Below are 144,179 nucleotides of genomic sequence, written 5' to 3'. Positions count from 1 at the left end.
TTTCAGATATTGTTTCTCTGAAAAAGGTCTTATTTTTGTCCTTAATTTTGAAGGACACTTTAACCATATGTGGAAATTTCGGTTGACTTTTTTTTTTCTTTCAGCATTTTAAGGATTTCTATTGTCTATTGACTTCTACAGTCTTCCCCTCTTTGTTGTTCCTTTCATAGTAGAGATTTTTTTTTTTTACGTGTGTGTTTTTTTTTTAAGATTTTTGTATTCATCTTAGGTTTTCGGAAGTTCGATTATAACGTTCGATTATATAATTTTCTGAATCAGAAAATCTTTTGTGTTCATTTTCCATATTTAACTCAGCAAAACTACTGAGTAAATTATTAAATTTGTAAGTTAAAGTTATTATTAGTAGCAGTACTATGAAATTTGGAGAAATTTTGGGCATAATTTAATTGTCATTTATTTTATGCTTCATTCATTTCATCTCTAGGAGTCTGGTATCACATTATGGTTGACTTTTTGAAATTATCCTACATCTTACCAAGGCCTTGATCATTAAAAAAAATCATTTTCCATTGTGTTCATCAGATCCAACATTATATTGATTTGTCTTTGAGTTCATTGGCTTTTTCTTCTGTTCTCTTCAGCTTGCTTTCATCTTCCACCTGCACGCTGTCCTGAAGCGCTCACATAGACAGCTTGTAATTCCCAGCATCAGCTGTTAGGGAAGAACCCAATTTCCTGTCATGGTACTCAGCTCATTTGCATGGTACTTTAGCTTGAGTTTTTTTTCCCCCCTTTCTTATTTGGGATGGGGAAATAATTTTAAATATCCCTTATATTTTGTGAGAAGGATAATGCTTTAAGAGGCATGTCCTCTTTGGGATGGTTTATGGGGTCTGTTAAAGCACTTAGCCAGTGAACATGGCAGAAATAGACATTGCTTTATTATCTTCATTCATCTGCATTTTTGGTCAGATGAGGGTTCACAAGTCATAGTATTCTAATGAGTATCAGATTTTGCAATCTTATAAAGAATGGCATCTAAGATTATGTTTTTGATATTTATACATATTGGAAATGCGTATAAGAAAAGATATCAAAGGGAATGCATTTTGATGAGTCTTAGAAGGAATAAGAGCCACAGCTGGAAAAATGAGAATGGAAGAAGGTCAACCTTATTGAGAGCAAGAAAGATACTTGGAGACTGATTCACTACTTCACTGGTTCGGACTTTGCATTTAGTGCGTCACTAACAGCATGTTGACTTGCTCCAAGTTTGTGCCGTTGTATAAATGGACCCAGAAGTCAATACACATGTACTAAATGTACCTTTAGTGGTTCATTTGGGGACAGATTAATCTAGTTAAAATGGAAAAAAAATCACACAGAGTTAAAATAATCTTAAAAAAGAAGAATGAAGTAGCTCTCATGCTTTATGATTTCAAAACTCAGGTAATCAAGATAGCCACAGTAATAAATGAACTTTTAATTACATGAACTTTTATTACATGGGGCTTAAAAGGAAATGGCAGATATGAGCCTGCGTATGGAAAGGCATGCAATAAACAAAAGCAAAAAAATTTTTTTAAATGAATGACTAAATCACTACAGCCAAACTGTAATAACCAATAGCTACCATAATCTAGAATTTAAGTCCTTCATAGGTCACCTGAAGCTCTATGTGGTTTGTTCACAAATAGTGTTTCCCCTGGTTCTGCAGAAGGAAGGAGCCACTGACTTTATACACCTGACGCCCTTCCCAGTATCTCTCTCCACATTGTTCTCACGCTCTAAGGAGGCCGTGAGTACCAAGAGGAAGTGAGGTTTCCAGTGCTCCAGCTGGAGAGGAAGTTCTCAGGATGAAGCAGAAATTGCACAGAGCTTGGGATAGACAGACACAAGTGGTCTCCATGAACCTGGGAAGTTTCCATGATCATCCGGGGCTTCAGGTTTATTCCTGGAGAACGTGACTAGAAGGAGCTTCCTGGCATTCAAATGATGGTGACCAATGAACAAACACATATGAACATCTCTGAAAGCATTTTCACACCATATAAAGGAAATGGGAATTCATGAAGCTGCTGAATGTGTCCCCAGTGCAGGTAGAGGGGCATCAGGTTGTACCAGGTCAGCCTTTCCAGGATCCCTAGTTGCCAGGAAAATAGGAAAGAACAATTTGGGGTTTAACATAAGTAGCCTAGCAGTGAGTCTGAATCAGAAAATATTTAAAATGTTTAAGGGAATTAATTTTCTGTAAATTAGGTTAAACACTCCCCAAAAAAGTAATTTTCCATTCTGCCACTTTCTGGAGGATATTTAACTATTGGGAGTTGTGATTCTGAGAACCCTCAGGCACATGAAAAATGTGACCATTTGCATATTGGACCTCAGAGACTTCTCATTCCATAGCTGTTGCTTTGTTCATACCCTCAGGGTTAGAAAAGCCAAGTTGTTCTGGGCCAAGCAAGTTGTGTTTGGTAAAAAGAAGAAAATAAATAAAATCAAGGCAGAGCGATAAAGTAACACAAGGTTGAAAATCAGAGGTTTAGATCCTTGTTTTGGCCTTGTCTACCAGAGCAGCATGGCCTTGTGCCTGGACACGGGAAAAGCCACCCAGGCCGGATGGATCTTTCCTGTCTCTCCCCTCTCTCATGAAAGAGTCTGTAACACTTGACAAAACAGACTTGAGCCACTTCCTGCTTGCCAGGGAGCTTTCCCCAGCACCACTCCCTCATTCCACTTTGCATATTGCCCCCACCGGGTGTCAGTGGATGCCTCCCCACTGACTTGCAATGGGGCTCCTCTACCTGGACCACAACTTAGTTCCATGATGTGCCTCCCATCTCTCCCTGAATACCCTTCCTGGCTTCATGTCTTGTAGCCTCCTCATACATCCTCTGTCCCGATGCCCACAGTGAACTCTGGGTGGTGTGGCCTAGTCCAAAACCACCTGGGCTCATCATTGATCTGGGAGCCGGACTGTCATCCTTATGTTCAAATTCTACCTGCTTCAGTGAGCTTTCCTGATAGCCTACAGCCATCAACTCTCTCTGTCTTTTCCAAAATGGAATCATATATTTTCTAGCATGTGGAACTTAGCACACTGTCAGCCAATCCTTTTTTCCCTACTATACTATGAGTATACTATACTATGGGTTTTTTTTTGAACCCATCGATAACTCATTCTGCATCTCTTCACTGTTCATGGATGGCAACCCTCATCGGATCCCTTTGCTGGCATAACTTCCTCTCACTCGACCAGGGCTAGGACTGGCTCTCATCTTCATGCACTGGGCTCTGGCACATGTCATTTTGTCTCTCTGGAATGACCTCCCCTTCATGTGTTTGGTGAATTCCTACTCATTCTTCAGATTCTTGCCTAATCATCGCTTGCTCAGAGACACCATCTCTCTCACTTGCACCACCCCATCACTCTTAGGTCCCTGACTCTCTTGGCACTCATCTCAGTTGCGCTTTACACTCTACTGCAAGACTCCGAGCTCTGTGATGGCAAGAAAAGCTACAGTCTTCCACCCTATTATCCCCAGCATTTACAACAGTGCTCAGTCCCCGCTTTATCTTAAAAAGAATAAAATAAATGGTTCACAAGTGAACAACGAACTTTCATTACATGAATGAATGAATAAATAGTTGCATGGCTTCATTGTTTTCATCAGTGACTGTGGCAGAGTGTTTCCATCTTGGTCACCCAGAGAGATTTGGTTCACACTGGAAAATACAACCAAGACTCGCAGAGTTTTCCAGGTCCCGCAGGCCTCCTGATGTCAGGCAATTGCTCTCTCTGCAATGAAAACAGCAGGCATCAAGTCTACAAGCCTGTACATAAAAAGATCCATTATCCTGGGAGCCAAATGTCACTGCTGGAATGGCTTCCAAACGCTGCCAAAAAGAACATTATTAATAACAGTAATGATAATAATAGTGATCATAATAACACATATTAAATTTTAATTTATATGGCACCCAAGCTCCTCAGCTCTGGGAGGGAATCACTCTCATAGCAGAGGGGAAGAATAAAGCGAAACTCCAAATGAAAGGAAATATGATACAATGTGGGCAGAGTGCCAGGCTGTAAGCCGCTGTGTGGGGACAGAGAGAGAAAAGGACCTCACCAGGCTTTGGATGAAGTCAGGCTTGATGCGACAGTTCTGAATTTCAGGGATACAGTGGAGAGAGGCAGAAACATATGCTTTAGTCTCATTTTAAGATAAGCATCCCTCATCATTTCAATTCAAAGCATAGAAAATATTACCCTGGGAGCCCCTGCAGGATGCAAGGAGGAAACCAGTGGAAAGGCCATCTGAGTGTATGTCTACACTGGGAAGCCACATCACAACCTGACTGGATGGGTTGAAAGGTCAGTGCTCCACACAGTGTTTACAAGTAATGGTCAAACATTGGAGGAGTGAAAAGAAAAGAAAGTGGATGTTTTAGTGGTTGTTAGGACATTTAAAACATTTTCACATGTGAGGGAATCCAGTGAGTTTAAAAATATTAGTAGCTAGAAACAAGAGTAGCTTTTATTGGTTACGGTAGCGTTGTTGTCATATTGAAATATGAGCCTTGGAAGTCAGTGGGATGGCGTTTGGGTCTTGCCTCCTCTCCTGACTGTGTGACCTTGCATGTGTCACTAACTCCCTAAACTTCTTTTTCATATTACATAAATTGAGAGTGGTAATAGGTTAGAAAATGCTCAGCAAGCATTAGTATCTCTTTGTTCCATAAAAGTTTATTGACATATCCAACACCTTCCTTGTCTCCATTTTTTTTTTATGGTGATAATACTAAACATGAAATCTACACTCAACACATTTTAAAACACACAATAGTGTGTTTTTAACTATATAGGTGCTATGTCTTTACTTCAATGGTGGCAATGGTATCCCAGGTATGTGCCTATGTTCAAACATCAAATTATACACATTCAGTATGTGCAGTTCATTGTATATCAATTAGGCTTCCATAAAGCTCTTACAAATGAAAAGCAAAAATATGGAACACAAAAAAGAAATAAAAATTTATTGACCTTGATGAAGTAATTCACCCTTGAAGCGAAACAAGGAAGTTAATCAATAAAATTTCATATATACAGCACTAAGATTTAACAAACACCTGCAAAGCAGAAGTTCAGTGTGACTATCTTCAAGTTGAATGGTCTGTGAGCATTTTTTTTTTGAACCCAAGAACTTGGAAGATAGGACTCTTGTCTGCCTGCCTGATATCTGGATATGGTGAGGGATTTGGGGAAAGTCAATGAAGCGGATGATTAATTACTGTAAGATTAATCATTGTATAATCTTTCCCAGGCCACCATCTCCCGCCAGCCTGAATCACAATCTGAGGTGACATCATCCTTCTCCATTGAGAGCATTAAACCTAAAACTGGAATATATATTGTTATCTTAATCTATAGTGGATAAAGAACATGATGGCTTTTTAAAAATAAAAACATATACACATAACTGAAAAAATTCAAACTATCCCAAGGATGCACAATTAAATTAAATCTTCCTACCAAAACTCTAGTGCCCTTCCCCACTAACAGTTTCTTGCTTATCCTTCCATAGTTTTTCTTCTTTGATGTTACTTTGAAACTTGACTAACTTAACTAAACATGACTACGTACATCATACACACCTTACAAACTGTCAAATTTTGCCCAATATATTATAATATTAACATCCAATATTATTGAAGGTGTGCTATGTGCTAGTCATTTTTCTCAGTACTTTATATGAATTACTACGTACAGTTTTCACAACATCTGGTTTACAAGCTGTGTGAATTGAGTCACATTTCTTGACTTCTCTAAGATCAGTGTCCTTTGTGAAATGGAGCTAGCACAGCCACCCTGGCAGGGTGGATCTGTTTACGGTGTGTTGTGTGGTGTCTGGTACCCAGAGCTCAGCCATTGTAAATATAATCTCTTACTCATATTTTTTCTGTACCCCATAATACAGAAGACAAGGCCTGATTTTAATTTACTTAGTTTGTGTTGTATGGATAGGAAGATCCATATGATTTGAATTTTTTGGGTTAGCTTACTCTGGATAAACAAGTCTGGTGTGTATTAAATAAGCACAATTATTTTGTATTTCCTGAACACACAGATGTTCAAGTTTATCCCAAGCACTAGGCATAGAATTTAATTTTTGCTTTTATTATTTTATTCTTTCTTTTTAAGATCCCCTTTAATGGTTTCCAGTCTCTGAGTACTATTAGGGAAGAATAAATCAGGTTTTTGATTGGTTCATTGACTGACTCCAAATTTGGTTTGAGAAAAAAGCTGGTTGAATAATTCTTTCCTCTAGGTTAGGAGGTTAAATTATGTGCTTTAGACAAACACAACTAGCAAAATCAGAGTCCTCGAGGTTTGGATTTGAAACAAATAACCCAGAACTCCCTGCCTAGTACTCCAGAGCTTGAGTAATTGCTATACCCTGCTCCAAAAGATCCTAAACTTACCGTTCACCAAGTTCCAAAAACCCCACATGGAGACCTGGGATCTGTCAACAAATTCTTTTCTGATTCATGGGCCCTCTTATACAAAAAGTCACAAAAATGTAAATTTACAAGACGTTTAATTATACCTCTTATAAATCATGTTAATTGACTATTATGCAGAAAGACACAAATCAGTAGAAAAGATATACGGAGAGCTACAGTGTTTATGTTGTCATTTTATCTACAAGGTAGGCATTCTCCAGACAGAGGGAAGAGGGAAAAGCACTGTAAGCAGAATAACTATCTAAGATGGCATGAAAACATGAACCAGAAGTTGCTCTTTAAGAAAATTAGAGTAATTCTATTTGGCTTCTGAGATCCTGTGATCCTGAGGAGGGACCTTGCACACCCTTCTGAGGGGCTCCATTGGTTTGGTAGCGAGGGGAATGGCTGAGACAGTGGAAAGCAAAGAAATGCCATGATTAAATTTATATTTCTACTAAGTTAAGTCTTTCTGGACATACTGAAGAGATCAGCTAGATAAATATTATTAAGAGAAAATATTAAATAGACTAATATTGCGAGAAATTTGATAGTTATCTGGAGAATTAAATTTTATTTGTGGTAGATTGGAAAGACATTGGCTGAAGGCATAGGGGTCTGTTAAAAGGATGTTGGGATAGTTGATATGAAAAATAATGAGTGATTCAAAGAGACCAGGAGGAGTGAGGGCCAAATAGAAGGAAATGAATCACTGAACATCTTTGATATGATGCCTTTGACCTCAAATAATTAAAATGATCCTAAATGGAAAGATTGTTTAAGAAGATGGAATGAGGGATCCCTGGGTGGCTCAGCAGTTTAGCGCCTGCCTTTGGCCCAGGGCGTGATCCTGGACTTCCCAGGATGGAGTCCCATATCAGGCTCTCTGCATGGAGCCTGCTTCTTCCTCTGCTTGTATCTCTCTCTCTCTCTCTGTCTGTCTCTCACAAATAAATAAATGAAATCTTTAAAAAAAAAGAGGAATAAGATGGAATGACCAGAACTGGGGGTGGGGGGGACGGAGGTGTTCAAGTAGGAGTAGATGGTGAGGATGGGGTAGAGCTTTGTTGTCCCTAGTGTGGCCACCCAGAGGAAGGCCAGTGTCATCAGTATACAGATGGGAGGTGAAATGAGAGGGAATTTCAAACTTGCCCACGGTAGACTGTACTGACAATAAGTAGATCATGGAACCTTGGGGGCATGGGCATTTATCATGACAAAGGCTAGTCCCTGATAGGTAATTACCATGGGCCCTACATGGCTTAAAATGTATTACACGTATTAATTCATTTAACTCTCTCAATACGCCTTTTCAAGTAGGTGCTATTATTAAACCCATTTTTATAGGTTTCCCATATAGAGGGAATGAAGTCAAAGGAAATTAACTACTCATTTGCTGTCCGTGAGATAATAGAAAAAAAAAATATATATATATTGATCTCTGCTCCCTGTTCCTGGCACAAGGCTCTTAAAACGCTTGTAAATTCCCAAGTGCTAAAAACCTTAGAAACATCTTTTGTTCTAATGAAGGGAATTCTGAGTGAGCTCCTGGATGGCTGCTGGATGGAGGCTGGTCACCAGAAAGGCAAAGTCATGATTAGAAGCTTGAAATGTTTAGCTCTGACCCCCCTTCCCACATCCTCTGGAGAGGGGTGAGGGGCTGGAAATGCAGTTAATATTTCATGCTGCCTGTGTGAGAAGCCTCCATAAAATCTCAGCAGTAAGGGTTAAGAAAGCTTCCAGGTTGGTGACCACATCCACACTAGGAAGGTGACACATCCTGACTCCAAGAGGACAGAAGCTCCTGAGCTCAGGATCTTTTCAGACCCCATCGCTGCTCATCTTATCCTTTATCACGTCCTTTACTGAGCTGGTAAATGTGTTTCCCTGAGTTCTGTGAGCTGCTCTAGCAAATTAATCAAACCTACACAGGGGGTCATGGGAAGCTCTGATTTAGACAGAAGTTGTGGGTAACCTGGGGACTTAACCCTTGCGATGGGCAGATTGTGACAGTGAAGGAGGCACACCAGAGGGAAACTGAGTTTTTCCACTGTAATATCTGAATTCAAAATCAGACTCAAGGGGGTCCCTGGGTGGCGCAGCGGTTTAGTGCCTGCCTTTGGCCCAGGGTGTGATCCTGGAGACCCAGGATCGAATCCCACGTCGGGCTCGCTCCCGGTGCATGGAGCCTGCTTCTCCCTCTGCCTATGTCTCTGCCTCTCACTCTCTCTCTCTCTCTCTCTGTGACTATCATAAATAAATAAAAATTTAAAAAAATTAAAAAACAAAAACAAAAACAAAAACAGACTCAAAAGATCTCACTCCAGAGGTTTTGTTTATATCCATGTACCTGTAGCCTCTCGGTATAAAGATAAACATCTGTCCAGCCTATGGCTGGGATTTAATATACAACTGGCTAAGTTGATGAAAAAGCAGCAGAGAATGAGCCAACAAGATCTCTACCCAACAGTGCTGTCTGCCCACGGGAAGTTGTTCAAACTCCCTATTTCTCTCTCCTTACCTTGAAATGAGTGCTCTATTGGAGTTGTTATGAATGGATTTCTAAAACACAGAAAATATCTGGCACTTATTAAATACTCAATGTATACCGACTAAGAGAAAGTCTAATCAAAGTTTACCCCACGTTTACTTTTCTTCTACTTTTGTTACATGATGTTCAGGGGATATGAATAATTATATGATGTTGGTTTTTTTCACTGTGTGACCGACTTCTAAAATACTCCATATGTACTTGCAAATAAAGTATAAAACTTCTGTTTGTTCAGCACAGGGTTGTATCAATGAACTAAGCTTGATACATGAAATCATACGAGCTAACTGACTTGTCCAAATCTCTGTATATATATATATATATATTTTTTTTTATCCCTGAGAGATGTTTCAAACTCTCCTATTCTGTGTACTTGTTATTTTTGTTGTGATTCTCTTGTAGTTCACTTCCTCCTTCTTCGAATTTATTTTGAGGTTAAACCGCTTTACACGGAAGTTAACACTTGTTTTATGACCTGTATGGTACTATTCCTTTATCATAATTTAGTTACTTCTTTTTTTTTAACTTATTTTGTTTATTTTGGTAGATATTAATTAACAGCGTCAGCTGTCCTTTGATTTATATTTGCCCAGGCTTTGTTCTTCTGTGTTTTCCTTAAAAACCTTTATATGCTGATTCATTTTTAACATTCATTTTACTTCTTATTAAATATTCTAAGTATGTCTGCCTTCGGCTCAGGGCATGATCCTGGAGTCCCAGGATCGAGTCCTATATCGGGCTCCCTGCAGGGAGCCTGCTTCTCCCTCTGCCTGTGTCTCTGCCTGTCTCTCTCTCTGTGTCTTTCATGTATAAATAAATAAAATCTTTAAAAAATATATTATAAGTATGGTCCCTACCTTAAAGTCTTCTGGATCTTCCAAGCACACATACAATAAAACAAACTCTTCACCACGGATTATAAAATCCAATAAAATAGGCCCCTGACTATGTTTCCTACCAATCCCCTCCTCATTTTGTCCACTTGCAACACCAGCCTCCTTGTTGCTCATAGAAGGTCCCGAGAATGTTTTCTCTCCAGGGCCTTTGCTCTTGCTTTGTCCTCTACTGTGTGCACCCCTCCCCTGCTGTCCTCAGGGCTGACTCTCTGCTCACATTTTAATCCTCCGAGAGGCCGTTCTTGGCCCTCCTCTCTAACATTCCCTGCCCTGCAATCACTCATTATGCCTTAACCAGCTTTGTTTTTCAGAAAGGATGAGATCCCGCCATTTGCCAAACTCAGACTGACCTAGAGGATATATTATGCTAAATGAAGTAAGTCAAACTGAGAAAGACAAACATGCGATTTCATTTATATGTGGAATCTAAAATTCAAAGCAGAAGAACAAAAAGCAAACAAAACAAAACACAAAACAGAAACAGACTCATAAACACAGAGAACAAACTGATGGAGGCCAGAGGGGAGGGGGTGGGAAGATGAGTGAAATCGGTGAAGGGGATTAAGAGATATAAACCTCCAGTTATTAAATAAGTCACAGGGGTGAAAAGTACAGCACAAGGAATATAGTCAATAATATTGTAATAATGCTATATGGTGACAGATGGCGACCACACTTACCCTGGTGAGCTTTGCATCATGCATAGAATTGTTGAATGGCATATGTTGTACACCTGAAAGCAATATAACATTGTATGTCGACTATACTTCAGTAATAAAGCAAACAAAACCCCAAAAGACTTTGTGTTTGTTCCCTTGGGCTGCTACACCAAAGTATCACAACTGGTTGGCTGAAAACAACAACTTACTCCCTCACAGTTGTGGAGGCTGGAATCCTGAAACCAAGCTGTCGACAGGGCAATGCTCCCTCTGAAGGCAAGGAGGATTCCTCCCTTGTCTCTTCCTAGTGTCAGGTGGTTCCCGGCACCAAGGTGGACTCCTTGGTGCTCCTTGGCTTGTTGACACATCACTCAGCTTCCGCCTCCATCTTCACAAAGCCCACCTCCCCGGGGGGTGTGTGACCTCCTCATAGAATGACAGGTCACTGGACGCAGGACCCGTTCTAATTCAGGATGACTTCACCTTAATTATATCTGCAAAGATCCCATTTCCAAGAAGATCACATTCAGAAGCTCTGAGTGGACATAAATTTGAGGGAACACTTATTTATATCCATATTATGTATTTGTGTACGCTTCACCCTGCTAGAGTATAAATTCTATAAAGATAAGATTATATATTAAATATTATATATTTAATGGTGTATCCACAGTAACTTGTGGATAGATAATAAACACCTGCTGAAATAAGAGATCTTGTTTTAGGCATGAATAAGTGTAAACAACCTACTTTTTAAACCAAATCTGAGGACTCAATATTTTGGGGGCTGATATTTGGATTTATTTCTACATCTTATTTTGCGTTTTGTATTTAACTTTTTATTGTTTTGTTTTCTTCTTTTTTTACACCTTCTGCTTGAAAGCTTGGGTTTTATCTAAATCTGTTTTCCTTTTGGTGTTTGGAAGTTAAGCATAATTATTGTAATTATTTCGTGGCTCTCTTCAGTTGTATTAGGCATTCTTACAGTGTGTAAAGTTAATTAATACTTTTATCCTTCCTCATTACACAATCTACAATTCAAGCTCCACCTTGTTTTTAAGCCAATACAAATTATCATCATCATAATTTTTACTCATAATTCATGCTTATTTAACCTGATAATGGGACACAGGCTTTTAGAAAAGTGTAACTACAAAAAAATAATAATAATAATAAAATAAAAACAACAACAACAAAACAAACCAAAACAGCAACAACAACAACAACAAGAACAAAAAAATTGTTAGGCCAACAGATTCAAACCAAGATTCAAACACTTTCTTAAAATAAATGATAGGGACACCTGGGTGGCTCAGTGGTTGAGCATCTGCCTTCAGCTCAGGTTGTGATCCCAGGGTCCTGGGATTGAGTCCCACATCGGGCTCCCTGCAAGGAGCCCGCTTCTTCCTCTGCCTATTTCTGCCTCTCTCTCTGTGTCTCTCATGAATAAGTAAATAAAATCTTTAAAAAAATAAAAAATAAAAAAAATGATAAATATGGAGTACATCCCAAAAATGTGAAGATGAATGTGTGGTGGTGGCTCTAATACAAAGCATTTTTTTCAAACTTACATTTATGGATTTTATTTCTTCACCTGTACTTACTGCATTGAGCTCTTTCTTTCTGCCTTCACATGTTCTTTTATTCCAAAACGCATTTTTGAGGAAGAGCCTATAAGCATTGATATTTTAAAAAATGTCTTGGCGTTGCCCGCCCTTTTGAGTGGTAATGTCTTTGGCTCTAGAATTCTGAGCTGATAGTGATCTTCTTTGCTACTTTTTTTTTTTATTTTTATTATTTTTTTTTCTTTGCTACTTTGAAGACAATGCTTCATTATTTTCTGGCATCTATTGTTGCTGATGAAAAGTCTACTGACTATTTGTTTGTTCTTCCAGGAATTAATCTTATTTTTTTCTGGATGTTTTACTTTGATGTTGTGCTGTTCTGTTTGTTTTTTCTTTTTTTTATAATAAATTTATTTTTTATTGGTGTCCATTTGCCAACATACAGAATAACACCCAGTGCTCATCCTGTCAAGTGCCCCCTTCAGTGCCCATCACCTATTCAGCCCAACCCCCGGTCCCCCCTTCACAACCCCTAGTTCGTTTCCCAGAGTTAGGAGTCTTCATGTTCTGTCTCCCTTTCTGATATTTCCTACCCATTTCTTCTCCCTTCCCCTCTATTTCCTTTCACTATTATCTATATTCCCCAAATGAATGAGACCATATAATGTTTGTCCTTCTCTGATTGACTCATTTCACTCAGCATAATACCCTCCAGTTCCATCCACGTAGAAGCAAATGGTGGGTATTTGTCATTTCTAATGGCTGAGGAATATTCCAGTGTGTACATAGACCACATCTTCTTTATCCATTCATCTTTCGATGGACGCCTGCACTGCAGGTCTATTTTTAAGTCTTTGAGGAACCTGTTGCACTGCCCTACGACCCAGCAATTGCACTGCTGGGGATTTACCCCAGAGATACAGATGCAATGAAACGCCGGGACACCTGCACCCTGATGTTTCTAGCAGCAATGTCCACAATAGCCAAACTGTGGAAGGAGCTTCAGTGTCCATCGAAAGATGAATGGATAAAGAAGATGTGGTCTATGTATAAATGCCCACCATTTGCTTCGATGTGGATGGAACTGGAGGGTATTATGCTGAGTGAAATGAGTCAATCAGAGAAGGACAAACATTATATGGTTTCATTCATTTGGGGAATATAGATAATAGTGAAAGGGAATAGAGGGGAAGGGAGAAGAAATGAGTAGGAAATATCAGAAAGGGAGACAGAACTTGAAGACTCCTAACTCTGGGAAACGAACTAGGGGTGGTGGAAGAGGAGGAGGGCGGGGGGTGGGGGTGAATGGATGATGGGCACTGAGGGGGGCACTTGACGGGATGAGCACTGGGTGTTATTCTGTATGTTGACAAACTGAACACCAATAAAAAATAAATTTATTATTAAAAAAAAGAAATAAAAAAAAGAGGGTTCCCTTTTCTCCGCATCCTCTCCAACATTTGTGGTTTCCTGCCTTGTTAATTTTCCCCATTCTCACTGGTGTGAGGTGGGATCTCATTGTGGTTTGTTTTTTTTCATGGGAAAACTATGGTGTATTTGTATTTATCTTGCTGAGAACTTGTCATTCATCAATCTGGAGATGAGTATCTTTCTTCAATGCTGAAAAACTTCTCATCTGTGTTTCTTCAAATACAAGATGTTCTCGTTCTCTCGAGTCTTTGAATTCCTCTGAGATGTGTATTGGACTTCCTTTATCTCTGTCTCTCTCTTTGTTACTGATTCTCCATCTCCTGGTCTCCTACCTTTTTGATGACTTGTTCAGATCATTCAGCTTACTAAAAGTTATCTCAATAATACTGAGTTTTAGTTAAATTTATTCTATTTAAACAGCAACCTTTTTGTTTATGAGTGGAAGTCTTATTTTGGACATTTTCAAATTTGCTTGCTTGCTTATTTCACACTGTATTTGCTGCTTAAGTTAGTCTTGATGCTTCTATTTTAATTTCCTTTAACTCTTTAGTATTTACTTATTTAAAAGAATGTATATTTAATATTTGGTTTTAATTCTTGTTTTTTTTTTTGGTTGTTGTTGTTGTTATTACCAATTCTTAAAGCATAATTATTATACACATTGCACCTGATAATTCATTGTGGTAGCTTGTTTCATTATGTTGTTGTTAAGTTTTTTTGGAAAATTTTTTTACCCTTTTATTTGTCTCCCTCTGCGAGAGCTATGAGAAATTTCCTAATCATCCTGGGGGAGTCTTGGATTTTTTTTTTTGTTGTTTAATAATAAATTTATTTTTTATTGGTGTTCAATTTGCCAACATACAGAATAACACCCAGTGCTCATCCCATCAAGTGCCCCCCTCAGTGCCCACCAGCCAGTCACCCCCACCCCCCGCCCTCCTCCCCTTCCACCACCCCTAGTTCGTTTCCCAGAGTTAGGAGTCTTCCATGTTCTGTCTCCCTTTCTGATATTTCCTACCCATTTCTTCTCCCTTCCCCTCTATTCTCTTTCACTATTATCTATATTCCCCAAATGAATGAGACCACATAATGTTTGTCCTTGGATTTTTAATGGACTGGAATTAGCTTTTTTTAGACTATATTTTTCTTTTTATTTTATTTTTTTATGGTTTTATCTATTTATGAGAGAGCAAGAGAGTGAGCATGAGCAAGGTAAGGGGCCAAGGGAGAAGCAGACTCCTGGCTGAGCAGGGAGCCTGATGTTGGGCCTGGTTCCAGGACTCTGGGATCATGACCTGAGCCGAAGGCAGACATCCAACTGACTGAGCCACCAGGCACCCCCAAAATATTTTTTTAGAACAGCTTTATGTTCCCAGCAAAATTGAGAGGAAGGTCTAGAGATTTCTCATATATCCCATGTCCCACATATGCACAGCCTCTCCCATTATCACCAGAATGGGATATCTTTGTTTTTGTTTTTCTATTTTCCAGAACGGTGCATTTGCTACCATTGATGAACCTACATTGACAGATCATTATTACTTCAAATCTATACTTTAGATTAGGGTTCACTCTTGGTGTTGCATATTCTCTGTATTTGGACAAATGTATAATGACAAGTACTCATCATTATCAGACTAGTTTTTACTATAATTTATTAACTTAATTACACAAGCCTGGGTGTCAGTTTCTCATTAGTGCCTTTTAACCACATTTAATACTCTTGACAGAGCTAAGCTTCCTTGCTATTTCCCAGGGCAGTAAGCAGTGTTCTCATTGAGGCAACAACCGTTTAGGAATCTGGAATTTATGCAAAGACTCAGCTCCAGCTCTTTACATTCATGGACCTATCACCATATCTCCTGCATCTTCCTGGATAGCAGAACTCGAGTCCTCATCACCTATGATACATATCTTGGTGCTAAACCCTGAGAGCACCCCCAGCATCACTCTGAGCTGATCATACTGATTTTACTTCTTTTTTTTTTATTCCTGAAGCCTAGGAATCCCTATATTTCTTTTTAGTCAATTTCTGTATTAAACGGTTTGTTATATATTTTCAGTAATATGTGATTTTATAATTGGAGGAGACTTATCTATATTATCTTAAACTGGCTAGATTGTTGGTATCCTTTATACTTAGCATAGTTCCAGGAATTTCATACAATGCTCATGTAGACTTCAGAATATTTTTGTATAATAGCAGCAGGAAACCCCACATAAAAAGCAATAGAAAGCATTTCTTGGTGAACAGAGAGGTCTGACCACCAGGGTATTTAAAGGAAAACCTCCCATAACAAGAGGAAATTTTTACTTCCTCGTTTAGTTTTTGTATGATTTTATTTTTTCATATGATCTGAAATTAACAAGGATTGTTTTTGAAATGATAAAAGCTGATTTAACATAATAAACACAAAAATAGGACTAAAAGCATATCCAAGGGATTGGAAGATGTCACCTAGCATTTTTGTACATCATTTCTGATTCTAACACCACTCTGCAACACTTGGATTTTTATCTTTGAACAAAACCACACTTGACCCTGATTCTCCCCCCTTAGCTCCACTTCATGAATCTGGGAAGATTTTTGACATTTGATTGTTGCGTTTTCCCCCTCTTTCAAGAGTCTGCATTTGAAGAATTTGTAAGAACAAAAGGATGGAACTTGTGTAAAAAGAGGGGCTGTTTCCTCTGAACAGCAGGGATGAATGGGCAAACAATCCTTGGGTGGTTTCCCAGAAGCTGGATTTCTGGCATGCCAGGCTTTTCACTCTTGGCAAATGCCGTGATGTCTCACCATGGAGAGTAACTCTCTTTTTTTCCCTTGCCCACAGCCTACCAATGTCATCTGAAGGAGCATGAATAGTTGTATCAGGTAGGTCTCTTAATCAGATCAAAATGAATATATATATATGAAAATTCCATCTGAAATACAAAATGATTTGAACTTTCTCATTGAACAAGGGAAGCTTTCATTGGCTAGTGTGGAAGGAAAAGGAGCCAAAAATCTCCCTCACAGATGTGCAGAATTTTTGTGTCTCTTCTTTTTCAGCAAGGGAAATGAAAGGTGAAAGGATTCTATGGCATCTGAGAAAGCAGTTGATGGGCTCTAGAAGGCCTGAGGCTTTCTGCACTCTGCAGTGCTCAAGCTAATTTTCCTCTAGTGCCTAGGATGGGTGCTCCTCTTGGGTTAAGAAATTGTACCCTACTCCCTGACCCCAGCAGAGACTAATTTGTTTTACTCCAAATATTATTATTTTATTCTTCATTCAGAAACACAATTTTTATAGCTGAATGCATGCTTGTCATGAATAGAATTACATTTCCCATCCTCTTATACAGTTCAGTGTGTCTAAATGACCATGTTCTGGCTCATGGTACATCAGCAGGTCATGTGTGACTTGAAGGAAATGTTTCCAAAGGCAGCCTCTGTGTTTACCCTCTTCCTTTCTACTGAGAGATGTGATGGCTGGTACTTGAGCAGCCATGCTGGACTCTGAGGTAGAAGTCGTGTGCCAAGGATTCCAGAACAGCAAGATATAAGGAACTTTGGTCCTGACAAATTAAAAAAGCTACCCTGCCCAATATTGCCTATATCCATTATGGGTGAGAGAAATATATTTGTGCCTATCATTCTCAGATGGACCTTATATGAACTGATACAACTCCTTTTAACTACAGTTCTCATTGTGTTCCATGTTACCATTTAGCAGAATTTAAGATAAAGTTCACAATCCGACCACCTGTTTTCCTTCTAATAAATCCTAGAGACTCTTCTGTAGGTGGATCTTCCAGTAGAGAAAACCCGGCACTTTTAGACTTTGGAGTACCTGAAGGAAAGCTGGCTGTGAAGGCTCCATTGCAATTATTAAGCAGTTATTAGACATACACATTGTGCATTTTCCATCCCCTGCCTTCCTGATTACCTTTTCCCTGAGTAGCAAATAGCTAATTAAGTTAGAATAACACAAATTTAAAATATACAGTCCATTAATGGGGAGTAGGTTGCAATGTAAATTTTACAACTAATTTAGAAAGAATGCCATTTTGAGAACAATTTGCCGAAGTTCCCCACCACCACCACCACGTGACTTCAGACTGGGGAAAACCAGTGCTTTAATTACAAGCTAGACAAATAGAGTCTGTGAAATCTTGTTCCGTGAGTTCAGATATAATGAGCTTTCAGAAAGCGGTGAGAAGGAAAATGATCATTTATTTATGTGGGTTTTGCTTCTTGGCATTTTGTGATTACATTTGTTTGGAGTACTTGACTATTTAAAGATTTAAAGGCACTGTTTCCAATATAAGGCAGAAGGATGCCAACAGTCAATCACCGTGAAGAGTATTCCTACTTGTGGACTGGATAAAGTCTCCATGATGAGCATCAGGGAACCAGAGCAATGTGCAAACCTGGGCAACGTCCAGTTTTCTTTCTTGTTACCAACCACTGAAGGCCTCTTGCTGACAACATCCAATGTATTGCCTTTGAGCCATCAGCTAGACCCAAGACTTGTCTATATCCCATGCTCTGCTCAGTTCTCAATCTGACCTACCTGAGTAGTCAACATCTTATTTAGTTCTCTAGGAAATTCTTAATTCCTCAGGGATAGAGGACAGGATCTGGGGCAATGGGAGGATTTGTGGTGGTGTGAAGGGAGGACCTTCATACATCACCACGGTGGCCAACATAGGATCCCTCATCCAATGTGGACAATGCTAGACACTCACCCCAGCCCACTGATCGGTTGTCTCCTTTTCCCTCTCAACTAAGTTCTAAGAAGAACCACCTCTGATCATTGTCATATCTTCAGTTTCTATCACAGTGACCAACATATAGCAATTGTTCAACCCGTATTAAAGACAAACAAACAAACAAACCAAAAACAGATGGCCCTTTTATCTTCAAACTAAAGTTCAGGCTGTTTTGTGTAATATTCAAACACTTCAAAATCTGTCCTTAAGCTTTGTCACTAGCCTTATTTTCTACTTTCTCCTGGCACTTGCTGACCAACCTTATTGAAGCTATCAAAATTTCCCAAGTAGGTTTGGATTCTTATATACCCTATGCATTTTTTGAGATAACCCGTGGTGAACTTTTAAGATACAACTTAAATGTCATCTCTGCGCAATATCTCCCCAAACCAACAACTTCTTGGGGAATGAATTTACTAGCAAACATTTGTGGATTAGCTATTCTGTTTCAGGAATAGAGCCCCATGTTCTGACATGCATCTTATCAGTACTTGAGGGTGGGTGGACACCAGGCTAGAAACAAAAGAAGTGAGGGCTGAGAATAATGGCCAATGGTTGGTCAAGTCCACATTAGAATACCTATCATTTTCTTCAAGGAGGAAAGTGAGCCTGTGGAATGGAGGACCAATAGATCCCTATTTTTTGGTCATTACTCATGCTTTCCCCTCTGGCTGCTAGACTCCCCTTCTTCATATTTGCTTGGGCAACTCCTATTTAACCTTGAAGAATTAGGTCATGACTCCTTCTGCAGGAAGCCTTTGTTGATGTAACCTTCCGTTTGCATTAATGACTTTTGTGTATATGTGTCTACCTTTGCTCTTCCTACTTATCATCAACTATTTATATGTCCAGCCACCTGGAAATCTTGTTGAAAATGCCAATGATATAGAATCAGACTCCTCAAGAGTGAAGCCTAGAAGTTTGAATTTTAATATCTTTTCCAGATGATGTCATGTGTATTCAAAACCATTGTTCTGAATTGTGAGTTCCTTGGGCTTGGGCATCTTTCATAAACATTGTGTGTTTGGCAGAGTGACTCCTATACAGAAGGTGGGCGATGCACAATCATTAACTGAATGAGTGAATGAGAATGAATGTCAATGCTCTGAGTGGCATCAAAACAAACTAACTCTCCATCTGTCCCTGTGGGCTCTTCAGCTCCGTGCCCTGGTCCATTTGGTCTCACCTTCGAATTCTTACCTGCACCTGCCTTCACATTTTATCCTCTCTTGGCTTCTGAGCCCTTCCTTGGGATTTCATTATTTTTCTGTGGTAACTTTCTATAATTTATTTACTTCTTAGGTTAGTTGTCTTTTGTCTGTCCTCCCCCACCAGAATACAACCTCCTCTGGGACAGAGATATTTGTCAATTTTATTCAGTGATACACTTTCATGAGCCAGAACTGTGTCTCAATAAGCATTTGGTAAATGAATGAATAAATTAGTGAATGAATGAATTTCCTGAGGTAGATCTGTTTTTGTTCAGTCTTTGCTCTCAAATTTAGTTTGTGCAACTGTGTTTTCTCACCCATTGACTTATTTGTGTCCCACTATCCTCCCACAGTTTTATCTGCTTCCAAATGTCCCTGATGAAGACCTCAGTTCCCAGGCTCTGTCCATAGACACCTCTTCAGCCACACCCAGGACTGGTCCTTCAAAATGCCACTGCCATTCCTAATCTCTGAATGATCAAGGAAGTGTCCCTTGCTTTAAAATAGCACCATTTCCATGAAAACCAAGGTCCCAGCTGCTGTCTTTGATTTATTCCAAGGCTGGGCAAGGAAACTTGGAATGCACAGAACTCCTCTTGGGAAATAAACATGACACCAGTTAGATGCATCACCGCAGATGGCACCCTTCGCTATATCCTCCTAAATGATCCTACATTTGGGCAAGCCAGTTGGGGCAGAATGGCTGGCTTCAAAGGCTTTCTGTCTTGCTAATGAGCTACTTGGCTGAATCTTTTTACCTTGAGGTCACTGGTTTGAAAACAGCCAGATTTCTGGTGATAAAAAGTGCTTCTGTTTGACAGCTGGGCTGCAGTGTGTCTGAGAAATGATACGTTTTCAAGCCAAGCCCTAGTAAATAATTGTTTCTTATTTTTGTGGTGAGGACAGACTCAACAGCAAGCCTGTCCATTTCTTCTCTGTGAGCATGGTCCTTGAGGCAGATGGCAGGAGCTAGACCTTTGGACAGGTAGCCTGAGATACTTGATTGGTGGGTCTGAGCATGTCCATGTGCGACTGGATAACTCAGGAAATACAGAAATTGGAGGGAGCTTATCAGATGGGAGAAGTGAAGTGGGAGGCAGGTAGTGGGGTCAGCAGACTGATGTAGGGGAGAGAATCCCTGTTTGGGTTGCAGACAGGCATGGCTACAGATTCTGATGCCGCCAGTTACTACCTATGTGATCTTGAGTTAGTTAAGAAAATAAATGTCAGATACTAGTTTCCAAATCTGTTACATGGAAATAATAATGTATACCTTATTGTATGACTTATGCATGCAAGTTTGTATAAACTGTAAAGTGCTACAGAAATGGAAATCAGATGATCAACTGAGGTTTTCCAGATTACTTTCTTTCTACCCAAATCCTACCATCAAAGACAAATATCCTTTTATTGACTCAGACACAGAGAATTTTACCTAGACATCATGTGATCTAACCTGCTGTGGTGATGAGTGGCTGCTGTCTGGAAACGTCAGGCTGTTCCAGCTGGTGTATGCACACTGCTATACACCAAAGAATGGTACATGCTAGTGTATGGAGGAGAACTGGGTTGCATTCCAGTGCTTTGGAGTCTAAAGCTTATGGGCCTTCCTGTATATGCTTGTATTTTTTTCATAAGTTTGGTCATTCACACTCTAGGAATCTCAGAGAATACAAGGACCTTCCCTTAAGGGAGGCTCATGAAGTCACTTTCATTTCGCTCATTCATGTAGTCAATCATTCAAAAAATATTAGTACATGCCCAATGTCGTTCTAGGGCTTGGAGTACAAAGCCTGCCTAATTAATCAAGGATGCAGTTTTCATATAATTTCTGGGAAAAAAGTAAAGCATTTTCTGGGCACAGTTTTTTTTTTTTTTTTTTTTGGCACAGTGGTTTTTATCTTACATGTGGAAGTACCCCTTTTGGAGGATTATGGTCAGCTCCAGGTACTTTTATAAGAGAATTCTACTCCTAGGAATTTATTTTAAGAAAAAAATGGTCACAAATAGCACAAATGTGTTTATAAGACTGTGTTTCACAAAATTATTCATGTTAGCAAATGAGCAGAAAAATCTAAATATTTATCAACGGGGAAAAGTTTGAATAAATTGGCAGCATTGCTGCTGAATGGTACTTTATGTCTACCCATTGTCCAGCACGTATAGTATGTTTCCAATTTGAAGAAAAAATATGAATGTTTATAGGCAGACTAAACACAGGGAAGGTATATTAAAATACACTGGCATAATTCCTCCAACTTGCTAGTGGTTTTCATTTTCTTTGTTGGGCTATGGCAGAGACTTGGGTTTGAAATTTCTTTTAATGGATGTGAACTTGAGAAAATGACCTGCATCCTCCGAGTCTTCCTTCTAAAATGGAAGTAAAGATGACCCTGCAGGGCTGTTGTGAATTTTCAATGAGATAATGTATGTTAAAGTGTATATAACACAGTGCCTGGTTCAGAATCAGAAGTTAATAATGACCTATTTGTCGATATTATTTTCTAAGGTGTCTACAATTACTATGTATTACTTCATCAATCAGAAGAAAACCCAATCAGTATTATAAAGAGAAAGTGAGGGAGTGGGAGCCTGACAGGTGTTCTGACAAGCAAGACATCCAAGGGCCTTTCTGTACACAAATGCCCTATAGTGGGTAATGAATACCATGACCATGTCATGGGAGGAATTGCCATAGAAGTTTTATTTTTCTAAATAAGAGTCTTTAGAAGAGACATGAACCTATATTGTAAGGTCCCTCATGACCCACAGAGATTAAGATTAGAGGGCAGAGTTACCACCAATGAATACATCTTGTCAGTTCAGTCTAGGAACACAAGGATGCTCCTGTATAGGATCCTGCCATGTAAGGAGTGATCTCATACTGGCCGAGGTAATCAAGCCAAAGTTAAGAGCCCATTCATTGTGAGGTTGTATCAAGGATTTTTGCACTGAGTGGAAGTTAGACTGGTTCCCCTCTATCCTTAAAATGCTACAAATTCATGAGCTATCAGAAGGGATTTTTCTCCTCCTTTGTATCTTCCTAGAAACTGCCACAACCATATCTGCTTCCTACCAATATACAAATGCGGCAAGTTTTTTTGGGGCACTTCCCACTGTTGTTGAATCCAACCCAGAGGAGCTTAATAACCTCATGACGCCCTCGATGACTATGGATGCACCTCTGAGCCACCTCAGAGTGGACACTCCTGCTATGTGTCCTCTACTCCCATGTGGGGAACATTGCCTGGGCTCTGGAATGAGAAAAGCTACATTTACATCTTGACCACTCTTCCCATCAGAGAGTTACCTGGGACAAGTGTTGCAAACTCTTTGAGGCTGGTTTTCCCAATCTGTAAAATAAGAATGAGGAATCACTGATCACGGGCCTTTTTGGAAAATTAAAACACGACAAACTGGGAAAATTTAGAACAACAGTGCACCTCACAGAAACGATTCTCGTGGCTCCTCTCCATCCCATAGCTTTTCCTCTTCTTGCCTCCTCTCTCTCTACTTGTTTTTCCTTTTTGGACTTCTTCCCTTTCACTTTCCCTGATTATCAGTAGACATTTCTTAATTTTTCCTGGTCCTGTTGAACTTGTATGTTCGGATGCTTTCTCAGCTGGTTTGCACCAAAAAATTAACAAGTGTGCAAAGAGTGAAGGGGAGAATCAAGAAAGGAAAAAGGATAAAGAGAAACAAGCAAGCAAAACCTCTTACGTGCAGGTGGCATTAGCTTGGCTTTATAGATGAGAATGCCAAGATGAAAAGAAATTTAGCAAGTTGTCTGAAGATACAGGGACGATAAGATTGAACACATTCAGGGAGGTATGGCTGTAGACGTGGGCTATATACACCCTGGAATATTACTCTGCCATCAAAAAGAATTGCAATCTTCCTATTTGCAATGATGTGGATGGAACTAAAGGGCATTACGCTAAGTGAAATAAGTCAGTCAGAGAAAGACAAGTATCATATGATTTCACTCATATGTGGAATTTATGAGGACACAGGAAAGAGTCATGAAGCGTGGGCTGCCCACTATTTCAACCACCTTGGGACCCTGGCTTCTCGCATATGTTTGATGCTTTCACTAAATTCAAAGAGGAAGAAACCATAAAAACAGGGTAAAATATCAAGTTCTATTTATTAAAAGTAACTACTTTTAAAACTGTTGCCAAAATCCATGTAATGTTATATATATATATAATCATTTGGAAAACAAGTTTAAAATCTGAATTTGAAGATCTCCTTAAATGTCAGACAGAAGCCAAATAGCCTATCACATCCCGCTCCTCCCTCGCTGGCCTGTGTAGTCATTGCAACCTAGCAGGGTGTTTTCTGGTTGGAAATCAAATAGGACGTGGCCAGATGCTTTGGCAAAAGGTGGCCAGTAGACTTTTCAATTAAAATAAATCACAGTGATTGAGTCATCATATGAGCAGAGGTCTTGATGCAGCAAAAAAGGACATGCTGATGTGTTTTGAAAGGCTAGTGTCTTATTGTGCTGAGTGTAAGGGGTGAAGTGACACAGGGCCAGCCCCCAGGCAGACTCCAGAAATCCCAGGAACTGTGCCACTGCCACCATCAAGTGGGGCTGAGCCACGGACACAGTATTGTTCATTGGACCTAAGGCTGGGCAGCCAATTTGATTACGATTTGGCAGAGGCTAGGTCTCTGAAGTAATTTCGAACCTGCCCCAATCATGAGTGAATATCAAGTCATAAAATGAAAGAGCTGGAAAGACAACCATTCCAGCCCCTTCTTTTTACAGATGAACAAACTGAGTGAGGCTCATGGGAGCACAGGCGGAGCTAGGGTCCAAGCGAACTTGCTGCTGGTCCTATGGCCTTGGCCACATCCCTGTACCCCTTTCTCCTCATGTGTAACAGGATAACAGAACTACCTGCTTCATGGAGTTGAGTGAAGACACTAGATGTGAAATCCTGAGCATTGGATTCCACTAGGATGCTGGGAAAATATGATGTGCAGTAGCTAAAGGACAGTCAGGGACACACGCACAGCTGGAAATAGCATAGCCAGGGCTGATGTTGGAGGCTATGACTCCAAATAAGTGCTCTTTCTACCACCTCCCTTCACCTCAAAAAATAAAAACAAAACAAAAAACCCCCAAAGCACCCCCACCCCCACATAGAGTGACTCAGTTGGCACGACTTAGCCTGGGGACAAAATGTGGAGGAGGGATGTGTCTGTGAGAAGGAAGGTCACCACAAAGTTATTGCATGTGGGGCTTGGGCTGTTTACTCCATGTCTTCATCAAACAGGCCCAGAAAAATGACTCAGTGGTCCACTGCCCCTGCCCACCAGCCTGATCCCTTCTCTTCTCCATGGACTCTGATCCTCTTCAGACCTGTTCTGGGGGAAGTACTGGATTGGCTCGCCTCACTGAAATACCGTTGAATGGTTGTAGCTTTGGTGTGACCTCTCACATGGGGACTTACTTCTTAAGTTGGTTACAACTTTAAGCCAGAAGAGTCAAATGCTAATGGTGGAATCATGGGCTTTAACTACTCAGCAAGACAATACTTCTGAGGACATGGCCCTGTGTCTGTACTGAGAATTAGGTCAGCCTTGCCCCTATGGTTCTTGTAAATCCTCTGGAATCTCTAATTCCCTCTGTTTCAATAAACACTAAGAACCCATTCATTTAGTTACTTATTCAGTTTACTCAGTTAGTCTATATTAAGGTCTAGAAGCATCTATACCCAGCCATAGACCCAGAGAAGCAGAAGTACAAAATTGAGGACTGCAGTTAAGATGGGTTATTCTGGGGGATCCCTGGGTGGCGCAGCGGTTTGGCACCTGCCTTTGGCCCAGGGCGCGATTCTGGAGACCCGGGATCAAATCCCATGTCAGGCTCCCGGTGCTTGGAGCCTGCTTCTCCCTCTCCCTATGTCTCTGCCTCTCTCTCTCTCTCTCTCTCTCTGTGTGTGTGTGTGACTATCATAAATAAATAAAAATTAAAAAAAAAAAAGATGGGATATTCTGGCGTGGAAAGAGTTAAGCCCTCTAAGGGCATTTGGAGGTCCTGCCTGGCCCCGAGTTTCTCAGAGGAGGAGTTACAGAGGAGGTAAGATGAGTGGGGACTCAAAAGAGGAAGTTTCCCAAGTGGCCCATGGGAAAGGACATCTCAGACAGAGATAGCCACCTGTGTAAGGGAGCGATGTTGGAATCTGTATGGTATGTTTAGGGATTTTAAGTAATTTCTTGAAGGTGGAGCACAACATGTGCAAGATTTTAAAATATTGAGTCATGAGAATTCATACCTGGCAAGGTGCACTAGGCTGTGAGTGATGCTTTTGGAGTTGTCCAATGGAGCTGCTATAAGGGAATGCCACCAAGGACCACGTGCTAAGGACAAGAGTTTTTCCAGATGAAAAAGAGAAATAAGATGTCCAATACAGTAGAGGTTAAGACACAGGCACAGGCATTGCACTACCAGGGTTTGTATCCTCCTTCTACTACCATGTGGTGAAGACAAGATACTTATTCACTCTCTACCTTGATTTCATTATCTGCAAAGTGGGAATAGCAAAAGTATCCACTTCATAGTATTGTTGGGAGATTTTAACGAGTTGGATTATGTGAAGAATTATGGATTAGAATCAGGCCTTTAAGATTAGATTATGGATTAGATTCATGCCTATAAGCTAATGAGGCTATGTTACTATTATTTATGGGTTTTCAGAAGGAAAAGTTAAGCAAATGGACTTCTAGACGAATGAACTTTGTAACAAGGAGGGAGATGGATTAGAAGGGGATGGAAAAGAGAGCAGGGAAACCATTGATCAGTAATTGCAATAATCCAGGGGAGGGAAAACAAAGATCTAAAGCTGACACAGGTGGTAGAGTGAAGGGGAGGAGTTAACGATGGCCTCATTAAAGGGGTATCAAGCCACACCGTTGCCTCACTGAGGTATTATATTAGTCCAGGTTCTCCAGAGAAACAGAATCAATAGAATCAATGGAGGATGAGAGAAAGAGAGACAGAGACAGAGAGAGATACTTACTCTAAAATATTGCCTGATGTGATTATGGAAGTTTCTCTCTATTCTACTGGAAGATCTGGCCTAAGGGAAACATTCATTAACCAAGATGTTCAGTACACTGACTATTGAGGTGAATTTAAATATTTACTTATATCTTTATAATATGAGAATATTCCTGAGATGTGCAGCACTTTAATTAATCAGTGCTCTGCAGGACAATGCTTGAAAGAGACGTGACTCTCCTCATTGTATAACCATGCCCAAATCCCACAAACTCTTTCAGTCTTATTTTTTTCAATGTGGGAAGTTAGACGATTTGGCCAAATGTTATGTAAGATCTTCCCTGAGTTGTCTATTTTTTAAAAATCTAGGTCTAAAAAAATACAGCACGATTTCTGTAGCTGGGAATTTTTTCATCTGTGCACAGTGTCATTTGCCTTCCTCTATTCTTGGCAGGAGGATTGGAGCTAGCACTGCAAAAGAGCCAAGTGCAGTCCCTGGGAATAGGATTTGGCAGGAGCAGCTGTGACAGTGAGCTAGTGGATCCCTAGCCAGGAGAGAGCAAGATGAGAAGAGATTCAGGACTGTCAGAGATGCACAATGCCACAGTGAAAGGATTGGATGATGCCTCTTCACTGGCCCCAGGGCTCTGAGTACACATTCCTTAGGATTCAGAATGTGCTTCTAGATTCTAGGGAAATGGAGATTGGGGAAAAATGTGAATGGGAAAGAGGAGAGGGCAGGGGTTCGGGGCATACTTCAAGTTGCAAAGACATAATAAACAATAATTTATTGAAAACCTACTAATGCCGAGAGCTGATCTTGGCTGGAAGGGTAGAGGTTGTGTGAGGAACATGATCTGAAGTAGACCTGGTACCAGCCTTACAAAGACCTTATGGTAGAGATAACCAGGGAAAGAACAAAAATGGAATATTGAGAATCAATTCTAAGGACAGGACACGTAGAATCCTTCAACATCTGGGTTCCAAATGAGAATACTAAAATTATAGTGTTTATATGGCTCTTAGAAAACTCATATTGTTTCTGTGCTTAGTATCAGTGCCCTGTACTGAGCAGACTTGTGTGAAAATAGATTCATTTTGTTAACCACTGAATATGCTTCCATAATAAGATGGAGATTTTTACTTCTCTGTCCAGGAGGGGAAAATATGAAGTGAAGAGTCCCAGACTTCCACAGAAGTAACGTAACTAATCTGTGAATTTGGGAAAAGAAACTGAGCATGTCCATCTCTGTGTCTCTCTCTTTGCCTTCAAATCTGTCTTTCTAGAGAGAAAGTGAGTTTTCCATCCATCTCTGGGGCAAGCTCATCTGGGGAAGATGTTAGGGAGTAGGGTGGAATTTTGGTCAGGGTGGGCTAGGGCATGCTGCAATGACAAATTATTGGTCAATGTTTCTTAAGAACATTATTCTCAATGTTTATTAACATTTTTTAAATTTTTTATTTATTTATTCATGAGAGACACAGGCAGAGGGAGAAGCAGGCTCCATGCAGGGAGACGTGGGACTCGATCCTGGGTCTCCAGGATCAGGCCCTGGGCTGAAGGCAGTGCTGAACCACTGAGCCACCCGAGCTGCCCTGCTTCAATGTTTCTGAAGTGACACTTATCCACCAGAGTCAGCTATGTCTCTACTCCAGAAGGGAGTAGAGGGTCTTTGCAAAGGGTCTTTGCTTATGGTACCAGGCTTATGGAAATCCTTTTTCTGGACTGTTACTGGTTGCTATGGATCAAGTCCTATTACCCCCAAAATCCATATATTGAAGCCCTCACCCCAGTGTGATTGTATTTGGGAGATAATTAGGTTTAGATGAGGTCATGAAGGTGAAGCCCTCATGATGGGATTAGTGCCCTTATGAGAAGACATACCTTATGAGAGACTTTTCTCTCTTTTTCTGCCATGTGAGGACACAGAGAGGGAGAGGGATGTCACCAAACTACCATGCTGGCACCCTGATCTTGGACTTTCAATCACCAGAACTGTGAGAAATAAATTTCTGTTGGTTAAGCCACTCAGTTTATGGTATTTTCCTATGGCATCCCAAGCCAACCAACACTCTGGTCCTGTGGCAAACCCCCTCTGTCAGTAGAACTTGTATTCAGAAGTCTTACTTATCACTTGTGCTTACATTTTCATCATGAGCAAGCAAGTATGAGAGAAGGGAACAGAAAGTCTCTCTCTTGCATTTTCATTACTCCCAAAAGTCATATGGCCAAATCTGGGGTCAAAGGAGTGGGGAATTATAATCCACTCCCAGGGCCAGAAATAGTTCTGAAAATTCCCGCAGTGTGCTGGAGTTGGGGTGGAGGGTCTTTCCGTGGTTTGGCTGTGCGAGTTGCAGGAGAACAGATCTAATTAGCAAGTCTGATGTAGCCACACATCTAAGCCACCTCCTCTGATATGGATGCACCAATAATTAAACTGATATTTTGATCTTTATTTCTCTATTTTCTATTCCTTAATAAGTTCTGAACTTAGGAGAGGAAGAAAAGAGCACTATATGTTCATCTCCCCGCTTGTAGATACTGTGGTGCAAAAACTGAACAGAAAACTAGCATGAGGAGGGAGCAAGCATGAGAGAAGGGAACAGAAAGTCTCTCTCTTGCATTTCAACTGAGTACCCAGCAGTCCATTTGGTGCTCTGCTTATTTCTTCCTTAGAAATCCCTGTGAGAAAAAAAAAAAAAAAAGAAATCCCTGTGAGGTGGTGTTACAATTTTCAATTTACAAGGTGGGAAATTGAGGCTCAGTGATTTAATGTCACATGCTGAAGGTACAAAGGAATCCCAGCCCGTCTGTAGCTATCTGAGCCCACATTAGCTGGTAGGTTAGTCCCAGGATAAGGCCTAAGAATAGTGAAATACCACAGTAGCACCCTGTTCTGGAGACCAGATACTAGAAGTTAGGCATATCCCAAGGAGAAAGGAATTCTGCAAGTTTTACTGCTCTTTCACTCCAATATCTACCCATCCATTTATTCATGGTTCCACGCACTTATTTACCCCATCAGCATTTCTCAACTTGCAGCTATATTCCAGGCATGCTTCTAAGTTATTAGAATAGCAGTGTAAACAAGGCATGTGGATGCCTACTGTCATGACCTTCAAGACTCTCAGGGAAGACAGATGCTGACCAAACAATTGTAATTATAATGAACACCGTGATGAACACCACAAAATGTTAGAGTGTGGGGCTTAGTTCCATCTTGTGTATCCGGAGAACTTCTTGGAGGAAGTGATGTTTGAGTTGAGATCCAACTGGTAAGTCACAGCTGACTGGCCTAACTTCCCTTCAGAGCTTCCCATGGGGGAACTCTCATAATGATTCCCAGGTCCTAACTCTACAGATTCTGATTCAAATAGTATGGCATATCTCCTGTTACCATTGATTTTAAAAAAAACAGCAACAACTGTCCATCGAAATCCTAGAGGAGAATGCAGGCAACAACCTCTTCAACCTTGACTGCAGCAACTCCTGCCTAGACATGTCTCCAAGGGCAAGGGAGACAAAAGCAAAAATGAATTATTAGGATTTCATCAAGATAAAAAGCTTCTGCACAGCAAAGAAAACAGTCAACAAAACTTAAATGCAACCTATAGAATGGGAGAAAATATTTGCAAATGATATATCAGATAAAGGGTAGTATCTAAGATCTATAAAGGACTTATCAAACTCAATACCCAAAAAACAATCCAGTCAAGAAATGGGCATAAGACATGAACAGACATTTCTCCAAAGAAGACATACACATGGCCAACATGAAAAAATGCTCCATATCACTTGGCATCAGGGAAATACAAGTCAAAACCACAATGAGATGCCACTTCACACTGGTCAGAATGGCTAAAACTAACAAGTCAGGAGAAAAGAAAACAAATGCTGATGAAGATGCAGGAAAAGGGGAACCCTCTTACACTGTTGGGGTGAATGCCAGCTGGTGCAGCCACTCTGGAAAACAGTATGGAGGTTCCTCAAGAAATTAAAAATAGAGCTACCCTATGACCAGCAATTGTACTACTGGGTATTCATCCCAAAGGTACAAATATAGTGATTCAAAGGGGCACCTGCAACCCAGAGTTTATAGCAGCAATGTCCACAATAACCAGACTATGGAAAGAGCCCAGATGTCCATCGACAGATGAATGATAAAGAAGTTGTGGCATATATACGCAATGGAATATAGCTCAGCCATCAAAAAGAATGAAATCTTCCCATTTACAACACAGATGGAACTAGAGGATATTATGCTAAACCAAATAAGTCAGTGAGAAAGATAAATACCATTTCACTCATTCGTGGAATTAAGAAACAAAACATAAACATAGGGGAAAGGAAGGAAAGACAAAATAAGATGAAATCAGAGAGATAGAGAAACCATAAGAGACACTAAACTCTAGGAAACAAAATGAGGGATTCTGTGGGGGGAGGTTAAAAGGGGAAGGGAAAGCACATGACAGAATGAGCACTGGGTGTTATATGCAACAGATGAACCATTAAATTCTACCCCTGAGGGATCCCTGGGTGGTGCAGCGGGTTTGGCGCCTGCCTTTGGCCCAGGGCGCGATCCTGGAGACCTGGGATCGAGTCCCACGTCGGGCTCCCGGTGCATGGAGCCTGCTTCTCCCTCTGCCTGTGTCTCTGCCTCTCTCTCTCTCTCTCTCTCACTGTGTGCCTATCATAAATAAATAAAAATTAAAAAAAAAGATTAAAAAAAAAACATTTTAAAAAAAATAAATTCTACCCCTGAAATTAATAATACGCTATATATTACCTAAATTGAATTCAAATAAAAAAAAATTTAAAAAGCTACCCAGGATTATTAAGTGCTTCTAGTGTTTGGGCCCGCTGCCCCACTGTGACACTTCTTACCTGGTATTTCAGGACCCTGCTTACTTATCTGTATCCTCCATTGAACTGTAAGTTCCCCGAGGGAAGGAATCATGCATTGTACTCACGTTGGATGGACGGGAGCTAGCTTGTGGTAAAAGGAGTGCCCAATAAGTATCTGTCAAAAATGTGGTGAATGATGAAGAGTGACACCTTTCTCTAATTCCAGTAATGAGACTGCTGTCCAGACTTTCCATGCTGAAGTCTTCAGGGTTTTTCTTGGGGTGTTCCCTCCTTCATCTGATACTTGATCCCATCTTTATGTGCCTTCTAGGCTTTCAGTTTAGTTTGACCTACTCAAGGCCTCTGATGAAGGCTGCTCTATTTCCTTTCTAGAACTCTGTTCCCTCTGAAGTTCATCTTGTATGGAAGCTGTTGAACTCAATCGCATAAAGCTGAGACCCGTTGGCAATCAGATTTATCTATCTATTATCTACTTCTGGGTTAGGGTTACTAATACTCTGCTTATAATCATGGCACCTATGTTCATGAATGAGTTGGGCTCGAACTACTTTCTTTTCTCATACTGTCTTTAGGGTTTGGGTCATGTTAAGCTAGCCTTAGAATGAATGAGGTATATACCTTTCTTATTATTCTCTAAACACCACCCACATTGTGTATACATATTTCCAAGCATCAAGACTGTTGGCTCTATCACTTGCTAAAGGGACTTCAGACTTGAGAGAGAGAGAGAGAGAGAGAGAATAGAAACTATAAAGAAACCAAAGGTAGCTAAGGAACTAATTTCATTACTAGATGCTTCCATATTCATTATCTGATTTAATCCCCACAAGTGCCCAAAGACATAGGAATGGACATATATTCTTGGGATGGTGGACTGGGAGACACTCATGGCTCTACAGTACTTTAGATTTATCAACTAACCCCTGAGACAGTATTTTGTTATTTTGTTTATCATCAAGTCCCCTCTGCTCACTTCAGGCTCCCGATCTATAAAATACTATTCACAAAGCCCCACCCTATATTCCCTACAAAGTACAGTGTGAGTAAGAGAGTAAAGCACATGGGATCCTGTGCTGGATCTCAGCTTCCCAGTTTGCTGCCTGTCAAGGGATTTAGCTTTTTTCGTCCCAGTTTCTTCATGGGTAAAATGGGGATAATATTGATCCCTGCAGCAAAAAGTGATTGTAAGAGGTAAAGGAGTTCATGTTGGTAAAGTTCTTGGTGAGGGATAGGCACAGAGTAACTGCCAAAATATTTGCTCCTATTATTATCACTATTAAATTAAATGATATTAGTAATACTAATTAATATCACTATCAGCACCATTAGAGCATGTGCATTAGACTTTGTTAGCCGCCAGGCAGCAAAAGCAGAGGATTCTGATAGGGTTTGAGTAGCCACGCTCAGCACACTACAACTGGCCCAGGAGATGTGTGAAACCTGCACAGTAATCATTGGCCAAACACCTCCAGAAAACTGTTAGATTGGGATCAGGAAGGCTGGACTTATTTCTCCTTGCTCTGCCACTCATTTTCTGGGAGACACGGTATCTTACTGCCTTAGGGTCTCATCTAGACTGGACATGTCTCTTCTCCTCCTTACATGGCAGGGGACTTAGGGTCTAAGGACTCCTGCACGGATTAAGTAGAGCAACCAAGCAGGTGCTCACTAAATGCTAATTCCTTCCTCTATACTAGGTGTGCGCACAGAACATTTTTTGTGAACCAATAAAGCACCAGATGAGATGAATCCAAAAGTGTCTTTCTCATATAATATGCTTGGCTTCCCGAGAAGCCATTGTGCTCATGAAGCAGAGGCAGCTGGGGTTTCCTGAATAGCTGGAAATTTGGCCGTGGAGGCCACAGCAGGGCAGATGGGACACGGCAGCCATGAATTAACAAAGGCATGAATGAGCCATGCAGCTGGGAGGGCGGTAGACAGTGGAGGATCTGGGCTTACTTGTTAACTTTACCCAAAGGCTCCAGTTCCTGTTAACAGTTTTTTCAGGCTAACCGGAATCCCCAGGGCCTAAATAACAACAATGGGCATTTTCAAAGTTCATTGACAAAGATGAATGAAGTGCTCTTAGAGCCATGGCCACAAGGATGACCAGTGTTCTCATGGAACTTAGAGATGTTCCAGCCCAAGTGTTCATCCCACCTCCTCAGATAAAACAAAACCAACTATATCTGAAAGGTCATGTGACTCACTCAAGGTCACATGATAACCTCAGATTTTCATTCCTCTACAATCGACTGAGCACATGGTTTGGGGCTGGGTGCTGGTAAAAGGAAGATGAGCAAACCACTCTATTCCCCAGGAGCTGCCGAAAACAAACAAGTAAACCCAGTGATGACCAGTGCACTGAACTATCTCCCGAGGCCTCATGCCATGCACTGCATCTGCCAGGTTGGTTGTGAACCGCCTCATTTTCTTCCTCAGTCATTTGGGTGAGGTCAAGTATGCTGGGTAACATGTTTGTTCTCCAATTTACTTGCTGCCCTGGGAAGCCAACTTCTATAGATTAGGTTGAACAACACTTAATGGATTGAGCCAATGGGAGAACCAGTAGGACATGAGAGGAAGGAAAGTGGCTTAAGTATCTACTAACTCACTGAATGGTCACATCTCTGTTGGACTCTATGTTTAGAAGGAAGCTTTTCTGGATTCAGACAATCATTCCTTCCCCTCATCCCTGCAGACCTATGGGTGGTTACAGGCTGGAGCCATGCCGTCCTTGTGGTCTGCCCATGCCCTGCTTCACCCCTGAAATAGACCTTTTTCAATCTGTCCTAAACTTTTCCTAATTTGAATGTGGCTTCTGTCTCCTGCTGGGACCCTTAGAGTTGCAATGTGGGAAAACCATGCTGGGATATTGGCGGCCCCTGAAGGTGATGGGAAGAGAAAGGAGGGAAGAGAAGGAAAGCAGGAAAGGGGGAACCCCCAGTTTAGAACACAGTTGAAGAGAGTAAATTAAGAGGTAGCATAGTGAGGAATCTACTATTAATGCGTACGTATATGTGATTAGCAGGGTTAGCAAGACCAGATCCTTTTAGAGATGAGTATTTTTTTAATATTTTTATTTATTTATTCATGAGAGAGAGAGGGAGAGAAGCAGAGGCACAGGCAGAGGGAGAAGCAGGCTCCATGCAGGGAGCTGGACGTGGGACTTGATCCCAGGTCGCCAGGATCAAGCCCTGGGGTGAAGGCCGCGCTAAACCGCTGAGCCACCCGGGCTGCCCTATAGATGAGTATTTAAGGAAAAACTTGTTGCATAGAGCTAACCTCTTCCTTTGCTCCTAATGTGCCTTGAGAACGCTTGTTTTCTATTCCTAAACGATTTCTCCTTCAGCTTTTGCTGGTTGTATCTTCTAGGTTCCGGTTTTGTTTTCTAGGGGGTCACAGGGGTCTTGCATTTTGAGCTCATATTTCTTTGCAGGTGTCTGCTACTCAGAGACGTCAGTGCTGGGAAAGGGTCTGAGGCCAGACTCTAGTCTTGCTCTCCCATTCAAAGCTAAAGGGGAGGGCCAAAGGCTCAGGTCCCGCTTTCTCTCCTCCCTCCCTCAGGCACTTCTAAGGCCAGGATTTACCTCTAAACCTGCAGGAAGAGGCAGTCAGGGATGGTCTCCTGGGTGCTAACTCCTCAGCCCTGGGAGTCTGGGTGGGGAGGAACAGAGGGCTAAAAGGAAAGCTGGTCTATCCACGTGTCCCTTACACCTCCTCATCTCGGCAAGTCTAGGGGCGACTGCCTTGTACTTCATGGATCCAATCTCTTGTCCGAAGCCTTTGAACCAGGGGGATGGGGGAGGGATGTGTTTAAGAATTGTTTTCTGGATTTTAGGAAGGTGACTCTGTGCATACGCTGGGTATTATGTATCACTCAGGGGGTCTGAGGCTGCACCCTGGAATACAAAACCTATAATTCTTTTGCAGTAAAACACTAATATTCAGGTGAAGTCAGATTCTCAAGGCCATGAAAGGTCTCCCTATGGTTCATGTTAGATATTACCACCCAACAAGTTCAGAGCAGGTCAGATGTTTCCTGCAAATGTGTCACCAAATCTTTTTGCTTTTAGACCTTTTTCAATTTTGGCAGGACAGTGTGGAATTTTAACCTTCTGTCTGAAGGGCTAAAATCCAGAGGCAGCTGCTACAAGCATCTGATCTCCCTCACCCCAAGGGAGGAGTGGCTAATGAACATCCCGAAACTAAAAATAAATTCTTATTGATGAGAGCAGTGACTTGTTTATTCACTTGATAAGGACTTACAAAGAGCTCTTTTTGACAAAAGTCAAGGTGTTCGGAATACATGCCTGACTTTTAGAAATACTTCTGCCCTCAATGAATAGGTTGTAAAGCCCAGCCCTTCACTGTCAGGGATACCTGGCACTAATCCTCTAAGGATCTGTGTCCCTGTGTGAGTTCTAGATGCTGTTGGCTGTACATAGACAGAGCCCCAGACCTGGAATCTTGGGGTTTGCCCCTCTTGAACCTTCCATGCAGGGAATATCCATAGTCCCTGAAAGGGAATGCTTATTTATACAGATTTTATGAACTATGTTTGCCGTCTTTCTTCCCAAGTGGTTATTTACCAATACCTACTTTGTGATAGATTTTGGCTTAAGATGTGCTTTCAATATAACCTAGTAACAAGGCTGGGAGGAGTAGCTAACCTTCATCCATCTCAAACTTTTTTGAGGGGTTACCAATAACAACTGATAATAGAGAACTCAAAGTCATGCTCGGAAAAGAAACAAAAGCAAAAACAAAAACAAAGTCCTGCTCGGCCAGCTTCAGAGACTTCCCAACAGCAGACAGATGTTACTCACTCACCTGCTGGGCAGGCACCCTGGACAAACCCAGGTCTAAAGCCAATCTGCTTAGTCTCTGTCTGAAGAAGTAGTTGGGGAAACTGAGGACCTTGGTGTCCCACCACAGAGCATGAGAAGAGCCTGATGCCTCAAGGGAAAAGTCGGCCAGGTTTGTCCCATGAGATGACCGCTCAGTTCACACAGCCAACTCCCAGTGCAGGACAACCAGACTGGATTGGGGGGACACAAGCCAGCGTGGAGATGTGGGAGGGGAAGCAGGGCCAGAGCCCTCTTCCCAGCTGGGGAGCACAGAGATACTCACGTTATGGATTTCTTCAGATTGTAGGAAAGAACACACCCAGAGGATGTAGGAAAATCAATCACCTTGGCACAGAACATAAAATGTGCCCGTTATTATTATTTGTTTAAATGTGCCCATTATATTCTGAGGATTTGCAGACAGTTCATTCAAGGCAGAGCCCAGGCTAGTGTGGGGGAGGCAAAGGCGGAGCAGGAGGACAGGGTGCAGATTGGAATCTGGCTGACTATAGGCAGGTCTGAGACGGGTGTCCAGGTGTGCACAGGGGTTTCAAATTAGAAACAGGGAACATGAGTGCTCCATAGGAAAGACGGTGCCCAATCCCAGAGACTGAGTCAGGAGATAGGGTGGATCCTAATGGTCACCAAGTCCAGACCCATGATTTCCAGCCCCTCCTGCTGCCAGCTGGAGGCTACTGATGCATTTCTGGCTCAGATGGGGGTGGGGGGCTGTGGGTGTTTGTGGCTGGCCGGCTGGCTCCCACAACTGCAGAAATAATTTCAGGTCTCTCTGACTATCTGCATAATTTGCTATGAACTTAGTTTCTGATAAATCCCTATCTACCCACATGTTGGAGTAAAATAAGGAAAATATCTTCTGGGGGAGTTGTGACGCACCTAGTACTGGCCTGGCACATAGTAGGTGCTCAGTAAACATCCATTGTCTTTCATTCTTTCCTTTTCCTGGAGACGATGACCAAAAGACGTATTGGACTGAGTTAAATTTAGCATAAGTATCTCATCTGCCTGGAAGCCTCCCTTCCTTTCTTCCTGAGAATTGCCTGCTGCTTGCCACATATTTATTTTTGTCTGGGGTTTTAAATCCAACTGAATAAAAGGCATTGAAGGAAAGATGCTGCCTGGAGGAAATTATAGGAGAAACCACTTGTCCACCTCAGCTGCCCAAGAAGATGAGAAGGTGGAGAAATAAAACATCTCTATTTTCTGAAAGGTACACACAGGGGAAGAAAAATAAAGTTGTGTGAGGCCTATCTATAATAATTTTCAATTGGAGAGAGGTGCTGACCTGTAGCTGGCTAACATAATGGGAAAATTTGATTGTGCTGCGTCTGGAGAGGTCTAGAAAAGTTGTAGGTGGGTGGGGATGGAGAGGAGTGTTGCTTCGAGGGGCAGAGGTCGCTGTCACAGAGCAGTACATTGGGGTGAGTGACTGGACGTGGGTATGGCGGGCACAAATCGTTGTCACTGCAGGTTGGCTATGTCAGTGGGATGCTCCAGAGATGGCTCTGCAGGACTGAATTGCAGAGCATGAAGGGAAAGGCAGGAGGCCTAGGCCACATGCAGCATCAGGGTCGGGAGTCAGATGGACCTGGTTCTACTCCAAGTGGGACTTTCAGGCTCTGGGAGACCATGAGTCAACTTTCTTACGTCTCTGAACTGTGATACCCTTAGCCGAAAAAATGGAAATTCTAATGTCTACTTCAAATTAGTTTGATGTCAAATTTGATAAATCAAGTAAAATAGCTTATTTCCTGGAGCATGTAAAAACTCAAGGAATCATCCATTTTAGGGTTTGTTTATCAGAGGATCCTGGACTCTATATCCAGAAGCCAGGAGAGAACAGGAGTAAGTTGTCAATCTCATTGAGTAAGGTGTGTCTCCAGAGCATCTGGTTGCCTGGCGGACGAAGAACAGGTAAGGCTTCCTGGAGGGATTCTCTAGAGAATACGATGTTTATTATTGGACACTTGTCTGGGTGAAGCAAGCTTTTTTTCAAGCAAGGTGTAGCCTACCTACCAGGCAAAGGAGAGGAGTCTTGGTTTGCTAGCCCTGCAGGCCACATTTACAAACCCACCAGATGCTGGACATCAGGAAATTCAGCAAGGCAGTATTATGTATCGGAAAGAGCCTGAGTGTTGACGTCAGAAAGGCAGAAGTTTGGATCTGGCTCCCCATTTTTCAGTCTTAATTTAACACACTCATTGAGGCCAGCCCAGTCCATGGTAAGGGAGGGGGGCAGCAGATGCCGGATGGGGCATGTCGAGACTAACTGGAGCAGTCAATACTTCCATGATGATCACATTCTATTAGGGGAGGGCGATCTCTAAGCAAATGTATATAAAATGCCGCGCAAGTTCAGAGATAGAGGAATCACAGGAGATTATGGGGTGTGCCAAGCCCAGCTTAAGATGCCATATCCTAGAAAGTTTCCTAAAAGAGATAATGCCTGAAAATAGTCTTAAGGGATGAAGGGGATTTGAGATTGGGGGCGGGATGATTTAAGCAGTCAGAGGCCTTATCTTCTTGGAGACTCATTTTCCTGAATATGAAATAGAGATCACATCTATCAAATGGGGTCACAGGGGTGTTGACATTCTAGGGCTACGGAGATTCTGTTTCGCTGAACATCCGCAGTTGTGAGCATTAAATTAAAAGTGATGTGATAATTTGATAAATAAAAATAAAAAATAAAAATCAAGGCTTTTTTTATCCTTGGCGCAGGTAAATATTTTTTCCTATACTTATTACCCATTTGTGTTTTTGCTTTGTGAACTTCCTGCTCTTGCCCTTGGCACCTAAAAGCTCAAGCTTTGGATGTCATTGCAAGGCCTAGGACAGTGATACAGGACACGAACTAAAGATGAGGCAAAAAGGAGGAAGCACCAGTAGTCAAGAGTCAGATAATGAAGAGGCTTTCACATGCTGGACCAAGACATTTAGAGCTAAGTTTCTGTAGAACAGCTTATTGGTTCTGTTTTTCTGGGGAACTCTAACACAAGTGGGTAACATTTCACTTAACTGGGGTTCACGTTAGGGTTTTCTATCATCAAACTGATGAAAATGTTCATCTTTAAACACTGTTTCTTGTCTTGAAGACCTATGGAAATAGATAATGGGCTGGATTTAGTCCATGGGCCATAGTCTGGTGACCTGTATTCTAGACATCAGAATGTAGATAGGAATAAAATCAAGTCGTTCCCTTCTTCTTCCTCCCTCTGAACCCTTTCATCGGGCGGGTCTCCTGTGGACCCGTGCACAGCGCAGAGTTAATATTCTCTGTTAACTTGTTGCTTTCATCATCTTCTCTCAGAATGTTTGATTCTCAAGGGCAGGGACCAGGCTCCAAGCATCCCTTTATCCTCTTACTGGAAATAGCTCCTGGCCAAAGGTGGGTGCTCAAGGATTCTAAGGGAGACTACCACAGAAGAGTTGATCTTGCCTTCAGTAGGCAATGATGAACCACCAAGATTGTTTTGTCTGGTTTTGACAGATATCATGAATGGAGGATTCAGTACTATTTGTATCAGAGGAAATGGGGAAAGCGTGGAACAAGTTATCTAGAGAAGAGAGCAGTGATGGTTTAGGGGTAGTGGGAAGGATGGGTTAGGGGTATCAACCATTGTTGATAGGTGCCATATGTCACTCTAATGTTTCTGGTCTTAGGACTGGTGAGATGATCATGTCAATTATGACAAGTATTAAGCTCAAAGAAGTCATAAAATTGAGCTGTTTTGAGGGTAGAGTCAAGAGTTTAAAAAAAAAATGATTTTCAGGGCACCTGAGGGCTCACCTGAGTTGGGTTAATCATCTGACTCTTGTTTTTGACTCAGGTCATGATCTCAAGGTCATGGGATTGAGCCCCATGTTGGGCTCTGCGCTCAGTGGGGGGACTCTGCTTGAGATTCTCTCTTCCCCTTTCCCTCTTCACCCCACCCTGCTCTCTCTCTTTCAAAATAAATAGATGAATAAATCTTATTTTTTTTTAAATTTTAACTTCCAGTATAATTAACAATGTTATATTAGTTTTAGGTGCATGTAGTGATTCAACACCTCCATACATCACCTGGTACTCATCAGGACAAAAGTAATCCTTAATCCTCACTGCCCGTTTTACCCATCCTTCACCCATCTCCCCTCTGTAACCATTAGTTTGCTCTCTATAGCATTAAAAGGCTGTTTCTTCATTTGTTTCTTAAATTCCACATATGACTGAAATCACATGATATTTGCTTTCTCTTACTGACTTATTGCACTTAGTATTATACTTTTTAGCTCCATCTATATCATTACAAATGGCAAGATTTCATTCTTTTTTATGACTCAGTAATATCCCATTGTGCATACGTACCAAATCTTTATCAATTTATCTATCACTGGATACTTGGGGTGCTTCCAAAACGTGACTGTTGTGAATAATGCTGCTGTAAACATGAGGGTGCATGTATCCTTTTCAATTAGTTATTTTGTATATTTCTATTTTTTTTAATGTTTTTGTATTTGGGAGATAAATACCCAGTGGTGCAAATTACTGGATCATTGGATAGTTCTGTTTTTAACTTTTTGAGGAACTCTTGGTGGGAGTGCAAACTGGTGCAGCCATGTGGAAAAGAGCAGAATGAAAGGATGTGTTTGGATTTATTAATTAGAATAAGCTAAAAGAAGTTCACCTTAATAACTGGCGACCTTTCTTTTTAACACAATTAAGTATATCCCATGTAATGAATCTACACATGTATTTTCTTTTATTCCATTACTTATTGTCAGAAATGGTTGACTTTCACAGGCAGCTGGTTTATTTTCTGGATCGATTCCCACCTGAAAGGTATAGTGGAACACCCAAATCTTTCCCTCCAATCGGAAGCACCCCAACAGTGCCCCAGCCCGAGTCCCCATCTCTTCCAGAACTCCCTTTACACTTTGGGTCTGCATTACTTTCTTGATAACGGGCTAGAAAGGTCACCTTGCTAAATGTTCATTTCATTAGCAAACCGAGGCTTTGATTTTTTAATTAACTTGCCTAAAATCTCACAGGCTGTTGGTGGCAGAGCTAAGTAGAAAGATGCAAGTGTATATATCCAGTCTTTCAAAACCTGGCCATCCCAGTGTGTCTTCACCAAATGATGACTGTAGTAGCATTCATGTAAAGGAAATTATAATGAGTAGTCATTCCATTTGTCATGCACCATCACAAAGTAGGCTCATGCGATGATTTTTTTTCATGAGATTGTATATATATATATATATATATTTTTTTTAAGATGTAAAATATATATGTTTAATCACATCATATGCAAGGAGAAGGAAAAGGGGAACTGACATTTTTAACCACCTGTTTTATATCAGAAATTATGTTAAGAAAGTTAGAGGCATAATTTTATTCTTACAGCCACTCTGTGAATTAAACATTATTCCCGTTTCCAGAAGAAGTGAATGCTTAGCAGTGATAATTAACTTCCCCTAGGTCATACACTCACATATAATTGGACAAGCTAAGGTCTGTTATATCCCCAAAGCCCTCTGAGATCACAGCTTCTCCGAGGTATCCCTCAAGTGCTAACTAATCACCCTTCCTCTCAAGAGTCTGACGGAAGTCTTGAGAGAGGAGTTGCTGGCTTTGGCAGGTTCTCCTTTCATTTTTGAGGACTGTCCCATCTTCTGCAGATTTCTCACACGCCCCTTAGAGGGTGTGAATCTGCTGTTGCTTCTGTTGGTCTATAGCAAATGCAGATTTCCTTATAACTGGGATGATGCCCCAAGACTTTAAAATCCTTCTTATTCTTCAGTGACTTAATGTTCAGACTGGAAGATTTGTGGCTGCATCTGCTGTCTTTCAAAGGCTTTACGCCTGTCACTTTTTGTGACACCAAACTCTACACAAATTCTGGGGAGGTAATTCTCCTTCGTTTTTGCCACAATGCCTTCATCAGCGGCCTGTGTTGGAAGCCATGCCACGCCTCATCCTCCGAGCAGAGGAAGTTGGGAGATTATTTCAGCATTGCTGGCTTTTGAGGCAAGAAAGTTAGTCTCAGCCAGGGTAAACCATTACTGTCTCCTTATTCAAATGTTCTTCCCCATGATGTCCATTCGGGGCCACCTTCTTCCTGGTACATCCCAAGTACCTCATTTGGGTTCTGAAGTTTATATGTGGGTTTTTCAAAGAACCTCAGGCATAAATATTTCTGCCAGAGAGGAGGACATTATTTAATTTAATGAGTGTGAAATTAGTTTATGAATAGAAGAGTATTGAATTGCTGTTGCTCTTGAGGACCAAGATCCTGGTCATTTACATTCCTCCCCAAATGTTGCTCTGTAACACTTGACCGATGGGTTAAATCAGAGGCTTCCAATGTAATTTTGGAAGGGGGCTGATAGGTGAAATGAGAGATGGTGAATTCTTACAGAAAGACAGAATTGCCCCAGGAAATAGGCACTGCCCACTTTGGCATTCAGACTGTAAGTGGACATTTGATTGCTAAGGCTTGCGATTACAATTGACAGTGTGATGTATGAAACCCCAAACTGCAATAAATGGGGAGAATATTGCAGCTTGCTTGGTCACCTGCAGTTGGTACTGGGGCAAGAGGCCACCTGGGTCTTGGGGATGGTGAGGGGAGACACAGTAGTCACATGTTGAAACTGAGAAGGACAGGAGTTCTATTTCTTCTTCAACAATAGAAATTGACCCAAGAACTGCAAATAAACATCAGAGCCAAATCAGAAAGCATCAGAAAAAAAATACCCAAGTTGTTTATTTGTCAAATGTGATTCACAGAAACTTCAGGTTCCCAAGAAGTGCCTTGGGGATATTTGTAGGGTAGAGGGAATGCAGGCAGAAAGGGCCTCAAGTCACACTGCTGTCAACTGAGCAAGCAGCCACTATTGTGCTACTGGTGTCTAGTGGAGACTGAGAGGTTGATCATGAGACATCAGGGGACAGGGAAATGCAGTCAGAGCCACCCTTTATGAGCTGGATCTGGTCAGGCCCACCCAATCATAAGGTCACGTGGGCACACCAGCCAACAACCATCTTACGGAATGGTATAATTGGGATCAAGATTGAGCAGGCCCAGAGGGCAAAAGGAAGTTCCTAGAGAGGTGGCCCAGATCCCAATCACTTGCTCTATCATAGGAACACTTACACCTTGAGCTCTCACATCTATGGCTTCATTCATGTGTGCTTCCCTGCAACTAACAGAAGAGAGAACTATTCTGTCCTAGTTCATGGATGGGTCAACTCTGCATGTTTGTGTCTTAGGAAAATGGGTACTGTAGATGTTTGAAAGAGGCCCTGAAAGAAAATAGTGAGGAGGCCAGGCTGCATACAGCACATCAAATAGGCATAGGGGAAAACATGGCCCAAGTTATAGGCTTGGGCAAAATCCTAGCCAAGGAAAATGGTTTGGGCCGGTTGGGCAGAGGCCAAAAAGGAACATGATTTGAATATCAGAGACAAGGATATTCCAGAAAGAGGCAGGTGATGAGACTGTGGGTATGGGCACACTATTTGCTGTTTTCTTGTCCACTGGGCTGCATGCACTATAGAGGAGACACTCAAACATCAGGCAGACAGGACTCTTCCCTGGATGTCTACTCTGTCTTCTGTCCTCAGCTAGCCCAGCGTCCACTGCCTGCAAAATGAGCCTTAGGGCTGCTATTCATGGACCCAATAGCATAAGCTCCCTCTCACCAGGGCCAGCCTGGGTTTCACTGCTGACAGATCTGACCTGTCAGCTGCGGAGGCCGATTCTGAGCTCATGCTATGGCACTGTTCCTTGAGGAGCCTGCCAGCTACACTGGTGGGAGTTTGCTTCTGTGGGGGTCCTCATAGTCTGCAAAGGGGAGTGATTTGTCATTCCTGGAGCTGACAGGCGTTTACTTTCCCTGCCTCTGTGTCTCTGTCAATACCATAATCTGAGGTTTATAGAGGCCTGCATGATTTGCCTCCATCCGTGAGACCCATCTAACGTCATGGAGGTGCCCCAGTGGGGACATGATCATTGTAACCACTGGTCCTAATATCCTCTTCTTTGCTCATATTGGGCCAGCCTAATGAGATGAGGGGATGACTTACTAGCACTCACCTCATGCCTGCTTGAAGAAAGCACTGGCCTCTTGCTTTCCTCTCTTCCAGGATGCAGAATAAGGGCTAAAGCTATCTCAGGCTAATGACCATTCCTTCACAGTGATACCGATCTGCATGGCTGTGTGATTTGCTCTATCCATTCCACGCAATCTGTGGGAAAGGGCTGATAAAAAGGCATTTGGAAGGATCCAGGGTGCAGGTTTGATTCTCATTTGCAATACCAACTATACCTTGGCTGCAGGAACCTGAGATATTTTATCTTATCATTTTTTTTCTCTTTTCCACACACACACATATGAGTAGTCTATACAAATAGTACTTCTATTGTGAAAGATGATGTGCCAATGGTCATAACTTTGATAAATTGTGAAATGTCTCTCCCATCCCTCCTCAGTTCTATACACCCCCCCCCCCACCTCTCTGTACTTGCCAGCCTGCACGCTTGCTCCTAAGGAATTACTCAGTGAGGGGGGTTGACTTAATGTATTTGAACAGGCGTGTATCTGCAGTTAGAAAATCAGCTGCTGCTACTTTGTCCTGATGTGGAGCAGTAAAAGCTGGAGGCTGTGTGTATGACAGGAGAAGGGGAAGAGGAGGCTGTGTGCCATTATAGAGGGACTTCCTTCCTGCTAAAAATGAGGAGGCTCATCCCATGGCCTTGGGAAGTCTCCTCAGCCATTCCAGACATCTGTTTCCTAATCTGCACAGCAGGAGATTGGGCTGTCCTGATCTCTGAGGTCCTTTTGAGCCCTCACTTCCTTTGACCCTAGGATAGCAGAGTGTGCCGTTCACCTCCTCCCCAGACTCCAACTTTAAATTCATCACCTGCTATATAACAAGTGTCTGAGGTTTTGCAGTTCTGGGTACAGTGCAAAGAAGAGAGGCAGTGGGGAGCAATTAACTATTTACACTGAAATGCCATATCCATATCCATTAGTTTATTTGCTCCACACAACAGCTTGTAAGGTAGTCAGCTGCCCTCAGGCTCCAGATATGGCTGGTGTCACCACCTTGGGGCAAAAACACTGCTGTTTCTTAAATTCTTTGAGTTACTGCTCTAGGATCTATTTACCCTGATTTGCAGAAAAATTGGTGTCTTCCTCTTGAGGCCTCCCGTGCCCTCATTTGCGGAATGCTCTAAAATTCACAAAGCACGTTTCAATTTGTCTTCACCACATCCCTGTTGATGAGGTGCCCAAGGAAGAAGCCTTTACTTTTTTTTTCTTTCATTGGAATATAGACATTTTGGGGTCACAGATAACATTTGCTTCCTGAAATTGGGGAACATCAATTACTCTTGGAGAATTAGTGCTGATTCCTTCTACATACCAGCAAAACCTACCACCTACTGTTCTACTGAACCGAACATTTGGATTTTTTTTTTTTTTAACATTTGGATTTTTGATGCAATTTGAGTATACTTCACTCCTGTCTGGGTCCTTGAAGGATTACTCCTCCTAAATCTAGATTTATACTGAACTCTTGGTGCTCTCAAAGAGTGCTATTTAAGATTGAACAACTCAGACCTCAAGAAATGCCAGCAACTGTCCTGTCCCAGGCACTCAGCCTCCATCTTGTGGGTGGAAGGAAGAGCAGGGTGTTTCCCAAAGAAATAGGTCCTCCTGTTATTTCTAATTCTGGGTGAAAAAGCAGCCAGCATGTACCGGATGTGGGCAGAGAGTGAGAAGGGACCTTCTTTCTGTGAGCCAAGGAATGACTGTCTGGTTTCTGAAGGAGGGCATGGCTGGGGATGTCTCATCAGTGAAAGTTGGATGCCTCCTCCACTAGGAAGCCTGCCAGGTGTGAAATGAAATCCAGAGTTCCAGTTAACAGTCTGTGAGGTTCACAGACCACCTTGGGAGCCATCTTAGTCATCCTTTGCTTTATTCTTCTTTATTCCTGAAGCATGGAGTAAGGCCTGCTATCTCCCATACAATACTGAGATATTTGAGGCAGAAATTTAGGGAGAGATTTTGTTTAAGCTTAGAGCAAACTATGATACTTTCTGTTAAAGAAATTCTAGAGCAATGACAACTTGGAGCACGGAGAGCTAGAAAACGAAAAATCTGTAATCAGAGTCGGTTAGCCGAACCTACAAACAGTGTTTGGAAAGTAGGGATATTTGGGAAGAGGAAAACCCCAAGGGAAAGAGTGGATGTTCTGTCGATCTATAGTCATGGGGGTGGGAGTTCTTCTGATTTGAATATTAAAGGAAATATGTCTTTAATCTCTTCCCCAAGATAGTGAAGCAGAATGAACCAATAATATCTTTGAGTTAGGAATAATAACAATGTTTATTATTATGTGCCATATATATTGTTTTACATTTATTAGCTCACTTAATCATCATTACAGTCTTATGGGGAAACTGAGGCACCAAGAAATCAAATGACTTACTGGGAGTTGCAGGTGATCAAGGTGGGAGTCAATCCCATATGTCACTGTTTTGTCCTTTTAGAGATGAGGGGTCTGGGTTCCTAATCTGTTTGTTAAATTCCTGGGTGTGAGCTGAGATTCATTAGCTGGTGATGCCTTCAGATCTGTGCCTTTCTCTTCCCTTTGGTGGAGAAAGTGGGTGAAACCCAGACCTCCTGGTGCCATCCTACGTCTGCCTCACTTTTATTTTTTTTTTTAATGTAAAACCTAAATTTATTTATTTATTTATTTATTTATTTAAATTTTTTATTGGAGTTCAATTTTTCTGTCTGTCTTGTCTAAATGCTAGTCCCTGTTGCCTCCTCAGACCATGGGATTCAACTCGTACACATGCACACATACATGCATGCACGTGTGTTCCTCTGCACACATGCACACACTAACACACATACATACACATACACACATGCCTACACATAGGTGTACATATGCACACACATGTGCCCACACATACACATATATGCCTGCAGTAGACTTGTTCATGCACACACATACACGCACACACATAAACATAAGCATTCACACATGTGTCCATACGTACATACATGCCCACACATAGACATATACATGCACACACATGCCCAGGCATACACATATGCACACACAGAGACGTATGCATGCACAAACATACACAAACACAAGGCTCATGCATGTACACACACATGCACACACATATACACATGCACACACATATACACATATGCATCTATACATACACATGCATCTCCTTTGTTGCTAAAATATCACTACTCAGCAGTGACAGGGAAGTCAGGCTGATTCACACTGTGGCTGATTTTGTTGGTTTTAGAGGATTTTGAAAGGTTTGAAAGGATATTGTTGGTGACAAATAGACATTTTAAAAATGTCAAGTCACTCTCAAAATGGACGCTCCTCCCTTAATAGACTCATGCTGATCACTTAAATGCTACAACGCCTCCCACAGATAGGCGCCCAGCTCCTGCTCTAGACATTTCAAAAGGCTGAGATGGGCTGACATCTCCCACAGAGACAATACTCCAGTGACAGAGCTCTCACGTAAATTATATGGAATTAGGTGACGGGCAGAGGGGGAGACTTTATTACTCAGAACTAAAACAATCTACCGAACAAATTGCAGGACTGGTGTGGCATGGGGACCAGGCAGATGTGGATTTGGGCCTCAGTTCTGTGCTTGCTGTGTGGCCTTCATCTCTGACTTGGAGTTTTCTCACCTGAGGCACGTGGGGTCAAACCCCTGCTTTGTGTGGATGGTGTGGAGGTTGGCAGTGCTAACCGTGGAGTCTCACCCGGTGCAGAGGACATCACTGGAACTCAAAAAAGGGCAGCCAAAGTTACTACTATTTTCATTTTTAAAAATTAAATAAAATGAGAGAGTCCTAACTCTGGGAAACAAAGGATTGAGGAACGGGAGGTGGGCAGGGGGACGGGGTAACTGGGTGATGGGCACTGAGGAGGGCACTTGACTGGATGAGCACTGGGTGTTATACTCTATGTTGGCAAATTGAACTTAAATAAAAACAAATGAAAAGGAATTTTAAAAATTAAATAAAATGATAAGCATGCTTATCAGACAGCTATTTGCTGAGTATGTTAGGACTGAGGAAGACCCCTGGCATCTCATAAAAGCCCTCCTGATCCTTCCCAGATTTTAATCCAACAAGCAGTCACTGAGCACTCATGATTTCAGGAGATATTACCTGAGTTCCTTCTTCCAAGCAGCATGGAGGGAGTGGAGGATGCCCCCATTACAAGAGGAGACCCCTATCCCTTGCCTCCATGCTGGTGTGTGGCGGAACAATATATGATCCTCTGGTCTTCAGAATCTCTCTGGGCACTGAGTGGCCCAGCAGTCCTCGTGGGAACACCAGAGCTTGGTTGGACTGCCCCTTCTCCCGTTGGTTCTAGAGGAGGAATGTTGAGAGCATAGGACTCACACAGTTTGAGTCTGGGACAGGGATTCTCAACCCCGGCTGCATATAAGGATTATTTGGGGAATCTTTAAAACCACCAAAGCCCAGGCTACACCCCAGATCAAGTCAGTCTGACTGTCTGGAGATGGCTCTGGAGCGGCACGGTTTGCAAAGCTCCTGCTTCGTTCCTGTGCTCCCAAGCTTGACAGCTGTGGGTCTGGGACCTTCGCAAACTCCACGTGACACCATCCAGGCCCCATCTCTGTTTCCCAACTGGCATCATCATGAAAATTGCCTAAGGTGTTTGCTTAAAAAACACTGATTTCAGGATCCTTCCCTGGAGATTATGATCCTTCCCTTCTACGGTGGCAGCTGAGACTGAGGTTTTAATGCTTTGAAGTGAGAGGATTCTTGTGTTGTACTGGGAGGCAACTTTCAATTGATGACTCTGACTCCATTTTAACAGCAGATGCTCTTCGTGGTGACAGTGAGTTGCTCTTACTGACAGTTTACTCAGTGGCTTAAATAATAGGATCATGTATCATCTTTTCCAGAAAGGGTCTTGGTCATCACCTTGTCCTGTACTCTTATTTTATACGTGAGGATTCTGAGGCTCAGAAAGGAGTGACTCCTCCAAGGTCACATACAAATTAGCTCTAGAGGAGTCAGAGAAGCCAGGTTTCTGTCTCCCTCCTGCCCCTCCTCCTCTGCGACAGAGCCAGCTCTACAAACTTAAAATCATCAAGCAGCCAGAGTAGCCAGCAAGCAGGCTACTCCTGCACCTCCAAGCAGGCAGCCCAAACTACTTTTCCTTTAATATATCCCTATGACAAGGTGGTTGGTGCTGAACAACATCCCTGGAGCAGCATAAAGCAACACTCCCCCAGGGCCACACCCGCTGGATGAGGCTAATCCATTTTAGGCGGACAGCTACCCTCTGCTCAAGCACCCGGAAACCTTCATCTTCATTATTAACTCATTAATCACCTAACCAGCCGTGTCACCCTCAAGCCCCAAGGAAAGCCAACCCGGTAGGTAAGGCTGGTGTTGGCTCCCATGCACTGTAATCAATTCATTTGGGGGCAGTGTCGTGGCTCATTATTAGGACTGGAACTTAGAGGTTTTCTGCCCCGATACCAAGTGAAATCCTTGCAGGTGCTCCACGAGGGAGGAAAGTTCAGGATAGTTAGTGTTCTTCAGCGGAGGAGGAAGGAAGAGAAGACAGCATGGGGTGAGGGCCTCGGGTGAGGCCTATGGCAAGATTCCTCCATTGAATCAGTGATAAAGCATTCACGTGTCAGATCTGATGTCTCTAGCTTTGAGACCCTGGAAAAGTCACTTTCCATCTCTGAGCCTCAGCCTCCACATTTTGGAAAATTGACCTAAATTACACGAACCTTCTCACGAGGATGAGTCAGCCAGTGAGGTGAAAGCCCTGAGATCTGTCTTATGCAGAGCGGCCTGTCATCAGGCTAGACCAGGACAGGTCTACCTCTATGCAGACTTGTAACTCAGTACTCTCCAAGCTGATATTTCTTGAAAATATGCCTAAAATTCATGAAGCGACAGAACTGCATAATAATAGCAATTATTAAGCAGTATTAGGAAAAGGCTGAGTCTTGCAGAGAGGAAAGTTGGAGAAAGAGGCCGACCTACCAGTGTAGGACTCTGGTTCTTTGGTGCAGCCACAACAGACATGCTTCCCCCTTGCAGAGCAAGTTCTAGGAGGACCCGGTTTTATTCTCCCTGGAAGCCTATTTACTGCCCATCTGAGGTTTCAAGCTCTCTGGGGAGGGTTCACTCTCCATTGGCCCCTAAATGTCTTATCAAAACACTTTTCCCAGAGCAGTTTGATAAACAACCTTTAACTCACATTTCCAGTGATAGATTGCTACCAGGCACTGACTGGCTGGCTCAGCCCCAAATAAGATTCCAGAATACTCAGCCAGTATAATTCTATCCTTCCACTTGCATTCTAACACTGAGGAGGAGAGACACACGGGGCTCCTCATCACTCCCCAGACACGGCAGGATTCCATTTCACAAGTGTGTGTGCCTACGTTGTTCCCTGCCCACTTCTCTGGGTGAACTTTATGATTATCCAACTTGTGACAACCCGGCCCAGACATCTTTTCCTCTGAATCTCTCTCAAACTCTCTTCTCTTCCCAGGAGCTCTTGCCTTCCCCCAGACTCTCTGGTACCCCTTCACACTCCCACTGCAGTGCACACCACGTTGGTGTCAAGAAGTCCTGAATTACCTGCTGTCTTCCCTGATCTGTGTGCCGTTTGCCAGCAGCTTCCCAAACTTCTCGCCTCTGTGCAGTGCAGCATCTGCACACAGTGTGTCCAAAATTGTATGCTTTAGTAGTGGATAAATGTGTGCACGCATGTGTGGGCCAGTGTACTTTGTTTTTCAGGGATTTTTTTTTTAATTTAAGTCTTTGTATTATTGTCTAATTTTTCTGGTATGTAGCAATTAGTTAAAATGATTTTTTCCTTTGGAGTGGTCTTTTTTTTTCCGTTTTGAGGAACTCTTATTTTGTGTGTTGAGATCAAAGCTTCATAAGGACAAAAACCTAAACTCCTCAAAAGCATAACCAGACTTATGTGTGGGTAGCACAGGGTGATTAATATTCTTTTTTTTAAAGAATATTTTATTTATTTATTCATGAGAGACACACAGAGAGAGAGAGGCACAGACACAGGCAGAGGGAGAAAGCAGGCTCCCTGCCCTGCATGGAGCCTGACATGGGACTTGATCCTGGGTCTCCAGGACCACACCCTAGGCTGAAGGCGGTGCTAAGCCTCTGAGCCACCTGGGCTGCCCAATATTCTGTTTATATGGAGCAAAGCTTTTTGGCCATGTAGACTAGGACCCAGGCACACATCCTAGACCTCTCCACAATTCTTTCTCCCCCTTCCTCCAATATCTATTTATTGCCATTGATATAAGTAAAGTACTCTGTTTTTGAATAGGAGAAGAAGAAATTTGGGTTAGGGAGAAAAAAGGCAAAGGTAGGTCAAGAGGAGGATGGAGTGTCTCTACATTCGTTTATGGGTCCTCCCACAATAAATTATAATTGTTTTTCTGTTCTAATTGTCCCCGTTTTAAATTATACACAACTTGATGGTAGCAATTTTCTTACTTCTGTATTATCAATGTCGGTAACAGTAACATGGCATGTATTTAAGAAATAGTAATTAAATAAAAGAAAGATTTACTTTTTTCCTAGTGTTTATTTTTCACATGCTTAATGTCAACATTATGTGTGATCGGGTTGGGACAGCATAGTCCATAGATCTTTCTAGAGTCGAATGGTGATTTGTTTATGGCTAATTCATGATAATCATTTATACACAGAGGAAGCCTGTCAGGAGGAAGGGCAGCCAGCATTTGCAGACAAGTTTTCAGAATCATGTACCTCTTCATATGTTAATTCCATGCTCTGTCATAGTGACCTTGGCATTCATTTATTTTAGTCACCCAGCATCCTTGGTTCTAGTGACAGTTACTATTTGTATTCTATCCGTTTGGTTGGGGCTGAATTCCCAGCTCTTGGGACCAAGCACAGCGGGGCATTACTTTTCCTTGGACTTTGTGAGACTCAAGAATGGGCACATAATGCAATCAAAGGCAACAGAATTTCAGATAATAGTCCTGTTCCTGATCAAGCCATGCCTGAAAAAGTATTTTGGAATATTTAGTTACGTGAGGTAGTTCTTTCAATCATTTCAGGATTTCTGCCATTCACAACTGGAAAAGTCCTAAGTAAAATACACATCAACCTCCTAATTATCATAGTGACTTTTCCTATGTCTCAGCAATGCCTTGGGTAAGGAACATAAGGATCTGGGCTGTTGTAATGAAGTCTTCATTATGAATTAATACATTGCTATTCTGGTAATTTAGTCAATGTCAGGCTATTACTCATGTTTGAGTGTCTCTGAGTAGGAGAATATTTTTGAGAATATTTTGAGAATATTGTTCTTCTGGATCTGCAAGGCTATGGCCCAGAACCTGGACTACAGTAAACCTGTCAAAGGAGTCTTTCTCTTGTAACAGTATCTCTCATGTATATCCATAAAACCTGCAAATATATATGTGCATATATATACATATATGCATATGTATGCGTGTGTGGTAGTTGGTCTTCTGTGCAGTTGACTCATTATTTTAGACTTAACTTTGCAATAAGTGTCATCTATATTTGTATGAAAGTTTTAAGGACGTTATTTGTAAAGCCTGACTTCTGGTTCATAAAGTCTAGTGCTTCGATCTCTTTGACTAGGCCCTGGAAGCTGCCTCCATGGGCAGCCGGGTGAGTATGGCCTCTATGACTGAAACCTATCACTCCCTTGGACCACCCCAAGGGGCTGGCAGGTCATCAAGGTGCTCTGCTGAACCTGGGTGATTTTTACACCTTGTGTAAAAGCGACATGAGTTGCAAATCTTACAGATTAAAGATGTGTGTTTTCAGACTCCTTTATACCCAAGGAATCAGTTTCATGTTTAGTTCCTTCCGAATCGTCGATGAGCAGTCATATTGATAGAAAAATGTTCTATAAGTTGAGTTTTCTTGACATTACAACATCCGTATGAATGATAAAAAATCATCTGAGTTTCCCAGGGAGGGTCTTTATCATGCCAAGGATCCAGATGTATTATTTGCAAACCTGGAGCAGGATGACTAGATTTTTTTTCTCTTTCAACACGACTGTTTGGCACTATAAGAACTGTCCCAGAAGCACAGAAATGAGATGGTCAGGCTCCCCCCCACACATCTCTTCTTACTCCAAAAGGCCTTGTGGGTGGACCTTTTCCATTATTTAAATTTCTTCATTGACTCCAACTGAGCCCAGAAACTGTCAAGTTGAAATACTATGAGCAAAACTGGTCTCACGCTTTCCTCTAGTTTAATGGAACATTTCAGAACTTTAAGATTTGTACCTATTTGTAGAATAGTTGAAGATTTGTAACCAACCCAGAAAGTTCAAATATGTCCTTTGGGCTTGGATTTTCAATGTAGATGTTGCTACTGAGCTCAAACTGATAGTCTTTGAACCAATGAAAATTTTATTGTCAACACTTTCACCATTTTAAAAAAGCGCATATTTGACAACTCTTGTGGCCAGACACTGTGCTCGACTCCTCAAAGATGAATGAGCCAAGGTCCCTGGTCTCATGATACTGAGGCCGTACAGAAATTAGTTTCATATGAGGCAGAGTGAAATGAGTGTTAAAATTGACACATGCCAAGAGTGTGGGAGCTCAGGAGCAGAGGTGTAAAATCTGCTTGGTAAAATCAAGGGAGGCTTCTCCAAGGATGTGTGTGTGTGTGTGTGTGTGTGTGTGTGTGTGTGAAGTCTTAAAGGGTTTCAGACAATAGGGAGAGTAAGGAAAACTAAAACTGTATGGAATGCCAGGAACAAGGGTTGAGGATACGCTTCTCCAGGTTCATATCTTCTATTCTCAACACTGCTGACGCCAGCAGACATCCCTCCCCCATATACCTGATCTCAAATGCATGTGTACTTTGTACTCCAGTCGTTTGGAATTGCTTTTACTGCCTCAAAGGCATCAAGTTCTCTCCTGTTCTCAGGTCTTTGTTCCATCCCCTTGGGGTGCTCTTCCTCTCCTCTCCCTTTTCGCCTGGCTAATTTCCAATCATGCTTCACAGCCCAGTTGACATCCCTAATAAATGGGGATTTCTCAGACTTGCAACTGCTGCCCCTCATACATGCTTCTGCAGGACCACCTCCCCTCACAGAGACACCGACAGTTCTCTATTGTAACTGCTTATTTCATTGTCTGCATCGCTGTCGGCTAGACTGCATGTTCTGGAGACATGGATAGATCTGTTTTTTCACTGGTATGTCTCCACCACCTAGATAGGACCTTGCACAGATGGATTAATGAATGAATGAATTTATTGAGTCTCAACACTATAGTAGGCACTTGGCATGTACTGCAGTTAGGGGAGGCCCTGTCACAGCCCCTCCCCTGAACAGGCTCCTTGTCTTTATACAGAACGAATTACAGTTCACAGAGGTTTTAAATGGTAGAGCTTTGGGTGGAACCCACTCCTGACCTCAGATTCAAGTTCTTGACTCCACTTCAGCTGCCCCTGTGTTGATACCTATTTGGGATTCATTTAGAAAGAGAGCCTACAGTGGGGCTGGGCTGGCCTTGATTTGAGTAGTGAAGGGTCCTGAAGATCTCATTGCCAGAGTCAAAGCTCTGTGAAATGGTATTTAGGTTAAGAACCATGTTTCAAATAATTGTTTCCTGATTCATCTGGAGAGACGAATAGTCTTTGGCTTTAGAAAATGCATTGAAACATTTCATCCCTATTTGTGTATTAAAATATAGACCTCAAAAAATACCTTAGGGAATAATGCAAGTTTAGCTCTTGATTCGCTGGTGGTTTCTTCTCTGGCTTTGATGAGGAGGACTCTAGCATTGCAGTGAGCAGTTAGGGGATTCGAGTTCTAGTCTCAGTCTGACCCACAGCACTTGAGTGATGACTTTTGGGAAAGGACCCCCTTCCTCAGCCCCTCAAGAATCAATTTTCATTGATCTACAGCTGCTATGGAAACATCATAGTCTTTGCCAGTGTTTGGCATACTACATAACCCAACTCTGCCCAGTGAGACATAAAAGGGAGTGTGTGAGGGGCTTCTTTTTCAGAAATCAGATCCTAAAGAGAGAAAACATTTTGCCCCTTCTCTCTTTTTCCTGAGAGGGAGATCATTGAAAGGATGTGCCTGGAGCTGAAGTTTTTTCTGTGACCCTAAGGCAATAAACAAAGGAAAATGAAAGATCTTCGAGTCAGTGAGGTTAGCTGACCAGAAAGTTTAGAAGAGACTGAGTGTTTGCTGGGCCCCTTAAGCTTCAGAACAGAAGCTCTGGTCTTGGGATTCCATGAGGTAATTTGATGTCTTTATTGCTCAGAGCCCCTCTATATTGGGGTTTCCACTACCTGCAGACAAAGCATCTGTAATGGATACGTATGGAATCCATTAGGTTACAGCTTTTACATTATAACAAAGGCAAAAACAAATAGACCCAAATTATCTGATTGGAGTAGGTCAATGATCATTCTAGGCTTGTCTTGATTTGTCCATCTGTCAAATGGGGTAAACATAATTAACCTGGAGAAATGCCAGCAAGGAAATGCATAATGGTGTTATCTTTTCAGATATAAAGGTGGTTTGTAAATCAATGTACTTGATCTATGACCGGTTCTGTGTAGATCCTCCTTGAAATTCATCCTTCTAGACACAATGTCAAGCAGAGAAAAGAGCAAGGCCTTCAGAGCAAGGCCCTCCCAGGGTTTGTATACCAGCTCTTCTGCTGAATATGTGGCATGGCCTTAACATTGTTACATCAGTGTGTTCCCCATAAAGTGACTACTTAGTTTGGGAAACATCTCATTACAGGTAGAGGGTAACGTGTTATTCTTTCAGCGTAGCTTTCTTCTCCAGGAGGAGTCTGCACTGTTAGTGATAACACACTTCGTCCTGCCTCATCTTCAAGAGTTGATTTGGTTCCTCCTGTCCCCTTAGCCTCTCACATCCAGTCTATTGCAGAGCTGACCATTATTTTTGTATTTGTTCTCAGAAAAGACTTTGGTTGCAGCACTGAGTAAGTGGAGGGCAATAGTGCAAGGGGAGGCCGGCAAGGTTAAGCTGAAGCTGAGGGGTGAGGGGGCTTTAAGGAAAGCTAAATCCTTGTAGTTTTATGCTGCATGTGCAGCAGAGATGGGGAAGAGACTCCAGCAGCAGGAGGGGAAACAGAAAGCTTGGATGGAAGAAAAGCCATCCTGAGGACACCTGGTACATCTACTCTCTCCTCGTTTTAGTGATGCCACTAATCAGTGTGCTGCATCACATAAAGCTTTTGTGGTTAGGGAGTAGGTCACAGAACTAAAAATCTAAAGAAAATTCCAATGTTTCTTTTGGGTGTTCTGAAAACATAAGAATTTGTGTGTGGTGGGGCAGTGGTAAAGGTAACCAATTAGGGCAAGACAGGGATTTTTGGAAAGCCTTCCCTTTTCTAAGGTACTTACCATCTTCATTCCAGGATATATAAGACCTCTAGTGTAGATCCATTGGATTTTATTACTGGAGATAACAATTAGAGGTCAGAAATCTAGGATCCCATCTATCCATTAAACAATAGAGATCGTAAAGATATGAGGGTTAATATCAATTGTGCCCTTTTTTTATAGAGGAAAAATGGATCCCCAGCATGAGAAGTTATTGCCCAGGGTTAAATAGAGCCCTGTTATGCTTATTTCATTGGAAAATAGTGGAAAAGAAAATATAAGGCAAAATGCCAATGAATGTTGGTTTATTTATTATGAAGATTTCCCTCTACCCTCTTTCTTACAGCTTTATTGAGTCTCTATTATTTGTGGGCACCATAATAGATTCTGGAACTATAGAAACCTGGATGGTAAGAGGCCCCCAGAAATACATTCACAGAACTATCCCTTTATGATTAATGATTTTGTAGTGGTTCCTTGGAATATGACAGACATATTTTCAAATGATGTCAAACTCCCACCTCCCCCTGCAGCTGCCAAATGATGAAAAATGTCACATGAAAAACAGGTGGATAGGACTATATGAAAAAAATCACCACTTGTGACTATTTGGCTTTGGTCCCTTATAGGGAATTCCAGTGTTAAGGAGCTAGATTGGGTCCAAAGGAATACCTGGGAACTGCATGTGGCCCAAAGCACCTTGCCAATGAAAGGGATCCTTTGTTGCTTAGACCACAGAGGTCTCTATAAGAGCTGTACATTCCCCCAGGGCTGTTTCCTTCTAGATATCTCACAGGTGAGTGAATCTTCTTCTCCTGGTCCCTGATATTACAGCAGCTCCCAGTATGGGGAGGAGGAAAAGATACATTCTAAAGGAACCAAAGACTTTCCATAGGAAAGACCATACCACACTGATGTGAGAACCTTCACCTAACTCTTGCTCCTCACTCCAAAAGTACATTCTCTTGTTCTACCTCCAAGACCCAGCCAAACACTCCTATTCTCCAACTTGGCATCCTAATAACATCTTCATCTTTATCCATATCTAAAGCTCCTTCTCTTGTATATGTGGGGTAAAGGGTGTTGGATCTTTTCTGGGGACCGCTGTCACTAACCCTATCAAGGAGATCATCTCTGGTTGTAGAGTAACTTAAATGATCCTGCTAACTGCACTTGTAGTTGGAGTTTTGGGATATGCTCTCTGTGATGATTCATTTAGTTGTATTTTCATGCAGGATTTATTTATTTGGCCACTTCACTCATCCAAAAACAATTTGTTAAATCTTACTGTGTGCCAGGCATATCTAAGAAAGGCAGTTTGTCCTTCTTGCATCCATCTTGGAGCAGTGGGTGCTAAGATGGAGACTGGATTCCAGTGACAGAGACACCTAGTATGTAAGAAAATATCTATCTATCTTTCATTAAGTCAAATATATTATGGATTGTAATTTGTACCACTGTTTTATGGGCCACTGAGAAAGAAATATGATGCCAAGAAAACCCAGAAGTGCTGGAGTGGACACTGATGATCCCTCCTGCCACCTGATGTCCCACAGTTGTAGTGGTCATACCCACATTTGTCAGAGGTCTGCATCCCATGTGCACCAGGATGACTTTTTAAAAAAAAATCTGTTTGGCTTCTTAGATGCCACAAGAGCTCTGAGCCCAGACCACGGACATAACCCTGAAGTTGGGGGAGTTAATGACGTCGGGGGGGGTGGGCATCAGCATTTAGTGTCTCAAGCCAGGGAACTCCTCAAGGGAACACACCCAAGACTTACCACCAATTATAAGATACATCCTGACTTCAAAGATTTTAAAACACAAAATAAAATCATCTCAGAAATGATGAGTATGGTAATGGTGTTAGCGATTGGGGCTAAGGAGAAAAATTTAGCAAGTGAATCTTATGCAGGATATCTAGAAAGCCTCACTGAGAGAAGACTTTCAAGAAAAGACTGGAAGGCAGCAAGACTTTTGGATATTTGAAGGAGATGCATTAAGGAAGAGGGTGCAAGCCATGCAAAGGTGCTGAGGAAAAGGTGTGCTTTGCCTATTCTAGGGACAAGGAGAGGGCCAGGGCATCTGGAATGTGTAAAAGAAAAGACAGAAAAATATAAAATGAAGTCAGACAGCAAACTGGAGTCGGCTTGTAGAGAAGTTTTGACTATTTTAAGGATTTTGCTCTAACTCTGGATGAGATGGGAAACTGTTTGGGGATTGCCAGCAGAAGAGTGGTATGAACTGATGTAGGTCTTAACGAGGTCTCCTGGCTGGGTTGAGATAGGCTAAGGGGGTAAGAGTGGAAACAGAGAGAACAATTAAGAGATCAGGGAAGGGGTGATGGTCGCCTGGACCAGTGTGGCACCAGGGGAGGTGGTGAGGGGTGGTCAGAGTACGGATATATGTTCAAGATAGAGCAAGAAGTATTTCTCATAGAGTGTATGTGGGAAATGAAAGAAAGAGGAGTCAGGGATGACTCCAAAGTCACTATTTTTGTTATATTTCTATATTTTCTTCAAGTTGGGTCACATGACCCTCCCCCTCCATACACTCTTATATGGGCTTCCAGAACATTCTGTGCTTCTCTAGATTACAGATCACAGAGCTTCCATCTGTCTCAGTTTCCTTATCTGTTGAATAGAGAGGGTACTAGTAATGCAAACCTCATGGGATTTTTGTGAGAATAAAAATAGATCCTATCTATAAGGCAGATCTTATAGGCACTTTTTAATGTGGGCTTCAGTGTCACTTCAGTAAATGTTAGCTATTATTCCTATTATTATTTCTATGTACAAAACTATTTATGGTGCATGTCTCTGAGTGCCAAGTGTGGGACAGGTGGGCTCCAGCCATCTGCTCCTACCACGCTGGCCTCTTCCCACCCACTTCCTGGTAAGCACACTTGGCAAGGGAGGAGGAAGGATAGGACTGGTGAGAACCCAAGAGAAACACTGAGTGCCCTTGGACCTGGAGGAGAGGTCTCCTGCCATATAGGTAGGAGCCCTATAGTTCCTCTCTCTTGCTTTTTCTCTCTCTTGTGCCCTCAAGGAAAGTAAGCAGACCGAGGCAGGGCCTGTTTCCTCAGGCCAGGTCTGGCAAAGGTGTTCTCTCTTCCTGGTCCCTTGTATATGAAGGAAAGGGAGGGCGGGATTCAAAACCTATTGTTAACTCACCATCTCTCTTTGGCTGTCTGGCTCTAATACCAGTTTTGAAAAATTGTCTGAAGGATGCAGCCTAGGCACATTCTAGATGTTGATCTTCCCAAACAGTCCCCCTTCGGCATACTTCAGGGCCTCTGCCTACCTAGGCTCTCTTGTCTTCCCTAGGGTCTTGCTAAAAAGCTCACCTCACTCTTCTGTGTCCATTCAGAAAACTCAAAATAAACCAGAGTACTTTCTTTGCAACATACAGAAGGGGTAAACATGGGCTTCTTTGTCAAACATGGTCAAAGTTTATTCACTTTGGTTGTGTTCTTCCCATCCCTACTCTTGTTCCTCCTCCATCCTTTGTTTTACTCCTTTAAGCAACTGGATTTTTATCCTAGAGAGAAAAGGTAGGTTCCATCTGAGCTTCAGATGAGTTCAGCCATGCTTTACTTCTTAAATGGAAAGACCATGGAGACAGGAGGGTTTTGGAAAGTCTTAGAAGATCAGTAGGCAAAGGGACAAATGACACAGAAGGAGCTTGGAGGCAAAGTGGCTCTGCCCTTGGGTATGAGGCTACATTAATGACCCCAGTTCCATAGTGATAGGAAGTCAAGGAAGGCACACTGGCTGATTTGTAGCTGAAAGATGCTGGCTCTGCCTGGGTGGCTGTCATGGCAGCCTGGAGGAGGCTCTCATGTGGGAGACGGCAGGGAAGTCATGGCTGTCATGGCAGGGAAGTCTAGTAAAGTCTGAGTAAGTTAGTTATGGAATGTGTGGGGAATTTTATTCAATAATCCACCATTTAAAAGCCTCTGTATTGTGTGCTGAGGGGGCTTCTTGATGAGAAGGACACAGCCCATTCGGCTTTCTCCAGAAATCATTTCCCATGCAAGAGATGAGATAAGACGTATCTTTGTGCAGATCCATCCTGAGTATCCCTCCGATTTCCCCCAGATTGGGTTGTAGCAGCTCTAGGTGTGGCCCAGCAGAAGCATTGTCCTAGGGATATAAGCTTGGGGCCTTTGTTCATACTGGAGATATGTCCCAGATTTTCAAGAGTGAGCCCCAGACTGGAGTGAATGCTGGTGATCACTCTGATTAGGAGTAGGGTGAAATTGCCAAAGACCTCTCTGCCCCACGGAGGTCTCACTCCCCCTTGCTTCCCTTTGTTCCCACCTCATTCACATTTCTCTCTTTGCTTTCCCCAGGTCTTTTTCCAGAACACTCCATCAGCATAGGGGCAGTAGAAGTCCTGAGGGATGAAGGCCTACCTATGATCCTGGGCTTTAGTTTCCTTACATATAAAATACGGTAGTGGAAGGCTTGGAGTGAAGAAGTGTTCAGATCTCTCCCTGCCTTTACATGTTGTGAAACAAACCTATTTTTTCCTTCTTCCTGCCTCTAGGCATATTGATGTTCAAACATTTTCCATGTTTTGGCTAAAACCGACTGGACAGAGATGACATACTTTTCCTCAGCAGACCATTCTGGACTTGTGTTTATCTCCCTGCTCTGAGAAAATTAAGTAGTTCTTCCTTATGTTTAATTAAGATCTCTCTTGTTGTAGGCAATTTCCTCCTGAGTAGATTTCATGAATGTAGAGAGCAATAACTGAATGCCTTTTTCATATAGAGCATTCATATGCTCACATATACAAGTTAATCTTCGTTTACAACCCTAAATTTAGCCCCGTTTGGGCCTCATTTCCATGCATTTGCATGTTAATATTCATACTTATGTAGATATATTCCTGGATTCAATGGGAAAGAATATCCCACACAGAAGGTTGAAAATGACAATTTATTCATAGAACTTGATCCTAAGATTCAGGAGAACTTCACTGGGAAAGGTTGCCAGATTAAATATCAAGCTGCTTTTCCTGTACTGCGTGAAAATGGTTATGAATTATATCTTCTCATTTGTCTTCTGCCAAAAGGGGAGCATAGGTAGAAGCCACATGTGGAAGACATCCCCTGGCAAGATAGCTCTGAAGAATGACATAAGGTCTCTGAGATGTGACAGGCATCTGGGAGGAAATGGGCCACCTGGGTGCCAGAAATGTCAATCCCTTGCCATGTGGATACCATTTGGAAGATATATTGTCCCTGGCAGCCAACTCTGGTTCCTTCTGATATATGGCCTCTCTGTCTAGGACTTAAGTGAAGAGAAGAAGCTAGAGAGGTCTGGTATTAGGAGATTCACAGAACTCATGATCCTTAGGAATTAGGATCCTAAACTGGGGAGCTAATATTTATTGACTAAATAAGTGCTATTATGTGCTAAGTGATGTGCCAGTTCCTTATATGGTAACTTGCTGCCTTTTAAAAATGTCCCTATTAAACCAATATGATTACTTCCATTTTTCAGGTAAAGACACTAAGGTTCAAGAAAGGATGAGTGAGGGGATCCCTGGGTAGCTCAGCGGTTTAGAGCCTGCCTTCAGCCCAGGGTGTGATCCTGGTGACCTGGAATCGAGTCCCAAGTCAGGCTTCCTGCATGGAGCCTGCTTCTCCCTCTGCCCGTGTCTCTGCCTCTCTCTCTCTCTCTCTCTCTCTACGTCTCTTGTGAATAAATGAATAAAATCTTAAAAAAAAAAAAAAAAAAAGAAAGGATGAATGACTTGGCCAGGCCAAGTAGATGGCAGATCCAAGTACTGATATTAGATTTGTCTGATCTTAATACTCATATTCATTTCTGCTTAATAAGGTTTTACTAGTTTGAAATGAAGTATATCTTGGATGCCTTTGAGGTGAAAAGCTTTGAATAACTTCTCTGATTTATTTTCTTCAGCTAAGCCTCATTCAAGATTAATGTTCACATAGGTTCTCTGAGCTCTGTCCCACTAGGGAAAAAAAAAAAAAGAAAAAAAAAAGGAAATAAGAATTGCATTTTAAGGCTTTATTGGGAGGTGTGATACCAGGGCAGCAAGAAAAAGGGTAAAGGGAAAGTGGGACAAGAAGGCGAAAAAGCAAATATAAGGAGGTTCATTGGAGCTGGCCACAGGTTCATAGGAAAACATAGCTCATTTTTGGCACAGAGGACATCTTTAGGTAGGCGGAGCAGCAGTGTTTCCCTGCAGGGAGGTTAGTCTGGGAGGGAGCAAGACATTGGCTTGCTGGTCAACATTTGCCTTAGAGTGTTATATTAGCTTCCAGGTGGTGCTGTCTTATGGTAAAACCTTTCATCTGAGATCAGTAGGGGCCAGAAGAGTCGATCTTATGTGGGTCCAGTTGGGTGGGACCTGATATGGGAGGTACAGTGGTAGGTGTGACAGAGGACATGCCAGGGCCAGACCCACAGCCAGGTAAGGATGAGACATCCAATAGCATTAGGAGATGAGATACTGGGAGCTAGCATCCTACACCTGGGACGTGGGTGAGCCACAGGAATCTGAGGAAGTAAATAAATGAGGATACGTAAATCTATCTTCTGTGTGCTCAGATCCATTCGCTACCTTAGAACATCTGGATCTCACACTATGATACTAGAACAAGATGGATTCATTTCTTCCACTTCTTCAAGGTGGTGGCCAGTTGTAGTCTCCTTAAAAGATTTAACTAGAATTAATAAATCAGTTGCAATCCCTGGTACCAGAGCTGTTCCTGGAAACATAAGGGATGTTCATCATCTCTTTCCCTATCACTCATTTGAGATTTTCCTTATATTTGGACAGCACTTCAGCTATCCAAGGTTGCTTGACTAGTGACCCAGATCTTCATTCCAGAGGGATCTGAGCCTTTAATTCCTAGTCTTTAATAGGTCGTGACTACCAGTTGACCATTCACAATGCACAAGAGTATCAGAGGACACCACAGTGAATACTTGATGTCTAAATAAACTCTTCCTATCTCTCATTAGGTAGCAATCCTGGAACTCAGGCTCAATTACACTCAGCAGGTCAGCGTCTCCTTTCTTTTCCTCCTGGTTTATGGCCATGGGTGTGTGTTGGGCGGGGTGGGGGGGAGCAAACTGTCCATGTAGTAGTCACAGATTCCTGTTCAGTTTTCTGCTTGGAACTAGGACATTAAACCAGGTAGAGCCTAAAGTGGGGGGGATAGGGAGCAGGCGGCTCACTGGCAGTAACTGCATCAGGGGCAGCCTGTGGTTCCTGTACCCATTTGTTCTAGCTATTGAGGACACAGAACTGTATAGCAGGTTGATGCTGGAGCAGGTGAACTTTTTCTTTTCTTTTCTTTTCTTTTCTTTTCTTTTCTTTTCTTTTCTTTTCTTTTCTTTCTTTCTTTCTTTCTTTCTTTTTTTTGTTATAGGTTTTTTTTTTTTTTTTTTTTTTTTTTTTTTTTAGATTTCCTTATTTGAAAGAGAGAGAGCATGAGAGGAGGGGTGGAGGGGCAGAGGCAGAGGGAGAAGCAGACTCCTGCTGACCAGGGAGCCGGAAGCCGGGCTCAATCCCAGAACCCTGAGATCATGACCTGAGCTGAAGGTAGAGGCTTAACCAACTGTGCCACCCAGGCACGCCCTTAAATTTTTTCTATAAAGGGCCATCTAATAAACATGTTTGACTCTGTGGGCCGTACCATCTCTGCTGCAGCTTCTCATAGTGACCATGTGAGTATGAAAGTGGCCATAGACAAAGTGCAAACAAGTGAAATGGCTGTGTTTCAATAAAACTTTATTTACATAGCGACACCTGAACCATGCCTTGGGTCAGATTTGACGTGCAGAGAGTGGCTTGCCAACCCTTAATTAGACACAAATACCAAATCTCAGAAACAAGCATTCAAACTCCATGAGACATTGTCTCCAGGTTGATGTCTTAGCTGTGCCTTTGAACATGTAAGCACTGAATCTTTCAGATCACAGGTTTTTGGGTTATGGCACACAGCGTTGGACCATGGAAGCTTATGGCTCTGGGCCCATCGTTGCCTCTTCATATTGAATGGCTCCTTTGGTCTGCTGCAAGGTGGTGTGAAATAATATGGATTGTAAGTTCTGGGCTGCTGCTGCTGAGGGAGGCATGGCAGCCATGAAGGAAAACTAGTATCTGGAGTGTGTATCAATTCCAGGAAGGACAAATCACTACTCCTACAGGGTAGAAGGTATCTGATATAATCAACCACCAATTTAATAGTTCACTATCTCCCTGAAGAATAATGCCATAGAGAGGATTTGTGTTGGTTTCTGCCGGCGTGGCGGGCATCCAACAGTATCAGTGGCTATCCCCCTAGATAGAGGAGACCCGTAAGTTCCTGCATAAACCCCATCTGTGTCACCACAGACAATATGTTCATGGGCCCACAGTGCAAGAATTGGGAGCATACACAAGATAAGTTATTCCATTCACTGGATTATTGAGTGCTTCTTATGTGGTGAATGAGCTCTGAGCATTAATTTGAAACATAAAGATCCACCTGCTTTGTAGCCAGTCCTATTAATTCATTCACATGGTATTTCCCAGAATTTCATTTCCATATTCTTTGGGTCATGTGTTTACCGAGCTCCTGACCAATTATCCAAGACATTAACCACTACCCAGGAGGCAGTGTACATCCGTACCTTGGTTCCTCCTCCCTGTTAGTAAAGTGGACGTATGGCTACGTATCTGCACGTCTGCTTCTCCTCTGTGGCTTTTCAGAGCCACCCCTGAGTGAGGCTGTAATAAGGCAGTTAAGTTCTTTTCTTGTCTGTCACTGGATCATAGGGATATTTCTCCCCCTTCCTATTGGATCACTGTGAGATCAAGAAGAGATGTCAGTGTAACAGATATTGGTGGCCTAGATGTCTGGTCCATCTTCAGTGAAATTTTCTCAGACACTATGGATCTGCTCCAGTGTGGTTCTGAGCATACCCCACTCACCATGCAATAAATCCTGCTTGCCTGCCTGCACTTATAACTTTATATGGTCAGGTCAGATAGCAGAAGCACTTAGTGTTTCACGGTCGTATTATTGTCTCTACTGCCAGGAGGCAATTTTCAAATGCAGAGTATTTCTTTGAGGCAGTGATTATGGCACTGCTCCAGGGTTTTAGGAGTGTGCCTGTGACTTTCCTAATGGGGCTCCTCAGAGATCCTAGACACCAGTGTTGTCTGCTATTATGGAGACCCCAACACTGTGGGATTTTCCAGGTCATAAAGCTCAAGTGATAGAGAAGTTTATACTGATTTTTGAGCCTGTTACACAGTCTTACTCTGGCCTTCAATCAAAAGTGGAAATGTTCAAATTGTTCAATCCATGTTTCAGCACAAGATCCCCCAGGGTAATACATACTGCCCCCAAATTAAAAAAAAAAAAAAACATTGAATGCTGTGTGTTTTCTTTTCTTTTCTTTCTTTTTTTTTCTTTCTTTCGTTCATTCGTGATGAAATTTCTAAGTGGGAACAAACGTGCCCTTTTATTGGAGGGAATGCTCTGGTATATCCCTGAACACTGGACTCCTTAAAGACTTCATGGGGTCATCTTGGAGTTTTTCTCTAATCTTTTGGCTCACATGTAACCCACTAGGCTACCTGCAACACTTGCCACTTCCTATTCATTCAGTCTGATTAGCAGGATGTGCTTAATATGGTGAGCCGGTTTGATGCCTGAGTTGCCAAGATGATCAAAGGCCTAGCAGAATATTTTTGACAGAAAACCAGAGGGTTATAACTTTGAGGTGGGAGATGATGATCTGCTATCTTTGCATGTATATGAATTACATTGGATCCTCTTTACTTTTTTTTAAAGATTTTATTTATTTATTCGTGAGAGACACACATACACACAGAGGCAGAGACATAGGCAGAGGGAGAAACAGACTCCATGCTGGGAGCCCGATGTGGGACTCGATCCTGGGATTCCAGGATCATGCCCTGGGCCAAAGGCAGGCGCTAAACTGCTGAGCCACCCAGGCGTCCCTGGATCCTCTTTACTAATGCTGTAGAGAGTAAAGTTCACCCAATCAACGGCCATGTATCAGATTGCATAAGCCATGTTGCCCAGCTTCAGTATCCAGCCTCGTCACTGTGAATGAGACATAGAATAATCTCTAGACACTATTCCCCCACTCTTAGTCCCCTAGCCATTCCTCCCCCACACCCATCCTTGGCATCGTTCATGTCCCAGTGCTGCGATTACATTATCTTCCCTTTATTTTGCAAGCTGTTACCCACTCTTCAGGGCTCTATCTACCCCATGGAGGCTGAAGTTCTCTTCTCTCAGATCCATTGAAATCTTGTCCATTGCACCATTACACTGTATACATTTATCTAAGTCCTGTCTCTTCTAATTTCTGAACTTCAAAGGAGCATGAATATATCTTAATCATCCTGAAATCCTCAAGGAATAGCAGAAGGGTTGACATAAATTAGGTGCTCACTCAACATTTGTTGAATAAAATCAATGAATGACTTTATGATGTTATACAGGAGTTTACCTTTATGATATTCAGGGTATTATCTTTTTCTGTTCAAAACTAGGGATGAGAAAGGACTTTATAACAGTTTAGGATATCCCCACTCTATCTCAATAGAATATTGGCCAAATTAAAATGACAAGCTAAGCCATTCAGGTTCAGGGTGTAATTCAACTCCAGCAAATTGAAGGGGAGAAGAGTTGATACTATTTGTTTTGAAACCTACAGTAATGAAAACAGTATGGTGTTGACATACAGACAGACATATAGACCAATGGAACAGAAGGCTTAGAAATGAGTCCATGCCTATATGGTCAGTCATTGACAAGCTGCTGAGAACACACACAGGGAAAGGATAGTCTCTCCAACAAATGATGTTGGTAAAATTGGATATCTACTTGCAAAAGAATAAAATTGGACCCTTATCTTACACCACACAAAAATCAAATCAAAATGTATTAGACTTACATGTAAGACCCAGAAATGTAGAAAAAACAGGGGGAAAAGCTTAATGGCTTTGGTCTTGTTACTGTATTTCGTGGATTTGACATCAAATGTAGAAGTAAAAAATGCAAAATAAGACATGTGGGATTACATGAAACTAAAAGAGCTTTTGTACAGCAAAGGAGACTATTGACAGAATGAAAAACAACCTGTGAAATGGGAGAAATATTTGCAAATCATGCATATATATATATATATATATATATATATATATATATGATATAGCATATATCTGATACCTGGTTAATGTCCAAAACATGTAAGGAAAACCTACAACTCAATAGCAAAAACAAAGATGAAAACACAAACAAAAACAAACCCAAACCAAACCAAAGCCTAATAACCTGATTTTAAAAATGGACTAAATATTTTAACAGAAATTTCTCTAAAAAAGATGTACAAAATGACAAGATACTTAATATCACTAATTCAACGTCATCATCTGGGTAATGCAAATCAAAATCACAATAAGATGTAACCTTACACGTGTAGGATGGCTATTATCAAAAAACCCCAAACACCACAAGGATTGGCAAGGATGTGGAGAAATTGGAACTCTTATAACTGTTGGTGGGAATGCAAAAAGATATAGCCACCAAGGAAACAAGTATGAAGGGTCTTAAAAATTAAAAATAGAACTACTGCATGATCTAGCAATCCCACTTTTGGGTATTTGCCCAAAAGACTTGAAATCCAGCTCTCAAAGGCATTTCTGCACTTCAGTGTACATTGCAGCATTATTCATAATAACCAAGTTATGAAAATAAGCCAAATGTCTATCCACAAATGAGTGGATAGAATAAAGTGGCATATACATACAATGGAATATTTTATTCAGCCTTAAAAAAATAAGAATATCTTGTCTTTTGCAACAACATAGACAAATCTGGAGGACATTATGCTAAGTGAAGTAAGCATGCATGGAAGAACAAATACCGCATGGTTCCATTAATATGAGGTATCTAAAATAGACCAACTCATAGAAGCAAAGAATAGAATGGTGGTTGCCAGGCACTGAAGGAGGAGGAAATAAGAAGTTGCTAATCAATATGTATAAAGTTTCGGTTATGCAAGATGAATAAGTCCTAGGGATCTAATGTGCCAATACATAACACTACTGTATTGTGCACTTAAAAAAACCTGCTAGGAGGGTAATCTGTTGAATGTTCTTACCAAAATAAGAAAAGTAATTAAAATTTTTAATTAAAAAGAGAAAAACTGGAAGAGGAATCTAAATCACTCATAAGTGGTCTTTTTATTTACTTGAACCTAGCTGAAATCTTTGCTAATCTATTCACTTGGAATTTGGTCTTCCCATTGAGATTGTGACATTTTAGCATACGCTAGAAGGAATCTAGGAGTTTGGAAGCAGTGAGTTGCATGTATGTGGAACCGGAGGTGGGAAAGGACAGGTTATCAGTATAGAATTTACACGGAAGGCTATTTCTGGGTGCGGATGCAGAGATTCATGGATCCGTATTCAGAGGGAACTTAGAGTGGTTCTGTATGGCTGAGAGGTCATCAGAAAGTGGGGGGATGGTGAGAGAGTTTGGTAGACAGGTGGGGAGGGGTCACATAGGAAAAGTCTTTTTCCACTATTCATAACAATTTGAATTTGATCCCAAGTTTAGGTCTTGGGGACATATTGAAATATTTAAGCCATCCAGCAACATCATGGATTTCAGTACTGCGAATGAAAAGCAGAATTAGTGTTGGAAATCTGTGGATGCCAACCACTTGCCCCTCCTTCCCATGGGTATCTAACAACATAAGAAGTGGACTTGGAGGTCAGAGTGCGATCTCACTTGTGATTGGGTCAGATCAGTTTCCATTATTTCTTTGTGTTCAGGCCTCCCTGTTAGAACTAAATTCAAGAAGACAGCTTGAATCCATGTCAGAATGAGGCTTCCTCCTACCTCCCCCAACTCACAAAGACAGATCTAAAGCGGCGAGAGCGTGCCCTACCAACAAGACACTTGTCCAGTCCTTGAAATACAGGAGATACTCTTGTTCACACATCCAGAGTCTGATGGAGCAGAGGGGATGAGACAGCCAATGTCCAGGGCTCTGCTGGCTTTTTAGGGCAGTGACTCTTGTCTAGTGTGCATGATGCCTCTGAGACACATTAGTCGGGTCACTCCCTTTCCAATGGGATGAGTAGGCAAAGTAGGTGGGCCTAGATGACCTGGGACACATGTCAAAGCTGGGAGTGATATGAGGATCTCCTCATCTTTACAGAGACTGAGCTGCTATAAGGACAGAGGGGGAAGGGTGGGGGACACATAAAAGTCGTGTTCCCAGACTTAGAAAGGCCAGTGGAAAGAATATGGCATCCATAGCCTGCGCAGGAGATGACAAAGCCCTCAGTTAGGGTACATGTGACTGAACGGAGACGACTGTATCAGACAAAGCAGCAGGTGCACACACTCACAAAAGTAGCATCATTGGAATCTGCCTTCCTGGATGATAACCCCATCTTTCCCATCAACTCATCATGTGACCACCCCGTGTCTTCATCTACGCAACAAGCAGATTCCAGCTGATAATCTGTAAGGTCCCTTCTCACAAACACTTCAGCTTGTTGACACTTTTTCCCTGAGTCAAACTTTTTGAATGTTCTTCTGCTATCAAAAGCTGTACAGCATAAAACTTAAATGACCAAGAACCTATTAAAAAATTAGTAGTTGCGGCCCCAAGGAAATGAAAAGTTTAACAAGGGTACAGCCGGAGCTGGTGTTGAAATGGAGGAGAAGCGTTCACACAGAACCCTTAATTGGTAACTGGGGCAGCCAGAGTTACGCAGCTAACAAGCTAAACAATTTTGATGACATAAAATTAACACCAGGACATAGGAAAAGCCTGTTTTATTTGCTATTTTATGTGTTATGTGACAATTTAATTAAACTTTGAAGGAATCCAAGCAGTTAATTCCCCAGAGAAATAAACCAAGAATGACATTCAGGCCTGTCTCCTAAGGAGTTAGGCAAGGGAGTATTTCTGCATTTTATAATGCTATAAACCCAACTTTTACTTTGAAATTAATGAGTGTGATTAAATACTCTTGGCTTTGCCTACACCCCTTCGCCTTTCCCCTTCAGGGATTGACTTGAGGCTGGGGTCTTAAATAGAATATGATAAAGGCAATTTGAATCACATATCCTGGTCTGTAAAATAAATCTCCAATTTGGGTAGCATGGAGGCCTGCCCTGAGCACATCCACTTTCTCCTCACAAATACTTGTGAGGTGGTACAACATAATGATAGTCATGATAGCAACAATAGCAGCAACAAAAACACTGGCCAGGAGAGGCTAGGCTGTGGTGCAGAAACAAGCAACCCCAACATCTCGATGCTTCAAACAGCAAAAGTCTATTTCTCACTCATACTTCTCATCTACCCAGGGATTCCGACATCTCTCTAGGACCCAGGCAGATGGAACAGCCATTACCTGGGTCGTTTTGGTCTCAATGGTGTAAGGAAAGCAAGAACACTGAAGGAGGTACCGGCTATAAAATCTTTCTTCTGGAATTGACATATGCCAATTCTATTCACATCTCATTGGCTGAAGCCAGTTCTGTGATCAGCCCTAGCCAAGGATTTACAGAGGATTCACTCTTCTGTGTGCCTGAAGGAAGGAAAAATGAAAATATTTGGTGGGCAGCACTTCCTGCGTGCCAGGCTTTATCCTAAACAACATATGTATGAGCATGCATGTGTGTGCATATACATGTGTGTATCTAGATAGCTCATATATGTGTGTGCACACATACACACATATATCCATAGGTATTCACCTCAATAATTTGAATAATATAAAAATATTCGTGTAGGGGGTTCAAAAGATCTTGAAATCTGGAGTCTCACTCTGAGCCAAAATACTCAGCTCTGTGTCCTGGGCAAGCAAATTAGCTCTTAGTTCCTCTATTTTTCATTTTTGGAATGGAAAGGATCAATTTGCCTACTTCTCAGGGCTGGTGTAAATATTTAACGCATATGACATTGCTTCATAAGTGATCGACAAGTATTAGTTGTTTTTATCTGCAAAGAAGGCTCAGCATATTATTCTTTAAAAAAGTGAGTGGAGACTGAAAAGAAAATTTTTCTACTCTGCCCAGAACAAATGTGAGGAAACTATGTTTTCTTTGAAATAAATAAAGGCTTTAATTTACTTTAAGCTTTGTGTATGTTTCCTTCTGCTCTAAGGTGTCATGCCCGTCATCTTGACTTCTAAGTTCTCTCTATGCTTCAGCTGTGTTTTTCTCTGCAATTCTAGAGCATTCAATCTCTGTCCCATTCGGCCTGATTTTAACAGCGCCTTGTTGGATATTGCAATACCCTAAGAGACACTTGAACCACTGTGTGGACCCCCGGGTCAGTTTGAAAGCCCTGGAGAGTAGCCATCAGGCCAGGTGCATTGGGCAGAAAGGGAACTGACATCAGTGCAGTATCTAAGATGCACTTGGTGAATAATATACAAAGCTTTATAAATATATTATCTAATTTGATCTTCACAATAATTCAAAGAATTATGTATGATCATCTCTGCTATATAGAGAAAACTGATACTCAGGGTTCTTAATATAGTAATGAAAATAGCTGTTATTTATTGAGAACTCGCGATGGGATGAGCACCCACTATTTGTCAGATAATGTAATGACCACACACACACATACATGCATGGGTATCATTTAATACAGTATCTCCACTTAACAAACGTTAAGAGCTGGGCTGGTAAAGAGCATGGAGACAGTTGAACAGCAGGCTAAGGAGCTGGTACTTCCTTCAGTACCATGTCAGGAGCAGAGTGGTGAAGGATGGGTAGGGAAGGGGAGACAGACACTAAGGAGAGAGATCATTTAAGAGGCTGGTGAAAGAGTTCACGCCAGTGGTAGTAAGCCCCCGGACCTGGGACGTGACAAGGGAAATGGTGCTGGACAGCATGGTGTGAGGCTTCATAAAAGACTCCATAAAGTCAGAGAGAGAAAAACCAAGTGCACTGATTGATGTGAGGGTCAGGGAGGGCAGTGGCATCCAAGGCCAGTCAGCTGTAGAGTTTGGGTACCCAGCAGGGGAATGGTGCTACTTCTAGCAAGTGGGAGGCCCAGAAAATAAACTAGTTTGGGGAATAAAAATTGATTCCTAGGTGTATCTCATTTGAAGCTTAGACAAATAGTCAAATAGAATTAGCTAGCAGAGTGGGTCCTCCAGAATCAGGGATTCAGGGGACAGAATTGGCTGGATCTGGGCATTTGTGTATAAACTACAGAGGGTTGGATGTCAAAGTGTAGGAATAAGGTAGAGTGCCCGGTGGGGTGTAGATACAGAAGGGGAGAGATGGGGGGGGCAGAGCCTAGAGGAAGTGGCAGCCAGGAGATGGGGTAGGATGAGGTAGGATAAGACTATAAGTTGGGAGGAACGTGGGTGTCGGGCTGCCTAACCCAGACTCAGTTCCTCAGGCTCTGACACGGCCCAGGTCTTTGGAGTATGAGGTTGTTGTAGAAGGCAGAGGAAAGCCAACCACTAAGAACGGGGTGTGACCCTGGGTGGAGGGGCATTGAGGCTAAGGAAAGTGCTCATTGGGAAAGGTGGTATCGAGCCACCTGGACTCTTCCAGATGAATGGAAGGGGGTGAAGGATGGGACAAGAGTAACTCAGCTGGGAACAAGGACAGCCTGAGTACCTCTTGCAGCCGAGGAAAAGGGTCCCAGCAGGGCAGAAGGAGAGTGAAGACAGATGTGGAGCCAGGCACTGATGGATGGCATGGCCCGTACCCAGACCAGTCCTGAATGCAGAAGAAATGGCCCTATAGGCTTTGGTAGCAGAGGGTGGAAGAGAGTGAGTGACCAGCAGGATCCCTTAACAGGAGCGATAGAGGCTGAAGCTGCTCGGTGGCAGTCCTCATCTCCTCAGTGAAGGTCTGATTCTTTGGCCAATAGTCACAGCCTTGGATTAAAAGGATGTTAACTTGACGGTCATGGTGAGGTCCGAAGCACCTGCTGGTGCTGCATGCCTACAGCCCACTCTGAGTGCTGGATCGCGAGTGAGGCCAGCACACGGCAACACTCAGTACACGCCTGTATTTAACAGTATTTGAATTTGACTGATCTTATCTCTAACCTCCCTTCCCTTCTGAACTCCCAAGTAGATGCTAAGATGAGGAAGGAAAATTATTTCTGAGACACCTACTCTGTGTTACGATCATTTATGTGCATTGTCCTAGACCCCAGGTTTCCTGAATTCTCCTCCAACTCATGTGGTCAGCAAGTGGCACATCCACGGTCCTGACCATTTTTCACGTGTCTCGGAAAAGCATATGCGTCCCGCCAGCATGAGAACACTACACTGTTAATTTTAATGATTAGTGCACTGTGTCACATACAGTCAATACTTACGCATGCTCTTCAGTGGACTTGGAACTCTTTTTCCTCTTTTTAGGTTTGTTCTCTCTCTCTTTCTCTCTCTCTCTCTCTCTGGACCCCTACCCAACACTAATTTCCTGCATTTCCAGGAAGAGCTGACCATGAATTTATTACTGGTGTTAAGAATCGTACCGTGTCAGCATGTGGATCTCTCTCTCAGCTTATCAAAAGAAAACAGCTTTTATTTTTAATGCTAAGAAAAGATTGGGATGGTAGCTGGAGAAGTAAGGAGAAGTGTGGAGGGAAGACGACATAAGAGTAAAATAGGGAGTTGTGAGCAAGGTCAGGCAAGGAGGGACCAGTGGGAGTGGGGGAAGGCAAGTGTCTCTGGGAGGTGGGAAGAAGAAATGGAAGGGAAGAGGGGGTTGGGGCACACGGACCTCTGAGGACAGGAGTGTGGACAGAGGTCAAGGACAAGTGAGAGAAGTAGCCAAGGGCTACCGTTTACTATTGGGAACCTCATCCCCACTACTGTGAATTTTTGTTACTTAGACACCCCAGCCGATCAAGTCTGTGCAGATAGGAGCCAGTCTGTTGGACGCTTAATGATTTATAACAAGTACACGAGAATGCCATTAAAAACTAATTCATCACCGACAGGCTAAATGATTTGCAAACATCTGCTCTGCAACAGGACCCTCTTGGGAAGAGAATTTCTAAGGGTTGAGAAGTTCTTCTAATGTAGATATTGCAGATGGGAGTTAAGATACAGACGCCGGCATGTGGGTCACCAGCTTTCCGTCCAAAGTGATTAATTAGAGTGATGCTTAAATGTTGCCCTTTGACCTGCCTAGATCATGTGCTGGAACTTTCTCTAAAGTGCGACACCCTCCAGAATAATATGCAGGTTCAGACATGGCTGTCTTCCACGCTGGCTGCTCAGTTCTCTGAGGCGACTAAGTTTCCTAGAACTGGTAGGTCTCTACCTTTGACTCTGCTGACCTCATCTATCAAACAGCAAATCACCATATGAATGAGCTCTTAGGCTCAATAGGTTACTTCTTGTGGAGGACTTGAAGGTGGGTCACATCTCCTGGGATTGGCCTTGGTTCTCCTCCCACTCCTCAGGCAATTTTCATTCCAGGCAATCCTCAAGTTGACTGGTTCAGGCGGTAACACACAGCTGCTGCTGTCTTGCCCTGCATACCCAGTGCTTACCCCCGAGTTCACCTGCGGCCACTTCCTAACATGCTTACAATTTCCCATATGTTACAGGTTGAACTGTGTTCCCTAAGAAGATAGTCCAATGTCCTAACTGCCAGGACCTCAGGAGGTGACCTTATTTGGAAATGGGGTTGTTATAGATGTAATCTGCAGACAAAGTCCTAGACTCCTTGTTGTTTATATTCTATCAGGAAACAAAACATAAACAGAACAAGAAAATTCATGTAGGACATAAAGTCAAGTAGTGACAGCTACGATGATAAATAAGGTGGGATAAGGAATTATAGGGTAATGGGTATGTTACCTGGATAGGTGGCATAAAGGAGGTGTCTTTGAGGATGTCACATTCGATCAGGGGCATATATGGTATGATCAGCTCCATCATCATTGTCGTCATTCTCAGTATAGCTGGGATTGAACACAGGCTCTTGAAGCCCAGGGTAATAATACACTTTCAGCAACATTGTGCTGCCTCCCAGTGACTGAGTAGCAGAAAAGAATTTGAAGGCAACAAACAAACAAACAAATAATAAAATCTACTCTACAAAGCTAGTCTCTGCCCATACCCCTGAGTCCAGAAAAAGCTACACAAGTAGGTCAATAAAAATAAATTCTCTTTCCAGAATATATAAAATATTAATGTTTGAAAAAGTGATCATTTCTGATTCCTGCAGCCATTCAGCATGACCGCAGCTCACAAATGCTATCATGGATATTTTCTCCTTCCTGGCTGAATGTGTGTGTGGGGGGTGGGGGGGGGCGGTCTCCAAGGTGAGGAACATCTCACTGTGCCTTATTGTTATGGAGAACAAACTACCATAAGGCACAGTGGTTAGCAGCACAGGGTTTGGAGCCAGAGAGAAATAAATTATAATTCTAGTGCTACCACTTACTTGTGGTGTGACTGGGCAAAAAGATAAATAGCTGACATGTGAACTCCATGGAGTCAGGACTCCCTTACCTAAGTAGCATGGTGCAGACACGGAAGAGGAGCTCAGGGGATCCGAGAGTGAGGACCTGCATGCATTCACCTTATATCTCTAAGATTCAATTTTCACATTGAATGTGAAATGGAAATGACAATACGCACCTCAGGTTTTTGTAAATTAAATGATTGTATAGCACTTAGCACAATGCCTGGCACACAGTAAGCAACCAATACCTAGTAGCTTTATCATTCACTGTTTCTAGAGTGAATACAATTATGCATAAATGAGAACTATCCATGCTAATGGGAGATATGAGGTGCAGCCTTCTAATGAACAGGAGGGCCAAAGCTAGAAACATCTTTGGAAATGGTTATAAAATAAAATGCAGATCAATAAAGTGCAGGAGCCTTAGTCAAAGCTATCTGAGAAAGATTCCCTAGAATCTTTAGGTAAAAAGAAGAGTCTGGACTGAGATGACATTTAAGGATCAGACATGCCAAGGACTGGGGTACATGTGTATACATATAATTTCCTTGAAAATCTTGTTTCTTTTTTTTAAATTTATTTTATTTTATTTATTTATGATAGGCACACAGTGAGAGAGAGAGAGGCAGAGACACAGGCAGAGGGAGAAGCAGGCCCCATGCACCGGGAGCCCGACGTGGGATATGATCCCGGGTCTCCAGGATCGCGCCCTGGGCCAAAGGCAGGCGCTAAACTGCTGGGCCACCCAGGGATCCCCGAAAATCTTGTTTCTAGACAGGTGGATATGGTCATGGTCTAACTTCACAGATCTGGTAAGGGACAGACTTAGGGACTGAGCCAATATGGAAAATATGAGAGTGGTATTAACTTCTAGAGTACATCAGTTTTCATGCCAGTCTTTCTGTATGATATCATATGGGTCCATACAGGTCCTTAGACATCTGGAAACCATTCTGAGTTCTATGAACAACCCATCCCTTGGGTTTTCTAATTCATCAAAAGGGGGGAAAAACCCAATAATGTGCCCATCTACCTCCCAGAATTGTTCAGACAACCAAACAAAAAACTGGTAAACATTATGAAAGAATAAACGCTCAAATGCAATATTATTATTACTAAATTAAGGTAATGATGCTTTATTCCTCATAATTTTTAAAGAAATCTTGGAAAGTAATTTTTGTACTGGCTTTTTTTTTCCCCGCCAAGTGTATCTGGTACACAGATGTGAGACATTCCAGAATGTGACATTCAGTTACAAGAAGTGCAAATTGTCCGTCAACAATCAATAAATCCTTGTATAGACTTTGCAATCTCTAAAGTTCATTCATATTCATTTTCTCATTTGTAATTCATAACAACATACAGGAGAGTCCCTGTGATTATTTCTGTAAGCAGGTGAGAACATCAAGAATGAGAGAGGTAAATGACTTGCCCAAGGTCCCACGCTCCCAAGTGGCAGGTGCATACACAGCTCTTCCAACTCTTGACACAACTGACATCTCCCCTGAGCCTCCCATCAGCTTTTCTTAGGTTCAAAGGGGCATAATTAGGCTAATTATTGACAATGTCTTTTTGCATGATTTCATTTGCTACATTGTCCCAAAGCATAGATTCCGAACATAGATATGCAGGAAATAGCCTCTTTTAATTTGTTCTGCTATATTTGCATATTTTGGAAATATTTAGGGAGAATAAAGCCATGAGCCCTTTAGAAAGGGTATATTGATCTGAATACTGGAGATTGTCAGATTGGGGGGCTTTGCACTGACATGGCCACGTTAATTGAATCCATGAAAGCTCGGAGGACTTCATCAGCTGGGTTAGTAAGTTAGTTGCTAAGATAGTTCTTCACTTACTGGAATCAGGAAAAGTTGGTTTGAACACAACTCTAAGAACTGGATATTGTCCGTTAGCTCCTCCCAGCTTCCCTACCCCACTTCGCACCGTGGGAGGCCGACCCCAAAGGACTGCTTCAACCTCACTTCTTTGCCCTCCTGTGTTTTGATTGGATTCTACCAATGGGAAGCAGCAGGACAGGAGAGGTTAGAGAGTTTGGGGTATTTATTCCTCTGGGCTGCTGTTGGCTGTGGGGTGCTCCTGCCAGGAGTGCGTCTCTGCAGCAGTAGGACAGTTGCCACACACTTCAGGTCCCCTCACTGCTCCCTGCTCTGCCCCTTCGGACCTCAGAAGAAGACAACCACTCCTGTCTCTCTATCTCTGTGGTCATCAACCCAGAAGGTTCCTTTACCCCTCGCTGGTTGTCCTTAGCTCTGCCCATGTCTTAGTAACAGTTGTGGCGTGAAACCCTTCTATCGTCCCTGTTGACTGTGACACCTGTTTCCCGCTGGGAGTAAGTCATGATGGGAGATGACAGCTGCACAGTCGTCTTGTCTCAGTCATTCATGATCCAGCACAGAAGAGGAAAGTGCCCTTCCCCAACACAACAGTGCAAGCGAATAGGCAATGGCAATGGGTAGCAGGGGACAAGCAGCAGCACTTGATCCATTCCCTGGAAGGCCTTCGTGACGGACTGAGGTGCCCCCATGAGGCAAAGCCTCCAGGAACAGGCCTCCGTGAAAACGACAGCAGAAAGAATGTCCACAAGGACTCCTGTGCCCAAGCCGCTCGTATCCGTCAGCGACTATCAATAGTCTTGAGGCCCAGAGCTCCTCAATCTAAAAGCACAGGAAGTGGAAGGAGGTTACAAAGCACCCCTGAAAGTAGAAAGGCAGCCAAGGATTTGGTTGAGTAGTGATTGGAAATAGCAAAGGACAAAATTCATGGCTACTCCTATTTTTAATCTTATTATATATATATATATCCTTAACTATATCTTATGCCATATGCAATCAAATAGTTTCTACTGGGATTTTTCTTTTCATAATATGTCTTTTTTAACTGAATATATCCAAAATATTACCATTTCAACATGTGGTCAATATAAATCATTGTTAAAGGCATTTTTGGCCCTTCCTTTCTTTTCGCTATGTCTTAGAAATCCCACATCCATTCTTACGCTCAGGGAACTTCCCAGTTCCCAGGGTGGCCACATCTCCAGTGCTCAGTGAGCCACCGCATCTTGGACAATGCAGGTCTAGGCTTCCTCACACTCTGGGCAGCTGGCTTTTCTGCATTTCTGATAGACATTTACCCATGGGAGCTAGAAATAGACACCATGAGTGCTATTTCCTAATGGTGATGCAAGCAAGGGTTTCCAGGAATAGGCTGGAGAAGTGACCTGCAGGATTACTCCTTCTTCCATCTTCAGGGGTGACTGTTAAGAATCTCCAGGCCTTCCAAGTCCTACAGAAAGTTTTCCACAAAGCCAGCAGCCCTGCCATCTACTGAGACTTTAAGCAAGAATTGTATTTAGAGAGAGAAAAGATGACCGCTGCTTCTCCTTTGCGGTGTCTTTGTATCGAGTCAACCCAAGCGTACTTACTACATTGTCTAGAATCTTCTCTCCAGCATATTGCAGGAACGGGGGTCGGGGGGGCGGGGCACAAGTGAGATTCTAGTGCAAAATTGGGAGGCAAGGTGACCAACAATCTCTGTTTGCCCAGGACTGAGGGATTTTTCTAGACATGGGACTTTGTATGCTAAACCAGGACAGTTCCAGGTAAACAGGGACACCTGGCCACCCTTCGGGGGGCGGGAGGGAAATGGAGCAGCACGTGGCACCTGATCTTACTTACCTGCTGGCTCAGGGCAGAGGTGGGGGCCTGTCACTGCTTCGCCTCCCCACCCCTCTGCAGCTTCTCTTGGGCCACGTGTGCTCTTAGCTCTGTGAAGAAGGGAGTTGCTTCTCCTGTGTAAGTCCCCCTGCTTGTCTGACCTGCCGCCTGCCCATCTGGAGTGCCTGCCCCTTCCTTCCCTGGGTCCCTGACCTCTGTGCTGGGCTGGTGTGCGAACCAACAATCTTGGCCACCACAGCACAACCTGCTATCCTGCAGCATAGGACACAGGAAATTTGGACACAAAACAGTATCGGAAAACTGCAAATATCAGAAGAAAAGAGTGAGTGTTCTCATAGTCTTCTCCTTCTGTTCAATATTATACGGCCCCAAACAACTTTCTATTCTTACGTGTAATGCAAAAATATATGCTGACTTGGTAATTAACCTCTTGCTTTTAGCCATGGGTCGCATAGAAATATCAGAAGAGAAAACCTGCTCATTGTTGTGCCGTACTCTTATTGAAACTTGGGAATCAAACTATATGCTTTTTTTCCTCAAACGACAAAACATTTGCCCAATTAATCTCTGCCTTGGATTTCGTTTGTCTGAGCCTCAATCCGTGTCATTATGCATCATCCAAATCTTGAGAATGCAGTAAAACCAGAGACTGTGTTTCGGCCTCCATTGATCAACGTAATGATTCTAAACGTATTGCATATAAAATAATGTACTAATTTTGCTTACTCTTCATTTTTTCTTCACAAACAGAGGAAAACCACGGAGCCTCAGGGGAACTGGAACTCTGCAGTCTTTGCACTTGGACTATAATGAGTTCCAGTGCTGAGTCCCTGCTGCCCTGACTGGCTGGGAGGAGAACTCAGGCCCTATCCTCTGCGACAGGGTGAGCCAGGGACCCTGTGGGGCCAGGGGTCTCGGGCCAGTCAGTTAGGAGCCAGTGACAATGAGGCTGTGGTCATTGGTTTACTCTCCAAATATATTATTTTAAACACTTAATTTGGTGTCACAGCACATTCTTTTAGCCTGCTGTTAGATTACTGGCCAGTTTGCTGGAAAAGAGCACTGTACTAGGAGCCCTAACACCTGCCTTCTCAAATTTGATCTGCCACTAAATACGGTGATGGAGGGAAACTCATTTACTTTTATAGTCTTGTTTCTCCGTAAACTGAAGGAGCTGGACTAGCCAAGTGTTTCATACACTGTGGTCCATGGATCTACTGGGATTTGCGAACATACTCTTGGTATAGTTGAGTATTCGGTGAGGATTTTTAAATTTCATGTTTTTGTTTAGATAATTTATGGAAAGCTAAAAGTGATGTCTTAGTCGAGTATATGAATAACTAAGAGCCAAGTTCTTCCCCTAATTTAGCTCCAGCATTTGCACTGGGTAAATTAACTCTCTCAAGTGGAAATCTTGTGTCAAAGTTTGACTCGTACTGTCCTTATATCCCTTAGGGGCACATAAGAAATCTCAGGATTGAGAATCCCTGAACTAGACACCTTTCTCCAACATTTGGTGATTTTGTTTCCTTTTTTTTTTTTAAAGTTTTATTTATTTAAGTAATCTCTACATCCCACGTGGGGCTCAAATTCACAACCCTGAGATCAAAAGTCGTACACTCTTCTGACTGAGCCAGCCAGGCACCCCATATTTGGTAATTTTCGACAATAACAGAGAGTGCTTGATTCCACTTATTCACTCATTTATTATTTTAATCATTCATGTGTTTATTATATATTTTATTGCACACCCGTGGCAAGCCAGACACTATTCTAACCACAGAATGGAGGAGAGCCTCTGTGTGCTCTGAAATCTCTCAGCTTCCTTGGGGAGACACACATGTCCATAAGAGAGTTATTTGACAAGCAATTTTATTTTTGTTATTGTTTTATTTTTTTAAATTATTTTATTTATTTATTTCAGAGAGCGAGAGCATGAGCAGGGGGAGAGCTGGAGGGAGAGAGAGAAGCAGACTCCCTGCAGCACAGGGAGCCCGATGAGGGAACTGATCCCAGGACCCCGGAATCATGACCTGAGCTGAAGGTGGATGCTTAACTGACTGAGCCAGCCAGGTGCCCTGGATACGCAATTTTAAATTGAAAATATCTTTAAACTACCTTATAGTAAATCGATCTATAACTCTCAACTTAACCTCTGACGTCTTGGCCGGCTGATTCCTGCTTTACTGAGACCTCTCCACGGTCTGGGTGCCCTGAGCAGTTTCCTTGCCCACATTCAGAAGTTGCCATGACAATGAAACGAGCCATTCTTAGGAAAATGGCCTTGAAAACAAAAGGTTTTATGCTTCCTTGAAGGCAAGAACAACTGGTAACTATTTTTATTTATTAAGTTGTGTCTTTCCCAAAAGATCTGTGCTAAAATAGAACTGATCCAACCTGCAGAAGAAAGGAAAGGAGGGACATTTGCTCAGTCCACGGCCAGCTAGGCGTGGGATGTACTGCCAAGTGCCTCAGCCTCAGGGAAGCACTGGGGGGTCACTGGCGGGTCCCTGGCGGGTCCCTCCTCGCCCAGCAGGTCCACCCCAAAGACTTCACATGTCTTGTCACCTCGCAGCTCTGTTTGCACATCTGTATGCTGGTCTTATGGGCTCTACTTCAGTGAGGATTAAGTGACATATAAATGTGAAGCCTCAGTGAATAACTTTCACAAATTCTAATGTTTGTCTTTCTCTCTTCCTTATGCCTGGACTCCGAGCTGAGACTCCCGGGGCTGACCCTTTGCATTCTGTCTTGGTTACAGTCTTCTCACGCCGCTCTGTGGACCCCGGCTCGTCCAGCACTTTCACATCCTTGCTCCAGTCCCTGATGGGTAGGGAACCAACTGCTCAAGATTAGTTGGAGGTAAAAATGCAAGTGTGAATACACATCTGAATAGTTTCATTTGTACAAGGGGAAGTGATGAGGCCTTGCATTTATGTCAGACAGCAGAGATGGAAAACAGGGACTCTGGGACTCCGTCTTCCTGTTTCACCCCTGCCCCCAAGCTGTTCTTTCTGGAAGCTACCACCACCCACTGTAAGGGTGGACTTTCTCTTCTGCTCACATTGCTTTGGAACGGGACATGGTTTCAAAAGCTCTTCATTTCCTTCTTTTGGATATTTTTTAAAACTAAAAGTGGTTCTCTCTAATGATCCATAGGGGTAAAGAGACAAGATCAGTAGGGAAAAGCCAGATGCTGGCTTTCCTACCTCTCTGCCAGGAGTTCTTAAATCTCACGGGATTGTCACAGTCATCCCTACACATATGTTTTGGGAACATAGTTCCTAGAATTTCCTTTGGGATTTTCCTCTCTCGTTCTAGGATGGGTCTTCATGAACCTTCTTCCTTCTCTAGATCACTTTTGAACACTTTTACCAGGAAATCCACCTTAGAAGGTATAATATTTATTTTCTATCTGTCAGGCTATTTTTGATATCATTTCATATATTCTTCACAAAATCTTATAAGCCTGATAAAATGAGCCTTGATGTGAAGGCTATCAATTATAGTTGCTTTATTTCTTTTATAAGGTTTCTTTTCCTCATAAGCCAATGTTTGTTGGGTAGAAGAAAAAGATGTTTGTACAGTTCTGTTGGCAAACCAGGTCTGAGCCCAGGGCAGAAAAACACAGCAGCTTCTTTAGCCTGAGTAATGCTCCGGCTTACAGATTCCATCCATCCCTTGCTTCCGACTTAGAGCGGATTTGGTTGTAGGAAGGGGTGTGTGGCTGATACGACCTGTGGTTTTTTAGGAAAAGTGTCCACAGACATCCTCTGGCCTTGGCCTCCCATGGTAGACAGGACACTCCCCACCCCAATATGTCCATGCTCTGGTCCCTGAATTCTGAGATTGTGCTACTTTCTGTGGCAAGAAGGACTTTGCAGATACAATGAAGGTTATAGACTTCACCATCTGGAGATTATATTGGATTTTCAGTCTAATCACATGAACCCTTAAAAAGAGGAGAATTTTCTCCAGCTGGAGTGAAAGGGATGTAGCAGGAGAAGTCCGAGTAATTCAGAGTGTGACAAGGATTGGATCCCCTAATGCTGGAGGGGCCCCATGCAAAGCATGAGAAGGCGGAGAGGGCAGTCTCTAAAAGCAAAGGCGGGCCCTGCTGCCTGTCGGCAAGGATGGGGACTTCAGGTCTACAGCCACATGGAACTGAATGCGGCCAAATTCCTGAGCGGGGTTGGAAGTAGATTGATCACCGGAGCCTCTAGGAAGGAAGGCAAGTCTGCTGACACTTTTATTTTGACCTTGTAAGAGCCCAGAGGACTGCTGATCCGCACTATCTCCAGATTTTTGACCTTAAGGAATGAAATAATAAGTGGGTATTGTTTTAGGTACGATCTATGGCAATTTGTTGTGGTAGCACTAGAAAACAAGTACACCGCCTCCCAGGTGGGCGCTCTTTTCCAGTCAGGGGGCTATTTTGCTGTGCGTGGTCCTATGTGCTTGTGGCCCTTTGTAGGGAGGCCTTGGCACCCACCATGGGAACCCAGGATCATGACTCTTTTCTCCTGCTTGTGTTAACAATCCTAAACTTCCTCCAAGATCTGGAAGCCTCTGTCTCAATAGGTAGGAAATCATTTCCAAAAAAGAACCAAAGAGAAAAAGTATCTTTATGTTTCAGAAAATATGACTCCACTACCCAGGTAATCGCCATGCGTATATGAGGTGCCACCAAACAGTGGCGGTGTTTAGAAAGAATATGTATGCACACGCACGTGTGTCCACGTTGGGGCAGGGGAGGGTAGGCTGAGATGTCAGGGGGAGCTCTCTGGAGGGATCTGCTTCTAAGCTGAGACTCGAAAGAAGGAGTCTGAGGAAGGGACCTCTAGGGAGAAGATGCTGCATGGACAAAGGCCCAGGGGTGGGGATACAGGTGCTGTTGAGGACTGGGGGTAGTTGGGCCCGGCCAGCACACAGAGCACCACCTCTGAGCTTTGGACATTGTCCAAAGAAGGACATGACACCAGTCAAGTGTTTTGTGACTAAAAGAGCAAAATATTAAGACATGTTTTAGAAGGATCACTCTGGTGATAAAAAGGACCCGGAGGAGACAATGGGAGGAGGGAGAACCATTATCTTCAGAGGATTGTGGTGCCTCGTTTACAGGAGAGCTTGTCTCAGAAAAGTGTTATTACACCCAGGAGGGTCTGGATGACTGTTATCATCACCTGGCACTCAGGCCCCATTTCCTACAGGAGCGAGGGGCCCTCGTCGCTTTAGCTAAAGCTCAGGTCAAAGCTTGAGCATCCGAAGATGCTTATTTTTGTTTCTCTTTCTCCCTGGTAAAGGCAGTGGAACAGTAGAAGAGAGAGAAGAGAAAACAGGCTTCACATTAGCCTCCACCTCGTCACCTCAAAACGATGACTTTCATTCTCATGGGTTTATCTCTTGGCTTTTCCAAACGCCTATATAATCTTCCACCATTGCAATCTGGCTATAGGTAGTTTTCCATCATGCTTTGGGAAGTGGCTCGGGCACCTTTATGGGGTCATTTTTAATGCCGACCTAACACTATCCCAGAGAGATGCTCAATGGTTTTAATGAACTCTTCTCTTTCTCTTAGATGTCAGGTTCTTCTCGAATTTTTGCACTTGTAAATAACATCTCCAGCAAATAGCGGTGTTTGGGGGGCAGGAGCCATTCTGTAGGTTAGATTTCTTCCAACGTTATTAGTAGGTTGAATATTAGAAATCTTCTTGGCTCCTGATACCTATTGCTAAATTGCCCAGAGGTGCTACTTGGATCAGTCAGTCTACCCCCATCGCTGGAGATCACTGAGGGGTCGGGAAGAGGAAAGAGGAGGCAGCTGCTCCTGAGCACCTAGTCCCAGGTGCCTTGTGTTTTGTGTCTTCCGGACTCTTTACAACAACTCTGTGAGTCGTTTTATTTATTTGAGGCCTTACTTCATGCAGGGAACTTTGCTAAATGCTTTTAGCTCTTCATCTCATTTAATCATCAAAAGAGCTCAGTGGGGAAGATGCCCTGTGTCCATTTTGCCGATTAGGAAAACTGCAGAGAGGTTAAACCTCAGAGAGGTTAAATCACTCTTCAAATCAGGTGCTTACAAAATAGCAGAGCTTGGGGGGTGCCTGGGTGGCTCTGTGGGCTAAGCAACTGACTCCTGATCTCAGTTCAGGTCTCAATCTCATCATTGTGAGTTCAAGCCGTGCACTGGGCTCCACGCTGGGCATGGACCCTACTTGAAGGGGAAAAAAAGAAAATAGTAATTTTTCTACTACATGGGTTAGCAACACACCCTCTCTGTACCTGTTCATCATTAGGTTCATATTTGCAGAAGCATCAGGAGGCAAAAGCAGCAAAACAATCTAGAGATTGAAGAGTAAAGGGCATGCTAGGAGCCGCGAGCACTTACAACTTCTTTTGAAGAGTCATAATTACCGTCTGTTGTTCAGCCTAGATCAAGAGCTGTCAGGGCTATTGTCTATACACTGTATTCAAAGAGTAAATTCCGACTCCTGGGTTAAGGACAATTTCAATAGCATCTGCGTGAAAGGACTAGTAAGCCCTTGACTGAATACATCTCTGGATTCGTAAGAATGACCAGGCACACAGAAGTCTCAGCAATGGGATCCTCCAGCCTCGAATCTCCACCTGGTGGGGGTCATGATGATCCCATGAAGGGAGAGGAATATGGGTGTTTTTAGCCTGGGGTGGGAAGGGTGCGAAGGCGGGAAGCTCATGCAATTACACTGTGCCTGGATGCTACACTGGATTCCGACTTTGGAGGAAGCAGAGGGTGCTACATAATCCATCTGCTCCTGGTTAGCTTGCCAGGAACAAAAGTGTGCACAGAAGGCGAGAAGAGGGAACACCATGGGGACTTGGGATAAATCCCCCCTGTTGCTATTTTGCCTGATGTCATGACACGTCTGAAAAGACCAGGTTGTTGTCTTTGGGAAAGATGATAATTTTGTGATGATGTAAGCTTATTTGCTTGTTTGTCTGTCTCATTATTTTATGTGTTTAAGTTCTGTCTGCCCAGTGCATTGGAGCGACAGCATCTTCTCGCCTTTACGGTCGTGCAGTTTGACAAAGTGACAGCACTGATTCTGTGCCCATGTCTTTGCCACACGGGAGATGAATACACCAGAGAGAGAGGGGCAGTGGTTTGGGTGTGGTTGGTGCCCAGAAGGGCCCAGAACTGGGCTTCTTAACTCTTCCCAGGGCAGGAATGGGCAAAAGAGATAAGGTAAATCTTCAAAGAGGTGACAGAGATGGGCTTTGGAAGCCTTCGAGGAATTTGCCAGGGAGGGAAGCAGGTCATGACATTTCAGGCAGAAGAAATAGCCCAGATAAGGGCATGGTTTGTTTGGGGATAATGCAAGCACTAGGGGGATATTAAGATCTAAAATGTGCAGTAGTGATGGTGGGAGTTTGGAAGAGGTGAAGGAACAAGGGGAAAAGGATGGGCTGAGAAGAGAGATGGGGCACAGAGAGGTCTTGTAGGTGGGGCCCTGGTTTGACTCATTACGAAGCAATTTGACCCAACAGTGCCAACCACCCATACTATGACAAGGTGCTATGTCCTAGAAGCGAGCATTAGAACACGAGGGTGAAACCCTGTGGGGTCACCCTCTAGCCATTCTTGTTACATTAGGTAAAGTATTTCATCTCTTTGAGCCTCAGTCTTCTTCTTTTTACTTATCTTTTTAAAGATTTTATTTATTTATTCATGAGAGACACAGAGAGAGAGAGAGAGAGGCAGAGACACAGGCAGAGGGAGAAGCAGGCTCCATGCAGGGAGCCCCATGCGGGACTCGATCCGGGGACCCTGGGATCACACCCTGGGCCGAAGGCAGGCACCAAACCGCTGAGCGGGTTTGGGGACCCAGGGATCCCCAGTCTTCTTCTTTTTAAAACAAGTACATCAGTATTTATCTTACAGGGTTTGCCTGGCAGATTAAAAAAAAAAAATCCAATGACATAAAATACCCAGCACCGTTCCTGACAAGTTAGTATTGCTTTCTTCCCCAGGCATTCAGGGTTGCCCAGTAAATTTGGACTGACTATCATTTCATTAAGTAAACATAAATAAATTAAAATGATCAGTATCATTAATACAGAAATGTGGACGAAATGTCTGTCACCGAACAAGGCTGCCTCCTGCGGGCCCGCAGGGCAGGGGAGGGCAGAGCCGAGCTTAGGAGAGAGCACTGAGGCCCAAGGTTCCTGGCACGAAATATTGATTCCAAACAGGGAAGCGCTTTCCCTGAACCCTAAGCTGAGAGACCTGGTTGATAGAGACCCCATCGCAGGAGCACCCTTTGTGATGTGACCCTCCTGGACCCCCGAGAGCAAGTCAGAGCCTCTGTCACAGGTTCTCGAGTTCATTCTTTCCCTCTGTCCCCCCGAGTCACGGAGCAATAATTCTCTCTAAGCTGGCTCCTGAACATGCAGTTAATTTAGATCTATTGAGTTTACAGGGATTACCTTGCTTCCTTTGTAGTAAATAAAGCCGTAAACAGCTGGCGGAATTGATTAATGACTCCAGGCGAGCTGCAGCATTTAATCAATGGCAAAAGCTGTTCATTGGGTGCAGCCCAGAGCAGACAGGAGCCCAGGGCAAGGACTTCAGCCTTGGGCAGCCCAGGTAAGCCCAGGTAGGAGCTGCAGCCTGGGCAGGGCAGGGAAGAAGGGTCTCTAGATGGTCTTTATCCAATCCAGACTCCGATGGCCTCATGCGTCGTCTTGTCCTATTTTGTTTGTCTTGGGATAATTATTTGAATTATTATTTTTTAACAACTATAATTACAGGGAAAACAAGAAGAGAAACTCAAATAGATCATGTTTAAAACACCAGATCTCACTATTTTTTATATTCCCCAAATGAATGAGACCGTATAATGTTTGTCCTTTTTCAGTTGACTTATTTCACTCAGCATAATACCCTCCAGTTCCATGCACGTCGAGGCAAATGGTGGGTATTTGTCGTTTCTAATGGCTGAGGAATATTCCAGTGTATACAGAGACCACAGCTTCTTTATCCATTCATCTTTCAATGGACCCCGAGGCTCCTTAGGGGAAAGGAGGAAAAATGAGTGGGAAATATCAAAAAGGGAGACAGAACATGAGAGACTCCTAACTCTGGGAAACGAACTAGGGGTGGGGGAAGGGGAAATGGGCAGGGGGTGGGGGTGACTGGGTGACGGGCACTGAGGGAGGCACTTGATGGGATGAGCACTGGGTGTTATTCTATATGTTTGCAAATTGAACACCAATAAAAAATAAATTTATAAAAAAATAAAAATAATATCAATAGATGAAAAAAAATAAAACACCAGATCTCATCTACAATAAATCAAAGTAGTTGAATTTTCTCATGTTTGTATCATGTTACTGGTCACACATGTACATCATTTTTGCATTTTTAGTTTGCTCCCCAATAACCCGTTCTCCCAGGCAATCAGAGACATTGATTGTCTAAAAATGTCAACTCGGTCACACTATGCTCTGCTTATGTTCTGCAGGAGCTTCTTCAGGGTCTTCAGAATAGTTTCTCAGCTCCTTAGAAAGTCTGAAAAACACAGCCTCCACGGTGGGGTCTGGCTCATGTCTCTGATTTTATGTTTCACCAATATCCTTATTATTTGCCAGAATCCTGCCACGGTGCTCTTCCAGGTTCTCAATCATCCCGTGGCTTTGCTGTCACTGCTAGATCTCTGTGCCCTGCTTTGTCCTCTGCCCACAACATTCTCCCTCTATTCATTCCTTGATGATTCCAATGCACATACATGTGTCAGAACTGTCTCTTGCCCCAGTTCAAATTAGATTCTTCTCATTAAACTGTTTCCAGGGGGAGGGTGGTGGTGCCTGGGTGGCTCAGTCGGTTGAGTATCTGCCTACAGTTCAGGTCATGATCCCAGGGTCCTGGGATCAAGCCCCACATCAGGCTCTCTGCTCAAGGGGAAGCTCTCACTCTCCCTCTGTGCTCTCCTCCTCTTTCTCAAATAAATAAATAAATAAATAAATAAATAAATAAACAAACAAACAATCTTAAAAAAAAAAACTAAACTATCTCTGGGCACCTTGTACTTTACTTTTGCTTCACCACAGTTACAGTTGGGTTGCTTTTGCCCCATGTCCTTTCCCCCCCTAGAGTGTAAGCCACCTGAAGGCGGAAAATATCTATTTATTCATCATTGTATATGCAGTCCCTGACAGAAAATCTGGATCATAGTTGAATCATTATTGACAATTGCATTTTTTTTAAGATTTTATTTATTTTTTTGCCACAGAGAGAGAGAGAGAGAGAGAGGCAGAGTGGCAGGCAGGGATGGAGGGAGAAGCAGGCTCCCACTGAGCAGAGAGCCAGACATGGGGCTTGATCCCACAACCCCAGGATCAGGATCTGAGCTCAAGGCAGACACTTAACTCCTTGAGCCACCCAGGTACCCAAAACTATTGGATTTCATTATAAAAACATACTTTTATAATCTGCCCTTTTCGCTTAGCATTACATCATAAACATCAGACCTCAGCGATGCTTTTGATTGGTTGCTTACTATTCCACCAAATAAACAACTTATTTTGCTTAATCATCCCCTTGTTGTTGGGCAATCAGTTTTAATCTTTTATTTTATAGTGTTTATCTTTTAGCTTCCTGTGACTAACACACTCAAGAATTATTTCTAGGGAAAATGGGTTAAATTGAACAGCATATTTTCTTTGTTGTATAGTCAGAAATGCAATCATCAAAGTACTTGCCACACAGAAGGTTTGGCAGCAGAATCCCTGCCTGGTGTGTGTGTGGAGGGGATCAATGAGGTCTTCCAGGCAGCTTGGGAAATGGCAGGAAGTACCAGGAACAGTAGCTCTCCATCTATTCTTCTAAACACGATGGTTGGGCCAAACTCAGACTCTGACCAAGTGGTGAAATCCACCACAGGCAGTATGTAACTAAAAGGCCTAACTCTGGGAAATGAACAAGGGGTGGTAGAAAGGGAGGTGGTGGGGGTTGGGGTGACTGGGTGACGGGCACTGAGGGGGGCACTTGATGGGATGAGCGCTGGGTGTTATGCTGTATGTTGGCAAATTGAACACCAATAAAAAAAAAAAAGGCCATGGTTGTGTTCTAATAAAAGTGTATTTATAAAAACAGAGGCAGACTGTACCTGGCCCTTGGGCTGCGTATTGCCAACCTTTGGTCAAGAGAATTGAATCCGATGCTATTTGGAAAATGCTTAGCTCAATGTCTGGAACCTAGAAAGTACCTAATAAAATAATAGTTATTATAGAGATTACGATGCTGATGCTGATGATTGGCATCTGTCAATCTACTGGACTTGGCCACCTGCCCTCATCCTGAGATTTCTTGGATTCTGGCATCTGTAATAACAGACTCTGATGGCTCTTTCTGCCAGCACAGCTTTGCAGAGCATAGTATTTCCCTCAATAAAACTCAGTAACTCCCCTCTCTTTAGGTATATTCCATCATCATGCAACAATTCCTAGAGTCCTTTGCAAATTCCAACCCTCTCAATTTGGACGCATTAGTTTAAAGCGTATAATTACTTCTAATTGGATTCACGGTCAATGTGCTGCAGCACTATTAGAGGCATAATCGATAATCACTGTATGGAGCAATTCTAGCTCAATATCATCTCTTGCCCAAGCCTTCTGATCAGTTGAAATTTGACTGCATATTAGGTAACACCCAACAAATGAGATCTGTGGCCTCGCACCCAGCCTGTGATTACTGCTGGATTTTCCATCTGCTTCAGTGGAAAATTGTTGGCTACATGCACAAGGAGAAGGAACTCCTGGCAAGGTGTAAAAACAGGACAGTTGTCCATCTTCTGTGTCCTTACAGCTCCAGAGGCAGAGACTGACATGATTGCTTGGAGGAGGAAAAGCCACAGTCACATTTATTGATGTATTTAGCTCAGCAAACCTCTGGAAGATTCTTGAGGGTTTATTTAGGCTAATTCTAAGCCCCTTTTAGAAGCATCAGAATATATACAGCCTTCTCCTTGCTCAGAACATTTCATACAAAAGGAGGGTCTTTGGTCCCATCAGCCCTCTCACCTGCTCTCCAGCAATGTCCTCAAGCAAGAAGCAAATATATTATTCCTTGATCTTATCCTTGACTATTGTAGCTCTGCAGTGCTTTTATTTTTTTCCAGTGATCATTTTCCTTTCAACATTACCCACAGAGGACTACAGCTGAAGACAGAAGAGACAGCTGAGATTCTGACTCTAAGATTCACCAGTTCTGTGACCTGAGTGACCCAACCCGGGCCTCTGTTTGGAGGCTAGATTAAAGCCAAGGTCATTCTAGCTCTAGCCAGCTGGGTTAATGAGTGGTGTCAGAACTTGCCTTGCATCCATAAATGGGTTTATGCATCTTCTTCATGAATTAACCTGTCTGGAGTCCCAAATATGAACTACTGAACATTGAGTACCATCAAGGTTGAGGACCGTTTGAAGTATACATTGCTTTATAAGTTAATCCATCCTTTCTATAGAATTTTTTATAGGAAGTTAATAATTTTTTTTTTTTTTGCTAAGTTAAATGGAGCCAGACAAGTAAATTCAATGAAAGGATCAAGTAACATGCTGGCTCTTAAGCTCCTAGTGTCAGCCCCATTGTAGTAAATAATGGAAGAAACGGTTAAGAAATGAGTAAGGTGCCACACCCCAGTCTAAGCTCAGTGGCAGGCGCATGATTTTTGCTTACATGAGTGGATAAATGGTACACTCCGCAAGTACAAGTTAACCTCCATTCAGTCCAAGGATGAGTACTGATTCAAAGTAGAAACCACCTTAATATTGCTTATTAGGTGCTGACCATTTGGCAGGTATCATGCTAAGCCCACGGAAGACATGAATTACTTTGTCATAACCCACCTCCCATCATGAGGCTGGTTATAGCCTTCTAAGTTTACAGATGAGAAAAAGAAGACTCAGGCCCTACTGAGTAACTTAAGGACATGCTACAGGAAATCAGTAGTAGAATCAAGGTTAGACTAAGTAAGTACTGCTCTGACCCCAAGGTCTGTCCTGTCATGCCTCCCTCCCTGCAAGCTGGTGACATGCAGGCCTGACCACCTCTGCTTCTGTGGACCTAGTGGCTGACTTGTCCAAAGAGAATGTGAGCACCTCTCCTCAAGCCCTGCCATATGGCTTGGTTCCCACTTTCGTTTCTTAAGTTCTTCTGATCTTTCACTTGATCTGAAATTTTCACTCTGAATCTACTTAGTTGTCTAAAGTCTTGAAAAATTGCCTATTTCTTGTTAGTTTATGCTTCTTTGGACCCAATCTGGTGATTCTTGTACCACCAGCCCCTGCGTGAGGTCAGCTACTGAGAGGTTATTGGCCAACCAGAATTGATGGGCTTGCAGAAGAGACCTCCTCCTCCATGTCTATCTTTCTATGTGCCTGGCTATTGCCAGGTCAGTTATTACCGTGGTTAACCATGAGTACCACATATGCCACTGGACTCTTGATACTAGATTGGTATCCACCCAATTTTCAGGCCATTGCTATAAGAACATCTTACTGGAACAGAAATAGTTTTGGGGTTACTTCCTAGCTGTAGGATCTTGGGAAGACCACTTAACCTACTCTGAGACTGATGGCCTGTCTCTGAAGTGGGTATGATACTGACACCTTCCTTACAGGTGATGGCAAGGATGAGAAGCCAAGTTTGAAGAGCTCTTGACACATGGTGGTTGCTTAGTGAGTGGTGACTTTGTCGTGGTGGAGGTTGTTGCTAATTGCTCTTTCTTGGGGGTTCTGCTGCTCTGCTCTTGTGATGGTGGTCATAGCGTCTTTTACCCCTTTGCTGTAAAGTCAGCCTCCCTGTTTCATACTTCCAAACCTTCCAAATTTACACAGACCCAAGGAAACAAATCCAGCATGCACATAAGTTAATTAAGAAAATGAACGAGATCAAAGGAGACAGAGGTAGTTAGGAAGGAAAAAAGAAAGAGAATCGGGTTCAAAGTGTGGTTGTTAATTACTTGCTCTGGATTTATAATGCCAAGAGGGTCCATCAACCAGAATACAGAATGAAGAAATGAAATAAATTAGCAGAGAAACTTCGCCTTGTGTTGACTCTCTGTAATAGGCCAGAGTCCTTGTGAGTAATTAATAGCAAGTAAGGAAGCCAATTTATTCAGCAACTGAAGGGGTCCTTGTAGAAACCTTTTTAAGGATAAAACCGGCGATTGTGGAAGCAACTGCAAGCTACGTCATAGGAATGAATCGCTATTATTAATTCCTAAGGGAAGTCATGCTATAAGAGTGGGGCTTCATTGGCAACAGGGGGATTTAAACTTGAGGGTGGCACAGAACAGAGAAGATGAGCTGAATGGAGATCCTATGGCCAGAGATGGAAGCTGAGATCTTCCTCTATTTGCTCTGTGTCTTTGGGCAGCCAACTAACCTCTTTGAGTCTCATATTTTTATTCTAAGTGGAAGACAATTTTCTGGGTGATGGGCATTGAAGGGGGCACTTGACGGGATGAGCACTGGGTGTTATACTATATGTTAGTATAGGTCAACTCTCATAAGAAACATACAAAAAGAAAGAAAGAAAATTCGTTCTCCATACAACCCTCAAGGCTCTTGTGAGGATCAAAAATGAGAAAGGATTTTGTAAATTGTTAAGGCCCTGAGATCTGAGCAACAGCAATGATAAAGACAATGGTAATCATGATGGGGAAGATGTTGGGAAGGATTCAGGATCAGGCTAATGTGGAACCAAAGTTGACTCTTAGGTGTTACAATCTAAGTACAATGCCAGGGCCTAATACGTACCCCAAATACTATCCCCCTGGCTCCCTGGTGCCTCCATTGTTTACCTTGGTACAGCACATAACCCTTGATACTCAGTTTCTTCTTTTCATTGCATTGCCATGGTGTTTTCTTTCCTTCACCAATCCCTCATTATATTTTTTTCTGTAATCCACCCTAATTTTTCTTGGGTAAGTGTCAGGAAATAAGGGAATGAATCTATTATGTGCTGTGCCATATGCAAGGCCAGGATTTGTGCATTCCTCACACCACCACATCCTTTTAGCAAAATGATGAAATAGACTATTTTATTAATCCAATTTTGCATTTCAGAAAAGTGAAGCAGGTCCAGCATGATACAAGTATTAAATTATAGAGTCTAGAGTTAAGATCACATCTGTTTCATTCATACTGATAAATAACTCTTTTAATGTGTTTGACCTTGTTCTGTTCAACTACGTTGTTTTAAACTCTTCACGAGGAAGTAATGATGGATTCTGTATAAAGATCATATTAAAAGGCCCAAAGCTACACCTGGAGTCTTTAGGAAAAAAGAGTTTTAATCTTTAGTCTAAAGGCATATTCGTTGTAGTGAAGGGTTAGCTATCCCCAGAAATTAACTACCAGTGCTAATAGGAAACGTCTAGGTCAACTAAAAGGCATGTTACTTTGGTAGATGCTGGTGGCATCATTGTACACTTGCACTGTCTCCCCCACCTCTGGTCACCAAGAACTATTTTCACCAGGAACTATTTGTGGAGTTAGTCACATTTGAGTTGTGATGTCTGCCCAAAGAAGTGATGGTTTTTGTAAGCAGACCTCATCCTGGTTGTGATTTGTAGACACTGTTGATGCCTCCTTTTGATAAGGGTACCATGGGGCTTCCCATGCTAAGGTACAAGCCTCTTGGGAAAGCTAACACTTAGATGGGGTTTTCACTTTCTGAAAACATAGATGATATAGAGCAAAACCTCCTAGAGCGAAGAAAGGATAGAAAAGGTCTAAAAAGCAGTGATTGATAACAAAGGCCGAACACCCAAGCTTGCAGGTGTTCTGTGGGAGAAATAAGTGTTGCATACGATGGGGGTTCTATGTGCACACAGATGTGATCCAACTCCTATTTAAATCCTGTTAAACGCTTGCAATAGTGCAGCACTTGTCAAAGATTCCTAAATTTACTTACTCCCGCTTTCCCACACTCCACCCCTCCCCAGCAGTGTCTCTCTGCTCCATCTCTGCTCTAGTGTTCCGTGGGACATAATCAGAAAGGGTGGGAATAGGCTCAGCAGGTAAGCCCAGCAGGTGCTGCAGACAGGCTGTTTGTATCCAAGCTCTTAGAGGGGACTGCTAGCTGTTTCATTTGTTATTTTACATAAAAAGTGGTTTAGAAAAGAAAATGTCTTATTTATAGGCCTGAATTGCATGCTTTCACCTCTTCAATTGGGTCTTCCCATAGTCAACCTCAGTAATGTTACCCTGTGACCCTTGGTTATGGGGGAAACACATGCATGTATCCCCCTGGAAATGTTCTGTATATAATTTGCTTTTATATATTTGATATATCTGCTAGTCTCAAGGAGCTTGGAGTGTGGTATATGGGGGAGAAGCAGAAATAAGCAAACCAAAAAATAGTCATTTGTAAAACCCTGTGATCAAATGCTATGATGGGAATAAGCCTAAAGGCATAGAAAGGATATACAACCTACCCTAGGTGAGAGCATTCTAGAAATGAGAAACTAGTTCACCTAGTAAACTGAAGAAGACGCATATGAAATAGTTTCAAAGAAGCTTCTAGATCAATGTAATTACATTACTGATGGATTCTGAAACTGAGGTCTTCCCAGTGGAACTCGGAAGATTATGTGCTTCCCTTCAAACCTCCCTGGCTTTCTTCTCCGACTTAGATTTTGCATCTTGGGTGACATAATTAAACTACTCTCATGTGGGTGTGATTGGGTCTGTTGAAAGAAACCCAAATGCAGGCAGTTACTTATTTCTCTATAAAACACAAGTATTTTATTCCTGTGTAAATTGTTAATAATCTGTAAGTATTAGTTTTGCTTAAGTAACGAGTCAATGAGGAAAAAGATTTGGACAACCACCACTTCTAAGTAGAAATGCATTCGCTTCTTCTCTAAATATTGTGGTTATCATTCACTGATGTTATTAGAAGCTTCTTGTTAAAGTCTTAGCTGATTTCAGCCTGTCCCATTTTCCTCATGATGAAACTGTGCTTTTGTGGAGGGTTTCCACATCTGACTTCTATAAAAAAACTAAATTTGTGCAGTGGCATTTGAATTGAAGATAGTGTTTTGGTGTTTACATGGGAATGTGAATGAAACTCACTTAGAGGAACATGGAAGGAAAAGTTCTTACCATATATTGTTTCCCAGACAGAAAATGATTCTCAAAGGAGGGTCGGGAAAGCATAGTGAGCTTTGGTAAAACAAGCGTTTCACAGAAGGAGCAGCTTACCCCTGGGACTTAAAGTTCTACAGGTTAGCAGGCATGGGACACTGGCAGTGCCTGGTATACAGTAGGGGCTCAATAACCCATTTTATTTTTTTATTTTTATTTTATTTTATTTTATTTTATTTTATTTTATTTTATTTTATTTTATTTTATTTTAATTTTATTTTCAATAACCCATTTTAAATGAGTGGGGGTGATTGGACTTTTCAGTTCTTTGATGATCACAGATCACTTGGTAGTATCTCTGATATTTATGGGGGACATTCCCAGAGATTAACTCTTTGCTTCTTTGCTGTTTTGCAGTTTTGCAAAGTGTCTATGGGAGAACTGGCTCTGCTTCCTTCTCCAGCCGTTTCAAGGCCCTGGCGATCATTCCAACCATCCCTGTGAGCATGTTCAGGGTATGCTGTAGCTGGGCTCAGACCCTCTATCCTTCCCTGACAGCTTTAATGGCCTAACTGGTGCTATGAGGAAACTCAGACTGTTTTAGCTCTTCCCACTGCTGCATGGCTCGGTTCCCTGGTTCCCAGACATCTTTCCCTCCCTGCTGGTGGCTCTCCCACTCTTTTCTACTCTAGATGTCCAGTTTATGCCCCAAACTCTTTTGATTTGACTTGCATTGCATGCCACTTCTCAGCCCTGCCTTTCCAGACCCTCTCTTACTCATTCTCCATATTAGAGCTTCTATTCACTCCTAAGTCAGGCTATTTGCGATGGGGAAGCCATCTCTGATCTTGAATCTGCTCCCACATTGTGTTGCTACATGGATTTGTTCACGCTTCTTTCTCTGTGTCTGTGCACTGGGGTAGCTCCTACCATGCGGCCACTGAACTTGAGCATGCAACGTTTCAGCCAATAGGATGACAGCGAATATGACAGACCCCAACTTAGAAGCTGCCTTTGGACTTGCCTTCCCAGTGTCACATCTCTGAGTCACCCACATCTGACCTATTGCTTTTTTTCCCATCCTCCCTTGTCCCCCATCCTAACTATTTGGACCCTTGTCTTCCAGCTTCATCTGGTCTCGTCCATCCCACCATTGCCTGCTCCTCGGTCTTGACTTTGTCAGATGCTGCAGCCAACAGCTAGCAGCAGAGTCCCTGCCGTGTGCTGCTGGGGGTGCCTCCAGGGAAGAAACTGTAGACGAGTCGGAAAGAAATAGCTTGGAGAGCAGAGGTGCCTCCGCAGAATGCTGACTTGATGTTCTGTTGATGAGCAGTTTAAGGGGTCAAGAGAATAAACAGGTGTGGGGGAGGCATGAGCTGTGAACCACAGGTCTTAGAGTGAGACAGGCCAGCCCACTGCTGAAGCAGCTCTGCACACTGCTGGGCTCACGGATCTAGAAAGGGCAGGCTTGGGAGAGGCATATCCATCACAGGAGGCGGACTGCGGCCTCCGGACTCACTAAATGTTAGCACATCCTGTACAGTCAAGCAACATAAATTGGGTCAAACCTTGACGAGTGCTGAAGTTTTGCAGCACAGGGGAAGAGAGTTTTCCCAGTGTCAGACTTCAACTACTGACTTAAGGCCGCTTCATGTTAATTAAACATATTAATATAATTCAACTGTAAGAGAATCTGTAGAGCTTTTCAGATTTTCCTCAAAAGGGCTAAAAGCGGGAAGATGCCAATTCAGAAAATTTTCATGAAGGTAATTACATCATGGCAGACATCCAGGCAAGATGTACACACACGAGGGGTTCGGAAGCAACTTTTTTTTCTTTTTTAATAAATCTGCACCCACTGCATTTTATTTTATTTAGCTTCACCACACATTATGGGTTACATCGAGACAAATACCAATCAGATTTGTGGAGTAAACTGATTTGGATTTGAGTGTCAATAATGCCATTTACTAGTTAGTGTGTGGCACTGAAAAAGCTACTTCAGCATTGGAGGTTCTGTTTCCTGGAAAATGAGGAGCCAAGTTATTTCAGACAGGGAGTCTGAGGACTGGAGTAGATTAAAGCACACACACTCACACACACACACACACACACACAAGTACGGTAGGAGGCGCCAACAAAAAATGTGTTACTATTCCTATGATCCTGTGCAATTTAAAGCTGGTCATTTCACCACAATTTTCAGAATATTATAAAAAGAAAGCAGAACTCTGACCTACCCACCAGCCCCGGGTGTACCCTTCACTCTGGATGTCTGTTGTTATGACCGCCATGTGGATTCATTTTTGTTCTGTTCTCTTGAATGTGAGAACAGAGATGATCAATCACCTTCTCCCATGACAGAGCTGAGTGGAGGCAGCTCAGAGATGAATGGTGGAAGAACATGAGAATAATGGCATTTACATATACATATATGAGAAACACTTTAAAATTGCTTTCAGAAGAAAGGACAGGGAGAGAGAAAAAAAAATCCCCCTATTGAAAATTATAAAACATGCTGACTCTTTCATAGCAGAATTGTACCCCAGGTTGATGCTATTCATAATAAATTATATGGTGGTGATTTATTTATACCAAATGTTTAAGAAACTTGCCAGATTGATGAAAAATGCATAGGCATGCACTTTAGTCTGACGCCACGCATTCAATGGGGGGAAAGAAGAGCAAATGTAGAAAGGAAGAGAGGTAGAGGAACCAAGACAAGGCCTACGGGGTGGTGGAGTGATGGAGGAAAAAAAACCTTTGTATTTAAAATGACACAAAGAACATGAGCAAAATTTTCATGTGGTTGTCCCCAGTCACTCGTTCCTAAAATCATGATAAGCTGTAGGTTTCAGGATGGACCCAAGGGCACAGAGAAGGTGGCAATGTCTGGCTGGGGAAGTTTCCAGACTGACCTGATTCAAATCTCAGCTCTGGGGCAGCCCGGGTGGCTTAGTGGTTTAGCGCCTGCCTTCAGCCCAGGGCGTGATCCTGGAGTCCTGGGATCCATGGAGCCTGCTCCTCCCTCTGCCTGTGTCTCTGCCTCTCAATCTCTCTCTCTCTCTCTCTCAAGAATAAATAAATAAAATCTTTTAAAACAAATCTCAGCTCCATCAGCATTGGTGGTGTGACTCTTGGGGGGGTTACCCACCGTCCCCGACCCAGGCTCCCTTTCCTTTGTAACATTGACTCTAATTATATTGGTGAAACCAGATGAAAACCGAGTCAGCATCATCAACACAAGCTTGGGCTGGAAAGTTGAATAGCAGAAGTAAAGTCCAAACAGAGTTTCTTCAGGAACCCAAGACTCCAACAAGAAATTCAAGGTCAAGTTCAACCAAGGGTTGACCTGGAGGACAGACACAGAAACCACAGAAAGTGTGGGAGCCAGCTTGTGGCTAAATCCCATTGGCATTTGACAGCACCACGCTCTCTTGCTCTGTCTTCCAGAGTTTACGTCTGCGTAAATAGCGAAAAATCAGGCCATGCCATTAGCTAACTCTGTAAAGAGTCCAAAATAGTGAATGAAACACTCTTTCTGGCTCTATCCTGGCCCAGATTCCTGTTACCCACCCGTCAAACATGATGAGCAACTTCTTAGATCCTTTTCTGGAGATTTTAAGTCACAGGCAAGAATAGACTCGTGTGTAGACGTAGGTGAGAGGTAGACAAAGACGGATGTGCAGGTGGAGGTAGAGATGCAGTCGCACAGATTTAAACATGGGTGTAAGATACAGAGGTGCATGGAGTTAGGTGTGTGGTGTAGAGAGAGCCACGGCTGTCAGTGTAGATGCAGATGTAGATGAGTAATGGGGGGACGTGAGGATGGGCACAGGTGTGCTTCTAGATGCGGGTGTTGACGTAGATACAGTTGCACACGTAGATGTAGATGCAGATGTAGGTGAGACGTCAATGTGAAAATGCATGTAGGTCCAGGATGTCGCTGCAGGTTGAGGAGTGGACATCGGGGTGGGCATGGCTGGGGCTGCAGGTGGAACTGATTCAGCACCCTCCCTCCCGTGGGCAGGGTGTGGCGCGCCGTGTGCCCTCTCCCATAGGTTCTCTCCCCCCTTTCATTCTGGGGATCGCTCCACCACACCCCGGAGAGACCGACTTGGCCTTGCCAAGTGCTGACAGTTCTCATTACATAAACGAACTGTGACTAATCTTCCCAGGGCCCTACTGCAGAACATTTCAGTTCCGTCTCGTGTTTGATCTTACAAAACAATAAGTTTTTTTGTACTAGCATTTTTGGAGTATGTGCCTGTCAACAAACAGGTGAGGTGAAATTGTCGTGTCAAATGATGTAAGTGTCAAAAACTTTTGGGGGGAAAACAAACTTTTGGGGAGAGTTCCAAAGTGCAGGGCCCCGAATCCCTGGTGATTGGCTGAAGCAGAGCTGGCAAAGCAGAGCCCTCCAGCCCGGGCAGCCGGCGGGAGTCCATGCGAGCAGGTCCACATCACCTGTTCTTACAGGAAGCTTCGTCGTCTCACTTTGCAAGTTGATGCTCCATCACCAGAGAGCCGCTGACTGCGGTCGGCAGAGCTTTGTCTGCATCACGTTCTGGAGACTTACTGCTGAAAAATCCTGTTAGTTGAATTTCAAATGCAACTCTCTCTGGAAAGTGCAAATATTAAATCATGGAAATGTTAGCTATATGTGGGACACTTTGACAGAAATAACCATTTAGGCAAATACACATTTTTCGCTAATTCTTTATATACGTCGGTGATACCTGGATTGAATATGTGTCATTTATAAAATAAAATGCTCCTTTCTAAATATTTCTGTGGACCCCTGGATGTCTTTCACTGTTCGGATACAGTTCTTAGATTTTAGGCCAAATTGGATATAAAATTATGTAGGTTTCTATAAAACAGAAATTTCTTTAGGGAATGATGCAGGCTGTTTACTTTTTTTGTTGTTGTTTTGTGTTTTTATTAATTTATTTTTTTATTGGTGTTCAATTTGTCAACATATGGAATAACACCCAGTGCTCATCCTGTCAAGTGCCCCCCTCAGTGCCCGTCACCCAGTCACCCCCCACTCCCCGCCCACCTCCCCTCCCTTACCCCTAGTTCGTTTCCCAGAGTTAGGAGTCTCTCATGTTCTGTCTCCCTTTCTGATGTTTCCCACTCATTTTTTCTCCTTTCCCCTTATTCCCTTTCACTATTTTTTATATTCCCCAAATGAATGAGACCATATAATGTTTGTCCTTCTCCGATTGACTTATTTCACTCAGCATCATGCCCTCTAGTTCCATCCACGTCAGCTTTGATCAAAGGACACTAGGGTGGCAGCCAGGTGCGTATAGGACTGGTTTGCACTCACGCTTCTTACTTAGGGTATCCTGGCTGAATGTCTACCTACCTTGTAATAACTTTTATTTATTTATTTTGAAAGATTTTATTTTTTTATTTATTCATGAAAGACACACACAGAGAGGCAGAGACATAGGCAGAGGGAGAAGCAGGCTCCCTGTGGGGAGCCCAATACAGAACTCGATCCCAGGACCCTGGGATCACGACCTGAGCTGAAGGCAGATGCTCACCCACGGAGCCACCCAGGTGCCCCTAGGACTTTTAAACGCGCTTTCAAATTTCTATCTCACTTTGAGATTTTGTTATTCACATTGTAAGGGGCTTAGAGAGTTTTGGGACCCATTAGGTAGTGGTTCTCAAAGGGTGACCCCACAATTAGGAGCAGCTTCAGCATCTCCTAGAACTTGCTAGATATGCACATTTTTTAGCCCCTCCCTCTGCTCTAAAGCCTCTAGAGAAAGGCTGGGACAGAGGCTGGTGTTCTTCTGCCCACCCAGGGCTCCTCCACCAGGGCACCTGGTGATGAAGCTGAGAGCTGCTGGGTAGTTTGTGTCTTGCCTCATTTCACACTTTCCAGTGACATTTCTCCTTATCTGCGGGGCCATCCTTAGGTTTGTTCTTATCCATCCTCCAAATGTGAGAAGATGAAGCAGAAGAGAAAATTGCAATAAAAATAGGCCCACACTGCATGCTTGTATACAGATGATATTTTCGATTCAATCAGAAGTATCTACTTCTTTATGTTATTATTTAAAAAAAACCAGAGAAGTATTTTATTCCTTGCACGTTTTTAGACAGGAAGTTTGGCATTAGCCAAAAGTTAAATATTTCTCCCTAGCAACAGAGGCAACTTTCTGGCTATATTTACAAATTGCCTTTGACACAAATGTTCCCAGGAGCTGTTTGTTAATGTTCTAAAACATAAATTTAAACAAGGTATTTGGACATAGATTAGAGCTGGTTTATCCACAAAAGCAAATGACACAAAAACAAATGACATCAGGATTTATCCAGCTCACCTGGACATACCAGACACGAGAGGTATGTGGGATGGAGAGGATTTCTGCCTCAGTCAGGAATTCTTTTTATATTTCCTGACAGACGAATTCAGAGGTGGGGAAAAAGTGAGTAGAGTCACACAGAGGTTTTCATGCCTTTCCTGTGTATGAGCTCCTGGGTGGCTTCCTTCAGCAGGTACAATGCAAGCCTAAAGCACCTTTTTTTTTTTTTTTTCTAAAGCACCTCTGCATTCATGTTTCCGAGTTATTTGCCAGTTACAAGGAGGGACACATCAGCCAGTGCCCTTCAGAATTCCCTTCTTGCCTTGTCAATAGGATGGACCACAAACACCTCCTCTGCGACCTCAGGGAGATGTCCTGCCTGCTTTCCCCAACCTCACACCCTCAGGCCTAGGCAAGCCCAAGACCTGCTCAGCATCTCCTTTGTGTTTTTTAAAAAAAGATTTTTTATTTATTTATTTATTTATTTATTTATTTATTTATTTATTCATGAAAGACACGCACAGAGAGAGAGAGAGGCAGAGACACAGGCAGAGGCAGAAGCAGGCTCCATGCAGGGCGCCTGATGAGGGACTTGATCCCGGGTCTCCAAGATCACGCCCTGGGCCAAAGGCAGGCACTAAGCCGCTGCACCACCCAGGCTGCCCCCAGTCAGCATCTCCTATGGCATCTCACCCCAAACTGAAATCTGTCTCTCACTTGTTTTTTTCCCTCTAATTTATCATGAACACTCCTGGCAGAGGGCATCTCTTGGTGACCACTGAGCCTCCAGACCTTCCAGCAGATTCATCACATTTCAGGAACCCTAAAAGTACATTTGTTGGATGCAAAAATAAGACTCTTGAGTAGGGAATGTGGGGAAGATAAAGAGGAGTCAGAGTTAACACGTTCCTATTCTCAAGATGGTTTCTCTCATTGCTTGCTGCCTCAGGGTCTATACCACAGTATCGGTAGAACGGAGAGGTGCCAACACGTTATTCAATCAAAACAAACAACAAACAGTTATTTTATGTTTCTCACTGATTGACCCAATCCACTTGGAAGGTCCTCATACAGCAAAGTTAGGACGCTCTTGCCGGTAGCACGTGAGTTCCATTTGTTCCATTTGCCAGCTGAGGCTCCTCAGGGAGGAGGGGACACCTACCAGAGGGGCCATGGACTAGCAGAGGGTCGCTTTGGGGATGGTCTGGGAAGCAGTGCATGGGCATGTCCTGAAATAAGGTGGGACCAGGGAAGCATTTCCTTCTCATTTCATTCAAGTAAATTCGACAGAGATGCATTGAGTTGTAAAGGCTTAAACATAAAGGATTGATAAGCACATACTCACACACACATGTTCTATCCAAATATGTACCTGTCACACCTCACTGCACACATCTCTAGGGCAGAGCACACCCAGTTCACATAAACAACATGATAAACAAACAATAAATATACCATCCTCTATAGACACCTCCTACGTGCCTCCAAACCTGGAACACACACACCCTCACCTCGCACAGGCATTCATGTGTGCGCACCCAAAATTACGGGTGTGACTTACACACACATATCACACCAGCACATCTACTTGTACTTCGCACCAAACTCGCCCACATTACTCACATTGTGTGCACGCAGCTATCGCTCAGGTACAAAAACACAATCAATAAATACTTACACACCACAGACAGAAGGGCCTTCGAACTTCCTTCAGCTACGTATCCCACACATATTCGTAGCCATCCTCCACGCCCCAGCGTCTATGTCCTATGTAGCTAGCCCCCATCCCCTTGCCACATATCCCGACATATCCCATTCCTCAGTTGTGATACACACACACACTTTTATACTAGCAAACATACACACACCCGTTCACCCATGAGGATACAGCTGGCAGGTGCTCACACCCAAGAGGAGCTCTTTGACGCTGTAGCAAGCAAGATTCACGCACGTCTGAAAGGGATGGTTTTGAAGAGCAGGCTGTCTGAAACCGGGTGTATGAAACATCCATGCACGTCTGACCAAAGCTTCTCTGCTGCTAGAAGCTTCTAAAAGCACAAAGAGAATACACTGCAATGGTCACCTTTGTTGTCATCATTGCTGTCACTGTCCCTTTATCGTGTGTTGTAATTGACTGAACATGTTCAAACACGTTGTTATGTTCAGTCCTTCTAGTGTGCATTCGGGATGAGACACCAGGAGTCTAAGAAAGGAGGTGGCCTTTGTAGTGTGACACAGTCGTAAGAGGTCAGAGTCGGGGCAGACATGACCCCCTTCTCCTTGTCCCACCAGACCAGCGATTCTCAACTGAGCAGGGAAGGTGATTTGCCCCCTAGGGGACATTTGGCAATGTCTGGAGACATTTTTGGTTGTCACGACTTTGGTGGGGAGGTTACTACTGGCAGTTAATGGGTAGATTTCAGAGATGCCTTTGAACATCTTACAATGCTCAGAACAGCTCGCTATAATAAAGAATCATCTGACCCCAAGTGTCACCAGCGCTGAGACTGAGAAAGCCTGAGTTTGACCCAGGTGGCTTCCTGACATCCGTGTGAAGGAGCTGGGAGGGAGCTGCCTGGCCTGACACAGCCAGGCTCTTCAGATGAAGATGGGAAAGGGGGAGTGTGTGCTTCTCCACGGGCCATGTGGGCATACACCTGGCTGAGTTTAAAGGCCAGGAATAAGGTAGACACATAAACGGCTTTTCTCTGCTGGCATTATTTCTGCACATGCCCTCCAGAAGTCATCCCTCTAAGAAATGAGAATTTTATTAAATCGGAAGGACCGAAACCTCAACATGAGCTATTGCTGAGTTGATGAATGACTGCCCTACTCTTAAAGTTACATGCCTTCCCTTCAGTAGCAATTAAAAGAGAAACCAGGAAGAGCAAATATAAGTTTCTCCTTGCATGACATAAATCAGCTGGACAGGCCCTTGCGGAGCTGAAATACATCTATCAGGGTCTCCCATTAAATCAATTAGCAAGCAAGAGGGAGGACAGAGGAGGCCTGCAAGGTTCCCAGCAGCCTTCTCTAACAAAAGAGCCTTCCATTCTGGAATCTGAATCCTCCCCTTGTCCTCATTTCTTTGGGCAAGAAACTGCTGGGAGTCAGGCAAAATGAATCATTTTATAGGGGAAAAAAAAAAAACCCAACAGCTATCCTATGATTCACTAGGAACTCTCTGAACAGTGAGGGTCATTCTTAGGCTCAGCTTGAACCCAGATCCTTCTATGGTCTGCTGCGAAGCAGGAGTGGTAGGAGTCTCTTTTGTCAGAAGATCAGTAGTTTGTATATTTATTTCCAGGCGATTGGAATGATGTGCTTCGAACCATGTATGTTCTTGCTTCTTGGCCTTCTAATGACTAAGGGACCTCAACAGGCATGGTTTAGTGGCATCGTAACATCTCCCCAGCAGTGCACTGTTCACAGAGATCACTCAGGCCATTCAGGTTGATCTCACAATAATCCAATTATTATTCCTACTTAATAAATATGAGATGAACGAAGACTGTGAGAAAGTGACTTGACCTCAGACACTCAAAGTGACAACAGAGGGATCATAACGCACGGATATTAGAAGTTTGGGGAGTGAGCAGCTAATAGTTTACATTCATGGCACTAAACCAGAGGTTCTCAGTGTGACTTGCCTACTGCTGGAAGTAGAGGGAGGCTTCAAGACATACTGGTGTCTGGGTCCCACCCGACATATTCTGATAAAACCAATGAGGTTTCAGCCTGAGCATCAGGGTTAGGGAGTTCTCTAGATGAATCTAACATGCAGTCAAGTTTGAGAATCACTGCACTAGATATTCACTGCACTGCAGGTTGAGAAAAAAGGGCTCTGGGTTTTTAGGATTCATTACAGTGGACCGGTTGTGATGGGAGCCCAGTGACATCTGATTTCAAAGTTCATATTCCTTCCAACCTGCTCAAGAATAAGCTCTAGCATCTGTTGGGTGCCCAGTGATTTCCCCCAAGCTCTCTTGGCTCATGTTGCTTTAGTTCTCACGAGCACCGTGAAATGGAGCAGCGTGGGCATTGGGAGCGTCATGTTACAGATAACAGAGTTTCGACATTTTTAATTTTCAGAAAAGAGATATTGGCGGTAAATCCTATTCTTTCCATTCCTTACTCTTGAACATTAAACCTCAGGCTTCTAACTACACAATGCTCTGAAGTCTGGCCATGAGCAAAATAAAACCACAATCTGATCCCCATGGCTTTGGAAAGAGGGGGCAAGAGAGGCATCTGTTTCCTCTGTTACCCAGGGGCACGTAGCTGGCACTAATCAAGGGAGGCAAAGAGGGAATGATTAGGGTCCAGGACCTCTGCCCTATTTCTCAGGCCACTGCTCTATCCTAAGGTGACTCAACAATGATATTGATTGGATCTGAGAAGTCAAGGGCTGAGGGCACAAGTCTGTATTCATCCCAAGTTATGAGCTTCTGCAGGGATCATGAGATGTAAGAAAGAAAAGCAGACAAGCTGGCTCTGCAGTTTACAATAAGAATGTAATCAAGATAGGAAGAACTTGAATGATTGAGCCACCTTCCAGGTCAGAACATCTTTGTTCTCAGATCAAATGCAAAATGGAAATTGCATTGTGGTAAAATAATGCAGTACTGTGGGCCAACATGTTTTCCTTTTTTTTTTTTAATTTTTTTTAAATTTATGATAGTCAGAGAGAGAGAGAGAGAGAGAGAGAGAGAGAGAGGAAGAAGCAGGCTCCATGCACCGGGAGCCCGACGTGGGATTCGATCCTGGGTCTCCAGGATCGCACCCTGGGCCAAAGGCAGGCGCCAAACCGCTGCGCCACCCAGGGATCCCACCAACATGTTTTCATAATTGATTAGCAAAATCTGAGCTTGTATGGAGCCTGGGGACTTGGGACTAGCATGGGGGTCACTGGATCCTTCTGAGTCCGTTGACTGCTCTTCTGTGTTTGTATCCTCAGGCCCACAGAACTCCTGGCGATGACAGCGGCTCAAGGGGTGATTCTGAATGAATGCCTGCCAGGATAGTCTGGGCCCATGGTGTGCATTTCCGTAGACAAAGTTAGAGTAAACTTTCTACTTTTTTTCCTTTAGACTCAAATTTAGCTACAGCAATCAAATACTTGGTATAGTGGGATTTGTTCTTTCAGGAACTAAGCACAGTTCCTGGGCTACTGAAGTAAAGCCAGTACCATTGTCATAGCAAAGGGCCTTGGGCAATTGTGACACATATGTCTTCAGGCACTCAATTAGACTGTTCCTGAGTATGGTCATTGGAGAATGATGGATCAAAGGGTCAGGAGATGTGTCAATGTAGCTGCATTTCTGTTTCATAAAGCTAAAGCCACAGGAAAGGGCATTTATTTATTTATTTATTTATTTATTTATTTATTTATTTAGGAAAGGGCTTTTAGATTAAACAACAATAATAAAAATGTATGTCTGGCTGCATGGAAGACTGAGTCAAGGCACTATGTGTCACCTCATTGATAGGGCATCACATCATTTCTTCTAATTGAGTTGGAAATGATCAGAGTAGTTTTTCTCAAAAAAAAAAAAAACCCTCTTATGACTTCATTGTTATATCCCTCCATGGTTCCTAAATGACCTAGGATTCAGCTAAAGTTCTTCAAGATCTCATAAAACATCTACCTGCTTTCTCTCCAGCATGAGCACCCTCTGCCCTGGGAAGCTTCACGTGGTCTCTTGTGGGATTCTACAAGCTCTTATTTGCACAAATCTTGCATTTTCAACCTGTTCTAAATTCTTGAAGGTGAAAAACAACAACGAATGTTTACTAATTCTTAATACGCGCCAATCCCTCTTGTAAGCTTCCCACATGCATTTATTCATTTGATCCTCACAATAACCTCACAATTAGTATAGGTGCCATAATTACACCCAGGGAAAACTGGGACAGAGAGAGGATAGAGCAGCACATTCAGCATGTGCACTCTCCAGTCTAGCTCCAGGGCCTACACTTACCTCATAGACTTTCCTGTTTCTCTAAGAAGAGAGCAAAGACCAACTTGCTCTTACTCCCCAGCTCACACTTGGTGAATACTTTGTGTACTTCAGAGACAATGGACATTTTCTACTCTGCACTAGGAAATGTGCTCGACTTTTTACAAACATGCTCTCACATATTTCTGATCAAAATGTTGGGAGATAAATACTATTTCTAATTTTCCCATTTCTCAAATCTGGAAACCAGGATTCAGGGAACTTCAGTGACTTCCAGTGCTTGTGGGGGCCACAGAGCTATGATTCCTAGTCTATATGATCCTAAAACAAATGCTTGTAAATAGTAGCTACCCTAGAAATACATAATAGATTCAACTTTGTTTGTGCAAACAAATTTCATTTTCCACTTCAGGAAGACCTAAACATCACTGAGGTGGAGCAAATACCCAAGTAAGCAGCTAAATGGGAAGGGAGTAATTGTCTCTGAGAGGGGGAGAATGGAGTGCATTGGACACCTCTTTGTTCCTTTCTATCAGGAGGCAGGGACAGCAGTCAGGAAGCATTTGCAGTGGTAACAGAAGCCCACCCAAGGACAGAAAGCATAGTGATGGAGAGGAAGCATCTAGATGCCTGGGCAACATCTAGACAGTGCACTGTGAGTGATTGCCAACCACTGGGGGACATAGGACAACAGGAAACACAGATGATCCCCAAGTGTGTAACAGGAGAGACCCAGTGCAGCTACCACCGGGCAGAGAGATCTGCGGAGACCAGAGGTATTTGGTGGGATGGGGGGTGCTGACGAATTAAATTGTGGGTTGGTTGTATTGCCTCTGGAAAGAAGTGTTGCAGTTCCAGTACAGGACACAACTGTAATCTCTTCGTCCGATGGCATTGGCCAAGGAAGCACAGAGAAGATATAGACAACATTTACCTGAGTTTTTGAGCGAAGACAACATGGAACGAAAGACCCCATCAGCCCAAGTGGGATATGTCGTGATGAGGTTGTAAACCCCAGTTGTGTCAAGTTGCCAAGATGGTGGAGCTATCATCTCAGCCTATCCTAACTGCCAACTCAAGAGAGAATGAAACATAGGCACTTCTCTCCAGACTCCTGACATCGTCAGTGCTATGATCTATTCCGTGTCTTCACTTCTCTGTGACTCAGTTATTTTACCTGTAAAATGGAGGTACCGTGTACCTCGTTGCTTTGTTTTGAAGTTGAAATTAGTTACTATATTTAAAGCCTTTAGAACAGTGCCTGGAGCGTATTTGGTGTGTATCACTCTCATTACTATTATTGTTATCATTATTATTATTACTGTTGTGATATTGGAACAAATGTGGGTCCATCTTGCAGTGGAGTAGGGTGGAAGGGCAGACCACGTGGAAGCAAGACCATTGAGTTTTCAGGTGGGTGAGCCAGACTCTAGCCCAGTTAGATCACTGGTATTTTGGAGAATGTAATCCCAGGTTAGACAAGAAGCTCACCGCTCCTTCCACCTGAGAGTGAGATATTTAGACTGACCATCTTTGCAAGGCCATAAATACTTCCCTCTGGCCAGCATGGGATGCTGTGAGAGGTGCTGGGTGAGAGGTCTCCAGGGAGAGCACATGTCGTCATGTGCCCATTCTAGGCTGGGAGGGCGGGTGGGGTGACACGGCTCACTTAGAGACAGAGTATGGTGTAGGTGCTCCATCAGTGTTTGGGGACAAAGCTTTAAAAGCTCTGTATTCATGCTAAACTGTCACTTTTTTGTGGTGCTGTGAATTGCTTTGGTTGTGGTCACCTTGTCTCCCAGCTCTTTTCAATAATGTGCAAAGGTGAGGGCGCGGAAGGAGCTGTAGCTAATGATATTTTACATCAGATATACCTTATACGATCTGGGGGCCTTTCCAAGCCATAATGAACAATTGTGAGCAACAAAGGAAGCAATTATGGGTTTGCCCTGTCGGATGCAGTTAAGCTGTGATTTATTGTTGTCAGCTGACTCAAAGTCTGCTTCTGTTCACCTTCTATCCACAAGAAAAGGTACCATAAGCAGTTCTGAGCCAGTCCTCCTACTACAAGCTTTTAGGTCAAAGCATCATTCATTCCTCATTCATACTTGGCACCAGCCCTAAAAGGATTTAAGTCAGGCAGCCACAACAAAAACAGTGATCCTAAAAATAACATCCCAAGAAGCTCTGACACCACTAAAACTTGGTCGAACTGTGTGTCCAACATTTCCTTTGTGCTGGACTACGCTGAGTGGATTACTAACGTCATCTCATTCATTCCTCTGGATGTCCACAGGACATAGATACCATGACATGGATATCATCAATCCCATTTTATGGATAAAGAAACTGAGGCTCAAAGAGACAAGTTAGCTGACCCAAGTTTGCTGTTCGTGTATTCTACTATCAGCCCTTTAACTACTTTTAATCTCCATTGTGTCCATATTGGATCATGTGCTCTGGACAAGTGTAGAATTGGGGCAGGTTACACGATGGTTCTACCCCTCAGTTTGTCTGTCATTAGCCACCTCAAAGTGTATAATGAAGATTACATATGTTTTAATAAAATATAAGATACTTAACAGATACACTCAATGTGTTGATAATTATCTCTGTCCTTCCTCCACTCCATCCTTTGTTTCTTCCTTCTTTTCAACAACGTGTATGGAGCCATTGATCCACACCAGGCACCAGTACATATAAGACAGATTCCCCACACTACAAAGGCACCTTTTTCCAGCATTTGCTCTAGCACAGACAAGTTCTTGTTAGCCAGAGATCTGCATAATTCAGCCTTTTCTGCTTGAGAAAAGGCAGAAGAATGGACTACACTGAGCCTGACATACAGCACTAGATTTTAAAAATAGTAATGGCATATCATGACATTTGTCCAATCAGCCTCATTGCAAAGCACACAGCAGAATCAGGTGATCTTCTGTCTGTATTTCCTGCAAACAAATTTGTCGTGTACTTTGGGTAATTTTAGAAGCAGGATTAACTTCCAATTTGTTGGCACTTTACCGAGGAGAAAAAGTAGAGGAAAATGAGACATCAAAATTAAATTAGCTCCCAGTGCTGATATTCTAACCTTAATATCAGGCACAGAGTGTCCACACACCCACAGAGCTAAGAGTTAATCAAATTCCCAATAATAAAATATTTTTCTTCAGGTTGAAGTGATTACTCATCAGCAAATGAAACAGAGTGGGAGAAAAACCTGGTGTCTTAAACACACACATAACAAATAGACATATACCAGCTGCCATTCTCCATCGGCTTCAGGAAATGCCCCCTTTTGAGGAACCTGTTCTCCGCAGGTAAAGTCCTTTGTAGGGTTTCGGACCTATGAAGATGTAACGTGGTCCCTGCCCTCAAGGTCTACACAGTATGGTCTGGGAACAGACACAAGAAAGATCCCATCCCTGACTGAGCATGCTGCAATGGAAGAATAGGCAAGCCGTAATAGGAGGTCAAGGGAATGAGGGCTCGTGGGTGTCTCGGGCCTGCAGGAAGTCTTCTCAGTGGAGTGGATGCTGCTGTAAGGAAGAAAAGAGACCAGTTCAGGCAGGAAGCAGTGTGAGCTCAGCACGCTCTCCTAAGAACTAAGCAGGGGGTGAGGGGGGGCAGTCAGAGAGTTTCAACCTGGTGTGACATGTCTCCTGTGCTGCCTCCATTCTCACCCAAGGCCAGGGAAAGGGACAGTTTGCTCTTCTAATTGCTTAGGGAATCGTGGATAACCAAAGAACATCCTGTCTCAAAATGAAAATCTCAACTTGCCTTTCTGTGATCTAATTTTTGAGTTTCTTTGGGATCTGCCCCTTTGTTCTGAAACATTGCTATTTTCTTAAACCTCAATTTCCAGAGTGCAACTGTCTAAGACATGGACATTTATATCAGGAGGCTTTTTCTCTGAAACTGCTCACCAGTATGCCTGGCCCAAGTGGATGGCATCTTCCTTCTTTGGGAATTAAGTGCAAAAATGATGACTAAGCTTTGAAGTTTTAAGCTCAACAGATATCCCGAGCTTCATCATCCAAAAAATCCTACTTCCTAGACTTCATACTCTAGCCATGCTCATTCAAGTAAAGACTTACTGGTTTTTGAGCTGACTTACACATAGTCTTGTGTTTCATGAACTTGCTTTCCCTGTTTGTCCCAGTCTGGCTGTCATATCTGCTAATATTGCAAATTACATTGTTGGTTCATCTAGGAAACAATAGAACTCACCTACTGAGTCTTTGGATGCTGATAAGGCTTGATTTTAGTCTAATTCCATTTCCCTCTCTGAGTCCCAGATCCTTGATCTTTGAAGGTCAAAATTATTCCCTCATTTGAATGTAAAAGATAATCATTAATAAGCAAAAGAACCGGCCACACAGGCTGATCACATAAAAAGACTTCAATAAAATTATAACTTCCACCAAAATATGGGGAGATTGTCCTTGAAATCCAATTACTCATCTTCTAGATTATGTCCAAATTCATTGGTTAACCTATTTAGGTTAAAATCTTCTCTACGCAGATTCTCACCCCAGTCCCTGCCCATCAGATTTAGACATTGTTCACGTTGGTCTGTGGGAACAGGACTACAGTCAGTGATTCACAATCAGTAATATTGGAAATCATAAATCAACTGTTGACACATTTATTTTAGAAATAGGAAATTTGTGCCTCTGTAACTCCTGTCCCAATGATGCCAAATTCTGAACTCTATAATCTTCTTTTTATTTATAATTCCACTGTATCTGCTTGTGAAAATACAAGTTCAAAGCCACTTATCTGAACTCCTTGGAGCCAGATGTATTTGAAATTCAATTGTTTAAAATATTGAATGGGTACACTATATGTCACATATACTCAAGGGGTCTGGGGCAACACTGCCATCAAACAAAGCAATAGCATACTACATACATAATATACACTTCTGGGACTCTCAGTTTTCCATGGTTCTTGTTTTAAGGGATCTTTTGTCCTAGGCTAGAGCTATTTCCTTAAGGTAACGGGATCATGGTTTTCTCTTCTTCCAAAGAAATGGAAGTAAACGTCTTCTCTAAATACTCAGTATAAAACATTTATAAATATAGCATTTGCAAGTCAAAATCTGACCACCCAACCCTCGTAATTGGTTCCTTATCTGTGCTACCCATAGAATCTACCAGAATATTCTTTACTGTTTAGATATCTTCCCTGGCTGCCATTTTGTTCATTCATTCATTCATTCATTCATTCAATAATTATTTATTAAGTACTTAGCAAGTATCAGGCATTATTTGAAGCATTAGGAATACAGCAGTGAACAAAACACACAAAATCTCTGCTTTCATGGAATTTATAATCTGGTGTGGGGAGTGGGATAATAATTAAAAGAAATGTGTGTGTGTGTGTATGTGTGTGTGTGTGTGTGTGTGTTTAGATGTTGAATGTTAAGAAAAAGCGAAAGCATGGAGGAGGTTGGGATACGAGGGGCTGAAGGGGTTGTAATTGTAAGTAATATATTTTTGGAAAGCCTCATTGAGAAGGCAGCATTTGGAAGAGCAAAAAACAGCAAGCGTTGAAACAGAGACCCTAAGGGAGAGGTATACTTGCAGAGTTTGAGCAATAATAAGATGAATGTGGCTGAATAAGATGATAAGAAAAGTCAGAGATGCAGCCAGGGAGCTGGAGAAGGTAGCACAGATTCCGTAGCTGGGGAAGGTAGCACAGATCTGTCAAACCCTGTGTTGTCCTTTACTCCAATCAGTGTGAGCCTGCAGAAGGCTTTGAGGAGAACAATGTCTGCCCACTGTGTTGAGAAGAGACTAGAGAAGACTGAGGGCAGAATCAGGAAGGTGATGGAGTGAACACGTCTTAGACTTACCTGCCTGACTCTTTTCATCCTGCAGTTTGAGCATAAGGGGACCTGGCCCTACCTCTGGTTCTAGAGTGAATGTTTCCTACCTGAAACTTCCCCCAAATACCCAGAGTTAGAGAGGTCAGATAAGTCAAACAACAGAGGAGTTAAGATTTAAATCAAAGGAAAATCATTCATCATAGGAAAATCATTGAGAAACTCCATGGTCCAAGTCTTGGTCTATAAATCAGACTAAACCTGGCGCCAACACTCAGAGTCCAGTTTGGATGAAATGAGGTCAGGAGACAGAAGGTGAACCTAGATGATGGTGGGAAACAACAGTGGTTCTTTCCCACTTATCTGTAGGGCCAGCTGATGTGGGGCACGTTGTTGGGCTGGGATGGCTTAAAGGGCCCAAGCAAAGGAGACTCCTCCCTCAGTGTCTCACTGAAATGAGGCAAGGAGAGTAAGAAAAATGAAAAGTATGCTAGCAGGTACTACAATAACATCTTAGATCCTTCAGTGGGCCCTGCTCTGCTCAATAACCATACCAAAATGAGGACAGCCACAGATTGGGAGTAGCAGTGTGTTGTGGGAAAATCATATATTTGTTGTGAGACTTGTGTGGAGTCTTGGATCTACCATCACTAGCTGAGAGGCCTGAGGCAAGGCAAAAGTTTTCTACTTTTTCCAAGTCTTGGTTTTCTTATATGTGCAGGGAAATAATCATATTAGTATTTTTTGAACAAACAACAATATTTTATTCCACATAAATCCCATTGCCTCTATTGATGCTACTCAATGAATATAATTACTATTATTACTGTGAGTTGCTCAGCCCCAAAATCTGTCCATTACAGAAGAAGACTTATACAGGTATCCTTCTCCATGGGAAAAACCTTAAAGCCTGCGGGGTTCCTACTAACATACTTTTCTTAATAAATTATAAATTTAAAAACTATGTAACAGGGCACCTGGGTTACTCAGTGGTTGAGCATCTGCCTTTGGCTCAGACCATGATCCCAGAGTCCTGGGATCGACTCCTGCATCAGGCTCCCCGCATCAGGCTCCCTGCCTCTCTTTCTGTGTCTTTAATGAAAAAATAAATAAAATCTTTAAAAATATATATATATATATAATAACATATATATAATAACATATATAACATATAATATATTCATATGTAAAAAGTGTAAAAATTATAAATTCTTCGATCATGAACTTTTGAATTTATTATTTTATATTTGAGAGCTTGTTTTTTTTTTTTTTCTTTTTTTTCTTTTTTTGTTATCCTGTCTAGAGAATATCCAGGTCTGAGATGAGCTTTTCTGGCCTCCAGGGCCTAGAGCATGGGATTTTTTAGTGGTGTTAAGGAAGCAACATTACCTTCTGAGTGTCCCTGGCATCCAAATTAATTATATTCTATGACTCCATATGCATGAAAATTTGTTGTTCAAAGCAGTTCATGGTTTGCTTTTATAAAAAGCAGCATACATTGTCATGTCTTGTCTAGAGAGTACCATGGAGGATTCCACAGGGTATAAAATGAAGGTAGTATTTGAGGTTGGATGGATGCTCTGCTACCACTTGGCGTGTGTATCTAGCTGTGATTCTGTGACTTCCTGTTATATGAGTCAATTGTCCTCAAGGGATCTTAATCTTCCTATCTATAAAATCAAAATAACAATATGTACTGAGATCATTGTTGTGCGAATTAAGTGCAAATAAATTACATAAGTATAAGACAAATTCCAAAATATACAAAAGCATGGTCACAGGAGTCATTTTACAGTAGCTGGGACAATACAGTTATTTGACACATAGCGTTGGAATAATGAGTTAATCATATAAAAATTGCAAAGTGGGATCTGAAACTCATACCATAAACTGGGTTAAAATTAGGAGAGATTGAAGATTTAAATATAAAAATGAAACCATAAACATAGTGGAAAAAATATATTTTTTTTCATTCGAGAAGTATTTACTGGGTGCCAGTCATATGCCAGGATATAGAAGAAGTGCTGGGGGTATTGTGGTGATCAAAAGAAATAAAACCCCTGTTCCTTTTAGGCCTACATAGTGGAGAAGTTAGGAGATGGACAACAAACTAATGAATAAGATAAATTGATAAACTAAAATGCACATAAAGGAGATGAACAATTGCTATGGAGAGAAAGAAAGGAGAATGAGACAACAGGGATTGCATGGGGAGAGAGTTTGCATTTTCAAGTAGGGCTAATGGACATCTTTGAGAAGATGGCATTTGAGCTAAAACCTTCACAAGGTGTGATCCTGAGCTATGTGGTGGTCTGGGGTAAATGAAAGAAGGCCTAGGCCTAGAAGAAGTACTTGGTCATCTTGGAATGTGAAAGGAATTTCTAATCGGAATTCAAACTCCAGAAGAAACCATCAAATAAAAAAGTAAAATCATTTGCATTGGTTAAAAAAAAAAAAAAAAAAAAAACTGAATTAGAGACAAAGAGGAAAACCTTCCATCCATTTTAATAGAGTAAAGGGAAAAATCTTTAATACAAAAAAGATACGAAGAGAAAGTTCCCAGGAAGGGTTCTTTAACCTATGAGATGATGCTTAGCATCATTCGCAATAAGACACATGGAAGTCAAAACTATGCTGAGATGTCATGTTTACCTATTGTCAAAGGTTGAAAAAGTAGTGATTGTACTTTTTGACAAAACTGTGGGGAAACAGGGACGCCTGGGTGGCCCAGTGGTTGAGTGTCTGCCTTCGGCTCAGGGTATGATCCTGGGGTCCTAGGATCGATTCCCATGTCGGGCTCCCTCCATGGAGCCTGCTTCTCCCTCTGCCTGTGTCTCTGCCTCTCTCTCTCTCTCTCTCTCTGTGTTTCTCAGGAATAAATAAAATACTTAAAAAAAAAAAAACTATGGGGAAACAGACCCTTGTACATATTACTGATAGAAATGTAGAACCCCATATGAAGGGCAGTGTCTATCACAATTATAAATTCGTATGCTTTTTTGTTCCATGAATTCTACTTCTGGGAATTTATCTTATCATGTTCATTACTCATATGTAAGACTATTTATAAATGATTATTCACCACAGCACTGTTTATAGTAACATGAAAGGAAACCATGTAAATGCCCATTAATAGGGCACTCGTGAAAATAATTATGATACTTTTATGTAACCAACTACTAAGTTGCCATAAAAGAAAGTGGAGAAAAAATGTCCATGTGAAAATATCTCTAAAATATAGTAAATTTAAGAAAACAAGTTCTGTAACATGGTACCTTTTGAATAAAAATGAAGAAAAATAAGAAGCTGTATATACTTTTATTTGCTTTCTTATGCATAGAGAAACTCTAGAAAGATACATGAGCAACTATATTAATAGGGGTTAGGGATCCCTGGGTGGCGCAGCGGTTTGGCGCCTGCCTTTGGCCCAGGGCGTGATCCTGGAGACCCGGGATCGAATCCCACATCAGGCTCCCGGTGTATGGAGCCTGCTTCTCCCTCCGCCTGTGTCTCTGCCTCTCTCTCTCTCTCTCTCTGTGACTATCATAAATTAAAAAAAAAAAAAAATAGGGGTTACTTGTTCAGGAGAGGGTAGACAGATACGGGAGAGAAATTTTTCACTGTAGTACTTTTTATCCTTTTTATTTTGAACGAACTTAATGGATTACTTATTCAAAATTAATTAAACTATATGATTAAGTTCAGAATGCAGCACTCAATTTATATCTGCTATTATAATTATTAATATTAAAATTGACATTAATATTAGATACCCTGAGTTCTACTCAGACACTGATAAAAGCTAACTGTTTGGACTCTGGCAAGTTCTCGTAATTACCCTAAACTTTTCTAATTCACAAAATGTTAATTTTTGAGGTTACTTCTTCCTTTAATATCATAGTGACAGGAACAAAATGGGTCTTTGAAGAGCAATGTGGTATGCACTGGGACTTCCTAAATTCTCACTACAATAATGCCAAGTATTTCTCTTTCTCCATTTCAGAGATGAGGAAATTACAATGTTGATTACTTAAAGAACTTGATCAGTGCCCCAAACCCAATGAATATCAGAATTGAGTCATAGACCCATGCCCTCTGTGACTCCAGAGGTCTTGGTCTTATGACTACCTGGAGGATGCTTTCTGTCCTAAAAGAACCTAATCAAGAATCAGACGGCAGTACTCAGTGAAAGATAGAAGGCACAGATCCAGGCTTCATTCTTGTGTTAGTTCTGCTTGAACTGGAAGATTGAAAACCAGCAACTGTCAGAATTAGACCTATTGGGTTTCTGTCACATTTTACTGGTCATGCAATTTATTAACTTTGTCATCCCGGGCAGCAGGGCCAAATTTACCAATGAGTAGAGTGTGGATTTATTTTTCCTTTTGAAACAAGTTCCTCCTGCTGCCATATTCCTTGGATCCGGAGTTCATGCCACCTTCGTCCAATTTTTGCCATGTCCTTTTGGACAGTCTTTGAGACTTGCCTGCAGGGCCGTAATAGGTTAGCTGCAAATCCTGACCACAAAGCCCTACATCCAGGATAGAGTCTTCACCATGGGGAGGACTGTGCAAGCCATTAACCTGTAGAGACCATAGTTGAAATAAGATGAATGAATGTGAAATATGGCTATAAGTGAGGAAATGACTTCAAAGCTAGAAAATCAGTTCTATGGATTGGGCTCAAAGCAGGGCCCAGATCATAATGGGGAGTGAAAGCTAGATGTTAGGTTAGGTTCAGAAAAACCAGTAAAGAGACCAAGAATGAGGAGAACCTGATTGTATCTGTTATTCTTTGGTACTGGTCACATGTCATGTACTGAGCTTGCTGGTTCTAGGATAAAAAGTTAGACTTCTAGATTGCTTCCAAGTGTATCTCTCTCTCTCTCTCTCTCTCTCTCTCTCTCTCTCTCTCTCTCTCCTGGATCTACCCTTTTCTCCCTCCTTCCCTTGCCCTCCCTCCCTCCCTCCTTCCTCTCTCTCTCTCTCTCCTTCTCTTTCTTTCTGCTTTTTCCTCCCCTGAGATTTATTGAGCTACAATTGACATACAACCTTGTTTAAACTTACAGTGTTCAACAGGATGATTTTATATTTGTGTATGTTGTGAATTGACCACAATAGGTTAGTCAGCGCATCCATCACATTGCATCATTGCAATATATATATATTTGTGTGTGTGGTGGAAACATTTAAGATCTACTCTCTTAGCACCTTTCAAATATATAACATAGCATTGTTAGCCACAGTTACTGTGCTGAATACTAGACCTCTGGAACTTACCCACCTTCTATCTAGAAGTTTGCAATCTTTGACCAACATCTCCCCGTTTCCCCAGGTCCCAGCTCCCGTTTCTGCTCAAACTTTCTCTGTTTCAATGTTAGAACAAATCTATGCTTCTACAAGTCAAAAACATGAATTTTTTCCTCTTTTCCTTCCACCTCCTGGCTCCCTGTCCATTACTGGGCACTTTGCTGCTGCCATGTTTGGTGGCAAGAATCAAAGCCACGTGTGTTTGTTTGTTTGTTCAGACATCAGGCTACTAAAGTAGTTGACGAAGTTTTAAAATCTCAGGAAATCTGAGGGGTGTTTTGGTCCTGGTACATTTCTAACTGTAACCCACACTTAGGATTTGTCTCACGGCTGATATGACTCAGGAGATATATGTGGGAGGCATAGAGAGACAGAGAGATATGGGTATTCCAGGGTGGGCCAGGGTTTGAGAGGCATTTACTAAGAAAAATCTTCACACTCTTATTATGTGTCTGGCCAAGACCTATGATTTAAGTGCCTCTCTGTTTCTGAATCAGACAAAACATTCCTAGAGCTTAGATGATGCCTTAATTGTGCCTGGCAATTTAGATGCACTTACAAGTGACAACACCTCCATGTCCAGCCTTTGCTGAAAGGAAAGTATCATTTATCAAAATGGCTTCCAAACTGCTCTGTTTTGTGTAAGCACATCCGAGGTACTCATCAGTGTCGAGGGAATGTTTCTGAGAGCAGCCGGGAGGAAAAGGGTTTACTTAGCTTTCACTTGAAACTCTGAAATAATTTGCTGGTGGTGAAGAGCTGCCCCTATATGCTGTGATCCTTCGGAGGTGGGGAGGAGGGCTGATGTTTTTAATCTCAGCCTCCGGTATGCTTTGGAAACCAACGATTAATTTCCCAATTGCTGCAGGGTTGCTTTAGGATTTTTTTTTTTTCATTTTAATTTTATTTTAAAGCTGGGACATTGCAAGCCTCTGTAAACAAGGTGATCGATCAATGGCCATCAGCAATTCTTGTGAGAGGGCAAAACATTTGATGGATTCCAGACAATAGGAGAAAAAATAGTGCAAGCAAGTTGAATAAATTAATGGACATGATTATCAGTAGAAATAAAGGTCCTCTTAGGTGTTCTTAAAGGGGTACATTCATTTTTACCCTGAGGCAACTAACTCTTTCACAGGCCACGTGGAGGTGATAATGTGCAGAAGCTTCTCATTTACAACCTTCGGTTCATTGTAGAGTGAGTCTTCTCCCATTTGTGATTAGATCCTGCATCTGGATCACAGGCAGTAGAGATGTTCTTTGTTTAGTTTTAATTTTTGCCAAGCCCCTGGATGTTACTGCGGAAAGAAGATGCTTCTGTTTTCTTGTACCCTGACTTTCTTCCATGAGAAATAAAGACTCTGGGTCCCAGAGATGAGAAGTGATTTACTCAAGGTAACAACTGTTTATTGCCGGGGCCAAGCTTGACGTTCAAGTTTCCTACCTTCAAATCCACTGCTCTTTCTCCTCCATCACATCACACCGCTCTCTGGGTTTTATTTAGGTAACTGTAATGTGAACTCCATTACGCCTGTGACCTCTAACTGTGCCTCTTGCTTCCCCTGATCCCCTTTCTCATCCACCTTTCAAATGGCCTCTTTAATTCCCCATACAGGTTTTGTCCCTAGCAGGGCCAGAGAGTCTCAAATCAGAGTTGGAAATCCTTTTGTATGCTTCCATTGTTGACTATTTAAATGCTATCTGTACTCTGACATTTACACACTATGCATACCCTTGCATGGTGTGTCCTGATTCACTATTCATCATGCGTGCTCTACACTCCAGCCAGAACATTCTGCTCCTGTGCAGATATGTAAGTTGGCTTGTGCTCTTCCCTAAGCTCTACCCACATCATTCCTTAAAAATCTTACCTGGTTTTAAAGATGTTTATTAGATGGTGTTTCCTTTCTGCATCTGTGGCTACACTCCCTACCTCTAGCCTTCCTTTGCATGGTCTTTTGTGCTTCCCTGTTTCCAGAATGACCTTGGAATCCACTCACTGGAGATGAAATTCCAGGTGGAAAAAAGCTGGATCTCTAAATCTCCTCCACTCCGAGGAGGTTCGCTCCTAGCTAGAACAGCCATTTTGGACTTAATATGAGTAAGAAATGAGTTTCTACTTTGATAGCCATATAATTTTAGGGCTTATCATATCTAATACAAAACAGTAATCAACTACAGCAAGGTAATGAGTTATGTAAATGAACTACATAAGGGTGGGGAGTGATCTGACTGAGGATTATCTGGTTTGCTCGATAAATGGTGAATAATTCCCTTTATCTAGAGCAAGGGCTTACTACGGTGCAGGAATCGGATTTAGCTCATCATCTGTTTCGTTAAGTAAAGTTTTATTGGAACAAGGCCACATTTATTTATTTATGTATTACCTGTGGTTGTTTGCATGATACAATGGCAGAGTTGAGTAGTTGTGATAGAACTATATGGTCCATAAATTTGAGAATATTTTCTACCTGGCCTTTCACAGGAAAAAAAATTTCCTCTGCTGCTCTAGTGTTTTGCCTGTGCAGGCACAGAAAGAAGAAAGGAGACAAGAAATAGTATTTTTGATGCCACTAGGGAATTGGGACTTTACCTCTCCGTGTCCCCTTTGCCACACTATCAAATAAGCACAGTAATAGTACCCATCTCACGGGGTTCCCTGAGTTCAGCATGAGTTAACGCATAGAAGGTAGCTGAGGGCAATCAAGAAATGTTTACTAGTAATATTACCCTGAAGCCAGAGAGGTAAAATCAAGATAATTTATAGCAGGTGTGTTCCAAATCCTACAGCTCTTCCTCAACTTATGACGAGGTTACATCCCCATAAACCCTCCCTAGGTTGCAAATATCATAAGTTGAAAATGCACATCATACTCCTAACCCATCAAACCTCACAGCTTAGCCACCCCCACCTTAACCATGCTCAGAACATTGACATGATCCTACAGCTGGGCAAAGCCTGCCAACAGCCCACTTTATAGTAAAGTGTTAACTGTCTCTTGTAATATATTAGATGCTGTGCTGGAAGTAACAAATAGACTGTCTGTGTGAGTGCAAAACGGTTGTCTGTGTGTAGGTTGTTGACCCTCGTGATCTCTGGCTGACAGGGAGCTATGACCGCTGCCACCTCCCAGCACCAGAAGACCGTCCCATACATCGCTTGCCCTGGAAAAGATCCACATTCAAAATTTCAAGTACAGTTTCTACTGGATGTGTATCCCCTTTGCACCACTGTGAGGTCGAAAAATTGAAGTTGAACCATTGTAAATTGGGGACCATCTGTATTCATTTAAAATTAATTACCTTGGCTGCAGCCGAAAGTGGTGTTAGAAATACAGGTGGAAGGAGAGGCTGCTTATAGAGGCCTTGTTCCCAAGGAGTCTCTGAAACGAGTTTTACTTAATTTCGTGCTGGTTAAATTGCACCTAGTTATTCTTAATAAAATATACTGATAATGTCTAGAGTGTGCTTGATGGCGCCAAACTGGTAAGCTACTCTTAATACATCTGCATTCCTCTGCTCCCGAAGAGAGAGCTTTTGCTTCAAAAAAAAAAAACAAAAAAACAAAAACACCCAAACAACAACAAAAAAACCCACTTATATTTGTGTCAGTTGTATCTGTTATGTTTATACATTGAACTAATTACTGTGTAAGTAATGAAATGTGAGTCCAAAGACAAAAGTGTTTCTATGGCAATAAATGCTTTGGGAATATTTGGCAAAGGTGAGTAGTCGGAAAAATTATGGTTGAATCAGTAAAAGACTGGGGGGAAGAAGTTGGAAAACCCGGAAGTCTGTTTTCATATTATTTTCCAAATATTTTTACATTTTTATTCTTCTGCCAAAAAATTCATTTTGGAAACCAAAGACCATACATTATGGGTATTATCTATGCAAAAAGACCAAGGGAAGAGTAATTAATTGGGGACCTGTTTTCAAATCAAGATCTTGGATGTACACCTGAAATTTGGCAAATGAAGGTATCTTTTTATGTTTTAAGTTAATATAAAATGTTTAACGTGTGTATGCATCATTTTTATGATCCTCTCTTTAATGGACTTTTTTGATTAATTAGTCTACTATCGTGTCCCTATTTTATTGGCTACCAGGGCCTTGAATGAATTTTGAGACTCTTGTAAGCCACTGCGCCTCTCAGAATTCTGCTCATAGCTAATGCTCCTTTTTTATGCCCCTGGGCGTCTAACCTGGGCACACCTCTGCAACATGTGTGCTCAAACAGCTCCAATAACTCCTGTTGATTGTGAGGCACTTGAAGGCAGGACTAAGTCCTTGAGCTTTATTTTCCCACTTCCCTATCCAATGTCTGGTGCATTTTAATTCCACGATATGCAATATCTACTTATTTATTTTTAAAATATTTAATTTATCTATCTATCTATCTATCATCTATCTATCTATTTATTTAGATAGTGGGGGAGGGTTAGAGGGTGAAGGATAGAGAATCTCAAGCAGACTGTGCTCAGTGAGGACTTCTTGTGGGGCTCTACCCCACAACCCTGAGATCAGGACCTGAGCTGAAATCAAGAGTTAGACACTTAACCCACTGCACTACTCAGATGTCCCTACTGCTATGCAAGTAATTTAACTGAAGATCTCCAAAGAGACATTTAAGTAAGCATCACCTCCCCATCTTGTTCTTCACACACTTTTTCCAGCTCAGTGAGCAGACCCAAATCCTCGAATATCATCCTTGGATATCTTTCTCTTATAAATGGCATCCGATCTTTCATATACCCCTACCAAATCCTGTCCCTTTACAATTGATCCAATTCGGCCACTTCTCACCAGCTCCACAGATGCCACAATGGCCCGAGACTCCTTCCTCTTTCATCTGGATCATTGCAACAGCCTCTCAACTGGTTCCTCTATCTGTCCCTACCCTCTCAATATAAGAATCAGAATCCTATTTTTGAAATATGTTAGAACATATCACCCTTTCCTCAAAGCCCTTCATTAGTTTCCCAGATAAACTCACAGTAAAAGATGTTCAATAAATATTTTTTAAATGAATGAATAACTTACTGAATATGCACTGAATATTCACAATAATTCACAATGCTATTATAACTGTAGTAGTAATTCCCATAGTAATAAAAATAATGCGACTTTATAACTGTAGTAGTACTTGCCATAAGTCTCAGAAGAGATAACAGCAAAGATAATGGGAAAAATAAGAGGCTCTGCCTAGAACTGAGATATCTGTATAATGCTCTATAATGCTCACAAGCCCATTTGTCTGCCCAGCCTGTGGCCACGTGTGGGTTATGTTGGTGTCATATCACCGCACAAAGCACAGGAGCCACAGGAGTTCAAGACTGAAAGGCCTGGAACACCATCTTGGGAGGTTTGGATTTTGTTTTATGACAAATGCAGAATATCACCAATGCCCAAACCATGATCAATGAAGGATGGGAATCAAATCATCTCTCTCTGTAAAGGCTACTAATGGTATTAACATTGGACCTAATGATTGTTGGTTAAAATGTATGGGCAAAATGAATGAATGAATGAATGAATGAATGAATGAATATAACAGAATAAGCCATCTGATGATTTGAAAGAAAGGACACTAGAATTTATTTGCCACCTATTAAATTTCAGCCACCTTGCTAGCTGATTTTATGCCATTTCTTCTCTACTAGCTGTTAGTATGCCTAATTTCCACAGGCAATCAGGGAAACTGGGTACAAGAGACTCAAAGTGGTCACAGCACAGTTTGGTTAAAGAGTATGGCTTTTGAGATTATCCAGTATCACACCCTGCTCTGACTCATCTGTCCTTGAAAAGCATACTCAATCTTCCAGAGTTCACGTGGCCTCTCTGTAAAATGGTAATATTGGCACCTCTTACTGGTGGATGTGAAGACTGGGTTGAAATAAAAATGAGTTTCAATGAGTTGAAATAAAATGCTTCCTAGAGTATTAATCACAATTAATGAATGGTCAGCATTGTTATCGTTCACCTAGTATGGTAAAGTTGGGTTTTGAATACTTGTTTGTCTCTGTAAATAGTGCATCAGGCTTTGTGATGGTTTATTTTATGTGTCAAGTTGGAGAGTGTTTTTGGATGAGATTAACATTTAAATAGGTAAACTTTGAGTAAAGCAGTTTGCTTTACTGAAGTCCTGAAGTCCTGACTAGAACAAAAAGACTGGCCTCCTCAAACAAGGGACACTCCTGCAGCAGACTGTTTTCAGACTTCATCTGCACAGTGGGCTCTCCTGGGTCTCCAGGTTGCCAGCTGACCCTGCAGATTTTGGACTTGCCAACTTCCATAATCCACACCTTCATGACTGTTGGATGCTCTCTTCCATATTCTTCTTTTTTCTAAACTGGTGAATTCCAGTGCGTTGTCACACCCAGCTCAGCTTCCTTCACCTCTCAAGTGTTGTCACATGCCCTTTTTCTCTCTCACTTCCTGATGCTTCCTCCTTGGATCATCTGCTTTTAGTTCTTTGAAAAAACTTACTTGATTATGTTCATCTTCTACACATTTCTGGGTCATGTCTTCACTGTGAACACCTGGAACTCTGCGGCAGCTCCATAGAGGTACTTTGTGTTAGTAAGCGCTCATGTAGTCATGAGCTCACAGAGGCTGGAGCTTCAGCATCTCCTCTGAGCCACTTGTGAACATGCCCTGTGGAGCTGCTATCTCTGCAGGATGTCTAGCAGGCTCCTTTCTCACGTGTTCTGTTCAAAACAGACAGCTTGAGTTGTGAGTTGCATCCTTGCACCTTGAAGCCGGCTCTTCCTCTCTCCTCCCAGGGGACACATCTCCATCCATTCCATTTCTGAATCCCCTTTACCTTTCCTTTTCATTCACAACTCACATCCAGTCTGGCAGCAAGCCTTTGACACTCCACCCATCAACTCGAATATCGACACATCTCACCAACTTCTTGACAGCAACCCTAGCCTGGCTACCATCACGTGCCTCAGAGTACTGTCTGAATTGTCCTCTCAGAGTTGATCATCTTCTCCCCACATCAGCTGGCATGATCATTTCAAATGTAAATCTGCTCTCTCAACATCATCTGTGGTTCCTCTTAAATTATCCAACAATCTCTTAGGACGAAAACCTGACATTCTTCCCACAGCCTAGGAGGTACTATGTGACCTGCCTTCTGCCCCTTCTCCAAGGTCACCTCCTACTCTATTGCTTTTGCCCATTCTTTCTCAATCTGATGGATTGCTATTCTTCAGGGACCTCCAATAGAATCTTACATTGGGGGTGTCACTTGCTTTTTCTCACTTGAATGATCCCTTCCAGAGCTTCCTTCCACTTGCTTTTTGCTATCAAACTCAAACGCCACCTCTGTAGAGGAGGCTTTCTTGACCATTCTTTGTCTTATGAAACACCCAGGTTCCATCGGTCCCTACCACCGGACACTTCATTTGATGAATAACTTTAAGTATTAGTGGAGATGGTATTTCTTGTTTGCTTGTGTTTCTCCCCTACTCAAGTGGGGGCTCCATGGGAATGCAGGACTTAAAAAAATCTATTTGCTCAGTGCCTAGAACATGCCCAGCACATAGTAGGTAGACAATGATTATTTGCTGAATGAAGGGATTGAAGGATCAATGTTTATTAGGTTTGGATGCTTTGGTTTGAGTGGCTGTTTTTTTCCTCTTTAAATGTATTCAACATACTCTTAGCAGTAGAACACAAAAGAGTGAATATAAGTCAGATGATATATGGGAAAATGAGAAAATAAAAAGGAAAAACTGCTGAGCTCCTTAATAGTGAATCTTAAGGGGGACTTTCTTATTTTCAATATCTTTATTTCCTGGAATAGAAATAGAAAATCTTCGTTTGGAAAGGAAATCCCAGTGGAACTTACAAAACATGAAAGAGAATTGCTTTGCCTTTTTGGATTTTGTTTTGTTTTGCATTGCTTCAGTGTATAAAAAGAGGTTTCTGTGCATCTTTATTAGGTCAATGTTTGCAATACCATTATCCTCAGAGCAGTAAGAAAGAGGCTGGAAGCACTAGAAGAAAGCACTAGGCAAGAAAAAGCCACCAGTTTCTCAGACCTATTCTGTGATCATTGCTTCACAGTAATTGCTATAGTAGCTGAAAATTATTGCGGAACTCACCGTTGTCCTGTGTTGTATGAATTATCTGATTGGATCCTGTTTAATCGTTTTGGCATCTAGGTAGCTGGTACTATTATGATGACTTTGTGAATGGTGAAACTGAAACTCAAAAATATTGACCTTTCCAAACCACACAGGTTATAGGCGTCTCCATTTGGTATTCCCATGGTCAGTGCTCCAGCCGAGGCTTGCCTTCTGCCCTGGTGCATGGAAACAGCTTTTTAGCAGAGCTGCCTGCCCCCAGGCTCCATTTCTTCCAAGCCTTTCTCAAGACTGCAGACAGTCACCATGTAGTGGGATAATCGCATGTGTTCTTAGATTCCTTCTAACGGGCCACCTTCAGGACAGAAGATCCTGTTGGCATCCGTGGCCTCCAGGACCTCTGCAGTGCAGTGGAGAGAGCTGGAACCTTGCAAATAGTGGGATAGCTGGGAGCTGTGAAAGGCTTGAGGGCAAGTCTTGGCCTTTGTCCATCTCTGGATTTCCAGCACTTAATATGCTTCAAAGAACAGAGAGCGTATCCTGTAATTGTTAGCTTTCCTCTTAACGTTTTATTTTACTTTATGTCCCAAAAATCTGTTTTGTAACTCTTTTTTTAAAAAAGATTTTATTTATTTATTTGAGTGATAGAGAGAGAGAGAGAGAGATTGAGAGGAGTGGTGTGGCATGGAAAGGGGCAGAGAGGGAGAGGGAGAAGCAGACTCCCTGCCAAGTGGAGAGCCCTACATGGGGCTTGATCTCGGGATCTGAGACCATGACTTGAGCTGAAGGCAGATGCTTAACGGACTGAGCCACTGAAGCACCCCTATTTTATAACTCTTGAGGAGGCAAGCAATGGCCATTTGGAACAAGTAGCAATGGTGCACAATGTGGCTAAAATAGAGTATCATCATCTCCACAAAACACTTCATAGACCACAGACTATAGGGTTAAACTCTCTTGGTTTCCTCATCTATAAAATGGAGATCAATCATTATACTTGCCTCATGACATTTCTGTGGGGTTTAGTGAATCAATATGCAAAATCTTAAAATAATGCCTAGATGAATTTAAATGTAAACAGCTACATGTGGCCAAGTGAACACTGTATTGACAGAAGAGTTCTAGAATATCACACAGTCGAATCATTCACATTTGATTTTAAAATATGCTTTGGGCATGATTTTTTATTTTATTTTATCTTGACAACATCTCATGATTGAAGTTAAGGGTACATCATGCTTAGCTGAGTATTTGGATTACATTATTTCACTTTAGGAAATTTTAAAATTTAATAAATCATCTACAAATTTATACATCCAGAGAAAAATAGTGCCTAGATTATAATAGGCACTTAATAAATGTTAGCAAAAATTATGACAGGTCTTATAAAAATCTTTGAGAAACTCACTTACGCATAAGCCAATTTTATAGATACTGTCACAGAGCCTTGGGAGACAGAATGACTTCTCCAAGCCCTTACAACTAGGAAACAGAGGTCTTTGGGCTTGCATCAGTGTCTGTTTGCTTTTAACCCTGTAGTTCTTGACTGGTAACACTTTAGTCTGCTGTGGACATATAACAGTAGATGGGGACATTTTTGATTGTCACAAGTGGAGGATGGTACTACTGGTATATAGGTGTCCAGGGTGGCCTAGCGTGTCCTAAACTTCCTCCAATGCCCAGGGAAGTCTCCACAACAAAGAATTACCCTACCCAAATGGCACTAGTGCCAAAGTTCAGCATTTACGCTTTAACCAATAATCAAGTAGACTGAACACCACACTATATCCACAATCTGATAATGAAATTATCACAGAACAGACACCCATAGGCACCATTGCAAACCTTTATGCCCAGAGGGATCTTGTGAACCTCATCTGATTGGAATCTGGCATTATAAACAAAGGTGGTCCAGTCAGGTCAGTTGGAGGCACCATTTTGTCTTTCTAATAGTGAAGCTCCTTCTAACAGGATCATTGTTTGGGGAGAGCAATTCTATATCACAACCCTAAGACAACCCTTTGTTATATTTGTCACAACTGTGATTCATTAATCCTTGAAGTCATTATCTCAAGTGTTGTCCTTATTTCTGCAATGTAAACTCTGTGATGACAGTGACCACTGGGCTTGTCCATTGCTTTTCCTTAGCACCTGGAAAAGTATCTGAATCATAGCAAGTCTAAGATAGATTCATGCTGGAGATAAACTTGTATGAATGAATGAATAAACCAATGATCTAGATTAGCATTTGGAAGTATACAAATAGAGTCTAGAGCCTAGTAGAGAAGTTTGTGATGTTTAAATTATGTTCAGCAGCACAGAGTGTTTACGGATTTGAAATCCAATGTTCATTCATTCATTCATTCATTCATTCATTCATTCATTTATTAACCAGATATGGCTTGAGAGCCCACAATACAGTAGGCATGGTTGGTTGGGAGGGATACAGGACTCAAAACAGGCCTTGTTTTGAGTCCTAGATTTATCATTTCCTAGCTCTGTGAAGTTACCTAACTGCTTTGCACTTCAATTTTCCTCTGTAAAATGGGTAACCTATCTTTGCAATGAGACTATTAGGAGAATTAAAAAGGAACTTACGGGCAGCCCAGGTGGCTCAGTGGTTTAGCATTGCATTTGGCCCAGGGCCTGATCCTGGAGACCTGGGATCGAGTACCACATCGGGCTCCCTGCATGGAGCCTGTTTCTCTCTCTGCCTCTGTCTCTGCCTCTCTCTCTGTGTGTGTCTCTCATGAATAAATAAATAAAATATTTTTAAAAAATAAAAAGTAACTTACAGGATTATATGTAGCATCTGGACATGGAAGGTAGTCAGTAAGCACGTAGAACATAACCAGACATCCCTCATCACATTTTCCATCAAAGGCAGAAAATTTGCTCTGCCCCTTGAACAGGCTTTGGGGTTTCCTGGGCTAGGGTAGGTGGCAAAAGTGACACCATGTAACTCCCAAGGGCAGATTAGGGAAGGCCAAATGGACAAATAGCTTAACCATTCTGTAGAGATAAGAAAGATTAAGAGATATGGAGAGAGAGGCGTAAGAAGCCCCAGGTATTCTAGTCCAGGTGTGTGAGTAAAGACACCTGAAATCCCAGACACCACTTGGCTGCAAAGCCTTTTCTGGCTCATCTTTCAAAATCTCTCCCCCATTCCCTTATGCTCACCTGTTGGACATCCTCAGAGCAAGACCATGGAGAGCTGAAATGCTGGGAGCAATAGCATGAGCATTATTTTTGCAAAATATCAGGTACTGAGCTTCTCTGGCTACTTGAATAAGAAGTGAATGTCTAAAATGTTGTCTGATTACATTTTGTAAATTTTTATTGGAAGAATAAAGTGAAGCCAAAGATTAGAGCTGTAATGATAGTCTATTTCTGCAATGATGAAAATAAAACAATAACATGTACATGTGTTTGGACTGGCATCCCACTGTCTCTCTTCAGCATAGTTCATGTCATAATACTTTATTCCTTGTAACCTGCAATGACCTTGAATTCTACAAGATAAAGTGCTGAAGTCATGGTTCACAGTGTCTTGAACCTTCTCAACTTTTTTATTGTATTTCCACCACTGCAGAAAAAAATCCCAGTAGTTCGCTCTGGAACAATCAAGAGTATAACATACAAGCCTTTTTAAAAAATCAGACAACATTTTAGACACTCACTTATTATTAATGGTGAGAGCATTTATTTTAACCAATATCCAATGATTAATTTAAAAAGTGGGACTTATTTCCTATTTCTTCTGTTATAAAAGAGAAGAAGAGAAAAGCAGTGTCAAGAGCAAAGAAGGCCTCCAACTGGCCTGATTAGACTGCCTTTGCGTATGATGCCAGATTCCAGTGTCAAGAGCAAAGAAGGTTTTCCTAAGACTGTGACCTTCCTCCAGTAATGAAGGGTCTAGTAGCACCATAGGTCCTAGGGGAGACACAGACCTGCACATCAGAACAGCGGCCTTTCCTCCCAGCATTTGACATTTGGCTCCACCTTCTGACCTTTGGATAATGCTAGAGCATGATCTGATGTTATCTACCCTTGGGGGTCTTTATTTTTCTTTAGTTCTTGCTGGAGAGCAAATACCATTCCTGGTTTAGTGTGTCTGTTTCCTACCTGACAAGGAAGCCGTTGCCTCAAGACCATGGAGGGCTGAAGTGCTGGGAACAGTAGCATGAGCAGTGTTTTTGCAAAACCGCAGATACTCAGCTTTTCCAGCTACTTGAATTATTGATAGCAGATTCGGCACATGGCTAGTGATGCCCGAAGCTATTATGGCTCTTGGCTAGAATCACCAGAGGAGCTGTATTTCCAGAGCCAGACACCCAGCTTATTGGAGGCATAGTTGGAGGTGCCACTGTCTTGCTGAAAACTCTTGGAATTTAGTGGGGAGGGCTCCATGTCTGAGAAACCCTCCTGAGATGTGCACTGTTACGGCAGGAACCCATGGGCTCTGATACACCAGGTGCTTTCCATGTTTCTACTAATTTATTGGTTCATAAATCTTTGGGGCACCGAGGACAGATTTATGGACCAGCTTGAATCTCAATTGCCACTGATGAGTTGTGTGACTCCACGGGGGTCCCTGGACCTCCTTGCAAAATAGAAGTGGCCCAAAAGTTAGTTAGGGAGTTCTTATTATACATCTAGTGTTGGTTGTCTAGTGTTGGGGGAGGGCAGTAAATGTCATGTGTGTCATGTGTCTCTTTTCTGTCTAAGTTCTAAAGCAGCCGAGGAATGAGAAAATGAATCTAGACTGGGACAGGACTGCCAAAATATCCCCTTACCATCAGGAGAGGGAGGCTGCAGGACTCAGCTTATGGAGCCAGACAGGTAGGCTTCTAACCCGGATCCTAGGAATGAGCCAGGCTCACTCCCTGGTCACCAGATTCCTGGATGGCGGAGTGTTCCCTCAGACTCTTGCCAAGTTTTCTGCAGGTCCAAGAGTCTTCGAGGCCTCCAGTTATGTGCCAGCAGCCAGCTCCCAAGGAGAGAAGAGAAAATGCACGAGTCAGGCAGGCTCCAGGTTCTCTTTCTGTGAGTGCTAATCATACGTCTCTAGGCTTTCTCAGAAGAGCCGTGAAGGAGACACAGGGAAGAGAACTCAGTGGTGTGACACCTGAAGGCCTGCCTGCACCCAGAGGAAGTGTCAGGTGTGGAAGGAGGTGTTCTCTCTGCCCCTAGACTTATAGCACTGTGAGAGCTCTTCCCCATCTGTTACTTCAAAAGGCTGTTGAGAGGATTGAACACAGTAATAGCCAAATGCGAAAGCACCGCGCTCACTAGAAAACCTTCTGCCACTATAGGATGGCAGTGAGTCTTCACTGTCGAGAGAGCCCTGTGCACTAGGCCTTCAGAGAATAAACAAATGGAAAACCAAATCCAAATAGATGGGTATCAAAATATTTCATGGACTTGGTCTTCACTAAAAGGATAGTCACTGAAGTCAAATTTCAAAGGTTTGAATTTCATCTCTACTAATGTATGACTTTGGGCAAATTGCTAACCTCTCCGTGTCTCAGACAATAATATATTTTTAAAAGTGTTATAAGAGTTAATAAGCTACTATAAGCTTAACCCAATCCTTGACATATAGTAAGCACGCTAGCTTAGTCAAAGCTAGTGATTATTATAAAAATAGTGTCGTAGATAGAGTCAGGGCACTAACCTTAATCAGGTTATAGCCCTCTGATGCTCAAATACCTTCAAATGCTTCCCGGTGCGCCTAGAATAAAATTCTCAGTGCAGCTCCAGCATGACTTAGCACCTGCCTGCCTCTTCATCCTCTTCATCCTCAGGTCATATTCTTTCCTTGCTTAATATCCTCCAGACACGTGGCTCACATGTGTGCTTCTCAGTAGGCCAGACCTGCTCCAGCTCAAGGGCCTCCCTTCTACCCCTTCTCCCCGGAAGGCTCTTTCTCTGACTTCTCTCCTGCCTGCTTCCTTCTTATCCTTTGGGCCTCTACTCAGTCCCAAGCCCTTGGAGAGGCTCTTGCTCACCAGTGACTCTCTCCAAAAACCTTGTCATCTTCTCTCCATAGAACGTATCATTATCTATAGCTTTGTCCACCAGTTTATTGCCTCTACCTCAGCAGAATGCAAACATGAAGAGGGCAAGGGCTGTGTCTATCTTACTCACCTCTTTACCTCCAGCAGCTCTCAGAGGCCCTGACCGCAGGAAGTATGCAGTAAAATCATATTGCTTGATCTTTCAACTTAGGCAACCTGGATCGGAGCCCAAGTCCTGCCATTTGAATGAACAAGTAAATTAAATCTGGATCACTGAGACTCTGGCTCCCTGTGGGGAAAAATGAGGGCCTGAACACCTGTGTTCACAGCAACATTATTCACAACAGCCAGAGGTGGAAGCAAGCCAGGTGTCCACTGATAGGTGGAGGGATACACAAAATGTGGTTTATTGCTTCAATGGAATGCTATTCAGCCTTAAAAAGGGAGGAGATTCTGATACCTGCTAGCATGCAGACGAACCTTGAGGAAATTACGCAAAGTGAGACAAGCCAGTCACCAAAAGCAAATATTATACAGTAACAATTCTACTTACATGAGGTATCTAGAGTTGTTAAATTTATGGAGACAAAAAGTAGAATGGTGGTTGCCATGGTCTGGAGGGAGGGGGAATATGGTATAATTTTTTTTAAGTCAATAAATTTTTATTTAAGATATTTGACATGTGATTCCTTCTGCCGCCAATCACCGTAGTTCCGCCAAAGCCAGAGCTATGGTCTTCAAAATAGCACTTTCAAAACAAACTTTTGTTCAATCCACAGCTGTCACTGTCCTATGTAACAGGAACATAAAAAAAGATTCCATTCCCAAAGATGATCCCTCCTTCTGTTAGGCTTATTATATTGAAAGTTGCATGGTTGTTAACAACAGAAGGATTAAGCAAAAGACATCTGCAAGAGTGGAGATCTAGGCATGCACTGTTCAATAAACTAGCCATGTACAGTCAGATGAGAATTTGAAATATAGCTACTACCAAATCACATTACAGCCTGTGTTACATTTATACTGGACAGTGCTGATCTAGGCAGTGGAAACAGAATGGGGTTGATAAAAATGTTCCCAACAGGCTGAATGCTAGCAAACTAGCAAAAAGGAAGAAAACCTAATGAGAAAATTTTTTTATGGTCATGCCCACAGCAAACGAGAAACTGCATTCTCAAAGCCTTGGTAATGACCATAGATATTTTTAAAAATATTTTATTTATTTACGAGAGAGAGTGAGAGAATGCAAGAGCAGGGCCAGTGGCAGAGGCAGAGGGAGAAGCAGACTCCCTGCTGAGCAAGGAGCCTGACGTGGGGCTCGATCCCAAGACCCTGGGATCATGACCTGAGCCCAAGTCAGACACGTGACCAACCGAGCCACCCAGGTGCCCCTGTAGTGTAATTATCGAAAGGTACAGAGTTTCAATTCTGCAAACGAACAGTTTCTGCAGATGGCTGGTGGTGACGGTTGCACAACAGCATGACTGCACTTAGCACTACTGAACTGAACCATGCACTGAAAAATGGGGAAGATGGTGCATTTTATTTATGTGTTTTTTAATGAGAGTTAAAACATAGAAAAATAAAAATAGAAAAAAAAAAGAAAAGGGGAAAAAGCTCTTTTTCTCACCGGAAAATAGAACTTGGATAATCTTCATGAGGGACTTTTGAGTCCAGGAAGGTGAATGTGCAAACTATCCAAGCTCAGGAGTTCCTGAGTGAGTGTAGGATCTGAATTCAGGGGAACATGACACTGATAACTGGGCTATTAAAACCAGTATGAAAAACAATATAGGATAAACTTGCAACTAAATACATGATATTAAAAACAAATATAATGAATAAAAAAAATGAAGGGCTTTGATTTATAGATCCTTTTTAGTACCTTCTTCCTATACCCACACAAAGCAAATCTTGTTTAGCTTATTTGACATTTCAGAAGCTCTTCACACAGGAAACTAGAGGGGTCATTTGGCCTCATGCCCTCACTGCAAAAAAAGCATTGCACTGCAGACTGGTTTTTGTTTTTGTTTTTGCATTAAAAAAAAAAAGCTTCAGGGAAGCTTGATCCTATGGATTGTCATGTTCTCCAGTTCAATAACTGTTCTTTCTCCCACCTACACCTATGTATGGTCTTTTTTATCATATTATCATTATTATCATTATTTATCAATTATTATCATTTTTATTATGGTCTTATTTATCATTTTTATCATTTATTATCATTATGTGTTTTGGTAATAATATGTATAATGTAACTGTGGTGAAATTGGCTGTATCTTCCATCCTGCTATCTTAAATTCAAATGCCATCTCATTTATTTATTGTGGCAACTGTTAGCTGTCTGGTCCCTGCCACTCATCATTTCCCTAACCTAATGCCTTTCTTCTGCAAGTACCTGAGACTCTTAGGCTGAGGCCTTTGCCAGCCAGAGCATGAGTCTCCCCCCAGACAGGATAGAGGCAGCCAGAATTCTAAAGACCAACTACCCTGAGTACAAGACACAACCTGTGATGGGCAGAAGTAGTGCATATACACCCTGGCTTTCCTGCCTTTGAGTAGGATACTCCACTCAGTAGTGGGTTTCTCAGTCCTCAATGGTACAGACCACCATTTGTCTGCAGCAGTGGCTTGCTTAGTGTGTGATGCATTGTGTGCCTTCCATCCTTGCCTCGATTCCCCATCCATTCATGGAACATCCTGGAAAATCTTGTCATGTAAATGGATTGCACTCAACTCTCGTTCTAGGGTGTGCTTCTGGGACCACCTATATGCAGACATTTGTCCCAGTCAGAGCACTTCTAGCTTTTGCATTATTTTTGGAATATTGCCTTTTCATACCAAGTAAGGTTTTTAAATTGACTGAGGTGAGATTTGGGAATATGGATGGCCTGGTTCAGACATATTCACTCCCTCTCAAAACATAGATTCTGATGATCAGATAAAAAAGTTGTGAGTGCAATGAATATGTTCCCTTCATCTTTCCTCTTCTCTCCATGAGGCTTATTTTATTTTATTTTTTAAATTGGGGGTTGTACTGATAACAGAAGGCTTAGCTGCAAAAACCCAATTCCTCAACAGAAGGAGGGAAAGGAATGAACATTCCCTGAGTTCATACAGTGGGACATTGCTTGGTGCTTCCTCTTTTGACTGTGGTTGGCTGGTAGCTAGCATTGGTTGCTTTGGCTTGAAGACTCACTTCTACTCCACATGTCTCACATCCCTCAGGCTGGTCCGGGCATATTGATATCATGGTGACAAGAGAGCAGAAGTACATCAGCAGTTTTTCAATCTCCTATTTACTTCAATTTGCTACATCCTATTGGCCAAAATAAATCATCTGTCAAGCCCAAAGTCAGTGAGTGTCAGCATAAGTGCAGGAAGGTATGAAACACCAACCCCCCCACTACATCAATATACTACAATATTTATATAATTAGATTCCTTCTCACTGCACTAATACAAGTCACCATCATCCCTGAATTTTATTTTCACAGTATACTCCCAACCAGGCTCCTTGATTCATCCCTGGCTCTTTGAACGTCCACATTCAACACAGCAGTCAGAGTGATTTAATAAATAGTAATTCAGATCATGCCACTCTTCTGATCACATCTCCCCAAGGACTTTCCATTCCTGTTAGAACAGAAGCAAGATCTTTCTCGTGGCTCTCAGGGTCTTAAATGACTAGCTTCCTTGTAACCTTATTTCTCAACTCAGCTTCTCCCTCCTCCCTCAATTACCCTCATGCAGGCACCATGGCCCACTCCCCAATGCCTTGGTCATACCCAAACTCCACTTCCTTAAGGCTTTTGCAGTCTGTTTGGAATCCTTTTCTCCTGAGAGCACCTGATTTATGTCTCTACACAAAGGGTCACTATATCAATGAGGAGTTCCCTACTATGTTATATAAAATATCTACATTTTTCAACCTCAACAATTCTTTTTAAAAATTTAAATTGAATTAGCCAACATATAGTCAGTACATAATTAGTGTCAGATGTAGAGTTCAGTAATTCATCGGTTGCGTGTAACACCCGGTGCTCATCACATCACAGTCCCAATAATCCTTATCCTCTGCTTTATTTTTCTCCACACATGACATAGTGTGTATTCATGTTTGTTTTTGTTTGCTTGTTTACTCTAGAATGTGAGCTCCATGGGGCCACTGCTCCATTGCTTTGCTGCTGTTTCCAAAACTCCTAGAACAGTGTTTAGCACACATAGGTCCTCAATAAATATTTGTTGAATAAATAAATAGATAGGTGGATGAAGGAATGGGAGTACACTGATACACCCGGGCCATAAAATGAATGAATTAATCGCGGTATACTTTTACATTGGAATGCCATGCAGTGAAGTGGAATAAATCACCACTACACATATCAGCAAGGATGAGTCACATTATATAATGCTGAGCCAAAAAAAAAAAAAGGGAAGAAAATTTCAAAAGAACTTTTGGAAGTACCCACACAAAGAATTAGGTCAGATTAACTGAAGCCAGGGGCCATAGATTAGTGTGTCATTTCCAGGAATGTAGCCCAGCTTCAGATTCACTTTCTTGACTGCATCTGGAGAGCAGACCACGGATTCCCAGTTACTGTGCTGCAGCATCAGAGGTGGGAGTGGGGGAGCAGATGTAAGCGACTGGCTCAGCAGGTCTGCGGCCCTACTTTCAGCTGATTGCTGTAACAGCCAGTTATAAAGAGGCCCTCCAACTAAAAATAATATGTTCTCTTGTGTTTAAGCGGCAGGGATTTTAGAGAGCATCTTTTTTTTTTTTTTGGAGCATGCATGAAAAAAAGGAAACTTCAACAAATAAGATCTGTAGTGGAGACAGTAGGTCAAAAATCTAAGGCCAAGACATAATTCCTTAACTTTATCAGGCAGAGTTAGGAGGTGGTCTGGGTCACCTAAAAGGGGAATAAAATGAACAATATATCTATTTAAAACTACTTCAATAGTGTGCTATAGTGTGACCAAAACAAATAAGATGATATGTCCCCCAAACACTGTAGAATATCCACAAAACATGACTTTGGAGTTATAAAGATTTAGATTCAAATTCTAACTCTACAACTCACTAGCTATATGTCCTTAAACAGTTGTCTAAACTTCCTGAGCCTGTTTACAGTTTTTCTTTAAAAAAAAAAAATGGGGCATTGATAAGTATGTTAAAGATTTTTGCAATGATTAATTAAAAATACATAAAAGTACTTAGCATCAAGGCTAGCATTAAAATTTGAATAATAGCATGAATAAATGAATGAATGAGTGAGTGAATGAATAGCTCTTAGAGTAGAGTAGGGCAGGCATGCAGTTAATTATAATTCCAAGTTCGAATATGATAAAGGTAGCTGCAATGCTCTCCTGGAGAACAGAGTAGATTATTATATCTGGGAACTAAGGAAGGCATCATAGAGGAGTGAATTTGTGATTTGGCATATGGTGAGATCTTTTTGTGGTGGGGAACAGAGGACATCTTCTGTGTTGAAGGGGAAGGGAGGTTTCATAGGGAGCAAAGGCAAGGGTTTTTTTGTTTTGTTTTGTTTTTAACTCAACTTGGCAATTATTAACCTACCCGTTGAACTCAAGGTTAATACTGACAACAACTACATGCACATCCATGCAGTGTCATCAGTGTAGACTCAATTTTCCAATCACATATCTGGAAGCCTTAGGAATTGGTATGCTCTAGAATTCTCCTCCCACCCTTCCTTCCTTTCTTTCTTTTCTTTTTTTTTTTTCCTTTCCTTTCCTTTCCTTTCCTTTCCTTTCCTTTCCTTTCCTTTCCTTTCCTTTCCTTTCCTTTCCTTTCCTTTCCTTTCTTTCCTTTCCTTTCCTTTCCTTTCCTTTCCTTTCCTTTCCTTTCCTTTCCTTTCCTTTCCTTTCCTTTCCTTTCTTTCCTTTCCTTTCCTTTCCTTCCTTCTTTCCTTCTTCCTTCTTTCTCTCTCTCTCTCTCTTTCTTTCTTTCTTTCTTTCTTTCTTTCTTTCTTCCTTTTTCTTTCTTCTTCTTTCTTTTTTTTCTTTCTTCCCTTCTTTTAAAAAAAAGAGTGGGGTGAGGGACAAACAAATAAATGAATATTTTTGCAGTAAACCCCAAAGCCATTCATACTATTGGGATACATAAAGACTATATGGAGCCTTATGTCAAGTCAGGTAGCATTTTACTGACAAATAAGTAGAAAAAAAACTATCAATTTTTAGAATTTTTAAAAAAGATTTTATTTACTTATTCATGATAGACACAGAGAGAGAGAGAGGCAGAGACACAGGCAGAGGGAGAAGCCGACTCCATGCAGGGAGCCCGATGTGGGACTCGATTCCAGGACTTGGGGATCACGCCCTGAGCCAAAGGCAGTTGCTCAACTGCTGAGCCACCCAGGTGTCCCATCAATTTTTAGAATTTTGGATTTCAAAATTATAGATAAGAGATAGCCTCTATGGGCCTTTTCTAAAAAAATATATTTTATTCATTTATTAGAGACACACAGAGAGAGAGAGAGAGAGACAGAGAGACAGAGAGACAGGCAGAGGGAGAAACAGGCTCCATGCACGGAGCCCAACATGGGACTCAATCCTACGTCTCCAGGATCACGCCCTGGGCTAAAGGCAGCACTAAACCACTAAGCCACCGGGGCTGCCCTCTATGGACCTTGAGAAAGGAGCCTGACCAGATGCAAACACACTTGGCCATATATGAGAGAAACATGAAACCACTTAGGACAAGAGGTCTGACAGATGAAATGTTAGGCCTTTACCCCACCTACTGTGCAATAGATTCATTGCTCCCTGCTTTAAATAAGCCACCAGAATTAGGAGGCCCTCTGGAGAAATCTGAGCTGTCACATACTAATTAACACAAATAGCAATCCTCACGTGGCTGGATTATGTCTGAAAAATCATCCTTGACAGTGCACATCTAAGCATCTCAGGAAAGTGATGACAAATAAGTGTTTTCTCTCTCTAATAGCTTGAATTGCAAGATATTTCAAAAACAAGATCAACAGAAAACCAATTTGTCTGACAAGGGAGAGAAAATGTGAGGCATGTTTCCTGACTTTTTTTTTTTTTCTTGAGATGTCAAAGATTTAACTCAAATCTGCAGCTCTTCAGCTTCTTGTGTAATTCTAGAAGTATGGCTTATTATGCTGGGCTCTAATGTGGTTAACATGATGAGAGCAGAAAGCTCCATCCCATCACACTCATTTCAAGAAGATCTCTTAATTTCTATTAAAGAATCTTTGCAAGGGAATTGGCAAACAGAGTCCTGCCAGTCACTGGCTGGGCTTGATGTGCACATCAAGACATTGGATTATCTGGGCTCAATCTTTTGCATTAAAATTAAGACAGTAAGCACTTAGTGTAGACAACAAAAGATCAAATGTGGACACTAAGAGTCCTTCAGTGAGTTTGTCTTAATCACTTCATCTCACCAATCCAGTGATACATATTCTCATGTGTCCCCACTTGGGATGAGAACTGGAATGAATGGCTTCAGGGCTTCATGATAAGAGGCATGAGGACACTGCCCAGAGTGCCTAAGAACACAGGCATCAAGTCAATTCCAAGGCACAGTACTTGAAGAAGGAAAGAGTGGGATGAAATGCCTTTTAAAAAAGCCAAAGTGTGATGATAAACTGGAGTCCTGGGGACCCAGTCAATGCTCCAGGGATAGGAGGATCTGGAATAAAATGGGAGGTGGGTAGAATAGCCTTGTGGAAAGCACCGAATTTGGACTCAGGCACACTTGGACTTGAAGTACTCTCCCCTTCAAAATCCCCTGTGATTTTGAACAAGTCATTTGAACTTTCTGTGTTCTTAGCCTCCCTCTCCAGCTGAAAATAAAGAAAATGGTGTCAATCTGTGCTAATTGTCAGGATTAAACGAAAAAGTATCAGAAGTGTCTGGCACCTGAAGTGTGCTTGATAGAGGCAGCAATTAGTATATGATGATATTGTCAATTGTGGTGATGAAGATTGATGATGATGGTGGTGATGATGGTGATGATGATGGTGATGATGGTGATGATGATGACGGTAATGATGATGATGGTGATAGTGGTGGTGATGAGCAGTAGCAGTGGTAATAGCCAGATGAATCCAGATCTAAGGGTCTAGGATTTGGAATGATCATAGCTTGAATGTCTAGTAATATTTTGGTGCATAGAGGTTAAAATTTAGTGTAAAGATGAACAAGCTGACTTGGGAACATGAATGTTGACTAGAAAAATTGGAAGAAATACTCAGTTGGCATCAAAACCAAAATTTCCTCTCTAATGTGTGTCATAAATTCTCCCACGTGCTGAGGACATAGTGGCAGATTAGACAGACAAAACGCCTGCCCAATAGAATTTATCTTCTAGAGAATGAAAACAAACATAAGCACATGAGCAAATGAATACAGGAGATATGTTGAGGTACTGGTAAAATCTCTTAAAATTATAGCAGGAATTATGTATAAAGAGCAATGATATTATTATTATTATTATTATTATTAATTGTTTTTGGTGGGAAGGGAAGATACAGAGATGCTTTACTTAGACTTGTCAGAAAAAGTCTCCTGAAAAGCAGGTTTTCGAATTGAAGCTGAAATGATTTAAAAAGGAGACCCTAGTTGATGTAGGACTATGTAGAGCACGGTAAGGATCTCAGAGGGTTTCTCCTAAGTAAAAGGGAAAACGATTGGACAGTTTTAAGCAGGGGATGACATAATCTGATTGTGCTTTAGGAGATTACTGTGGTTGCTGAGTGTGGAGTATTAAGCTGCTGGGGGTCCAGAGTGGTGGGAGGGAAAGCGGGAGGGAAAGTGGGAAATTTGGAGAACAGCAGACAGGGCTTGTGCGAGGTTCATGGTGGCAGAGAAATCTGCCTCAGTAGAAGGTGGGGATGAAAGACAAAACCCTTCAAACCAGGAATAAGCAGCCTCCGAGATCAGATCCCAACCAGGTAAAGCAAGTGTACAGCCTTTTAGGGACTCACCTTGCACTTAGGATACGTTCTGACATCCATAACTGATCTTCGCATTCTTTGCACACCCTTGACCCCACCGACGTGCCCCTGTGCTCTCTACATAGCGTTCAGGCTTTGGCCACACCGATGTACTTTCATCTGTACCTATGTTTTGGTGTCTGAAATTGTTCCTGCTCTGGGAGTGCCCTGGGAGACATTTCCAGAGCTCTCCCCCTGGCGTACCCCCAGCCTTTCTCCATATCTTACTTTAAATGCCATTTCCCTGGAAGACTTTCCTGACTACACTAACTGGGATTACTCTGGGATGCACCAGTGTCTCTCCTCGAGTTTCTTGGAGATAGTAACAATATGATTAACAGCTAACATTTCCTGAAGACTCACTATGTAGTAGTAAGTGAAGGGGCACTTTGGGGCAGTGTCCATGAGTCATCACCCCACTCTTCAGAGCAGCATTATAGAGTACATGGTTGTGTTATTTCCATTTCACAGACAAAGCCTGTGAGGTCCAGACACACACAGCAAAGCAGCTGATGGGGGCTGGGACTGGGGTCCGAGGAAGGCAGGCTAACTCAGAAACTGTAA

The 144,179-nt window shown here is 42.3% G+C and overlaps 1 long non-coding RNA gene and 1 other non-coding gene across 2 annotated transcripts; one reads left to right on the top strand and one right to left on the bottom strand.

Moving 5' to 3' along the window:
* Nucleotides 1–37,305: 37,305 nt before the first annotated feature.
* LOC140595039 (uncharacterized) lies at nucleotides 37,306–101,870 on the top strand. Its single transcript, XR_011996437.1, has 3 exons — nucleotides 37,306–37,490; nucleotides 97,502–97,599; nucleotides 98,211–101,870. It is a non-coding gene; the product is annotated as an uncharacterized lncRNA (long non-coding RNA).
* A 33,824-nt stretch (nucleotides 101,871–135,694) lies between these two features.
* Nucleotides 135,695–135,820, bottom strand: LOC112916073 (small nucleolar RNA SNORA32). The gene has a single exon (XR_003234253.1). It is a non-coding gene; the product is annotated as a small nucleolar RNA SNORA32 (small nucleolar RNA).
* Nucleotides 135,821–144,179: the final 8,359 nt, after the last annotated feature.

Source organism: Vulpes vulpes, chromosome 13, assembly GCF_048418805.1.
Source record: "Vulpes vulpes isolate BD-2025 chromosome 13, VulVul3, whole genome shotgun sequence".
Lineage (NCBI taxonomy): Eukaryota > Metazoa > Chordata > Mammalia > Carnivora > Canidae > Vulpes > Vulpes vulpes.
Note: the sequence above shows the minus strand (reverse complement) of the source record. Positions and strands in the feature narration are given on the sequence as shown.